The sequence below is a fragment of the Sabethes cyaneus genome, chromosome 2, assembly GCF_943734655.1.
Source record: "Sabethes cyaneus chromosome 2, idSabCyanKW18_F2, whole genome shotgun sequence".
In the NCBI taxonomy this organism is placed as follows: domain Eukaryota; kingdom Metazoa; phylum Arthropoda; class Insecta; order Diptera; family Culicidae; genus Sabethes; species Sabethes cyaneus.
In genome coordinates this window covers 17,573,255-17,706,196 of record NC_071354.1, presented here as the reverse complement: position 1 = coordinate 17,706,196, position 132,942 = coordinate 17,573,255, and the positions used below count along the sequence as shown (strand labels likewise).

Genomic DNA, 132,942 nt, shown 5'->3' with positions numbered 1-132,942 from the left:
AGAATGTAAAAAACCCGAATCGATTCGCCTTTTACGTTATCGAGAAAAAATATTTGAAATAACGCAAAAAATATGGTGAAAAAAGTATTATGCCCCCTTAAATTGGTTTGATTACTAAAACTATCGGACCCTGCCTAATCTTTGTTGTTATTTTTTGTTTTTAACCATGTTTTCAATATCGAAAATTGTTATTATTTTCTTTTTGCTACTGCACGGGAGGGAGCATTGTTTGGCAATAAATGGTAGGCTATAAATGAATTCAAAGCAGGGATTTCGGAGTGAAGTGATCCAAACGGTTTTATTCTTTACTTGAATATATTCGAATAGTCGCATGTTTCTTAGGTACGTCCTACTCACCATGACAACAATTCCATATGCAGTCTAACAGTTACTAATGTTTTATATGCATCCAGCGTTTGTTGACCGCCCTCATCGTTGACTTCGTCGTCGTCGTCGTCGTCCTGGGAGCGAACAGCGTTGTTTATTATTTTCTTGCGACAAGAACGAATTGATTCGAAGTCGTAATCGTAATCCTAAGTGAAAAGAAAATTGCTACAGGACATCAGATAGATTCACAATTCGCATATGTTGTGTCTAGTGTATTAATCCTTGTGGAACTGTAGCGCTATAGTTTTCGTGACTTGGCGTTTCCCAAGTACATGGTATCGTTTGGAAGACGTCATCGTTTTGGAGCAGCAGAGGTAAAAATACGCATATCAAACGAGTGACTAGCACAAGCATTTATCGTTTATGGTTTTCTGCACCGCATCAAGGTCTTATTCGAATCCCATAAACAAAACCCTATTCCAGAGAACTGGATCATTGCGTGACTATGTTTTAAACCGTGAACCTGAAAAAGTGGGTTAGATCATCGTTGTATCAGCTGATAGAACAGAGAAGGGAGATAGTACCGTGGGTAGCCATGGAAAGGATATCGACTGCGGAACCAAAACGGGTCTCGACGAACCTTGCATCCATGTACGGCAGGTTGGTATGATTATTAGCAATAGCAGGGTCGCATTGGAAGCGTTTACATTACAATGTACTGCAATTAAATAGCCAGAGGCTATTTTAAGACGTTCCAATAATTTCTTTCGAGCTAAAGCACTTATCAGTTATACTTCGAAAAAATACAAGTCTACAACCCTTCATCCGGCACTGAAAGGCACGTTAAGGTTGTTTGTTGGATTGTTCTTCTGGTCTCAATGGAACTCGTATATGTTGTTCTATGTACTTACAATCACAAGCAGTACATACCTGCTTCCAATTCCAAAATCGAGTCTATCGATTCGATTTGGCATAATTTTACTGCCAGTTTATTGGTGCCATTCGTGTGGGATTGACCTACTCCTGTTAGATGACTACCAAGCTTCCCAAGATAATTCGGCGAGGTATTTGATAACGTGTTTGACCTTAAGTTTTTTGTATTTTATCGCAAGAATTACTGCAGGACACGAACGAATGAAGATATGTTTCTGTACGGATCTGGACAAATCGGTCCTAATCAGCAACTTTGAAAAGCGCGGTTGGGTTCAGGTATCCGCCGACGATGATTGGAATTTCTACTGGGCCGGGACGGGTACCTGTCGGAATATCTTCAGTGTGGACAGTGGATACCGCATGCATGATAACCAGCTGATCAATCACTTTCCCAACCATTATGAGCTGTCGAGAAAGGATTTGTTGGTGAAAAATATTAAGCGATATCGGAAGGATCTCGAGAGGGATGGAAATCCACTGGCGGAGAAAACTGAAGTGAACATTCCAGGGGGATCGAAGTATCTGTATCTGGACTTTATACCGGTCACGTTTGTCCTGCCGGCCGATTATAACATGTTCGTCGAAGAGTATCGTAAAAATCCGCAAAGCACCTGGATTATGAAACCGTGCGGTAAATCGCAGGGTGCCGGAATTTTTCTGATAAACAAACTCTCCAAGCTGAAGCGCTGGTCCCGGGAGGCCAAAACATCTTTTCATCCGCAGATCGGGAAGGAGAGTTACGTCATTTCCAGGTAAGACTTCGAACAAGCTTTGAAGCTTAAGTGTTGTTTTATTTTCACGGAAAAGATACCATTATTTTTATTCTCACTCATTTTCTACAAAGATACATAGAGAACCCACTGCTGATTGGAGGCAAAAAATTTGATCTCCGCCTGTACGTCCTGGTAACATCGTTTCGACCGCTGAAAGCTTACCTTTTCCGGTTGGGCTTCTGTCGCTTTTGCACGGTGAAGTACGATACTAGCGTGACAGAGCTGGACAACATGTATGTTCACTTGACGAATGTCAGTGTGCAGAAGCATGGTGTGAGTTTCAACTTTTGTTAAATACTATTCTGGAGATGAAAATTTTTAAATTACAGGGTGAATACAATAACCACCACGGTGGCAAATGGAGTGTTCAAAATCTGCGTCTTTTTCTGGAAGGTACCCGCGGGAAGGAGGTTACCGATAAGCTGTTTGGATCGATTACCTGGTTGATTGTGCACTCGCTGAAAGCCGTTTCCAGTGTGATGGCCAGCGACCGGCACTGCTTCGAGTGCTATGGCTATGATATTATCATCGATAACACGCTTAAACCCTGGCTGGTGGAAGTCAACGCGTCCCCTTCGCTAACGTCTACCACGGCAAACGATCGCATCCTAAAATACAAATTGATCGATAACATCCTCAATATCGTACTGCCACCGGATGGAGTTCCAGAGTAAGCTTCAACTGAAGTGTTTGTACCACTGAGGGATCCAACCGGTATTTGATATCTTTGCAGTGTCAGATGGAACAAAATTCCCAGCCCGGATTTGCTAGGAAACTTTGATCTGCTGATAGACGAAGAAATCGCCGCCCAGGACGAAAGTGTTCCCACCAGCAATGGCAAGGGTCGATCCAGTAGCAACCGATGGAAATGAGAGTAAATTCGAGTGTTTAGTTTTTCTCAGTGTTGCATTTATTTTCTGATTCTTTTTTCTTTATTGTTCACCATTGGTTCGAAACGCTCATTGCGTGGCCAAACAATTGATTTGTTTTATGATGGATTTACTCTTCAAACTGGTACCAATGCAAATGACAAATAGTTGTTTTCTCCAAATGGGAAAACTTGTAGCTTTCAAAGTGTACTACAAAGAACGCTGTTTCCAGTTTGGTTGTCTTCAAATTCTCTTGAACGCGTCGGTTTCGGCGAAATTTGTCTATTCAAAATAATTGCTTTTACTCTTGCTTGTCTACGACTATCGTTTGATTGCTTCAAGTATTACATCTGCAAATAGTGGTTTACGGGGATTTATTCAATTAAATATTTTCTCTATAGTTTTTTCTTGTTTTGTTTTAGTTCGATAAACGTTTTCCATATTACTATAATTGTGCGAACGTTTTCTTATTTGTCGTTATTTGTTCAAATCTAAGTCTCGAAGAGATCCTTCGTTTGGAATCCTATTCCTGGTACATACCGCTGAATGCGTTGAATAAAAGGTAGTGTATAACAATAAAAAAAAGAACAAAAGAATCAAACATATTTTATTACGTTATGTTGGCTATTGAAAATTTGGCGGTGTTTTAGTATTAGTTTTGTTTGACTGAAAGTAAAAAAATAAGGTCTACCAGCATTATTGCAGCCCTCGTTGGTTATACTTCACTTGGATTCACTGTCTTCAAAGAATCAATTCCAAAGCATCGGAAAAAAAGTGTTTCATGTCACTGAAGCTCGTCGGCTAGACGAAAATAACTTTAATAATACTTGCTAAAATGTATATGTCATAGTTTTAGGATATTTCTAACTCATTACTATTACCAAGGAAAATAAAAACGAAGCAATAAGTGGTTCTAAACCCCACAAATGAAAAAATTTTTAGGAAACCATTTTCCGAATTTTTCGCAAAGGTCTAAGGTTAGTGTGTAAAATTACTTGAAATTTTGGGCCTCGGGTTGGGTAATGTTTTTTTTGAAATAAAAATAAAAACTTTTAAATTAAATTAAAAATGCGCACAAATCAAATACACACAAGAAAAATCAAGGGATACATTGCTCACCAACTCGCTTCTAAGTTGGTCCATTGTTTTGCTTGTGTGGCAACTAGCGCCGTCTTGAAGTAACCACATATCGGCCAGATCCAATGTTTGCATTTACGGCAAGATAAAACGGATTTTGTCTACCGAGATCACAGGAAAAAATCGAAATTCCTCAAGGATCAGTCATTTTTCAGCGTGAGATAGCTTCTCGCATAAAGGCAGCTTAAGTGAGTAGCCAGGAATGGATATTTTGCAGGACATCACAATCAAAATCTCTAGGCTGAATTCAGATTAAATTGTAGGTACTTTAACTCCGAATGTATCAATTATCGAGGCTTAACTTTCACAGGCTAAGGCCATTATGGGAAACCATTTGGACGGACCAAATGATCGTCTTGTGACAACATTCGGAGATGAAGACTCACTGTTTGTTTATGGATTTCAAGACGGCGTACGATTCAGTAAAACAAGATGAGTTGTGGTGGATTATGGTTAAACATGATTTTCCAACTAGACTGATTAGCTTTAGACTGATTCCTACATCGCTTGATAATTCAACATCAAGCGTCAGAATAGAGGGTGAGATAGCCGGGATACGAGCAACTTTGGTAAAGATTGGGTAACCAACCCCGGTGGGAGCCAAGGTCATAGACTGACAGGGAAGCAGGACTCTTTTGAGCTTCGTTGGTTCACCGGCGTGACAGGGGTTGGTCCCGCAGGCCTTGCAAGTAGCTTGCAAATGACCAGGCAATCAAAAATCACGAATGCACAATACACAAAGATATTGTCCCTACTTCAAAATGTAGCGACAATATGTGATGAAAGTTTGTCACTAAATTGCATGAAAGTTAGGTCAACAGATATCGTAGCTGTTTATCGTGGATACAGATGTTTCATGACAACCATGCTGTTGCTTTCGAATACTATTGTATGCAATACGTATTATGCGCAACAAAAGCAAACCTAATCATGTCACACTATGTTGCCAGCGGCAGTATTTGGTAGTTACCAAGGTAACGTTGGTACCTAACAGTGGTAAGCATTGTGCGCTAGACTTTGGATCAAAGCAAGCTAGTCTTTTTGTTAAGTTTTTTGCTGTTTGTCCCTTTTGTTCAAGTTGCTGATAAAGTATTGTCTTTAATTAACCGACTTGCGACAAACACATATTTTATTTTTATACCTGTAACACCAAACTATGCGCTTGTGAGAGCGAGTGTGTATCAAAGTATATTCTCACCAAAAGTTATCCTAATATGTGTTTGTCCTATTATTTTGTTGTCGTAATACATTCTGGTTGCTACGTATGTTTGTTTTATAGGCAGAGAATAACTTGTTTATCGCTATACGTTGTTATCGGTTATTTCTGCGTATGAACAATAGTATTTTGATTGAGGAACAGAGAATTTCGAACTGAAACAATCGGAGTGCGACAAAAAAGGATACCGGATTGGAAACTCGGGACGTGGAACTGTCAATCTCTCAACTTCCAAGGGAGCACTCGAGTGCTCTTCGACGTAGTGAAAAGCCGCAAGTTAGAAGCAAGTGATTGGATGGTGGCCAATCAATCCTCGAATGTGCAGGTTAAGAATCAAGGGCCGATTCTTCAACATAAGCATCATCAACCTCCGACGAGATGACGAGAAGGAGGAATTCTACGCGCAGTTGGAGTGTGAATACGATCGCTGCCCAAAACTTGAAATCAAGATCGTCATCGGGGATTTCAGTGCTCAGGTTGACCGGAAGAAGGAATACAACCCGGTGATTGGAGAGTTCAACGCACACCCACTGATTAACGGAATGGGTCACCTCCAAGAACATGGCCGTACCAGGTATCTTGTTCCAGTATAGACTCCTACACAAGTAAACCTGGAGGTCACTAAATCGGACAGAATCACAGATCGACTATCGGCGCTTCGCAGACATCATTGACGTTAGATCCTATCGAAGCGTTACCATTTACTCGGACCGCTACTTAGTGATGGTTAAGATGCGCCCAAAAGCTCTCCACTATGAACAACATTCGGTAATGACGCCAGTCTTGCTTAAATCTCGCGCGGCTGAAGGAACCAGACGTCGCCGTAAACTACGCGCAATCGCTCGAAGTTGTGCTGCCGGTAAAGGACGAGTTAGGCGAAAACAACCATGAGCAGTGTATCGGAGAGCTCCATCGAGTGTGTGACACGGAATCAGCGGAACAACTGCTGTGCTGCACGGGCGACAAAAACGCGCTGTGCCACTCGTTAGAACGTGGAAAGACGCAGACAGAAGAAGTTGCAGGGAACCCAAATCTTTCAGGAGAAAAAGCGTTGCCCAGAAGAGCAGAAATATACAGAGTTCGAGCGGCAGCTCCGTTTTCAGAAAACACGAAAATTCAACCAGAAACTGAACGGATCTCGCAAAGGCTTTGACAATATTTTGATGGACGATCGTAAGTTGACCTAAATGTGGAAGTAGCACTTCGGTGAACACCTGAATGGCACACAGACGGATAATCATGGCGTATCAATACGGCTGAGATGAGCTGGTCACTTGTCTGCACCGGCTAATTGTTCGGGCTAATTGAATTTGGGTTACTGAACAGCTACTGGAGTAGTGGAATGATGGGGTTATCTACCGGGTCTATAAGAAGGGCGACTGGTTTGCAATGTTGCGAATCGAGCGAGAAGTTAACCATGCCTGCTCACACGCGAAAGAGTATGAGAAATATAGCATTCAACGCTTACGCCGCACACGCAGTCGTAAAAAAAACAGCCACCGGTGCTGTGAGCAGACATTCTGCTACCCACACACTCGCGCACGCACATCCTCACACCGTCTTCCTGTATAGCTTATTCTCGTGTCAAAAAACTCGTGAGGAATCAGCTGCCCGTGAAGCTGGTGGCGCACTGAGATATAAATTTTGCATTACTTTTTATTTTCTTCTTCATTATCGCCCACGATTCTATTCACGGCCGGGAGTGCGAGCCGTCGCGAGTAATCGGTATCAGCAGATCGGGCTGCAACGGCGAACGCCGAGCGACGACTGCAGCAGTTAGCGAAACACACATTCGCCAAAATTTGTTGCAGTGCAAGAAATAAGAGCGGGAGTCCGAAAGGGATGCTTATGCTGGTGTGTTCGTTAGAACGAGGTCGTGTGTGAGAGAAAATTAGGCCACACGAGTGTGGGCTAAGCAACACTGCTGGCTTGACTATGAGAACTATTGTGCGATCGCCGCCTGCAATGCCGCCTACAAAGTGCTATCCAAATCATCTTCCACCGACTAGTCAGGCATGATTTTACTCATCTTAAGTATACAGAGACAGAGCAAGCTGCTTCTCACAACGACCAAGTGCTTTCGTTTTCTGTCCAACCGTTTGCTCTCCTTCCGAGTGATGCCTGAATCCGGTTTTCTCTCATTACCAGTCATCTTGCGCAGAAGGAGCATAACTACAGGCAGAGTTAATCTTTTTTTTTTGCATAATGAAGACAAAAGACTATTTGCTCCGTACCCCATGCCGGACAGAGAATACCGGACAAGCAATTATAGACACTGAAACGATTTGCTCCGTGACCTTGAGAGCATGCGTTTGGTGGTGCTGAGGCAGAAAAAGAAAGGTGAAACAAAACTGACGCCTATTAGGGGGCAGAGCAAAGCACTGCAAAAGCAAAAAAAAACACGTCGTTTGTCGGAGAAGGTAACATCTGATTGAGAGAGAGCAAATCGTGTTGTCTTCGGCGCTTTGCCAGTAAAACGCCGAAAATTGAAACTATTTTCAGAGTACGGCGGGAGCCTGCTAGATATTATCATTTGTGAACAGATTTGTGTGAATTTATCAAGTCAAGTTTTCATTGAAGGACGGTCAAATCCGGATTGCACTGCGGTAGATCGTTCAAAAAGGCCAAAAATACAGAATTTCCACATACCATTTGTTCGTTGACTTTGAAGCTGCATATGATACCATCGACCGAAAAGAGCTATGGAAAAGTAGAGATGAGAATGGCTTCTCCAGAAAGCTGATCAAACTGGTACTATCTACGATGAATGCTACCCAGAGCTGTGTTCGGATTTCTGGTGGATTGTCGAATTCATTCAAATCAAACAAAGGCCTTTGTCAAGGTGATAGGCTCTCAAGCCTGCTGTTCAGCAAGATATGTTTTTGAGATTAGCTCTAACAACACCAGAATCAAATTGTCAAAATATACATTAGATTGATTGATTGAATGATTCCCAAATTTATGAAGCATATCGCAGATCTTCCCGGTTCATAAAAAAAGGCTCACAGCTACTAGTTAAAGATCACAAAGGAATTGCCATTCTCTCGGTCCTATCGAAAAGGTTTGAATTTGTAGTTTAAGAAACTGGTCACTGGTCGTTTGATCTGAGGTGCTTCAGGATAGCTATTTTGAATAATTTCTGTTGGAAACATTTATAAACAAGCTACCTTTCAGTTTTCCAATCCATAGTTTCATTAACGTGCACACTGTGTTTTATCAGTAATCAGGCTAAAAATCATCAATCAAAAAGAAAAAACCGATAATGCTGATGATAAGGGTGAAATTTGTAATGCAGAACTTGTGTGTGCAGAAGTCTGCAGAGTGCAGAATGTACATCACGAACAAAAGCGGTCCTAAAATTGATCCTTGCGGAACTCCGTTTGTTGTGTTAAATAAATTGGATTTCGTATCGTTAAACTCTGCATATCGAGATCGACCAGAAAGATATGAGTGGAGAAGTTGTAGTACTAGTAGCATAGTAAAGGAAGAATGCTGACTAGACAATAATTAGATTCAACAAAAGAATCAAATAAGCCAGTTATAGGCGGCAGCGTGACACAAAGTTGGCTGGTTTTTTAGAATTTTTTAAAAAGACAGTGTTCAATCGAGTGCAATATAAATTTTGTTTAAAACATGTGAAGAAATTTCATCATTTCTTCTAGGCTCTTGAGGTAAATTAGGCGAAATTGCGACAATGCGGTAAATTTTTATGAACAGATTTTGAAATTTAAGCAAGTTTTACAGTAGGTAGAGAATAAACACTTCGAACTCAATTATGCAATAGAAAATAGTATTGCAGCCAATTACCAACATTTAAAAGAATGTTGGTTCTTGAATCTGCACGTTGAAAATTTACGTTCGAAGCAACATTTATTTAACGAGTTGAACCAAAGTAGAATAATGTGTATTCCTCTTTACTAAATAAATCCTATTCGGTATAATAATAACAGAAATCATAATCAGCACTAATAGTAAATAACAATAATCATAATCAATTGATCATAGTTGAGTGGAATAGGGCTAAACTTATCCTATTATCATACGCAAAAGTAACTGATGGGTAAGAATCTTTGGAATGGGTAAGTTTCACCTTAGAATTGAGGGGAAGTGTGATAGAAAGTATATATGTATGTGTGTCTCTATGCAGGCCGGAAGAGCCGGTGTGTTGTTCTCTTTTTCATGCAAAATAATCAGTCTGTCTGTTGAATAATTGTTCATTTAATTGGCTTGTTTTTATTAAAAGAAATTGTTAAAATATATATTTAATATAAATATAAAGACCAAATAAAATTACAATTTTCTAACCACTATACATTGTTTTCTTCTGTTCACTATATTATGCTTACCTCATTTCCTTTCGTGTTTTTTTTTGTCAGTTTGCTTTTGCGCTTGCTCTGCGCCAATGAACCAATTTGATTTTCATTACCGTGTTTATTATTCATTTTCTTTTCCTATGCTGCTTTTTAAACTTCTCAACTCAACCGTCTGTTGTTCTGCTCAGTTTCTAAGGTTTTTGTTTTTATAATTTTTTATTTATTAACTAGTATTTACAGGAATTTCATTATACTCGCTAAGATTAGAAACTTAACTAGCAATAGTTACAGGACAGTTGATAATTTATTTCTCTGTTCCTACTATATATTTTAATCAATTTTTAGTTAATTTTTATTGTATGCATTTCATTTCCTCTCTTATTATTTTCATTTGCTTCATTAAATACAACGCTAACTCTATTCACATCATTATCATCATCGAAAGGCCGGAAACCTAGAAGAGTATTTTCAAATGCAGTCCAAGGGGAGCATTTCTTCGCTTACGGTTGTTTAAGATGTATGCGTCTGTTAGTGTGTAGGTTGGTTTTGAGTAAGTATGCTAGTCAAAGCTAGTTTTCGCGAAAATAAAGTAACTAATAGAACCACGCCAGCTTGTGTATACACTATTTACACAAACACACAACAACGCAACGGGAGGAAAATGGACTCTCCATAGAGAGCAAACTCGGCTAAATGGAGTTGACTTGTTTTGCTAACTCTTTCTTTTTATTCTGTAAATTACTGTTTAAACTATTCGCTTACTATGTTGCCAGTAATCGAACGATATTTGCAATAAATTATAACCACATTTTCAGCAACAAACACTAATCAGCTTTTCCTTTCGACTTCGTTTACTCTTCAATTCAGATTCTGTACAATGCTAAAACTATCATCTAACCAGTTCAAATTTACATTATTATTGTGGTACATCAGACAGAAGGAACTAATATTTCTTTTCTTTTTTTTTCAATTTGCAACGCATTTTCGCTTGTTATTGCGAATGCGTTTCGTTAAATCTCTTGTTATGTTTTTGTTGTTGTCGTAAGTGAAATGGCGGTTTGACGTTTCATTCACTTATTATACAGCCTGCTATTCCCTTCTAGTGGATTCTTTGTAATCGTTTCAGCATTAGCAAAAGTTTACATATTTTTGTTTCTGTTTCATTTGTTTTTGCTGCTCGTTGATTGTATGTATACCACGTAGCCGATTATTTATCGCTTAATTCTTAAAACAGTAAAACTGAAAATGCACTTTTCTACATACTCAAAATACTTTTGCTTTTCTGCTAGCGAATGATTGATTGTATTTATGTTTGATTCTTCTGTGTGTATGTGTGGGCGTGTGTGTGTGTAGTTGAATTATAATAATTAGGTGATTTGGTACCGGAACAAGACTGGTAATAAATAAGTTACACTTAACATAAACTGAAATTGACTAGAATGGTGACAATCGACGATGCGTGGTAAATTGTTTTGAAATGTTTTTCTTTCCTTTTTGCGATTGCGTTCGATTGTATCTTTTCGATCTCGCTTTTGTGTGTGTGCGTGAGAGTGCCTATAATTTCGTATCAACCTCTCACGATTATTATTGCCCAAAATACAAACGTGAAAAAAATCGCGATTTCAAAAAGCATTCTGTTTCAATGGAAACAATTCGTTATTTTTCTGTCGGCTCAGTTTTTTGACTGCTTAAAAGTAATAAATAATGATACGTACTCAGTAAAAATAAAATAAAAGATTATTAGTTAATCAACTGAAAAGTCGCTAACACTTTTTACAGAGTATTTAATTTTTATTTACAACAGTAACCATTGTTTTATTATCGTGATTTTATTCTGCATTCATTCAGTAATACTTCCGGCTACAGGTGAGTTGATGAATTTTGAGTTGTGACTGCGTTTTGGAGGAATGTTGATTTTTCGGTTTATTTCGGGGGATGAAATCAAACTTCTAAGAGAGAGATAGACGACCAACAAGTGAAACACGATTGCTCAATATAAGCAAATGTATGAAACATTTGTAGAGCTGAATGTAATCCGTAGTTTTTCTTAATTGAGTATCGCATTATTTTTTCCATTTACTCTGCACGTTCTTGAGATTAGCATGAAAAATAACGACTTGCTATCAGTGCTTACAAATTTCATATTGTATGAGTTGATGAAATATACTGCTCATTCTTAGCTGTTTCTGGTACAGATAAAATGAACTCAGCTTTGCCTACCCGAAACCAACGATTCAAGTTGCGTTCGTGTTCGAGTTGTTCTCTACAATCATTCATCCTCGACCATAGTGATTGAAATTTTGAATGTTCATTCATTTTGAACTGCCGACGATGGCAAACGAAATTATAATAAACTTAAACATTGTTTCGAAGTTTGAATAGTTTTGAAGACTAGAAAACTGAGCAAAGCAAACATTGTCAGCAGTTCAGTAGTCATGTCCAAGCACTGACAGATAAAAGGATACTACCAGAGGTAAAACTGTATGCGACGAATGTGTTTCATATTTAACTTTATGCGGGGCTGTCAATTTTTTCGAGCACTGCCTGGCAATTTTTCAAAGAGCCGCAGTTTCTTGCCCTGACTTTTTTTTAAAGATTTTTTGATGAGTACTGACTCTAACAGCAGAATTTCCTTAGTTTGGAGTCTGGGAAAAACTAATTGAGCTGACGGGTCCTAGTCCACTTTCATATTTAGGTGAATCTGGGATTTTTAAGGTTTTCTGACGCTATCTTGTTCAAAATTAAAATAATCATATATTTGAAAACAGCTTTTACCAACCTAACGCAAATAACAAATCGAAAATCGGCTAAATCCCAAAACGGTGGTTTCACGAATTCAACTTTGGCATGGTATTATCACGTAAAATGGAGCCAAATTGGATCTTATTTGAAAAATTTTAGACCCATATTTGTTATTTGGCAGCCCGCCTAGTTAGTTTCTGGGTACGATGCTGGTCTAACAAGCCAGTCGTCGTATGCTTCAATCTTGAATGAGCGGTGCCGCTATAGAGTTAATAGGATTTTTGTACTAGCCCCGTAATTTTCTTATACTCTGATAACCGGCTACGAAGTCTGTCTCGACATCGCTATCTTGGTCTACAGAGTTTGACAGTGCCCCCATTAAGTTGGACCCCTCAGTATTGTACCCCAAACAACAATGGCCGTCGCATTGATTTTCTATGAAGTGATTTCCCGCCCAGTGTTTTTGACGTTTCAGATTCAGACGTTTCAGACTGATCATAGAAAAATTGCGACGTGCCGGGGGGTCGGTGTATACCCATTGCTTTGCTTTTTTTTATTTGTTTTTTGGTGCTTAGGGCACCTTCCTGAATAAGGGTGGATTTTTTTCTGAAAAGCTCATTGAAATATCTTTCATTTAGAACCAAATCGATTAGGTTCAGTGGTTCTAGAGTTATGAAGTTTTGAAGAAAAAAACGTCGGAAACTATGAAGCAAGGGGGCTACTACGGATCAAAGTTTTACTTTCCGACAAATCCTCCAGAAATGTCGGGAGTATAACGTGTCCACGCATCGGACTGTTATATTTTTGTGGATTTCGGGGCAGTATACGATACAGTTGAACGCAAAAAGCAATGGCAGATGATGCACGAGTGCGGTTTTCCGGACAAACTGATGCAGGTAGCGTCAAAAAGCTACACTGGAGTGAGTGATGCGCTACGTACGTGGTTTTGGGGGACATTCTCGAGTTCTTTCGAATCGTGTAGTGGGTTGCGGCAAGAGGATGGATTGTCCTGTATGTTATTCAGCATCGCTATTGAAGGTGTGATTCACCGAGCGGCCATAGAAACGAGAGGAACGATCTTTAGCAAGAGCAGGCAACTCTTAGCCTTCGCAGACGACCTCACTACTAGAAACCTCGAGACGGCAATGTACGGCATACTAAAAACGGAGGCTAGGAGGAATGTGCCGAAAATCAAATATATGGTGGGAAAAGGCTCAAGAGAAAGCAACGTTTGCCTCCTACGGAAGTGATTGATGAGTTCGTATATTTGGGATCTCTGGTCGCCGTCGACAATAAAATGAGTAAGGAGATGCAACGACGCATTCGCACCCTACATTTCCTTCCGCAAGATACTTCGATCAACGAGCCTACGCCGCCGCACATAGCTGACGATGTACAATCACACCGGTAGTCCTCTACGAACTTAAAACAGAAACTTGGCTTACGGAGGACATACGTGCATTTGCGTGTATTTGAATGAAAGGTGTTGCGGACCTTTTTTGGTGGAGTGCAACCATGGTATATGAACCACGAGTTGCAGGCATTACTTGGAGAGATTCCCATTTCTACATCTGGCGAAAGTTGGGAAACTTCGGTGGGCCGGCCACGTCACAAGGATGCCGGACGACTGTGTCGGGAAATCCGTTTTCTTCAGGAACCCCACCGGCACCAGGAATAGAGGGGTCCAACGCGCTAGATGGCTCGACCAGGTTGAAGCCACCTTGCGTGTGTCGAGGCGCTCAACAAATTGGCGACGAGTAGCCCAGGACCGAGTACAGTGGAGACCAATTCATGATACGGCAAAAACCACCTCGGTTCTATGCTGCTAGAAGTAAGTAAATAATGCAAAAAATGTCGAATGTGCAAATTGAGAATCGAAGGCTGACATTATTAACGTGCACTGCCTTCATCTCAGAAGTTTTGATGATGGCAAGGAAAAAGTCTACGCGTAGCTGGAGCGTGAATACGATCACTATCCTAAATTGGAGCGTTCAACGCACATCGACTGACCCACGAAATGGGCCTAAGATTTATCGACTTCGCCGCCTCGAAGGTCATGGCCATAGGCAGATAAGCTACATTAGAGATGCGTATCCCGGGGTCACTTTTGTGACCCGTGACATGGACACTCTCGAGGCGTGAGGTACGATTTTCAGCAGAGGTAGCTAATTCTTATTGACCAAACTCGTGACTTTAGTCATGACCTTGAAATGCGGTCAAGCATATATTAATATTTTTTTGAAACGATGATTCTACAATTGATGAAGGGACGGTAAGGGAAAGTAATGAAGAAGGATTTTTTCGGGAATGAAGGGGAAGGGTGGAAAGGAAGGGGGGTAATAGGTAGCTATGCTTAACAAGTTGTCGTTGTGACTCCTATCTTTTGTCCAATGCTGGAAGGTGCATGGGTCGAACCAAGCTGTAATCAGAGATTATAACCGGATTCGAACCCACAACACCTGCCAGGGCGTGTCGCTCACTGGTACCCGTGTACCTTTGAACCACAGAGGCGCTGGACAAAAGAAGTCTGCACAACCCCCCTTATTAACCATAGCGCGACATGGGTTGTTCTATTTTTAGACACACAAATTGTGCCTCTTCCTCCACCTACTGTAGAAACCACCGACCGAGAAGTTTTAATCTAACGTCTTTTTACTTTCAGGACGACGACACTATGCAGGCCCTTACGACTTGCAAGGTACTGCGTGTGACGCTGTTCGTCCGAAAGCGTGTTAGTCCGCGTACGTCCTGAAAGTAAAAAGACGTTAGATTAAAACTTCTCGGTCGGTGGTTTCTATAGTAGGTGGAGGAAGAGGCGCAATTTATGTGTCTAAAAATAGAACAACCCATGTCGCGCTATGGTTAATAAGGGGGGTTGTGCAGACTTCTTTTGTCCAGCGCCTCTGTGGTTCAAAGGTACACGGGTACCAGTGAGCGACACGCCCTGGCAGGTGTTGTGGGTTCGAATCCGGTTATAATCTCTGATTGCAGCTTGGTTCGACCCATGCACCTTCCAGCATTGGACAAAAGATAGGAGTCACAACGACAACTTGTTAAGCATAGCTACCTATTACCCCCCCTTCCTTTCCACCCTTCCCCTTCATTCCCGAAAAAATCCTTCTTCATTACTTTCCCTTACCGTCCCTTCATCAATTGTAGAATCATCGTTCCAAAAAAATAGCTAATTCTTAGGCAACGCAGATGAGTAGGGTATCAAAGTCAGGAACTTCGCAACGGCGGCGGAGGCAATCTACGCCAAACTGAAAGCGGAATCTGGGCAGATCGGGCTAAAAATAAATGCGTCGAACACGTGAAAAGTAGACGCTAGAAGTAGAAGAACTGGAAGCCCAACAAACATTTTTGTTGAATAACGACTTATCAAGCGCTCTTTACCCGGTAATTAGCTATACAACGGTTGAATAAGCTACTAACCAAAAAAAATGTTTGTTGGGAGTAATAGATGAGTTCATGTATTTGGGATCACTGGAGTCGGTGTACGGCTCGAATGATTTGTGAAGACGATAGGACGATTCGAGACAGGATTTTTGAAATTGATGAAACAAGTTTGATCATAATCATTTCTGATTGAAACCATGGTCTAACCATGGTATGCTCGTCAAATCGCAAGGTAACTCGGGATATACGGCGAAGAAAAATTGTACTTTAGTAGTAGGAAAATAACTTTTGATTGATTTGCAATTTTCGAGATAAAGATCTTCAAATACTTGTTATTGTATGTTTTTTTAGTGCGAGTCCTATCGTTTCTCTCTTTGATTTCATCCCTTCGAACAAACAGAAAATGTATAGTTAAGCTTAACGTTCATCTGCGCCAACATATCGTGTTCAATTCTGCTTGCACTTGGGGTGTGGGGTTTGTTTTAGTTTATAGTTTTATGAGTTCTCTTTGAGGATGCTCTTGTTCGACATTTAGGTTTAGCGTGTTTTTATTTCTTGTTTGTTTGTTTGTTTTCTGTTTGCACTAATCGACATATTTGATGCGCTTGCTTGCTTAGTACTTCAGGCGAACTTGATTGATTCGTAACGAGAGAGAGATAGAGATAGAGAGTAACCACGAGATGGATAGAGATTAAACGGAATGGAAAAACGAGCACGATGGTACATTTTGGATTCATTTTGGTATAAGTTTTGTTTTTGTTTTTTTTTGTTTTGCTTCTCGTTTGCTGTGTGGTAGTTTTGGGCGTTGTTTCGTTCATTTGTCAGTTGAGTTGGTTGGTTTATTCGAGTGGAGATTAAAATTTTAGGAATTTGAAATTTCTAGCTTTCAGTTGGTTTCGATTAAAACTTTCCTATAGGTTAATTTTAAATTTGTTCAGATGCTAGTAAATTACAAAAAATAAAATGTACACGTAACTACAGCTAGGGTTTAATTCATCTCATAAATATTTGGAGTGTTGTTTTTTTGCTTTCTCATTCTACTTTGGAGAAAGAAAGAATTTGACTGACGAAAGCTGAAACTGAATGAAAGGGGGGATGGTCAGTCATGGGAGGGGGCAATAAAATGGGTACGAGGGGTGATCTTGAGAGTGTTGGATGATTAGGTCGTCACCGCCTCGCAACTGTGATAGTACTCATTGCTCTTGATAAACTTAGTTACCAATATACCTTCGGAGAGGTGCTGCAGACGATGTGGTCTCGATGAGTCGTCCGTCGACAGTGGATGGTAGCGACCGTTTGAGTAGCTTCTTTGCTGCGTTAGCCGGATTTCGAGGGCGTGGCTTCTGCGGTTGAAGATGCTCTGGGGGTGTGGTGGCTTGTGATGCCGAACTATCGTCCGGCTGTTGCTGCTGCTGTTGAACACGAGCGGAGAGGGTTGCATTTGGCTTTGGTATCGTTGAGGCTGCGGAGTTGCTGGTTGATGTGGTTGATTGTTCTGAAAACAGGGCTGTGGGTGGGATTGTTGCTGCTGCTGCTGTTGCTTCTGCTTCTGGATTATCCTCGTTGCTGTCGCTTGTTGTTTCTGTTGCTTCGGCTGCTGCTGCTGCTTGTGATGATTGCGGTGATGTCTTTGGGGTCGTTGTTTGCGATGGTTTATTATTAGAAAGACTACTCTTAACACTATCATTTGCAGGATGCTCTTCAATCTTTCGTAGTTCATCGTCAATACAATGATCATCGTAATGGCAGGTGATCTTACCGTCCTGCCCAGGATGCAAACAGGATGTTGGTCGTTGAGGTTATTTTTTAACGATCGGTTGTTGTGCGAATTCACAGTGTCAAGAAGTTAATAACAGTGTGAGTGTGTTGTAGTTTGTTCGATTTGTTTTGGTGGTTGTAGTTGCGTTTCATAATTGTTGGTGGTGGGAAAAAATTGATGTGATATTCGCAGTGTCAAGTGGTTGAACGCAAAAGAAAATGTGAAGAGAAAAGAGTGAAAATTAAAACATGTGATAATTCGGTTTTGTACAACGATTAGACTGTTTATACTATGTTTGAGGATCGCGTGGCCCCCCGGTGTTATCAGGGTAGCGACCCGCAATGGTTCCGGTGAGGAAAATGAAATGCAGCCTCGTTAAATAGTCATTCGCTGAAGTATTATTTAGTTTATTGAGGATTGTTTTCCACCGTGAGCCGGCCAAATTCTAATATTGTGGCATTCATTTCATTTTCCTTACCTTTATCTACATAAAACAAATTTAAATCTTGTTGTCAATGAATACAATCACTAATCACTCTTGTGACAACGATGTGTATTTATGTGTTGCTAGTATATGTGTATGTGTTTATCGGTGCGATTGTCTAACTGTGCGTGTAAAATCGATAATCGTTTTCAAATCTCTTATGATCGAATATTAACAGTGATACAACGAAATCTTCATTGCTGTTTTAGTTACACTTAAGTATGGACAGTTTGTACAATACTTTCTCGCAAATTGGTTAATTTAAATTAGTTTTATGCTTGAGGAAAAACTTGTTACAAATAATTGTGCCAGCAAATTTGCTATATACAAGCATGCCGAAAATAACTGAAACTAAAAGTCTGGAAAAAAATTTGCTACAACTACGTATTAGTAACTAAAATCACGACTAATCTAGGACACAACTAAAAAGAAACGAACTCGAAAAAAAAAAGATTGAAAATACAAGTCAGGAACAAACACACTAAAATAAAACGAAAACGACGTTGACGGATTTGGATTATGGAGGAGAGTATGTTAGTGATGAAGGATGTTTGTAAAATGTGTGACTATATAGTGATACGCTGACGCTAGATGAAGGACAATCGATGATCGCACAGGAAAGGTAAGCTATTCCACCAATTGAAATGATCGAAAAAATTTCCACTAGTTGTTGCAACTGCCGTTCCTAACATTTTCTAATGGGTTTGAATGGAAACTGATCATCCGGGCTGGTCGTCTGCGAGTGGTGCACTGAGTGTTTGGCACGTTTCACAACTTAATGACTCGGAAATTAAACGGAAACAAACGGTAAGAGGGACTTTAAAACGTTCAGCAAGAGATTTCGTTGAACATGCCAAGAAAAATAAAAAATAAAACTAGTCAAATCCGAAGGGAAAAGTGACTTGTTTTGCTTCGTAAAACAGATCGGTGCTCGTTTAGGTGCAAGTGCTAAAGGTAAAAAATATGTGAAAAATTGCTAAGTTGCACTGGTTTGTCCAGAAAGCTTGTCTGCGAAAGGGGTGAGTGATGAGTTTGTTTGAAGTAAAATAACTTTAACGAGTAACTAAAGGTTGAAAACAACTTAAGGAACCGAAAAGTAGTAGAACTGATCCGAAAATTCAACGAAACCAAACAATCGTAACCAGTGTTTTCTGAGAGAGAGAAGAAGGCAATTTTCTATGGACGAAAGATGCTAGGGAAATCTAGTTATGAATTTGCTCGTAAGTGCACTCTGGATCTTACGGTGAGTTGCCCTGCTTCCGAGAGGGGTTTTCATGAAATGCGTGCTTTAGCGGTGAGAATGGGTGAAATTTATGTGATCAGTTGAATTTTAACAATCGTACAATTGACTACCCTTCAAAGGTACACGTCTCGAGTGAGAAAGGGTGTAAAACAATCGAAAACTTCTATTTACATCGTATTCTTAACAATAAACTGTGATTTTAGATCGAAAACCTTGCTAGAAATATACAATTATTGCTCGTTGCGATTTATTTATGTGAGATGGAAATAGTGGTTTGTGGTTTTGTGACAGAACAGGAATAGAACCGAAGGTAAACAACTAAAGTGGCTTCGCATCAGGCCATGTTGAGAGGAGGGTGCTTTTGCCCCCCGGACTGAGCGAAAGGCAAGTGATAACTCCTCCCCTCCTACCAACAGGGACCGCTGAAAAGTGAATACATAATCGGAAAATCGAGTAGCACAGCTTCATCGAAAACTGAACAACAGTTGGCCAAAAACCATGAAAAAGAAAGAGTGAAAGTAAGAATAAAACCATTAACGAGATACCAACTCATAAGAAGAAAAACGAATGTAAGTGTAGTTAAAGAGTGATTTTTTTACCGATGCACACAACACGCGGAATTGCTCACCAGTTGGGCACAGTAGGGGACCTGGAATGTAATTTGTTTCGCAGGTTACAGTGTTATAGGTTAATATTTTTCGAAAGCATTAAGTTGAAAATGGTATTAAAAGAAAGTTCAAGTTAGTTGAATGATGGTAACGATGATGAGTTTGTCTCTGTGTGTGTATGTTTTGTTGTAACGCTCTCGTGCGCTCTAAGTAGGCGGTCGGATGTTGTTTCGATGCCGGTTCTTCCATTTGCCGGTTAAAAGTGTTCAAGTTAAAAAAATTTCGCAAAGTAAATAATTAAAACTGCTAAATTTGAGTTTCCTAATACGTTGATCAGCGAATATGTGTTTAATCTACTACGAATTTGGAAGTTAGGGAGCTAAACTCTAGTGGATATCAACTAAATTTTGAGGTTAGTTTTGCAATACCATTTTTCTGTATTACGCAAATGACCATTATATTCTACTATCTGTCCTGTAAGTAGTTTATTGATTTTCCCTTTTGCAAAGTACTACAAATAATCTCAGAAATCCCGCACCTATCGCCGCCGAGCAATATTTAATAATATTTATTCCGATAAACCGTCACATGATCAAGCTGCTGCTGTGGTGGTGTTGATATGGACTTTCAGGCAAGCAACACGTGTTAGAGTGACGCGATATTTTTCATGTTTTTCTTGCTCTTCATTTCCGGTGAAGTGAATTTTGTGAGGTTGTGTTTGAATGAGTGATTGTAGTAGCGCTTGTGTGTTGTTGTTGTTGTTTTTTTTTTGCGGAGCCATACACAGTCGGTGGGATGCCGAGAGACGGGAAAACTTTGCGCTAGCGATGATGATAATTATTTTAAAAATTAATAAACAGTGAAAATTGGAACAAAATATTGCGGATAACCGATTGGAACATAAACAGAGCAGCGAACGAATTTTTGATAAAGATGGTCAGTAGCACAGCCCGTTAGCGATAATTTTAAATTTTTGATTAATAAGGCGTAAATAAACAGTTTTAAGCGAGCATAAAATGTACACAGCTAATAGAGAGGGGCTCCGGCGTTGGACCGAAACTATCGAACATTAAATGTATACTGATCATGCCGTTATTTGGTTTGCTCGGCTGTTAGTTGGCTAATTAGTTTTGTTTTCGGGCTGATGTTCGATTAAACAGTTAGAAGAGACTGAACAAAATGGGGGGAAAAATGAACAATAAACATCAACATCGTATCTTTGTCCTAGCCTAACATTAGCGAACGATGCAACTTTCTGATTGGGAGCCGGAAACGCGCGGTTGAGTGTATGTATTCTATCGTTAACATATCTTCAGTATGTGAAAAGTAATCTGAACTAGAGGTAAACAAGTAAGTGTGAAAAGAATGGAAAATGTTCAACCTACCTTACAGGAACAGGTGGCGCACTCTCTGGACGGGTATTTGAACGTCTGTCCAGAGGTGTAGATGTGCTGCTCATACAGACACGAGCTTCCCCCCGTGCTCCCGTTGGTGGTTACGTTGGCGAAGCCACACATGTCGTCCGGACATCGTGGGCAGCAATCACCCGGTCCGAGTGGGAGGGGATTATCACAAGTTAACGGAGGGCACTCCAGTTTCCAGCAGTCGAATTCACCATACTGAAAATCGAAAATATGAATCAAACATAGAGAACCCACCATTATAGGAGTCTCTCCGTATACTTACCAGGCATTCGCACGTCTGACACTGGTAAATCCACTGCTCACCGCTGCGAAATGTCACATGCTTCAGCTCCTGGTGCTGGCAGGACTCTTTGGGATCACACTGCGGGCAGCACAGATCTCGCGCGCTGCCCCGCCTCCAGGTCGAACAGTTGCACGGTGGTTCAACGCAGCTAATCACCCCCTTGGAACAGGTGCAAACCTTGCACGGCTGGTTCCGGGGCGAAATCTGTCCACCGTCGGGAATTTCGCTGTCCTCAAACATACAACTTAACCTACATTCGGCAGATGACCACGACCCCCTATTGCTGGTGCTGGCGTCGACGTCGGTCGTCTTCGGGCACACGCACTCGAAATGTCCCTGCGTGTTGACGCACCTGGCCGTCGCGTGACAGCTGTGCGTGTTCAAATAGCACTCATCTATATCTACACAATCATTTCCTTTGGTTTCAAATCCAGGTTTGCATTTGCAAAAGTACCTACAGATAATGGGAAATGGAAGATGATGACTTCTCTGCTAAGGTTTTAACAGTCAATCTCACTTACCATCCTGGCATGTTAACACAGTTCGTTGTCTCCTTGCATCGGTGCACTCCGGTCGCGCACTCGTCCAAATCCTTCTCGCAGGATTCACCCACGTAGCCTGCCCGGCAGGTACACACTCCGGGCGCCCTGCATTCACCTCCATTTAGGCAGGTTTGATTGCACACAGCTGCAGGAACAAAAACAGAATGTCCTCAGACAATCTCCTACATGGTTCAGTATTGCAGTAGACTTACGTTTACAGTCGTCCCCGTTGCCCTGGTAGCCCGGCTTGCAACGGCAGTGGAACGAACCGGCCGTGTTGATGCAGTCCGCGTGCTGATGACAGGTGTGCTCTCCGGACTTGCACTCGTCCACCTCGACGCAGTTGAACTTGTCCAGCTGCCGGTAGCCGGGCAGACATTCGCACACGTACGAACCGAACGTGTTGACGCATCGCGTGTTCAAATGGCAGTGATTACCATTAAGACCACCTTGTTGAGCGCACTCGTCGATGTCTGCCGATGCCGGAATGCAGTCCCGGGGTTGGGAAGGGGAGGGAGGAAGAAATAAATACGTCGTTAGAGATATTTTTGTACTGGCCCGTTTTGGGACACGCATCGGGGGAGCGGTCCGAAACGGTGTCACGCGAATATTTGCATTAAGGTGGTTGGTAAACTCGATGTTACGACCATGTTAATGGTCCCTTGGACACTTTCAACCACTTCTTTTCATTACGCCAAGGTATTTTTTTTATTCGCTGAATTGCACCGTGTTCGTGTCGCTTATTAGTTGGATTTGTTAGTGTTTAACATTTTATTAGGAGTATCAAAAAACCATATAAATTTGCATGTTACGATCATTACGCTTAACGGTTCAGGCGTAACACAGTGACGAACAAAACAATAAAACCATCACAATAAAAACAAAAGATTAAAATGGAAATTGAAACTTTTAACTTTTAACAAATTTTCATTGTGATGGCGCCACTGTTTTTATTCATCAGCGTAATTGGTGGTAGTAGTAGTAGTAGTACTAGTACGGTAGTAGTTTGTTTTGAACCGAAACCAAAACCAAAAGCGAAACAAAACAAAACGCATTCATTCATCCTATACCTTCTTTCGATTGAACCACTTCATTTTTCTGTTTGTGTGGGTGTTGTTTATTTTTGTGATGCTGCTGACGTTTCCCATGCGTACGCCGTCGTCGTACTTTTCGCCTATGTGGAGTATCTAAATTATTGAATTATTTATTGAATTTTCTTAATTTATTAAATGTATTTTGGTGGCTTTCGGTTTATTCTTTTTTGCTTTAGTTTTGGCGAGCAGTGGAGAAGAGCACTTTGCTGGGCTTATTCAAGCTCAGTCCATTTCAATGGAACGGAGTGTAAAGTGTCGGTTTATATTAAAAAAATGGAGAGCAGCAACAGCGGATCAAAAACTTGATTTTCGCAGGTAATGATAATACCGTTAGTTCCCATATCTATACTGCCAAATTAAACCTTGATTTTGAACTAAGTTTCCCACAACTTCCTTGATGTTTGATGGAATGCCAAAAAGATTCCATTTCCATCTTTGATAAAAATGTATTATCAGACTAATCAATTTTGAAATACCTACTTGTTTTTCATGCAGAATATACTTCTTATCGTTCTAGTTTGAAAAGCTCTCCTATTGAATAGAATTCCAGATGTCACTGATCTGGCCGAAGCTCTTTGTACCATATATCGTAAGATGGCGGATCTATTCTTGGGTTATTAATTTACTTATCGCAAAAACCACCGTCGATTCGCACGGAAATTGGCTTTGAAATTGAAATTAAAATTGGAATTGAAATTGGACCTGAAATTGAACGCAGTATTGGAAATGAACATAGATTTAACTTGAAACTGGTATAAAATTGGACTGAAATTTGGACTAATATAGACTTGACTTAGACTTGAGACGGCGATCTACCTTGAGCCGGGAACGTCGACTCGAATAAGATCCAGCAACAGAGATCTCGTGTCATCTGTTTATGAAGTACTATCTGTGGATTGCCTTCATAGAAAGAGTTGAAGAGAGGACCGTCTTAAGCATTACTACATTCTTAATCACGTCGTATTCAAGAAATCCAGCAAGATTACATAGGACAGGCAAGTCTACAACGTTCGTTGAACGACATGCTGCTAGTTCGACCTATGGAGTAACACCTCAATGCAATCTAGTCGAGGTTCCGCACGAACGCCGGCGCTATTTTAACCGATGCCGAGAAGGTCTATTAGCAAGTATTGCATCGTCTTGCCGATTTGGAATTCGTCTGCATACGGTATTGCACAGATCTGATCGCATCCTACAAACTACAGAAAAGTGCTCCAAATTTGGTAACGAAAACGCCTGTTGAGCGGATTGCGAAAGATCTTTAGCGTCTGAACGCCGTTGTTGTTGAAGCGGCCGTCGATTGCTACGTTGACGGCCTTCTATCAGGAGTATTGGATATCGAATTTGCTATCACTTTTCGATACAAAATCATTGCTGGGTTCACACTGAAGAATTGGGCATCTGATGATCATCTGATCTGGCTACTCAGCCGCTACACGATGCATAGGGTGAACAGACAATCTCAACACCGGGCCTTTTTTAGGATCCAATGGCCAATGGGTTCAAGCTTGAACTGCCTCTCTCTGTTCCTACTTTCATCTCGAGGAATGTGATGTCGTACATCGTCCAATTATTTGACATTCTTTGATTGCTAGATCCTTTGACAACCAAAGCAAAGAGTTGTTCATGTGATTTGCACAGGCTTCTGAAGTCAACAACATTCAGCTATATTTCTTCACCGACTCCACTTTGATTGCCTACGGCGCATACTGCTACATTCGAATGTAAATGGCGGAGCAAGTAACAATTCAACATCTGTATAAGAAGATAGAAACGATGTTCGAAGCCGCCGTCAACTTTTGGTTGTGTTGTAATATTGTTCTGCAGTGGTTACGTGCCTCTCTCAATCGCTGGGAGACTGTTCGGAATCCAGACTACTACTAGTATCAACTATCTATCTAGTATCAAGGTACATCGCAGGGTCCTAAAATACCGCAGATATTTCAAGTACCCTGAATCTATAGGGCTTTCTCAACCCATTTCATTTGGTAGAATGGTCCGCTCTGGCTAATATCTCAGGATCATCATCAACCAAGAATATTCGACAGCGTCTGAGTGATTAGTTGATTTCAGTGATGAGCTGTTCTCACGCTATTCTCGATACAAAAGAATTCAATGAGAAGTCGTCGCCATCTGTAGTCATTTTAGGTTGAACATCACTACGTTTGATTTATGCCATGCCACAAATATAGTTAGATAGTTCCTTTATTCGCTAGCATCGAGCTACAGCATGCTGAATTTCTACTCTGTCTCTTAATACAGCGTGAAAGCTTCGCCGAGGAATTATCGTTTCATGCAAGTGATGAACCTGTCGCCAACCCATCATCACTGGAATGGATCTCGCCGTTCGTAGACAAAGATGGTATTATCTCCATCTGTGGTCGCTTCGGTAACGCCGCGCTGTCGAATGATATCATGTTATCAAGCAGGTCCACAACTCCTGACAGCCACTCTTTGCTAGAAATTCTGGATCGTCGGCGGCAGAAATATTTGAAAGGCTGTCTTTCAACAATGCTATACATGGTTCACATCCAAGTATACTTTAGCATAGCCGACGAGACCATCTTCCGTGAGCGGTGTTGACTATTACTATTCTATTACCATAAAAATCCGATCTATTTAAAACCTGCAGTTAGAAAGTGTGGTCCTTCCAATACGTATACGTGACCATCTTAATCTGTTTTGCAATTTAAACTGTTCATCTCGAGTTACCCAGCAATATTCTGTTGTTTTGTCACCCGCCAAGCAAAGGTGGTCGAGCTCCATTCCCACAACGCTACTATCTTCAAACCGATTGCACATGCTCTTAACAGAAACTACCGTCTGCCGCCGATTATGAATAGATCTTCAATTGGTGTTCAACCAAAAAAGTCACCTGGAAGCTCATTCCGTCAGAGCTTCACATTTTGGAGGTCTTTGGGAAAAAGCCGTCAAAGGAGCGAAAAATAATCTCTTCGAGGACGACGGTGTCAGCGTCAAATTGGTTTATGGTCGAGACGTGACTGAACTCTCGACTCCTCAGCCCAGTACCGGAGGACGCTAATGATCCGGATGTACTGCCACCAGGGGATCGCTTTGAGCTACTGGGGATTGACGCAGAAACGTTTGTTGTTTGTGGCTTGGTGCACACGGAATACTAGCTGCAGTTCCATGACACAGAGGGACGCAACTCTATTGTCACCAGTGCCATCGTCATCATTAAGGACCTAGCGAAATGGCTTCTGAGAAGAATCGTTATAGCTTCGCATAATAATAATATCGTTCATGTGAACATTTTCAAAACAGCACTCTTCGATAACATCGTCCGGGATGTGGCTTGCATTGTTTCCGTTACCAAGATCATCATGAACTATGTCGAGTAATGCGCCGTGCAGGATTAACCTAATTTACCATTTTGTCATTAGGCCAACATTGTCTTGTCAATTCGTTGAGTTTTCGTAGTAGTTTTCGAAAGGACTCGAGAGTGCCTCCGAAACGCGTACGTAGCACATCACTCGCTCCAGGAAGGCTTCGACCAGCCGCGTCAGTTTGCCCGCAAAACCGCACTCGTGCATAACAGACAGATAACATAGTTGTTCACGCTTTTCTGTATCATGTGCTACCTTGAAATCCACGAAAATATGATGCATGATCACGTTGTACTTCCGACATTTCTGGAGGATTTGTCGGAGAGTAAAAATTTGATCCGTAGTAGCATGGGCCGCATAAAACCCGCCTGGTACTGCCCTACGAATCCTCTTGATATTGAGAATAGACGACGTAAACAAATCTGGGAGGGCACCTTGTAGGCGGTGTTGACCAGTAACTCTGATCCCGACCTCCTCGTGGTACCAGGCGGAATACGAGCAACCTTAGCGGAGATCGGGTAATCAAACCCGGTGGAAACTAAGGTCGTATACTAACCGGGAAGAAGGTATAGTGAGTCTCGGTACTATAAGATGGCAGCCCAATCGCGAAACTCGGTAGTGTTGCCCCAGTATGGCTACACACCTAAATTAAATCACACTTACAAAATTCAAGCAAATTCGGAGCGGAATATTCGGCATTGACCTAGCCCAAGCAACAATGTGAGTTTTATTGTACTCTTATGGAGGTCTTCAAGACCAATTTTGGTCTTAAATGCCATCATAAGAGTGTAATAAAACCCAAATTGTTACTTGGGAGGCGACGGAACAAGGACGACGAATGGAGACTCGGTACTTGGAACTGCAGATCGTCAAATTACGCAGGATGCGAGCGGGTGCTGATTGAACAGCTTGAACCCCACAAACTCGGCATCGTAGCTCTGCAGGAAATCTGTCGTAAAGGAAAGAAGGTATGGAAGATCCTTGGCGAAAAGGCCCAGTTTTACCAGAGCGGTGGCACTACCAAAGAACGTGCTTTGTAGTGTTGGGCGGAATGCACGATCGCGTGATAGATTGGAAGGCGATCAACGAGAGAATGTGTGTATTGAGGAAAAAGGGCCGTTTCTTCAATTATAGCATCATTAATGTGCACTGCCCGCACGAAGGTAGACCCGACGATGACAAAGAAGCGTTCTACGCGAGGCTGAAGGCAACGTACGACAGCTGCTCGTCACGGGACATCAAGATCGTCATCGGGGATATGAACGCCCAGGTCGGTAAGGAAGAAATGTATAGACCAGTGGTAGGACCCCATACCCAGCACACCGACACGAACGATAACGGCCAACGATGTATAAACTTCGCAGCTTCCCGAGGCCTGGTGATCCGAACTACACTACAAAGCTACCTGGAGATCACCTGACCAACGTACAATCAACCACATTGACCACGTTCTTATAGAGGGCCGGTTTTTCTCACGAACGTACGCTCCCGACGGGGTCCGGATATTGATTCTGACCATCACCTAGTAGCAGTACATGTGCGTTCAAAGCTGTCCACCGTATACCGGACACGTCAAAGCCGCCCTCCTCGGCTGAACATCGGGCAGCTCGATAAGCTACCGAGAACTACGCACGAATACTGAATGAGGCACTGCCTTCTTCCGAGGAGTTAGGTGCTTCAAACCTCGAACACGGTTGGGGCAGAATACGCTCGGCCGTCGGAGAGGTGGCACAAGGTATTGAGCCTCGGAGTACACAAAATGATTGGTTTGATGGGGAATGCCAACAAGCGGTGGAGGGAAAAGAACTGCTTGGAAAAATTATCTAAGTATTGCCACTAGAGAAAACCTGGCCAAATACCGACGAGCTAGGAATCAGTTGACCACGATCCTGAGGAGGAAAAAGCACCAAAAGGAGGACAGAGATCGTGAAGAATTAGAACAACTATTCCGAGCTAATGACACGCGAAAGTTTTATGAGAAGGTGAACCAAACTCGGAAGGGCTATACACTGAAACCTGACATGTGTAGGGACGAGGGAGGGAATCTAATTACAAACGAGGGCGAGGTGGTCGACAGATGGAAGCAGTTCTTCGATGAACACCTCAATAGCGAAGTCGCAGAAGGAGGCGGAACGGAAAGTAACCTAGGAGCGCCCATGGAAGATAGTAATGTCCTAATACCTGATCTCCAAGAAGTCAAACGAGGAATTGGGCTGCTGAAGACCAATAAAGCCGCTGGGAATGACCGCCTACCGGCAGAGCTTTATAAACATGGCGGAGAAACGCGGGCAAAGGCTCTACACTGGGTTATTTCGAGGATTTGGGAGGAGGAAAAGCTACCGGGGGAATGGATGGAAGTAGTGGTTTGTCCCATCTACAAAAAGGGTGATCGGCTGGACTGCTGCAACTATTACGCTGGTAAACGCTGCCTACAAGGTACTCTCTCAGATCCTGTTACGCCGGTTGTCACCGATAGTACAAGTTTTCGTAGGGAATTATCAGGCGGGTTTCATGGGGGCTCGCGCAACTATGGACTAATATCGGGAGTACAACTTGCCCACGCATCACATCTTTATTGATTTCAAATCAGCATACGATACAGTGGGTCGTGACAAGCTATGGCAGATAATGCACGAACACGGTTTTCCGGACAAACTGACGCGACTGATCAGAGCTACATTGGATCGAGTGATGTGTTTCGTACACATCTCTGGGACACTCTCGAGTCCCTTCGAGACGCGGCGAGGGTTGAGACAAGGTGACGGTTTATCCTGCATGCTGTTCAACATCGCTCTTGACGGGGTGATCCGCCGAGCGGGCATCGAAACGAGAGGCCCGATTTTTAACAAGGGTAGCCAACTTCTAGGCTTTGCAGATGACTTCGATATCATAGCCAGGACCTTTGCGACGGCGGAGGCAATCTACGCCAGACTGAAAGCGGAGTTTAGGAGAATTGGGCTGAAAATAAATGCGTCGAAGACCAAATAAGTGAAAGGGAGAGGCTCAAAGGAAACAAACGCGCGTCTCCCACGGACGGTAACCGTTGACGGCGACGAACTAAAAGTGGTAGAGGAGTTCGTGTATTTGGGATCGCTGGTGACCACGGACAACAACACTAGTAAGGAGATCCAGCGGCGCATCCAAGCGGGAGATCGGGCCTACTTTGCCCTTCGTAAAACGCTACGATCAGGAAGCATACACCGCCGCACGAAGCTAACAATGTACAAAACCCTTATTAGACCGGTAGCTCTTTATGGACTTGAAGCCGTGACGCTGCTCAAGGAGGACATACCTTGCCGCGTTCGAGCGGAAAGTACTGCGAACGATACTTGGCGGAGTACAAACTGAAAGCGGAGAGTGGCGGAGGCGTATGAATCACGAGCTACAGGCACTGCTTGGGGAGACTCCCATTGTACATCTAACGAAAATTAGCAGGCTACGGTGGGCCGGACACGTCGTAAGGACGCCGGACGACAGTGCGACGAAAATAGTCCTCTTCAACAACCCACCGGCAGCAGGAACAGGGGAGGGGGGAGGCCAACGTGCACGATGGATCGACCGGGTCGAAAGCGATTTGCGACTTCTGAGACGACTAGGAAATTGGTTACGGGTGGCCCAAGCCCAAGACCGAGTTGAATGGAGACGAATGTTTGAAACAGCACGAGCCACCTCGGCTCTGTGGTGACGAAGTATAAGAAGAAGAAGATGATGATGATGAAGAAGAAGAAGAAGAAGAAGACGACGAAGAAGAAGTATTATGTTAAAATTGGTTTCACAGAGCACATCATTTCTGAGGTAAACAGAGATGTTCACTTTATTGTTCATATATGTCGTTCGCCATTATGGCTTGCGAAAAACTAGATAGAGCTTTGATGTCGGTTTAGTTCCAAAAATTTATCGATTTAGACTCAATTCAAATAAGTATTTGGAGTAAAGCAATTTTTCATGCCATTATTAAAACGCTGTCGCATTCAGGTGTGCTTTATGAGCCTGTACAATAATTTGGTTCTTTTTTTCTGATGTAAAAATGATGCCAACAAATGAACTTCTCGACTGGACTAATTAACACCTAGCCAAGGTAGCCATATTCGGGAGAGCTAATCCAATTAAATATGTCAAAGAATTATCATTTGAATAAAGCAGAATTAATGGAAAATTAACACCACGGTGCGGTGATTTATTTCAATTTAATTTAAAATTCACTGTTAAAACACCCTTAAAAATCTTAAAATTGAATGGTTAAACCATCCGATACAAGATTGATCACAACATGCTAGTTTACTAATACTTGTCATCGTCTAGGCTTAATGTCAACTACACTAGAACCCTCTTGATCTTAGCTACTTAATGTTTCAACTCGCGATTGACAGATTGAATCCAACGTTCACCGTGCGCACATTGCCAGCTATTTGCTCGGCCATTTTCAATATCATGACGCCACCATATTGAATGCAGTTTTCCCAAACTACGATCCACTTTAATTAATTGAAAATACATACTGCTAAAAAGCAAAGCAGCCAACAACGTGGTCGATCGGTGGCGTCAAAATATTCCAAACGTCTCATCTGCTGACGGACGACGGTTTTCAACCGTGTCTCGCAAATAATCTCTTAATAATGATCACAAATCCGCGCCCATCTGTCACACACTTTCACGGTTAGATTCCCTCGTAAATATAGTCCTACTCGGCAGACCAAGGGACGTAGATCGATGGTCAGTGCATTACTGTTTTTGTTTTTTGCATTTCGTTGGCAGCCGCCAGACGAAATTTTCGCGACAAAAAGTGCAAACATACCCTCCTGTAGCACTGCAGTTGTAGACACTGTAATGGTAAAATCGACAGACTGCAACCGACCGACGGTCGGTCTTGCGGCGGACGTGGCGGTGGAGGAAGCGCCACGGTCTGTGACGGTCAGTGTCTTGCCACTTCGCCCGTTTGCCAAACGTTAACGAGCCAGGTCAATTGGCTGAAACCACCGAATGTGTGCGGTGGATCATTAATGTGGGAGGAAATCATCGGAAAACCCGTGCATTCCCGTTGAAGATTCAGGGAGTTAATTTTTTAACGCGGGAACAATTTACCACCGTGAGAGCTGTTGGAAAACAGCGCTTTATTGGTGCTTAAGATTTAATTTAGGTTTAAAATGGTTAGAAAATTATTGAACCCAAGCAACATTTGTTGTTTTGCAAAACAAATGCTTCATGGTTAAAAATTAAAATTATTATTATCGCCCAAAGCATGAGGATATGAAGCTTTTTGATAATATTTCAAAAGTAACATTCCGAAACAGGGAAAAAAATATCATGAAAATGTTACGGGATAGATCAATTAAGAGTTAAGGTGAAAAAGAACTGATCCACCGAATTACACCGAAAATCTAAAAGAAACTGAGTACCTTTAGGCAGTCAGTTATGTTGGACTGGAAAATTACGCAAACAACGCTGTTATTAAACGAGATAAATGCGAGTTTAATAGAATGATACTGCTTTTAAGCGTGAATGATGGTTGAAATGGGATTATATTGTCATTTAGTAAATTAACGCCCAGCACTTTCCTTAGTTTGGTTACGAAATTAGTTTCGATTTGCCGATTTGTGTTTTGTGGTTACTGCATAATTCGTGTCAACACCTGGTTACTTCCTGTATATAAATTAGGTAATGATTCGGCAGGATTAGAAAATGAATGCGTTTTATTGGTTACAATTTTCTCGATTAGACCCGATGTTCTTTTTATATGAGTTGTTTAATACTTCCTAGTGAATGTAATTTTGGCAGTGGATCTCAACCTTTTTTGTTCGAAAACGTTCAATTCAAAAACATTCAAGTTTTTTTTCATTCTAAGATTGAGAACCACTGATGTAAAGTTGTTATTTTTTTCTGTTAAGATATGAGTAAGCACTTACCAGAGCAATCATACCCATCTCCGTGGAAGCCCGAACGACAGGTACACGTGTACTTGGTGTTAAGATTAAGACACGTAGCGTTAGTATGACATGCGTGACCCTTTGAGCAATAGTCCATCCCTGTTGGTGTTACCAAATTTTGAAACGGATTCAATCAGACCAGAAGTATGTGGATTCCATATTGTTCGGAAGGTCAACGACGATGGATTTTAGTACATGAGTGAATAAATAGCAGTGTCATGTTCGGCATAGTTAGGCAGCCCAATTTAGAGGTCAGTATTAGGCAAGGTTATCACGCACAGTCAATGGTGAATGGTAGTTTTACGATGATGGTGGAGTTTCGAAAGGATTTCGTTACGTTTTGGCACGCCATATTGCATTTTTCGATTGGGTTAGAGGTTTTGAAAAGAAAAGCAGAAATGAGAAATGAATGTTTAGTTGTAAATATAAGCGATGTTGGCGCGATAGCGAGGCAGAGCAGCTTGTGTTAGCAATCAGCAATAGGTCATAAAATTAATCAAAAGCTTATCGAACTATGGCTTTTCATTTTCGGGTTATTTTTTTTCATCTCGAGAAAGTATTGTCATTCTCCAACTAGTGTAGTTGCACATGAAATATTTTGCTAGGAAGAGAGGAGAAAATTACAGAAAATAGATAATGTTAAAACACATTATACCAAGTACAGTGAAACCTTCGACTCTACTCTGCAGTATGATTATCAATTTAATATATCTTTTTGCAGAGTTCATTGGTTTTTGGAAAAACATCCTCGACAAACGCAACGATTGCCCGGCAGGATCTATCGATCGTCACGATCGCCGACCAGCTTGGTGTCAAAGGTCGCCTGCCGAAGTAGATCCTGCTCAATCTCTTCGACCGCCCGCTCGAACTCGAGCCCCTGCTCTCGGTCATTACTACTGTCTAGTATCGCAAACGTTTCATGACTATTGCTGTTGCTGCTATCGCCGACGACGGCAATCACGGAACCCCGCGGGTCAGACTCAAGGACAAGTAAATGCTTATGATTTTCCGACCCTTTCTCCAGTTGCTCGTCCTCTTTCTGCCGTGCCAGTGTCGACGCGGACGGTTGTCCCGGAACGGTCAAGCTGTCAGTGTCGACTCTGACGTTTTGAATGTCGGACAATGGCGTTGCCACCATCGCTGGCGGTTGGACACCAACTATACCTTGACAGAATTTACAGCACTCGTCCGTCACCGACAACTGCTGCTCCGGGGGGCACTTCAGCTCCGGACATTGCAGCATATCACACATCATATTGCCATCTATGCACGAGCAGTTTCGGCAGCCTAGGATCTGCTTCTCGCCGTGTTCGAAGTCTTTCTTATTAATATAACAGTTTTCTGCAAAGAAGTAGTAAACAGAACAAAGGTTAGAATCCCTCGAAATATAAAACATTAAATACGACAGCGATTGAAAGCTTTACTATCTATTTGCTTAATCGATATCGTAAAATGTTTCACCGGTGTAATAATAAAACAATATAGTACGGCTGGCTCTGTGTGCAGCCCTTCTGTCTGCCGTTCCGTTGTTGTTGTTGCCGAAAGCTATCAAGCTCAATGTCAAAGCCATTTTCCCTGCTTTTAACCGCTCCGTAGATCCGTTGATTTCTAATGTCTTACTTCTGCCACAAATGGTTCCCTCGAGTATATTAAACGCCATTACCAGCGGGAACACAGAAATTGCATATCGCTTTTTATCGATGCACTCGATGGAAATACTAAGCTGCATTGCCGGGCAATAGTCGTCGGTGGTCAGTAACGAGCGTATGACAATTTATTGACAGGTATGAGTTGTTGCCGTTAAGATATAAGACCGGTCGGATTTATAGCTTTCTCCTGCCAGAGAAGTGTAGTTAATTGAAATGACTGCTTTATTGAAGCTTAGCAGGCGAAATTGACGCGAATGTAGGCTAGAAATTCGTACTTAATTTTCGCAGTTAGATCATTCCGACCAGTCCGGTCCAAAGCGGCTAAACCTGTGTGGTCGAGGAGCACGGCTCGCATGACACGAAGCAGCGTTAATTCTGCTTTACCTACCGGGCAGGGGGGAAGTGTCACTTAGTGGTTTATTAGGAGATATAAAATAACAATCTAGAAGCAATAAACATTCGCTCGTATACGGCTGGACTTACACACACGGTTGGCTGCAACACAATGAATCGATAATTAATTGATGCATCGTAAAATAAAGGATTAGCGTTTCGCCTGCTGTCGCGCATAGTCGCATCGAATATGATTAGAAGATTTTTTTTATGGACTAGAAGCGATGGCTTTGACATTGACTTGTTCCCGGGACAGACAGTAAGACGCATGCAGGCACCGGTTCGTTGTGGAGTAGAAACACAGAATTGACTTACTTAAACACTTAGGACAACATTCACCCTCATCTAATACTGGATGTTTACACGTAACCTCTGGACATGGTCTTGGACCACACGTGACGACGCCACGTTCGCATTTACACTGACTACAACCTATATCCCATATATCACCATCGTGTTTACTTGTACCATTAATTAGGCATGATTTTTTACAATCACATTCCTCTATATACGAGACACGATTCTCTGCAGCCACTAGCTAATGAAGAAGGACATGGGTTAGTGCAAAGGTTTCGGTTTTGTGCGAAAATCACGATACTCACCCTTTTTGTTAACAGCGACAAGGTTTGTTTTAATTCTACTAAAGCGTTCTCTAACTCTAAAAACTGCCCACAGGTGGGGCATTGTGCATCCATTAGTTCACATTGTGATAAATAACCGTAGGGGCCGGTGATAATACGTAAATCTTTTAAATCACCCTGCGAAGCGGCCAAAACGTTGGCGGTGGTCCAAAAAGAAAGAAAGAAAGAGACCGTGTTCAGTGGAAGAACGAAAACGATTAGTGCTGGGTTGAATCCGGAGCGGTCTCTCGTGTGGATAGGTTTGCCAGGTTTCCGTTTCGGAATCGGTAAAAGAACATTCAACAAGGAACTTTGAAATTAAATTAAGTTTGAGATTTTTTAAAATTTATGCATTTGTTAGTTGCCGGGATTAACGACACTTCTCATACGAAAGGCAATGTTTTAATTCCATGGAGGTACTACACTTAAAACCCAACGGTTATGACGCGATTATGTGTTCACAGATATTATAGTTGATTGTTAGAACCAGTTCATGGTTTGCAGACTTGAAAAAAGTCATCTACACTCTTTAGTTACAGTAACACTAAAATTGCGCCTCCATCGGATTCAAAAAAGGGGTTGCATGGTTGTTCTTAAAATTTTAGAAGTTTAGAATACATTTCAAGTTGAAATTAATCATAATACATGAACATTTTATGAATATTTTCGATCCAACTTTTTAGGTTGGACTTCGGTGGTTTGCACTCAAGATCGCAGTTCATACGGGTTCGTATATTATTAGTCCGTTTACGTGAAAATCAAATAAAACTGATTAATTTAAAGTGCGAACACGCAATTATAGCAACACAGTAAATTTACTATCAGTTTGTATTTATCGAGTCAAAATCAAATTTGTAGGGCAGTTTTATGCATACATTGAGTTTAATTTACATAAATAGAATCAATTATTAGGTTAATTACTGAAATATTTGATAATTTCGCTTAACGCCGTCCATAAGCGTTTGTACAATCGCATCCAATAGCTTTATCTAATTTTTTCGACTTTTTTGGCATCTCCTTTGCATTTTATACTTTCTCCTTAGCCTGTCTGAGTTCCAGTTTCATCATGGTCCAATAGGTGCAAATCGGACGTAGTTCAGGGCCAGGTTTGTCATACTCTTTTCGCTTCGATGTCGCTCTTTTGATTACTACCCCTCAGCCAAGCGAAATTTAAAGAAGTGGTATTGACAGCTTGCCAAATAAGATGTTTCGAGTCGAATTTTGACATTTTCTTATCTTTAAAACAATCATCCGCTTTGAACTTATCTTTTTCGGTGTAAACTCCTTTCCTAGAATTTGTTGAAAGTCAGTTTTGACGCATGTTTCGTTGTCCGTCACACAGCAGCTGTACTTGATCAACATCTCTGTGCTTTCTAATGCAGGTTTCGGCAACAGTTTGCTGTCGTTCATCGCGATTTGAGAAGTTTTGAATCTTATATGCACGTAAACCGGCTTTGGGCTTGACTTTTTTGAAGTAGTTTTGTGAAACGCCGACCTTTTTGGTAACATCATGTCTTCTTCTTCTTCAGCAGCATAGAGCCGGGGTAGCTCGTGCTGTTTCAATCACTCGTCTCTATTCAATTCGGTCTTGGGCCACTCGTCGCCAATTTCCTAGTCGTCTCAGAAGTCGCAAATCGCTTTCGACCTGGTCGAGCCATCGTGCACGTTGGGCCCCCCTGTTCCTGGTGCCGGTGGGGTTGTTGAAGAGGACTATTTTCGTCGCACTGTCGTCCGGCATCCTTACAACGTGTCCGGCCCACCGTAGCCTGCTAACTTTCGCTAGATGTATGATGGGAGTCTCCCCAAGCAGTGCCTGTAGCTCGTGATTCATACGCCTCCGCCACTCTCCGCTTTCAGTTTGTACTCCGCCAAATATTGTCCGCAGCACTTTTCGCTCAAACACGGCAAGGGCGCGTATGTACTCCGTAAGCAGCGTCACGGCTTCAAGTCCATGAAGAACTACCGGTCTAATAATGGTTTTGTACATTGTTAGCTTCGTGCGGCGGCGTATGCTTCCTGATCGTAGGGTTTTACGAAGGGCAAAGTAGGCCCGATTTCCCGCTTGGATTGGTAACATCATGTGTTTCCTCCTTTTCCTCTGTCTTCCTGGTTTGGGTTCCAATGTCAGTAGATCCTTGAACCTTTTCAACACTCTTGAGATGGTTGAATTACAGATTTTATGTTTTTACCTTTGTTATACTATAACAAAGGTTTAGAAATTGGTCGAAAAACATGAAATTGATCCGAGGCCCGAAGGATGTGTTTCGTGGTATAACGTTTCGTTTAAAAGTTATAAGCAAAAATGTGAAAACCATGTAACACGGTTTTCTCCGGAACCACGCAACCAATGCAATGTTAACAATCTTAGTACTAAACGAAAGCTCTTGCTATTACTAAACATTTTACTAAGTTTCATTGAAAACGGACAAGCAGTTTAAAAGTTAGCCTTAAAAACCTGTTTTGACAGGGCAAATGATCGCCTGTTTCTCAGAGATGGTCAAACCGATTTATGCGCTATTAGTTTTATTCGATAGATAATATAGCCGGATAGATCACTATTGCATTGTTTTTTGATTGGACGTCTAATTTGAAGGTTACGAGCAATGGTGTACAACACATCAAAATTAACAATAATTTATAATAAGTTTAATCAAGATAATTATCTAGTTTCAATTATTTTAGTATCAAACGAAAGGTTTTAACACTGTGAATATATCTGTGAAATTTCATAATAATTGGTGTTACCGGTTAAAAGATATTTAAAAATAATTGATGAAATTTATTCAACAAAACTCTACTAAATCAGTGGGACCAAACCTAGAAAACGCGATAATTTACTATAGCGTAAAATGCATAGTATTTTAACGGGTGTATCTTTGGAGCAGTTATTAATAAAATATAGCGCATTTTCTTACACCATTAGGGTGACCGTAAATACGCTTAATAAGGTGATACAAATTTTTGTTTTTTAAATGCGCCTCAAAATTTAATGTCTTCACAAAAATTGTAGAACACACTGAAATAAGCAACTTTGCTGCATATAATAACTATCTATCTCTTACTATTTGCGAAATATAATGATTTGTTTAAAGAAACCACTTTAAAATCAATTCTACCCAAAGATATTGTGCACGATTATTTTTATTGCTTTCAATTGTTCTATAAGTATGAAGTTATATTCAGTATGAATTGAGTTAAATTAAGCACCGAAGACGTGTCGATTTTTATATGAGCATTTCCAGCGTGAAACTTTAACTCGACTATTTTTGATTGGAATGATTGAAATTATAATGTGAAAATATTTTCTTTCTAAATATACTATTTCCAAATATATCTATAACTTATATAAGCTATATACTATAGACTATAGACTATAAGCTAAAGAAAATAAAATGGTTTGGCAAAACGGGTCTTTCCTTTAAGAAACAGTTTATATAAGAATGTAGTTCAAAATGATGCGTATAAAATATGATTTTATTAGTTTTACAAACAAAATGTAAATTGCAAAGGTTTTTCATAAAATATCAGAAAGTGTGTCCATGAGTAGCTCTTCGTCAGATTTTAGAGCATAATTTAACCCTCTAACGGGTAAGACCGTCTGTAGACGGCCTTCGCTTTTGGAGCTCCAGAGCCGCATACTAAATTTGTTTTTAATTGGCAATATGCAAAATGTGTTCAGAACAAATTTCTTGACATTTTGATTCTAATATCATAACATTCTGACCATACATTCAAAAGTTATCATCTTTCAAAAACAAAAATTCCGAAAAATTCCGAAAATAATTAATGCACGAATATTCCCTTTTTTACTTTTGAAGGAAAAGGACATCTAGGACAAAATGATTGACCTAAAAAATGTTTCTATGAGTAAATTTCATCCAATATTTTAATTTTGTAATATATCTGAATTGAAAAAATATCTGGGCAGAGCGCTAGGCATGAAAAAAGAAAAAGAGAAATTGGACTTTTTCCTGCCTGGCGCTCCTCCAGATAATTATTTTTGCATGAAAATCAGAACTTAAGGTTTTTTTGTGGGTACTTTCATGATAAAATAGTCATTAGCTTGATCGCATCGTTTTTACGGTGTTGCCCGTTAGAGGGTTAAGCTACTTTAAAAAAAAAGGCAAATAGGAAAGGGATATTTTGAGAAAATAAACATTTTATGATTTTTATCATGATTTTGCAAAGTTTTATCTTTCAGTGTAATTTTTTCCACAACACAATAATTTCCCATAACTTTTCCTTAGACGCCGTTTTGATTAAATAAGTAGTTTTAAGACATAATTAAAAAAAAAATCTCATTTCTAGATATGGCCTTCTGAAAAGTTACTCTTGGCGAAAAAAATTATGTCTAATGGAAAATGAATCCTTGTGTTGTATCCAATTTATCAGCAAAACTTTCTTCCAATCAAAAATAATCGAGACAAGCCGATTTGCTCTTTGAGGCTGGAAATACCCACATTAAATGACAAATAAGATGGTATAACAAAAGTTCTTTTCACCACTAGGTGGATTAAATCGGGTTTTTACCAATAGCACAGCTTCGGATTTTCGATATAAGCGTACAAAATTTTTATTACGTTGCTCCATTTGACTCGCTTCTATCTTGGCCGGAATGAAATGCATTAGGTTAGATGTACCAGTAACAGTGAAAACTCGAAACATTTTCCAATTTTGGCGGATTTTAGAATGATTGCGAGAGAATTTCAGTTTACTATTGTTTTATTTATTTATGTGTAAATTGAAAAATTAAGCATTAAAAAAGTTTTTAAACACTATCCCCAGGCATAATACCACTATTACTGGAGCATCTACCCTAGCACGGAATTCACAGTACCGTGAGCGCGCCTGATTTCGCGCATGGTTCCTAATTCTGCGCACTCCATATTTTAGACAAAACTTAAAAATTGTTGCAAACTGTTATGAGCAGTTCAACGTAAAATAGGTAAATGACAAAATTTGAACCTTTCTGATTTAGATGAAACTTTACAAACGTGTTTGATAGGAGAAAATATGCACCTTCCACTGGTTTTGGCGCCATTTTGATTCAAGGCTCAGTATTAAAAAGGGCGTATTTATTTTCATGTGTATTATGTTTGAAAGATTCTATCTCGCAAACTATCAATTTTACAAAAATTATGTCTAAGCAAAAGTTGTAGAAAATTGATTTCTAAACATGAAAAAAATATGCACTTAAAAAAATATTTTACCAATTTTTTACAAATTTGAAAATAAAACTTAAAATCAAGATATCAAAAATATACCATTTTTGAACATTTTTAAATTTTTTTTTTGCAAAAAATAGAAGTAATTTGCAGCCTTTTAAAAGTTATTCTGAGATGGAGCAACCTTAATGGACGGACTTCGTTGAACAACGATTTCTATGATTTTTTGCAACTTGGGATTTTTCAAGTAATATTTGAATTTGTAATACAAATAACAACTCTTGATGACATTTAAAACTAAATTGGACATAATTATTTTTCAAAATGTGACCGTTTTGGAGATATTCGAAGAAAAAGTTGGATTTATTTTAATTTTTTATGTAAACACGTCTTTCTCATATGTTACTCCAGTTGATCTACTATTTCTATAAAACTTCTAATAACTACATTTGATTTCATATAACTTATCCGAATGTACCTTATTTATTCAACCTTTCGTTTTTGAGTTGTGGGTATATTGAAAACTATGTTCGAAAAAACTGGACACACTGATTAGTTAGTAACTTTTTACCGCGTGAGTAAACATAACAGAAATGTTGACTAAAATAATTGAAAGCATGTTGTTTTATCGGTAGATTTTTAACAAAATAGATGAAGAGATTACAGTGATATCCCAGCTAGCATTTTCATATGTATAAAAAAGGTAAAAATCAGCATTACGTACAGATATACATGCCAAATAAATCGTATTTCATGCACAAAATTGGCATATCCGTACTATTTTGGAGGCGATATACGTGATTACGAATAATTTTGAGTGTTACGACTCAGTCAGTCATTATCATTATATTCGACAAAATCAACTTGATCCCACTTTATCCAGCTTTAGTTACGATTTCGCGTTTGTTAGGAGATATTTACGAGAGTTTTCGTACATTGATATACGAGTTGGTGCTATTTGGGATCTTTGTAACAAGAGAAAGCACGCAAAAGACTTTGGGTACTTTCTTCGAAAAGCCAAATACTTCTCGTCGATGAAGCGGTAAACAAATCGAAATCAAACATTCGACCGTATCCTAAGTAATCAGTCGTTCAAGAAGCATCAGACTACCACGCAGAAGGATTGTAGCAGCAGGAAACGCGGCATCACAATGCGGCATTCATAAATCTAAGTTTTTCTCCGAATATCTCGAAACGGCTACATTAAAAAAATAATAATTCTATGACCAATTTTGTTGTAAATGACAAAAATAATTGTTATTTGTATTAAAAATTCATCTATTACTTGAAAAATCCCTAGTTGCAAAAAAATCATGAAAGTCGTTGGTCTACGAAGCCCGTCCATAAAAGTTGCTCCATCTCAGAATTACTTTTAAAAGGTTGCAAATTACTTCAATTTTTTCCAAAAATTTTTAAAATTTTCAAAAATGGTATATTTTTGATTTTTTGATTTTAAGTTTTATTTTCGATTTTTTGAAAAATGGGTAAAATATTTTTTTCATGTTCAAAAATAAATTTGCTACAACTTTTGCTTAGATATAATTTTTGTAAAATCGATAGTTTGCGAGATAAAATCTTTCAAACATAATACACATGAATATAAATACACCGTTTTTAAAAATGAGTCTTGAATCAAAATGCCGCCAAAACCTGTGGAAGGTACATATTTCCTCCTATCAAACACGTTTGTAAAGTTTCATGGGATGTTTCAATTATTAATTAAAATATGCGGTGCACAGAATTAGTTGCGCTGACGGTATGTGCTTTATTACCATGAGCGTAGAGAGGATGTATGGATTTTTTGAGAATTTTTCGAAAATATTGTACCTACACACCTTGTGCAAAATTTCAAAACTTTTTTAATTATTTCCTCAAATTTGGTTTGATTAGGGAAATAGTGAAATTGTCCTCGACAGTGCACATCCATTGGGTGTGTGGTCTGTCTCGAAGGCTCTTCTTGGTTCTCAGCTGAAAATATATTTGAGTACTTTTTTGTTGGGCATTCTAGCCACGTGTCCTTCACTATATCAGCTCGTTTGTATACTTGCGCCACACTCCATTTTTCATTTTGCCGCCAAGATTGCAAAATTTTACGCTTTAAACAACTTTAAGTGCTCGTCGATCAGCTTCCTTTAGCGTCTAAGATTCATTTCCGTAAAGGACCACCGGGAATATAAGTGTTCTGTAGAGAGCGCCAGTTTTGTGCGAATTTGCAAACTACGTGACTTCAGTTGGCTGCATAATCCGTAGAAAGTCCAACTCGCGGAGGTAATTCATCGATTCACTTCGCAGCTTACATGGTCGTCACATGTCACGAGCATACCAAGGAATATAAACTCCTGCACTACTTCATATCGTTTCCTATTCAGCTCTATCTCAGCACCAACACCATTTAGACTTCCATAATCCCTGCCTGCAACCATGTATGTAATTCGTTTGGCACTTTTAATGGTAAGTTCCAATCTCGCTGCTTCCGATTCAAAAGGCCTCTTCCGCTGTGCTGCGGTTGACTCCGATGATATCTACGTCCCCCGCAAAACCAAGAAGCATGTGAGATTTGGTGCTAATGGTTCCGTTCCTTTCCACATTTGCCCTTCGTATTGCATCTTCCAAGACAATGTTGAATAACAGGTTAGAGGGTCCAAACAACATCACAAATGCGACATCACCCGCTGAATTACATGATTTCGTCGAAAAACCATGATGTAACATTATCGGCCAGAGCTCATTGCGTTTGACTGAGTCGTACGCCGCCTTAAAGTCCGCAAACAGATGATGAGTCTGCAAGTTGCACTCCCGGAACTTGTCTAGTAACCTACGCAGGGTAAACATCTGATTCACGTTCATCACGTTGTAAAGTGACCCTCACGAAAACCAGCTTGGTTTTCGCCGACCAATGACTCCGCTAACGGTGACAGTGTTGAAGGCTAGATACGGAAGCGCACCTTATAGACAGAATTGAGCGATGATAGTATGATAAGCATCACCCCTGCTAAATGGTACATTCCACAAAAATGATTTCCGAGAAATGGTTCATTCCGCGAAAGGTTTTTCGCGAAATGGTATTCGGCAAAATGTTATACAATCACGGCGAATATTGCTATCCGCTTTATTTTATCTGGCTTGTAAGTAATGGGGTGAGTTGTTTTCTACTTTACTGTGAGGAAAAATTGCAAATTTGTATATTAACTACCCATGCTTTCATAGTTATGTAATTATGTTATGTAAAATGAATCATCTAAGGTTGAACTCCTCAGAAACTTATAAAACTCGGGATTGTTACAAAGGTCATTCGAGATTCACGATTTATGTACAGTATAGTTTAATTTGTGGCACTACGAAATTTGCGAGTCAGCTAGTAGAGTAAATAGGGGTAAAAGTGCGATGCGGGTAAAACTGTGATTCAATGATTTATCGGTGCAGATTCCGAGTAAATTGACTACATTGGCAAGGACGGGTGATTACTTTGACAGCTTGAATCAAACGTAAACTTTGGTTGATTAAGAAGCATAGTTGCTGAGTTATGTGCAAATCTTATTTTAGGGCGGTTTTGATGTAATTTTTCGTTATACGGCAAATACGATATCAACAGAAGAATATTACTTGTTGAAAATTTGTAGCAGCGTTTTACATCACTCACATATCTGTTTTAAAAATACGGCTAAAATAATTTACAAAATATATTTCGCTTTTCCGTAATTTAATCGAACCTCGTCAAGCGCCTAGCGGGGTAAAAGTGCGATTCACGGACGGGGCAAAAGTGCGATTCATGGACGAGGCAAAAATGTATAGCTAATTATACACAGCTTTAGGCACTATATTACAGATACTAGAAATGGAAGATCTGCAGAAAACTGTGTGCTCTACAGATATTGGCCTAAGGAAAACAATGTTTTTCCGCTGATGGAACAAAAAACAAACGTTTGGAAAAGTTTCGATCTAATGGAGGCTGCAATACACCAGCGCAAAATAGGAAAGATGCAAATTGAGAATATTCCTTACCGAAACATAAAGCAGATTGAAAATAATATGGTTTTGTTAGCTACTGTCGTGCTAATTTCATGGATTCGTGCTTCGCACTTTTGCCCCGCGGTAATCGCACTTTTGCCCCGCTAGTGGGGTAAAAGTGCGAATCGGCACTTGATCAGAAGAAAGAAAAATTTATTTTGCAAAACACTATTAGCGCAGATGATTTATAGTTGAATGTGAAGACATTGAGTTACTGAATCACTATAAAATATATTATGTTGTTGTCCTTCTTTATATCTCACGAAAATTGATGACAATTTCAAACATCACACGTATGCCCCGCCCTACTCTATATTATATTTTGAAACCTATTTTGAAATTAAAAAAAAATAAGAAGTCAGGAATTTAAAAAAATAAAAAGTAGGGACCCAAACAATTTCGAACGAAACACCTGGCAAACTTATTCCATTGAAGAGAATTCACGCTGATTTAATTGTTTGTTGTTGTTTTGTCTAACAACCAGAGCAAAGCAGCACCGAGCTGGGCACTGCATTGCCTGCCCCTATGATCAACACACGGGTGGAACGGGGGGGATGCTCACCTTAAATAAATAATGACTATTTGAGTTTCTTTGTCCGACGAATAATTGCATATTGGAAGCACTAAAATTTCTATCTGGTAAAAAATGTGTCACTCTTTTATACAGTGGATGGCAGTCGATGTACAGCTGCACCTCGGTGCCGCTGACCGTTAGCGCCACCTTGTGCTCGGTGTCGTCCGCGAGTCGATACGGGAAGGACTCGGTGTGCATCTGCGACACGCCCGCTGCTGTTATGTGTGTGTAATGAAAACGTATTTCGTCACGTCTTCCACTTGATTGTAATTCTAAATACCTTAACATTAATATTAATTATTACATTTGTTTCGATTAGGATTAGAAAAGATAGATCATAGATTTCAATAGACTGATGGTGTAAAAGTGCGTGACGGGAGTGAAGGAGGGGAAACGAAATGCAGCCGTTGATAGTTGCCGGTATGATGATGCTATTCTTGTGGAACGTGTCATGGCCAGCAATTACCAATCTAGCTTCCAGGAAATAGGGGGGAATACCGTTTGCTGGAATCCGTAGGAGAAGGTGCTAAATGAGATGATCTATAGTAATGGTGTGAGGACGTGGAATGAGTGAATTAGGAGCTAATGACGCTGGCAAATGACAACAGTTTATCACAATAAATTTTCATCGTTTATTTCCCTCAGGACTCATTGGGCATGAATTTATTGGAACTAAAGTGACGTGTCTAAATGAACATCTCCGAATATCGGTGTGCAACCTAGAATTTTTTGAGTCATACTGCAGTGTCATTATAGGCTAGGATAGGGAAGTCTAATTAGAGCTGGTGGAAGGTTAAATGATGACAACGGATGAAATGACGATGAATAGCTGTGATGCGGGAAGTCGGAAATGGAGCCAAACGACAGTGAATTGAACGAGAAACCTACCTATTGTTTCCGTTTGAAAAGGAAACGATGGTCCCCGAGTTAGCTTGCTCCTGCTTCAGGACGACGGCAAACGTGAAATCGGGCGTTAGCTTCATCTTGTCGACGGCCCGGTGAAAAACCATAGTCGGAAGGACAAGATTTCGATCGCCACCTGCCGGAAATGGAAGAGAGAAACAGAGCGAAATGGATTTAAAAGCAAAAGTTCGTTGCGATAAATTTTACGGGGTTGAAAGGTCAAAATTATCACCGCATTTCGATCGCCAAACCGTAGGACAGCGCTGCAACAGAAACGTTGATTGCGGTCGACATGCGATTGTTTTGAACTACTTTTACCGGTCGAATGAATTATTATCACTTGCATGCCGGACTCCATTAGGGAGTTCCAATTCCATCAGGTACAAAAATGCAATGGGTGTCTTACAGTGGCGTAGACTTTTGAGTATTTCATTCAGTTCAACAGTTAGTCTACCGAGCCCCCTCTCGCAGGACGCCACTGGACGAATTTCGCTATCTCCTGAAATGCATTCAGTAAACGCATGTTATTCTGGGTCTGTGGTTGCTGGCTGGTGAGAAAACATGGCTGACAATGTTCACGCGATAAAATTTATAGCACTTGGAGAAAATGAAAACTGTCACAACATCGGACATTTTCACACTTTGCTCCGTCTGTTTCGATGCAACCGACCAGCAGCAGCAGCAGCAGCAATAGCAGCGGAGGGGCGGCAGGAAGTGCAGCAAATAGTGTCACTAAGCTTTAAATATTAATTTTCCGTCATTCGTTGTGCTATTGAATAATGATTAATTCTTCATTCGCATGTAGCGAACCAAGAATGATTAGATTAATTAGTTTGAATCGAGTTCGAGGATATTTTAACCCGGTGGAGTGTGTTTCTAAACGAAACAAACAGCAAATTTGCGATAGTCACAGCAGCAACGGTAGCTGTTTAAATTGGTTTCCTTCCAGCGGACACCGGTTTTCTGGTTAAGCTTTTTTGCACATTCCGCTTGGTAAAAGAAAGGAAAAAGAAAAAGAGAAGGTGTTATTAATGGCTGAATGGCAAATGGCCATGCATACTATCAATAGTAGTTTTTGCATTATGCGTCGATGAAAGCGAACGGTAATTTGAATTTTATTGGAGTAATTTTTCACATATCGACCTGCTTCTGGCTTAGATGTGGGTGTAGGAGTGGAACTAGGTGAATGTATTTGCTACTTCAAAGAATAGCTCTCTAGTTTAACTATGCCATTCTAGAGCGTTGGAATTGTATACTAATTAGAAGGTAAACGCCTAACATGCTAGGACTAAATGAAAAGGTTGAACTGTACCTAATGCTCATAGTAGTCGTCATGTGATTTTTATATCAACTAAAAAGTTTTCACCTAAAATTTTAAATTTCTGGTAAAGTTTCGGTAAGCTATATTTTTATGTTACTTTTCTATTTTTAAATACGATATACTGTTCATACGAATAAATTTTTTTACAACATTTGAAGTCAAACTGGAAATTCGTCATTTTTGCCAACCTTTCTTTTTAAAATATTCCTAGCTTTTGAACCATCAAACCGATATTAAAGATTTGATTGAAAAGTTAAGTTCGAATCTGGTTATGATTGGCTGCCATTATAGCTTGGTTCGATTTGCAGATCCCCCAGCTGGGATAAAGAGGAACGTTATACAAATTTAATAAGCGTTGGTTCAATGACCCTCCATTACCTAACATTCCGCTCTTTTCTCTTTACGCCTTCCCTAAGATACTCTCAACACCTATGTTTGATTACTTGTTTTCACCGTTTCCTTCATTAATTGTAAAAAAACTACCGTGAGATTTTTAATATAACATTTCAAAATTCATAAATGCACAATTTTTAGGTTTTGCAACACAATTTTAAAATTGCGAGCATACAATGGAGTCGCATGATGTTTTGTATTGCTGCGATACAACAGGTAGTTCCAGCAAAGTAACGGATATTTCTGTTTTGTTTTTACCAGGAATATCCGCTTCATTCCTGCATCATCGCAACTTAGGCTAGGGCTAGGGCTAGGGCTAGGGCTAGGGCTAGGGCTAGGGCTAGGGCTAGGGCTAGGGCTAGGGCTAGGGCTAGGGCTAGGGCTAGGGCTAGGGCTAGGGCTAGGGCTACGATAAGCAATGTAAAGAACATCAAAGAGTGTTTACTGTTGTCTACTGGCCAGACTTAGCGTCTTACCATTCACGACATCAACTGTAGAATAGATCCAAGCAAGTAACATGAGTTCCAAAGGCCATAAATCCCTCAAATTGCCCGCAAATTTGGTCAGCTGAATTTTAGGTATGTACGAAAGCACATCTTAGAAAATAAGTCTCTCGAGCAGAAACCATTCAAGAAGTTGAAAAGAACTGAAAAAAGTGTGAAAATTTGTAATTAAGAAGTCTGTGTTGAATCTCATGAAGATAGCCTGCAAAAATGGACGTCAGCTTGCACTGAGTGGTGTCGTCAGAATTTACCCCATTTCGTAGCACCACAATGGTGGCCCGCTTCATCACCAGATCTCAATCCTTAGAATTATTATGAACGTTTTGCGTTGGTAATGTTTTGGAATCATACGAATAATGTTTAGTTACTATTTGATACGACAACAACGTATTTCATAAACGTTTTCGAACGGCGGTTAAAGAAAAAGAAGAGGGATTCCAACTGAGTTTGCAATTTTTTAAATAACCGTTTGCGAAAACTAAAGTTGTATTGATTTTGGAGCTCTTACTTTAATTTTATGAGAGCTTATTTTGCAACCCTATTCACTTTTCTAATGATTGAGACTTGTGTAAATGACTCCTCATTTCTTAAAATTCTTTTACAGATTCTTAATCAGAAAATTGAAATGATTTGCTCTATAACTTTCTGGTTTCCAAATATGATTACACACTACAACTTATGATAACCCAAGTAACATTCATTTATACAATAGCAAAAAATCATAAAAATGTAATCCCCCAAATAATCCCACTCCTTCCCGAAAATTGCTTTTCCAATCCAGCGTCACGCTGGACGATGCATAACGTGCTCTATATTGATTTTTAATCAAAAATCAGTTTAGTGGACGTCCGGTTTTTGCGGTACAGACTTCCACACCGGTTGCCACATCGTGAACGGTTCAGTTCGTCGAGCCCATCCAGAGCAGGCGGCACCCAAGGATCTTTCACATGTACCTACTGCAGACATGTACGAACGTCGACGTTAGGTTGCATGTTTTCGATTCACCAATGTGTTGTCCGTGTATGTTTTCCGATGCACAGGAAAGGGGGCTGATGGAAGATGGAGCAGAAGTTCTATGATACTATTTACATTTTTCACGTGCCACTGGTTCCATTGAGCAGTCGCTGCTGGGAGGTAGGGGCCCTTGCTGATATGCTGTATGTGTTCTGCCCGAACTAGCAATCGACAACAGTAGCAATAGCGATAGAATGGAATAGAATGGGGAAAAACCTGGAAAGCGATAAGAAACAGGCTGAATGGATTTTCTTTTTTTTATCACGTGTACCATGTTTGGGACAGATTTTGCTTTACCACAAAATTAATTTTTGCGATTATATCACTACTGATGCCGAACCTGCAGGAGAATTGTAAGAAATTTTCGTTTGTATTCTTTTCAATATCACCATAAGATACAAAACATCCTTTTGGTTTTCTGACACTGAAATGTTCGCATCAATACCTTTCATTTAGAGCAGCAAAACTTATTGATGTGAATAAAATGAATCAATGCTAATGAGTTTGTTTTGTTTTGAATCGTACTAACATCGTTCCGTAACGATGCGATCCTCAGATTCACATAGATGTAAATTGTCGGGCAGTGAAGATCTGCCTGCCGGTAGCATCCTACAAACTGTATGATCTGTCCGGTTCGGTAATTGTGCATAGATACGGGTGAAATATGCAGTATTGCAGTTTTGCTACTACCGCGCGCCACAACAAGCCAACCCAGTGGACATTGTCGTCGTCGGCGTCGACGCATTGCATTGCATTGCATTGCACCCGGTCTGGTGGTGTTCGGTGGTCTTGGTAGGCATGCAATATGCAAATTAGTGGATTAGTGACAGTGATAAATTGTACCGAGAATCGAAATAGCGCGCGCGTCTGACGAAGGTGGTCTTCGAGATGTTTAGTCGCGCCCGAAGCACAGCGGGTGGAGGAGTCGTTTGTAGCGCCACTTGTAGCAAATTGGTGGTAATATCCTGTTTAGTGGATGTACGTGAGGTTTTTGCGCTGCGGGGGTTTCGGGAACAGGAGTGAAGGGATTAAAATTCAAATGCGAAGCGCTCCACTGTAGAACGGTTACGTGTTGCGAATTTAGCAAACATCAGAGAAGGTCCAGTGGGCGGCGCTGGGAATGGCGAACACTATTGAGACATCATTTTCAGGAAATTGAAACGGGCAGATTTATTACGGGTGTATGACAGACGGGGGCAAGCGATTCGACGGGTGACACTGTGGGAATACTCGAGATGGTTCATTGTAAATCATCCCGTACGAACAGGATGGCAAGTTTCCAATGTTTCATGACGTACAGCCTATTGATGTGAATCCAGAAATTGCATAGAAATAGAATGCGCTCAGTAACTTTGAATTATTTTAGAATGGTGCCGTGCAACTAGGCGATCTTCAACAGAAGCCAATTTCAATTTACATATTGTTTGTTTGGTAAGAATCAAGGATTTGAGCAATCGCGCATTAGAATGTAATACAGTTAAGATCGAAGAAGTTGTTGATAAAGATTCTTGAGTCGCTCATTTTACACTTTGTTTACTGCAGTTTTTTAAATAAAGACATGTCGTCCTCTTTAATACGCCATTTTTAAAATTGGGTGTTGCTGGCCTCGAAACGCAAGAATATGTGCGGCTAGTTCCTCACATTATTCGGTAAGATGATAGAACATGGAATTGCCTGATTTAGTTCAGTTTTAGTACACAGTTATGTTATTATTTTTCTGAATGGCAAAGTCTTACTGTCAATTTTTCAAATGTTGAAAAAACCTTCACTCACAAAAAATCGCAATATTTGTTAGTTTGAAAGAATCTAACATACGGTTCGAACCAACCATTCAATCTATTCAAATTTAAGTAATTTATCGTACGTGCTTCATAGGTCTGGATACCAAAGTTTAAATAGAAGGTAGTGCTAGTGATGTCCGATTTTTTCAGTTAATCGATTAGTTAATAATCGATTACTTTTTAGGCGGCTAATAATCGACATCGATTAATCGGCGCTGCATAATCGATTAATCGAAATAATCGATTGGTTATAACCAGCGGGGTGCTATCCTTATCTTAACGAACGGTGTTTGACAGTCGACTTAACGAAGGGCGCTATTTGCATGAAATGCAGGAAATAGCGCCCGTCTGACAGGTAAATTTGCTGCCAACCTTGTCGAGATATGCTGATGATGTTGGCAACAAAAACATGGCACCCATCGCAAGCCCCTGGTTATAACCTTTACGTCCTGTAACGGGGCGGGATGGGTTTTGGGGTAGGGAGCAGTGACAACCTTCACTTAAGCGCCAGGCAAGGATTAACTTGCCGTGAAGGAGCGTGTTTAGCGATACAATCCCGGACCGGCTAGAATACCTCAGAGCAGGTCCATCAAACGCTCAACTATAAACTTACGAACGAAATGCCGACTAACCTAACATCGGTTGAATCCGTTCGGCCGACTCAACAGGGGGACAAGAGCAACCATCGGCTAGTGCAGTGTCCCCTAGGCATCCTACACTAACCTACCGGAGGCTAACTCGCGAACCGATCTGGGGGTGGCACATTCGGGGACTCACACTTCCAGAGGACACATATCGTATAGCAAACACCATTTCGAGGGTTAAACGATCTTCATTTACACGTTTCGCTTAATCTAGTGGTTAGTTTTCTTCAGTTTTTCTTACGGCCTACTGCTTCTTGTCGACGAAGGGTCTCTGATGTTCCGATGAAAAAACTACTGTACTGACTGTGCTAGACTAGCGGTTTCGACCGCTTACAGATAGCCCGTACCAAATACGTGGTGCTGGGTCCGACATCCGGTAGCCGGTACGAACGGTGATGCATCCACGGACAGTAACAATTGGTTATGTGGTGGGTATAGCATACGGTTGGCTCTTCGGCGATCGGTTCCTACGAGCGATGGTGTATAGGGCCACGGATGGTAGCAACTGCCTGCTCGCTCAACTGCGTGTTGCTCGGAGAATCGGATCACGCATTCATGGTCGACACGTGTGGAGGCCGACTGACGACGGTCGCGCTCTCAAAATCTAAGGGAAGACCTCCGTTTGAAGGAGGGTGCTGGTGGTCTTTTGCTTCGTTCGACTAGGTAATCTAACCTTGCTTTAGCGCCTATATTTTCTACCCGTGTTTTTTTCCACTTTACTTCTACTTATTGTATCTTTTCCGAATACTATAGTTTACTTTGCTTTTCGTCTTCTCATGTATCACTTCGCGTCTTCTAACTTCTAGCCCTTTCCAATCTTGCGTGTCGTCTCTTAGGTGGTTATCTTTAAAATCGCTCATTCCCCAGACTGATTTGCCTGTCCTGTCAAGCACAGGACTTTACGACGGGACCGACGATTCAGCTTCGGCTAGTTTCGCCAGGTTCCATCCGGTGGGCATTAGCAGGGTTTGTTTATTGTCGCGGTACCCTAACCACCTTTTTTCGGGAATAACGGCAGGTAACGCGAACAGGCTTTTAGTGACGGTTGTGTGTGGGATTGGATAAAAGGGTTTGTTACCTTATTTATTTTGTAACCTCGTTACAATCCCCGACACCAAAAAAAAGTTTTGCGTCCCGTAGTACTGTCCACGAGTGTTTTGGAATGTGCAGTCAGACTTAGGCTAGTTACATAGAAATCGAGGAGACCGCATTTTTTGGTTTTTGTATAGAAAAAGACGAAGGGTATTACCCAGTTTTCTAAAAATTCCTTACAAAATTCCGTGTCTGACAGACTGACAAATTTTCGAATTATCTTTTGACGGTGGCACGGTTAGTATCTAGATAAAGTTTAGTTTGGTTTTTATGCTTCAGCGTGGTATTTAAACTGGCCTACTGCGTGCAAACTGGACGATTAAAAGCAAAGCCTTGGGGTTAAACATTCTTTCTAAGATTTGACCCATCTTTATCGACAGACTTCACAGCCAGATATTAAAGTACAAGACAGTTACGGGGCTATTGCAACAATCTTACTGACTCTATCTAGGAGTACTGCCTAGCTGAGATTTGAACATACGACTTCTGGTTTCTTAGATCAGCCACAGAGAACAGACATCCAAGCGAAAGGTCCCCACTTGGATAAAACTTATGTCAAATTAGTTGGGAAACTATAGTGATGGTGTCGCTAAAGGCGCATAAAATTCTACACTAAACTCACAACAGCTAGCTTCTGGCGCTAGCATAACGCATATAGTCCATATATACTAGCGCCAGAGGAGCCAAAGGTTGTCAGTGTGCAAATCAAAAGAATCATTTAGTTGGGAAACTATAGTGGTAGTGTCGCTAGCATATTAGGTGATTTTAATTTGAAATTTTATCCAAGAATTCCCGAAAAATTTGTTCTTGATTGGATGTCTGTTCTCTGTAGATCAGCATCGTATCTCGAAACCAACGAACTGGCTGATTGCGTGTGGTTAATTTAGAAGGTAAGCGCCTGCCACTGTAATAATTAAATTTGTTAGAAATTGTCAAAGAATAAAATTTTAAATAATCCGGCATAATCGATCGGCGGCGGATTATCTAATAATCGCAACATAAAGCAATCGATTAAAAATTAATCGATTATTTTAGCGGATAATCGATTAGTTCGATTAATCGAGAAGTAATCGGACATAACTAGGTAGAGCTCGTGCCCTTGTGTACCCCCCCTGGGCATGCCAGTGATTCCATCATCTTTGAAATTCTAAAAGAGCAGCTAATTTGCCCGAGCAGACCCAGCCGTGATTTTTTGGTACATTTCTGCTTTGGTCTATAGCAGTTCAAGCGGTGTTAACTATAGCTGCCACTAGGTGCCTATTAACGAAAAAAGTTACTTGTAAAAATGATTAAATTTTAGCTTGAAATCAGTTTACAAGGCAAATAAAGTAACATATGATATTTATATCTTCTAGAACGTTATGTATTTCGATGATATCAAAAAGTTTGTAGAACATGTCAAACCAGTTAGATAAGGTTTTGTGCGCAAAACGGTTAATAAACTGATTTTAAAAGGCCACAAAACAAAGCCAATTACATCTCGCAAACCATATGACGGAGATACCTAGTATATTCGGCAAAGTTTGATCAAATTTATAGTTCTACAATTTTGCTGAATACATGAACTTGGTATCTAGTTTCTACAAAAAGTTAATTTTTTCAAGTGTGATATACCCTCAATACCGAATTGTAAGAAAAAATGAAAAGATTTAAAAGAGTATCTTAAGTAACTTCTCCGAAGACACCTAAGCTCAAAGACGTCAGGAAACGCGAGAAAAGACTTTTGACCGTCTTTTTTTCGGAATACACCCACTGCGCGACGATGCGTACGCCAAATTGGACACAAGTACAGTTCCGGATCCGTAATTTCTAACGTTGTACAAGGGACAACTGTTTCTGTTAATTTTTATAAGAACAGAAAAAATTGGAAAGAAGATCTTGGTATGACAAGCAATCTGCTCATGTTGATTAAAAATTCTTCGTATTTCACTCAACCTAACATCACCTAACTTCACACGCACTGTTACCCCGGGACCTGCAAAATCACTTGTCAAGCAAGTTTTATATTGCTGATCTCAGCTTTACTGTTGATCCTTGCTTCTGATTTATCGCCATCCAGTTTTGTCATACTATACTATCAAAACGTTAGTGGTATAAGCACAAACATTCTCGAGTGCCTGAGACGATTGAACTGACCGAACCAATAGCAATCATACGTGTGCTCGGCAGAGTTTTGGGCCTAATTAGAAGGTTTTTTGTTAAGACCGAAATGCTACGTTCCGAGAGGAAAGTCGATCTAACGAACTACAATCCGAAATTCTAAATATTTACTGGTTAATGAGCAATGGAACTTTTGGTATATCTTTGATTATTCTCTTGGTTGACAAAACGGTAGGCAACTTAGAACGGATTTGCCAAATGTTCTCGATGAAATTCTTCTGTGTTTTGTATTCTCTGATGATAGGCTGACGTCAGCCGAAATATCCCGCAGGCGTCGTGTGCGTTCCTCTGCTTGGTCATTCATTGACCCCCCTCATTGTCGATTAGTCGACAAGACCGCCTCGTTAGCTCCGTGGCACAATGCTGAGCTAACAAGCCAGTCGTCGTATGTTCAAATCTTGGCTTAGCTTATTTACTTCTACCAGCAGAGAGTCGGGGTGGCTCTTACCGTAGCAATAATTCCTCTCCATTGTGCTCGGTCCTGGGCTACTCGTCGCCAATTCATCGCGCCTCTCGACACATACAAGTAGGCTTCAACTTGGTCGAGGTTTGGCCCCTCGATTCCAGATGCCGGTGGGGTTCTTGAAGAGAACGGATTTCACTGCACAGTCGTTCGGCATTCTTGCGACGTGGCCGGCCCACAGTAGTCTCCCAACTTTCGCCAGGTGTACAATGGGAATCCCTTCAAGTAGTACCTGCAACTCGTGATTCGTAGGCCTACGCCACTCTCCGCTGTCCGTTTGTACTCCGCCAAAAATAGTCCGCAACATCTTTCGTTCCAAGTTATTGTCTCAAGACCGAGAGGACTATCGGTCTTATTAGCGTTGTGTACATCGCCAGGCTTGTGCAGTGGCGTATGCTCCTTGATCCAAGCGATTTGCAGAGAGAAAAGTAAGCTTCACTTCCAGCTTGGGTTCGTCGTTGAATCTCCTTACTCATATTATTGTCGGTGGAGACCAGAGATTCCAAATATACGAACTGATCAACCACTTCCAGTTCATCACTGTCAATAGTCACTGTCCGTGGGAGGCAAACGTTGTTTTCAATGGAGCCTCTTCCCAAGCAACAATGTGAGTTTTATTGTACTCTTATGGTGGTCTTCAAGAGCAATTTTGGTCTTCAATGCCATCATAAGACTGTAATAAAACTCGATTTGTTACTTGGGTTCTTACCATATATTTGGTTTTCGACACATTGAATTGTAACCTAGTCCCCATAGCCTCCATTTTTAGTCTGGCGTACATTGCCTCCGCCATCCCAAAGTTTCTAGTAATGAAATCGAGGTCGTCTGCGAAGGCTAGGAGTTGACAACTCTTGCTGAAGATCGTTTGTCTTGTTTCAATGCTGGATCACACCTTCAATAGCGATGTTGAGTAACGTACAGGACACGATTCGAGAGGACTCCAGGGTATCCCCGAAACGCGCACGTAGTATATCACTCCCTCCAGGACAGATTTGATCAGCCGCGTCAGTTTGTCCAGAAAACCGTTCTCGTACTTTATCTTCCATAGCTGTTCGCGCTCGACTGCATCGCACGCTGCTCTGAAATTCACGAAAATGTGATGCGTGAGCACGTTGTACTAGCGACATTTCTAGACAATTTCTCGGAAAATAAAAATATGATCCGTAGTACGGGCCTCCATAAAGCCCGCCTGATATTGCCCTACGAATTCTCTTTCTGTAGGGGAAGATGAAGTAACAAAATCTGGGCGAGCACTTTGTAGGTAACGTTGACCAGCGTGCCGCGGTAATTACAGCAATCCCTTTGTGGATGGGATCGGCTAGGCGGTGCTGCTAGATAGAGTCAGCCTAGCCGGCTGCGAAGTCTCTGAATAAAGAAGGGTAATGTCTTAAAAAGACGTTTAAGCCCAGGGCTTTGCTTTGATTTGCATTGTCGATGAAGTGATGGTTGCATCCCATCTTTTTTTCTTAAACACTACATTCAACCCACGGAACAGAAGTGGAAGTAGAAATCCAAACACGTACATGCTACTTTCTACAGATACTAGCGAACCTGGCGGTAGCGAATCACTTTTTTCCACGAAAACACACGAACGCATACGAATGCACACGAAATCATGTGAAAGCTGCTAGTGAGCGTTCTGCTTATGTTGCTGTTATTCGCTTCTATGCGAAAACCTTCCCAAAGAAAAAGAAAAACAAAAAAGTCTCTGTTACCGGTTTTGATCGCCGAATCGTTCGGACTTCCACTTCTGTTCTGTGTTCAACCCTTTGCTGGTTCGAAGAGTTATCTTTTCAGTTTGTTCATTAATTCTGGAATATTTATTTCAGTCGGGAAATCTGCAAATATGCTTCATGTGCATAAAAAGGGAGATAGAAGGAACGTAGGTACCACGAATACCTTTCAGTGCGCTGGTGTCCGACCAAATAAAATGAAAAAAAGGTTCGATGGCCGGTCGCAAACGGATGTTATTTACACTGATCACTCTGCAGCTTTCGATTAGCTGCACCATCATCATCGCCGTTGCTAAACTGGCTAAGCTTGGCATTGTAAACATGTTACTACATTGTTCTAATTCATACCTTACCGACCGCTACCCAAAATTGAATATCGGCAGCCTAATCACAGAATCATACATTACTCATTCTGGTATCCCACAAGGCAGTCATCTCGGTCCTTTACTATCTCTCAACTATTTTAATGACTTACACCGTTCCCTTAAAGGTCCGCAAATCTTGTTTGCTGACGTTCATAAGTTACATTTCAAAGATGTTAATCTGTTTGATGCCGTTGTCTTCCAGAAGGAACTATCAGCCGACAAGGTCTGCAGGAATCTGCGTTTCATGCGCATTGGCAAGTCCTAAGTTAAACCCCTAAGTAGGGGAAGACGGGGTAAGACGGCCCCCCTAAGCGAATAAATTGCTAGCATAAAATGTTTACGAAAATTCACCTTTTCTTGTTCCACACATGGGAAAGCATTCATTTATCTACCATCAAAAATTATATAAAGAATTAATTAGTCTATTTTTCCGTGATTTTTCATCAATTTTCGAAACGTCTAAAAATCACTCGTTCACAACCAGGCGGGTTAAGAAGGACCACCAAAAAGGGGTAAGACGGACCATGGCGGAGTAAGGCAGATTATGGCAGATTTGAAAGTTTCTTTGAGTTGTAAACACAATTTAGATATTATTAACTAAGTAAGAACAAGTTCTTAAGGGGTTTTTAGGTACATGCTAAAAGAAGGTATAGTTTAATTTAGAGACCTGCTAAAAGAATGAATTTTACGACTAGTTCAATTTTGAAAATAAGAGTAGACGTTATTTTCCTCCACTGGTTTTTATTTACTCTTTTCTTGGCGTTATTTTGTTGATATGTCAGCAGGACTTTTACTCTTTGAATACGCTTCACTTTAGGTGAAGGTAAAGAAGGCAACACATTAAATGAGCCGTTAAGTGAATTGGAATCATCGAATTTTGATTCCGTTAGATCCAAATTTACATTGATTGTGTTATTCGAAAGGCACTTGTTGGCTTGTTTTAAAGTGGGAGGCGTTGTGATCTCAGATTCAGGGATAATTTTTATTACAGGTGTACTCTATTTCGGAAAAGACACTGATGAAGCCTGCAAGTCGTAAACGAAATGCGTATCTGTCAGAATAATAAAATCAATCTACATTATTTTGCTTTTAACTCTCAATCCGTACTATTTTATATACCTTTTCCGCCACACACTGAACAAGAATTGCTCAATTAAAGTCAGTGGTAAGAGAAACGACAAAATACATAGCTTCTTTTGCTGAAAAAACTTAAATTTGTTGCTTCTGAAATCATATCGCATGAAGACACTGCGAACGAAAAGTTTGTTTTGATTCTAGTTTTGACGTTGGATACGGCCGAGTGCCACAGGTTGTCTCGAAAGTGTTTAGATAGGCTAATAAACAAAACATACTGGAGCATTTGTAGAAAATTTAAGGATTTCTTGACGAAATCGATGTGGTCCCTCTTACCCCACCGGGCCTTCTTACCCCTTGTTCCCCTACCGAAATAGAGTTAACCGAATCGAGTTAGCGCAGCAAAGATTGTTACATTTTTCTTTTCGAAGGCTTCTATGGAGTGATTTTTTCAACTGTCATCTAGAGCAATTTCAGCTTGAAAAGGAGAAATAACGTGAATTGAGTAGCGCGCCGTTCGCCGTAATTGGAAACAGTAAGTGATGTGTCGCGAATAGTGAATAGTGCGGATTAAGAAGTGGGGAGTAAAAAGTGAGGAGTAAGTAGAGAGAAGTGAGAGTTTAGTAGTGAAAAGTAAGAAGTGAGAAGTGAGGAGTAAAAAATGGGCTGTAAAAAGTGAGGAGTAAGAAGAGAGAAGTAAGAGGGAGGAGTAAAAGTTGAGGAGCAGGACTTCAATCAGTCCTTTTTTCTACCACTGTTACACCACCGCGTATTCACATTCACATCGTCCGTATAGTGGTAGAGTAGAAACACTATGAATAATACAAGCAGCAGTTCACGCAGTCATACCTTCGGTTGTACAGCAGAACGAATGCGTTCTGATCTTTTCGTTCCGATCAAGTTTCCTTTGCCGTTTGGAAAAGCGAATGACTGCAAAACAGTCAATTGACTGGCAGTCATTACGCAAATGAAAAGCAACCTAGATTAAAATTGAGATTAAACAATCACGCTATCGTAAGTTTGATCGTATCGTATCAGTTTGAACGCACAGCGGGAGCGCGACTATCGGCTTCTCTTAAGAGGTCACATGGACTGTAGGCAGCACTCTTTGCAAGCGGCAGATTGATTGGATTCAATAAATAGTCAAATGATCGTTTTCGAAACCCTTTTTTTGTCTCGAGGACGGTTAAGACCATGTTTGGTCCCTCTCGCCAAGAGCGCAAGCTGACTGCAGAAAACGTACGCATTCACGCAGTCGAAATCAACTTAAGATCCCTTTTCAATCCCTGGTGAGAAGTAAGAGGTGAGAAGTAAGAAGTGAGGATTAACAAATCAGGAGTAAGAAAAGAGCAGTAAAACTGGTGAGGAGTGAGCAATGGGGAGTGAGGAGTTGAGAGTAAGGAGTTGTAGGCGTCACGGACCGATTCTGTTAAAACCCGTAGTTTAAGCGCCACTCCTTACGGCTACCGCCTAGATTTAATTTGCCCGGATGAGACCGGGTTTTCTAAAATTTGGAATTCTTCCTGTTCTTTTCTGTTATCGTATTTATAGCTGTTACCAAATTAATGCGCATATTTATCATTTATCTTACTAAAACACGTACAGAAGCCGGAATAAAAAGCGTAATGTCTGACTTATCATATGTTGAACAAGCCTAGGCACTAAGTGGGGAAACACAAGCAAGTAATTTTATTTCAAAATGTTGCAAAGCTGTAAATAAAAGTAGCATATCAAATCCATTTTTATTTTAAATCAATGAGACGCATGACATCGGAAATTTAATTTATTTTCCTTTCTCGCCAATCATTTCCTCATGCGGGTACAATTAAAACGTCAAAAACTTTCACATGAATCATTCACTCGGAACAACGGCGACGGCACAGACGAAACGCTCGAGTAGGTCAAAGAATTGCACAAATTTTTAATATACTCATCAAACTTTTCGCCCAGTAAACAAACGTCCCGTAGCTCGCAATAAATCACTATTCACTCGTGCCATCTGCCTTTGCCTCGTACCTCGTACCGCACCAACGCACCACGCGAAGAGCCACCGCCGGGGATGTCCCTGCAAACGTTGTCTCCGTTTGGGGTTTAACACTTCGGTTATTTACACAGTTTCTCTTATTATTAAATCATAGCACTTTCTCACAGTCTCCCAACGATCCGAACACGACACATGAGGAAGATCAAGATTTGTTTGGGGATATAAATCATATGTCAGACAGTAAAGGCCAATTTCGCCGCATTAAAGAAGCATCATATAACACTTTAGAACGCAATCCGTAACGAAGAGACGCCAAGACCGGCGATGGTTATGGTGATGATGCCGATGCGACGATGACGATGATGTACTGTGGATAGCAAGTACCAGTACGATTGTACTTGTATAAATCAAGGGAACACTTTAAGCAGGAAAAAGTTCCCCAATGCTTTGTGCAATAATTATTAACCGACAGAGCCGTGCCAGCTTAGTTGAAATATTTATTTAATTTTTGCCCAAACCCCACCCGCTGTGAACGGGGTGCCGACCGACCGAGGGAGACCTAAGCATTTAGTTTTATTGTGATTATTAAATTTGCTACATTTTGATGATAGACATGACACGGCTTCGCCTTCACCGCACCGCACCGGTGCTTGTCAGCGACCGGCGGCCAACAAGCCGGTTGAGCATTGACACTGACAGCGAATGTCTAAGCACCACCGAGTGTACATAGATAACAATTTAAATCAATGAAATGGAAGCGAACGCGCGACGGGAACGCATGGTGACCGACGACGACGATGGCGGTCAATTGAGATTTATTTTTATACGCGTTGGTTTTGTTGTTGTTTTTTCGTTGTTGTTATACATACCTATATGCACGTTTCATTCCCTTCTGATTCGGTCGAATGAGGAATGCTGACAAAACATGCCAGTCTGCGGCAGTCTCGTGCCGGTTCCTGAAGAAAACTGTTTCGAATTATGTGGAACGTGGTACTGCGGTTTGTGGTGGTTGTTTTTATCGGTCAGCTGGTAGCGGTTTGCCGGAGTGCCAATATTCTGTACATCAGCAGTGTCGCATCGCCAAGTCATTTTTTGTGGTGGGTAAAGTTTTAAGCTTCTTTTTTTTGTTCGTGCTCTGCTATCCAGGTTCAAGTTCGTTTACTTAAAGTTAAAACTAGTCGTATGTTAGGTGCTTAGATTCGTGCTGTAATTATTAACCATAAATTTTCGTTAAACACGCAGGACCATAAAACAACGGTGAACTTGAATTTGAATATCCTTAGATGAAAATGTGAGAGATTGTTATTTAAATTTTACGATATAAACTTGCAGGAGTCAACGGCTTTTCGAACGTCTCGCACATTTGGGACACAATATGACGGTTGTGAACTTATACAAGCACGGATTTGCGAGAGGAGTGCATTTGATAAAATTGGATGGAGTTATTGATGCGCTTGCTTCGGAGGAGGAAGACTACGTCGAATTCGGTCAGATGGATCACTTCGAAATGCTCATGTCATTTTCCGAACTCGAACTGTTCGTTTGTGAGCTCGCAATCAAAAGTGCGGGGTTTGAAATACTTCTGAGCTACCCGAAAGATTTTCAGTTTGACCTTGTGATTCATGATCATCTGGCAGGGCCTTGTATGTTGGCTCTACTACCCCATTTCGGATACCCACCTCTAGTAATAGCATCTGCGTATAACAGGTTATTCACCACAGCTTCCTCTCTAGGTTCCCCAATGTTTCCCGGATTCATTCCGAACCAAGTTTATGATATTGGTTATCCTATGAGCTTATTCCAGCGATGCTACAATTTTTTACTGTACGCTTGGGAAATTGCTTCAAAAGAACTCATCTACAAACCACAATTGGATAAACTTATCAAATCACAACTAAACCTAACCTACTCCGTCTCTTCGTTTGAAAAATCTTCCCTGTTAGCAGTTCTCAACTCCAATCCCATTTTGGAACGTGCAGAGCCAAAACTTCCGAACGTAATCCAAGCAGGCGGTCTGCATATTATGCCACCACAACCGCTTCCGCTGGACATTTTAAACGCCATCAATAGCTCATCCCGTGGCGTTGTCCTTTTTTCTCTTGGATCCAATGCACGCAGCGACCAGCTTGGCAGCATTATTTTGCGTAACATTATCACTGCCATGGAACGTTTGCCGTCCCTGTACTTCCTGTGGAAAGTGGACCACGAAGACAGTCTCCCTCTGAAATTACCGGCAAACGTTCTCACCGCTCCATGGTTCCCTCAAAATGACATCCTGGCACATCCGAAGCTGCGACTTTTTATTACCCACGGAGGGCTGCTCAGTGTTCAGGAAGCCGCGTGGCATGGGGTCCCCATGCTAGGATTGCCCATCTACGCCGACCAGTTTGACAATGTCAATCAAATGGTCCGCAAAGGTACTGCACGAAGGTTGGAAATCCGTACCTTGTCTGCACATGAATTAGTGGAGTGCATCCAAGATTTACTTACCAATGAAAGGTATAAACTTAGTAAACATATTGCAACAAGATATTGAAATTTTTTGGTTACTTTTCAGTTACAAACGCATAGCTGCTAAGCTGTCAAAGTTGCTGCAAGATCAGAAGGAGTCACCACTGGAACTAGCAACAAGGTCCATCGAATGGGTACTTAGAAACGTCGACAGTGAACAGCTATGGAACCATTCACTGCACGAGTATGGATTTTTTCGTAAACATTCCTTCGATGTGATACTATTTGCTGCCGGATCTTTAACTGCTGTTTTCGCCGTTTTAGTACTAATATTTAAAACAATATTTATCAGAATCAGCAGAAGGGCACGTAATAAAATGAAATCAGAATAAGTTCTATACTGCAGTAACTATTTGCATGTATTATGTGATAAAATTTCGATATATGAAATTACTAGTCAGGCTGACTTGACTGACAGCACAGAATGTTAAGAACGTTCTGCATAACATCCGTTGTCCGAATCGCCAAATTCGTAAAACATTCAAAAGACATTTAAACATAAAAATTAGTGTTCCGGTTGAAAGTCTGCACTATCATCGTAATATTATCGACGTTTGTCCTGCTTCTGCATCTGATTCTGCACCATTCGTCTTTCTCTGCTTTGTTGAAATTTTTGTCTTTCTCCTGCTTTATCGATGCAACATTTATATTGCACCTGCTTAGTCGACAACAAGGTCCAATTGGAATTTTATCTGCGCAGTCGTTTTTGGTCCAATATGAATTTACCTTCTTTAATTGAATTCCCGTGAAACATCGACTGCTGAGGGTATTTTTTTAGTTTTGATAGTAAATCGCTAGTGCAACTTGTGCACTTTAGGTTAAGACCACCATCCTGTGGACATTAAAGTTAGTTCAGTTTAGGAAATATTACGCATTTATAATCGACAACCAGTATTTTACTAGCAGTGAAGAACAGTGATAGTCCTGAATCCGCTGGTCTGCAAAAGCACTAAGTTGCTCTGCAAGTAATGATCCAACGAAGGCAAAGTGTCCATTAGATATCCATATTCAGTCGCCTTGCTTGCTTCCTCTGACAGATGCTCTTCTAGAGCAGCGTTTCCCAAATTGGGGTTCGCGAACCCCCGGGATTCACCAAAAATTTAGTTCCCTGCAAAAAAGTATAAGGAATTTCACCGGGGGGTTCGCGAACCAAAAAAGGTTGGGAATCGCTGCTCTAGAGCCCAGTCTGCTTATTGCGTTGAGGGAACATATAGTCCTTCCTCCTTCGAGCCACATCCCTGAGCCTGTCATTCCTTCTTGCCATCGGATACTGAGCGAAAAGTGAAGCATTAGGAAACCATAATTCTAGAGAAGAGGAATTATGTTGAACCAGCTCCACCGCAAGTGGTCACCCATCAGCAACCTCTCAAACCCCCGATTCCAAGCTTTGATGGGCGCTATAAGAATTGACCAAACACCTTTCTCGACATCGTGTCTCAGTCCTATGATAGTGACGCTATTAAGCTATGTCATTTGGATAAGTCACTTGTGAGAGCTGCTGTAAGAATACTTAATGCCCAAAATGGTAAACAAAGCATTAAAAAGGCTAATGTGGAAATTCCGTCAATAAACAACGAATAGTCCTAACATGTATCGTAACACTGTCAGTAATCCATTCAATACTAGCTATAGAGCTGGTAAACCCGGTTGGTGAATGGCTGGATGATGCGTAAAACAGACCCCGTGGTGGGCGCCTTAATCAGTAACTCCAATTTCTATCTCCTCGTGGTACCAATCGGAAAAAACGAGCAACCTTAGCGGAGATTGGATAACCAACCCCTGCGGGAACTAAGGTCGCATATCAACAAGCAAGGAGCCACAGTGTTGTCTAGGCACTATAAGATGACAGCCTCATCATGAGACTCGGTAGCGTGACCCTAGTACGGCAACCTATCTAAATCCAACAAGCTACACTGCACTGGAGATCTGTTGCAAAGGCGAGAAGATGTGGAAGATCTTGGATAGTCAGTTATCGTTTAGATGACACATTTCCTACATTGTGGTCAAAGCATCCAGAACGCTAAAGGCTTCATCAACGTGTATTGTCTCAAGGCATCATACTGCTCACTCTTCCGTTCAACTCTCAAATACGGTTCCATTGTCTGGCATCCGTATTATCAAACGGAATGGCCAGGATTGAGTCGATTCAACGCCGCTTTTTAAGTTTCGCGCACCGTCATCTACCTTGGCGAGATCCGTTCCGATTTCCGAGTTACGAGAGACGATGCCGATTGATCCATTTGGAGACACTTCGTGCGAAGGAACGTTACAAGAGCTTTGTTTGCTGCTGCTATGTTGCAGGGAACCCAAGCAACAATTTCGGTTTTATTTCTTATGAAGGCATTTAAGACCAAAAGTGGTCAAGAAAGCAGCAATAAGAGTATAATAAAACTCTCATTGTTGCTTGGGAAGAATCGATTGTCCTGCTATTTTGGGAATCATTAATCTGAACGTACATTCCAGGACACTGCGGAGTGACGCAATGCTGTGAATATCGTTTCAACTACGGGCAAAACAGAGCTATGACCGGAGTACAGCGAGTCTTCAATAGAGTTGTCGCTGTCTTTGATTTTAATATGTCACGTGAAAGTATCCGCCGAAACTTTTCTGTGTGTTTCTCTATCAATGACGTTTAAGAAAATCTGTGTATATTTATAATTGCGGGACATCAAAATCGTGATCTGGTGAGCGGGCCCTACAACCTTCACACCGGCATGAACGAAAACGGTCAGCGATGCATCAATTTTGCTTCGCTGATCATCTCAACGACGCTAAAACAGAAGGAGACGCAACGAAAGTTAACCTAGGAGGATCTCAAAGAGATCCGGCGAGAAATCGGTCAGCTGAAGAATAGTAGAGCCGCCGAAAAGAATCGACAAGGGCAGAACTCTACAAAAATGGCTGAGAACTGCTAGTAACGGAACTTCACTGGATAATTTCAATGATTTGGAAGGAGGAGAAACTATCTGAGGGGTGGATGGAACCTTGCCTCTTACGGACAGTGGCTGCTATGAACTGGAAGTGCTTGAAGAGTACGTATATTTGGGATCTCTGGTCACCGCTGACAATAATGTGAGTAAGGAGACATTCAACCTGGAACCCGGCCCTACTTTTCCCTCCGCAAGACGCTTCGACAAAGCTGACAAAGCCGCACAAAGCTGACGATGTACAAAACGCTAATCAGACCCTGCGGAATTGAGACAGTAAATTTACTTACGGAAGACATACGTGCACTTGCCGTATTTATACGAAAGGTGTTGCGGACTATTTTTTGTGGAGTACAAACGGAAAGTGGAGAGTGGCGTACGCGTTTGAACTACGTGTTGCGATGCACACAGTGTGCGAGACGACTGTGCAGTAAAATTCGTTCTCTTCAAGATCCCCACCGGTTCCAGGAACAGAGGGACCCAACGTGTCAGATGGCTCGAGCTGGTTGAAGCCGACTTGCGTGTGTCGAGAAGCGCCACGAATTGGCGACGAGTAACCCAGCACCGAGTATAGTGTAATTCTTGATACGGCAAGAGCCATCCTGACTCTTGGCTGGTTGAAATAAGTACGTACTAGCTACAGAGCTACCGTGAAGGTTTTCGGTTTTCGTACGCATGGTTAGACGAGTAATATATTTGGAGCTGGTCTCTGTCAACTAGTGCGTTTTTGGCAGCCCTTCAGAAATTAATCGGTTGTCAAAGTATCGTTCAGCAAATACATTCAGATAATTATTTGAATTCTGCATTCAGCATGTCAAATGCTATTGAATGATAATTCATACCGGTGGATGCTCTGGAGTTTGGGCAGCAGAAAAAAGTAACAAGATTCACCTGAAGAAAGTATTAGGGAACACATCTTTCGCAACTTCGAACAATTTGCAACTGTTTCGACGGAGACTGTAGCTAGCCTGAATTCACGTTCTCTCCTCGCAACCACCTCGAAACCAGAGCAGAGTGAACTAATAACACCGGCATATTGTCTTATCGGCCGACCACTGACCGCTATTCCGGAATCCTCTTTAGGAAATATTAAAGTTAATTGATTGGACATATGACAGCATTTACAGATGTTACGGGAACATTTCTGGAAGGGCTTGAGACGATCTTAGCCAGGAAGAAAAACTCGAAGGTAATTGATAACATCACTCATAACTCATAACAAATTGATAACATAACAACTTGGCACCGCTTCAATGGAAACTGGAAATAATAGCCCGCATGAATAAAACAGTTTACTTTGCTTTTCCCATGTAAACCTTACGGAAGAAGTAAAGCAAACTATTTTATTCATACAGCTTAATAACTAAAGCTTATCCAGGTTATGTAAGCAAATAAATGCGTTAGAGTTGTCATAAGGGTGCAGGAGCTATCATAAGGGCGTTGCGCAGGAGTATTGCAAGTAACCCAACATTTCAAGTATCCCCGGATGACGGTAGCAACTGTGTCTCTATCAGCTCATTTTCTACATTTGCCATGAACAATTCGTACAAGAATGGTAGCGGGTTGCCCATTAGTGCTCCTGAAAGTTGTTTGTAGCAATTAACCCTTAGTCATTAGGATCAAGAAATCTATTGACTTTTCTAACAAATAAACAAAATAAACCGTAAATGTAAAGCCATTCTTCCAACTACAAAAGACAATCTCCAAAAAAGTCACAATAGCATTTTGAACCCAGTTAATACAAAAATAAGTAATTCCACTCCACACACCCAATCGTGTTTGCTTTAAATGCCATCATACTTTTACCTCCGGTGTCACCCTAATGCTTATTGGAACGCTAAGTAGAAAGTAACGGGTGACAACTAAAATTTTGGATTTTTTTTGAGGCCCCTATACTCAACAACAAACGATCTCAGAGAGAAATGAGAGTATGTATGTGTTAGCTCTCTCTCTCTTCTATTTTTGTCAATATTATTTGTTTTGTTTATGCTTGCCTTGTTTTGCTTAAAATGACGTCGAAACAAGAAGCATTTCGGGAGCGCGTTGTACACTATTACGAACTGCCACAGAAAATTTCAGAAAAATCTCGGCAAAAACTATACGGTACAACATTTGCGAATATGTTGCGGCTTCGACTGTTTACCATGCCCTAAGATGCCCAACAACTATTCGCTAGTAAGGTAGTGGAAGACCAGCCAAAATTATGGCCGCAGTAGGACATCGTTCTCTTTCTCGTTTCTTCAACAACAAGCCCTCTGGTTTGGCTATCAATTAAGATGCATCAGACGACTGTTTGAAGAACATTTTGATCCCGTTTCTACAAAAACATCATGCAGATGGACAATACGTGTTTTGGCCGGATAGAGCATCATCGCATTACGCCAATAAAACACAATCGTTCCTGAATACCCATTCGATCCCATTTGTACCCAAAAACCACGACCCAACAAATCTGTCTCAGTGCGCCCAATTGAGAATTTCTTCGAGGTTTTGAGTTCCTTAGTGTACAAAAACAACCGGAGAGCAACGAATTGCAAACAGTTGATTGGTAGAATCAAGAGATGCATTCGCAAAGTTGACATGACGGCCGTACAACGCTCCTGGTCGGACATCAAGCGGAAGCTTTGCCGAACAGCCGACTTCAATTTCGGTAAATCAGATCTTCTTCATGCATGTTTGTCTTTTTTTGACAGCTTGAGAAAAAAAATCCAAAATTTTAGTTGTCACCCGTTAATACCGTGACATGAAAAGAAACCATTATGTATATCTCCATATTATTCTCCTGTTAGGTTTCCCGATGTTTTCAGGCATTCAACCAATTCTTGTATGTGGCTAATGGACCGGCTTGTAGATTTTATGGGCACTTTTTGGAGCTCGGTTACTGGTTTATGTATTTTGGGTTGTTCATTAATTTTTTGTAATTTTGTAGCGATGTAACTTGTGTAGCGATGTTCTAAATAACCGGTGAACCGGTTTTCTGGTATCTGTATGGGCTGTTAATATTTAGTCTTGCCTTTTAGAAAAGTAAATTTTTACTTTTTTCTCTGTCTGGAAATCGTTAAAAACATGTCGAGCATAAAACGACTTTCAAGAAAAAACTACGTGCTGCCAAAGTTTGCAATTAAAACGGCGTAATTTCCAGTGTAGAAAAATTCATAGCAGCAGAAAACTCAATGAGATTTCAAGCACCATGAAATTTCAACCTTGATCAGAAGCGCCGAGCTCACATATGAATTTCTCTGTTGCTATGCGATGTGAACCAAATTCAGCTGTGAGCATTTTGCTTACTTCTTCCACAGCTGGCATTTCATACAACGAACCAGAGAGCGAAAGAGAATTAACCGCCAGAGAAAACATCAACTGCGAAAAAAGCTAGCACACACTCATGAATTAAAATGGCAAACAAATTGGCAGAATTTACATTTTTGCTTCGCGGGAATCGACATTTTCTTAACTAGAAAGTAAAAAGCCTAATAAGAATTTGATAAACATGTAGTTTAAATATGTGTTTTAGTTTAACTATACGATTTATTTAGAGATTCATTCTCTTACGCTCAGTCACAGTTACGTATCGCACGAGAGAATGCCTATGCTGTTCAACAACGAATTTGTATGTATAGGTGTATAGCTCCGGGTAGCAGTTGAAGCAAAGCAGAATGTGATCAAGCGGGAAGATATATGCGTGAGTTTTGTGCTTCTTGCTATGAAAACAGAAAAACTCACATGTGATTTTTTTCTGCATAGGATCAAGTTGACATGATTCATAGTTGATTTTGATTTTTGATGAGTTTTGAGATTTCGAGTTTTTAACGTCACTGGTAATTTCCATAATTTACGAAAAAAACACCGCATAGAAAAAGATACATTCAGTGCATTTTACTACACAAAATTTAGTTTCAGTTTGGTTTATTTTAGTTTCATATCACAAAACAATAATTCCAGCGTGGCGCCTCCTAGAGAAGGCCAAACCTTTTGCTCTATGGCTCTGACCCATATGATGCGATTATCCGGAGGAAGGCGCACTGCCTTGCACCATTTCCTGTTTTGCTAAGGATGACTCAACTCTCTACCAGTTTCTTTTTTTTTCAGCCGAGAGTAGAATTACTACCAGTATAGTAATAGATAGCATTAGGAAGGAACAATAAGAGAATATGATGCAAACTAGTGCAAGCACTTCGCTGCTGCTGGTTAGGAGCAACGTTGCACACACCCGTTTGTCACAGTCAATCGGTCCGTCTGCTTGCATCGCTTGTCGGGTTGTTATTTGACAGCTTCGAATACATAAAAACAACCCCTTTCGGCTGACGATCAGCAAGGAGGGAGAGGAGGTTAACAGCGATAGTTCCGCATGTGCCTGCCGAGCATGATGGGCGGAAAGAGGGCTGAAGGTGTTTTATGTACTACACCAACGGAGCAGTAGCAGGCATGCTGACGGTCTTTAGTTGGGAGGGAGCATGGGAGCGAGTTGTAAACATGCGAGAAGTTCTCTCGCTTGCCCGGTCGGTGAGGACGGCGAACAGAGCGACGCGGTTCGCGGCTGTTGAAAGGATGAGAGCAGAGGACGATAGTCACATGTTCACGGCGGTTCTCTTTGGTATGCCATTCTTACGAGAAGCAAGCTGCGGCTTTCGCAACGAAAGCGGTTGTATTGGAGGAAAATTTGTGGGCCTCATCGGTGCGAGCGAGAGCGAGAGTCCAACGCGATGTTGGTCGTTGCTCATAGCGAGCTCTGGGCTCTGCTCTCACCGTTAAACGGCGGCATGATGTTGCCGAACATGTTGCGCAACATGCTGGACACTGAACATGGAACGGTGTGCGATGGTGCATGGTACCTGATTTTTGCTGGTCGGAGTTCGTGTGTTGTGGAAATGAAAAGAGGTCATTGCATTTTCATTGATCGATTTATGAGCATCGGCCGTGCCTGCCTGCCTGCCTGCCGTGATATGTGGTTCGGTTGTTGCTTGGTATGATGATGGTGTTTTTTTGTTCTGCTGGCAAGCGTGTCTAGTGGGCGTGAAAAGTGATAGGACATCGGAACTGGACAGCTGGATGCTACCCACTGCTGGTCGCGGATAGAGCAGAAACCGAAACCGGACATAGCGCGCAGGGTGCATTTTTTCCCTCCGACCGATCGTAAACACAGAGGGGGTGGTGTTTTTACGATGTGAGCATTTAGTGAATGCAATATGTAAGTGATTGAAACTTTGAAGGCGGGATGGGAGCCACGCAGTACTATTGGTTGCTGCATCATTCGGCGGGGAAGGAGTGTTTAATTGCCTTTTAATGTGTCTATCGAGACGCGGGAGCGGCTGCGGGCGGAGAATTTAATAAATTTGTGGAGTTTCATTGAACGATACGTTTGGGAGATGTTTGCTTGATATGTTTGCGATAGAGCAATATTCATTTTTGCATAAACGAATTATTGCTTAATCGATTTATTGTGAGCCGGAATTGTACGTCTGAGCAATATGCGCTACTGTTCAACTGCGGAACCAGAAGGCCATTATTTAATTTACCATATCCTGGTAACGGACATGATTTCAAATAGAGGGCTGTTAATTTGATTGCATTTTTTATCACATACCTAACGCTTTCAACAATAACTTTAATTATAGCTGTAAAGTTTGGACTTAAATTACTCAAATGGCAAGAGACTATCACCAAGTGTTATAAAGAACTGGTTTGAACTTGCATGAACCATCATTGTAAGAATAATTATTATTCTACCTGCCTTTTCCAACAGCACGTGGTTCCGAAATTGTTTATCCAAAGTTCGTTTCATAGCAACGCACCGGTTAAGTAACGTTGGTTCCATAAATTTGAACTGTTGCCCTTCAGAGACAATCCCCTTGCCAGTACATATGTATGTACCTATATATCGAACGAGGGTGGTTATTCATTTTGCCGTTATATGTCTAAAGCGTTGAAAGCTTCATATTTTCCATAATCACTAGCTTAGGGTTCTGCCATATAAACCGTCAGGCAGGTACTTACCGGATTGGTAAAGTGCACAACCCTGTACCAATAAGTTTTTAGTGCATAGATCAAACGAGCAAGTTTCATATCTTGGCAATCACTATATGGTAGTTGCCGGCAGTAAGGCTGACCTGGATTATTCTGTCGTCTTGAGTTTTCACCGGCAAAGAACCACGTTTATAGCAACGTCCCATAAATCAAAATATAATGGCAGTTTCCATATTACTGCTTTTGATTATTCAAACTATACTGGGTACGGACTCTTGCCGGCTGCACTGGCAGTGCGAATTTATTATTTAATAGACATTTAAATATATCTGTGATTCTCAACATAATTAATTTTGCTCCAATTTATTCAGTGCTAAAACATTATAAAACCAGAACATCACCTAAGCTCAAGGGCCTGTACGTGCTTTACCGCCGGTAATATCGTCAGACAAGCAAAGTCTGAAAAGCAGTAGTAAAATCGAAAATATAGTGATCATTATCTTTTTATCGCGTTATTTGATTCGTGCGAATGTCTGCGCAAAAGAAAAAAAAGCGCTGAAGAGGAGTCAAGCACACATGGCACAACAATAAATACTGACCTAGGGCATTAATTTTAAACAGTAAACATCGGGTGTTCCTCCAGCAGTGACCGTGTCCGTACGGTCGTCGCCGAGAGATACAATAAAAAAAAATAAAACAGAACGTATAGTGGACGTTTATTTATCGGTTCTAGGGTGATGGGTTAAAAGTCTGGTAACGGTTTTTTGCCCTTTCCGCCCTGCGTTGGGACCATTCAAAGTGACGGCTAGAAACAACTTATTCATACTGAAATAGAACTGATTGACTGCTAACAGTCGTTCATTTTTCTACTCTTTTATTTCGCTGCCGCAAAAAGGACACACTCAAGAAAGCTACCCTAATGTTGATGAATGGCTCTACGACAGACGAATGTTATGGAAACGGGGTTTTTATTCGCAACTCGTGGCAAGCAGCCAGGAACCCAAACATCAGCAAATTGTCTTTTGATTTGATTTCAAGCTGCGGCTTGCTTTCAGTGAGTGCCTACTGCATGAAAAATAGTGCCTCCTTCGGTGATTGATAGGCCCTGACGTAAAAAAGAATGCGTCGAAATTCCTGTACGCGTTTATGCTTTAACAACTCCTAGTTAAATACTGATTCAAATTTATGCTAAAATAAAACTGACAATCCAAAAAATTATGAATGAACTATTAGAGTAAAAAGTGTACACACTGCCAACTGATAATGCTTTTCAAGCAAGGGAATAAATTTGGAATAGAGTTGCTTCAAAATATACGATTTTGCTCTTAGTAACAACGCGAAAATTTGAGGCATCAAGCGTTAGGTAGGGGAAAACTTTTGACATATTCAAATTATTTTTCATGGACAAGAATTTGTGTTTTCTTTGAGGTTAGCTGTCAAATTTTTGATAAATGTTCAAACTGTTCAAAACTATTTTATGAATCAAAGGGTGTTGGTTTCCGCTTGAGTTTATGCTGATGGCGGCCCATCGTAAAATGTCGATCACAGTGTAATTCAAAACCGTGTCAACTTGCCTAGTAAACAAGTTGTGTCACAGCAAAAGGGAACATCCCACTAGAAACTACGCAGCAGAAATATTTTGATGAGTATTGTGAATATTTTGAATTAGCGAAACTCAAAACTAATAGTGTTGATTCATTTGATAATCACTACAAGTTTTGTCATATACCTAGGAATTTTTAGGATACAGGGATTTCTCGAAAATAGCATCCAGACGGTAGTATAAAGTAATGAAACAAAGGTGTTGATAGTGCTCAAACAGAACGGGACAAGGCGTGAAGAGCAGGGATGCCAGGTGATTTTTTGAAAAATCTTCACAAATCCAGAAAAATGTCTTCATTTGTCTTCTTCCGGCTTTCCAGATTTTTTTACCCATTTGAATTGCATGGTGAAGACATGTCTTCAAGTGAAGACATTTAAAAATGAAAGTCTTCTTTGTAACAAAAATGTCTTCAAAATGAAGACATGTCTTCACTTCTGGCATCTCTGGTGAAGAGGCAAGAGCGGAAAATTAGACAAGGGAGGGTCATTAAAGTTGTGTACCGCATCTTTCTCCCAAGCTGGAGAATCCATGGATTGAACCAAGCTCTAATCGGAGCCAATCATAACCGGATTTGAACCCACTTGTGGATCGTAGGCATGGGTTAACCTTTGAACTACAGCGAGTTGAATCCACAAAGGGCTGGGAGGAGAAGTGTCAACAATTTTTCTTTTTGAGTGTTTTTTTTACGAAAATTGCCATGCATTTAGTGATGACATTTTCATGATAATCAAAATTTCATTATCATAAACGGAAGACAAAATCGATCAGTTCATTCGTAGTGCGTATGGTATGTACACAGACACAGTGTAGGGCAGCATTTTGAAACCATTCGTGTTTACTTTTAGTAGTGTATTTTTTGTAAGCTTTGCGTAGCAGGCTTGGCATACACTTTTCGCTTCGATTTTGCTCTTTTGATTACTGCACCTCAGCGAAACAGAATTTGAAAAAGTGGTGTATGGGGCATTTGTAGAGCTGGTAATTATCTATAATATTGCTGAAGAAAGTAAAGCTTTCTCTTTAGTAATTACGCCGCTGTAGGGCTGCATTGCTGTTGGAAGCCAAAAGAGCGCTCTTTTTGCTACCAACGGGGTAGCAGCCTTACAGCGTCACAAATACAAATGATAGAGCTTTACTTTCTTCAGCAATATTATAGATAGCTACCAGCTCTATAAATGTCCCATACATCACTTGTTCAAATTCTGCTTCGCTGAGGTGCAGTAATTAAAAGAGCAAAATCGAAGCGAAAAGTGTATGCCAAGCCTGTTGCGTAGTGATTATAAGGATTCAAATACAATGCATGGATGTTATGTATGCATTATACGGTTGAATGCTACATTGTATAAATCGTATGTTATGTGGATTCAAATTGATTTCCGCAGAAATCCTAAAGGTTTTTTGAACTTTTACAAATCGAAACGGAAATATACTGACATATCTTTTAATGTATATCTCTATGAAAGTGAAGTTAAAACCATGATGGAATTATGTTGTTTGCAAAATTGTACGTTTCTGTTTTCGGCGAATAATCTGCATTTGACTCTGAGACTGTCATCGCTTCTGTTGTTCTGATATACCTGATGATTTAGTAGACACAAGTACGTTCAAGTTAACTCCAGATATGATTCTGTCAGCTGCTAAAAAACTGAAACCTTCGTGGTGCCCTGAACCTGATTTCAAAAGTTTCCTGTTTTCAAAAGTGGCAACCATCGGCATATTTCTCATCCCAGTTTATCAACTGCTCGGGTGTTCCTCAAGGCAGCCACATGGGACCTCTCTTGTTTCTGTCGTTTTTCAACGATTTTGTTTCGCTGCTTGGAGTTGGAAAAATCTGGCCATCTGTACAGCGAGGATCTGTGCAAAAATCTGTCCAATGCAAAACAATGAGAGTGAAAGAGACGGAGAGTTATTTTGCTGACTATTTCCGTCTCTTTCACTCTCATGTACAAGTTCAAAAATCTATTTAAATATTCTTTTTAGATAAATATTGATTATTATCAACGAAACATATAGCATGCTGGGTTTTCTAAACGCTTCAGCTATAATCTCAAAGATCCATACACCATCAAACTCCTATAAATAACATATGTGCGACTAATTCTGGAATATTGTAACGTGGTAAGGAATCTTGAGTATGGGTTATATCAAGAACGCATTAAATCTGTCCATGAAATCAGTCAGCGTTTCCTTTACCACCATCAGTGCTTAGAAATCTTATATTCAATTTATGGAATACGCTTGAATTAATACAATATACTGCTCATTCTTTGCTGCTTGTAATACAGATGAAATAAACTTAGCATTGCCAACCTTAAACCTTAAATGGTTCAAGTGAATCACTTGCGTTCATTCATTTAGTACTGCTATTCATGAATGAATTGTTTTGAAGGGTTGAAAACTGAGAAAGACAAACACTGTCAGCAGTTCAGTAGTCATGTCCGTGGGCTGACAAATAATAGAATACTACCAGGGGTAAAATTGTATGCGCGTTTTATATTCGCCTTCATGCAGGGCTGTTAATCTTTTCGAGCACTGACCACCATATATAGCCGGATTTTGATATCGGCGTGGTTCGATTTTGTCACTAAAAGTATTAATTTTTGGCAACACGAAGTATTTCGCTTCCAAAAATATGCTTAAACATCAATCAATTTCCACATATATGTCATAATGACCTAAAATGATTACGTCAGTATGTGCATGAAAAAATGTTTGTAGTTGTACATGTTTCTAAAGGTAATATTTTTTTGACGTAGGATTACGTCTTGCCGCAGGGTGTCGAAAACTTGCTTGTCGGCCTGATAGCTCTCTTCGGACTTTTTGAGTATAAAATGGTTGCAATCGTAGAAAAATCAATGATTAACACAGTTTCGATTTTAGTAACATAGGCGACACGCCTTTATTGCTAAATTGGAAATACTACTGTAGTGCACGCTGCATGCCTATAAATATACAAACACTTAAGGAACGTCGTGAGCTTGCAATGATTTGTTTCATCAATGACATTTTTTCCCACCGGGTACTGTTGAGTAAACTGCGTCCCGCAAAACCCTGGCGAAATTAATCTTAGATTGAATATCATTGGATGCTAATACCGACGTCATTATAGTAACACCCAGTTCTGTTGGCAAGCTTGGAATGACCCATTTCGGTGAACACGGGTAATACAAATCATTCGGTCATCGTTTTATATTAAATTGTTAACAAAATTGCTACCGTCAGTCTTCATAGAGATTGATTTTGGAGTCCGATTGTTAAAATTAATAAGAAGGAACTAGCATTGTAAGCATTATGAATTATTACCAAAAATATTATTTTAGCTGAATAAGTGTTATATTGAATATTACACCGTATTTCACCAAAATCGCTACAGAGAGGTTTCCATTCATTCGAACAGGTACACTCTACCGAATTGCTATACAAATTACATTTTTATGTACCGAGGCATAAGATTTTAAAAATCTTTTTGAAAAACTCGTACAAATCTTTTGGGAAAACTCACATAGAACAGCAACAAAAAAAAATAGTCCGATCAATCGTATGATGCGTTTTTACAACTAGAATTGAGAAAGTATTGGCCCCGTCACGGTATTATCGTATACGACTGCGATAAGCCGACAAAGGATGTCCTGGAAGGTTGTGGTTGACCGTAAAGATCAAGGATTAGTTTTTCGAAAACTTTACCGTCTTGGCGCATCCCAAAATTTTACTGAGTAGTTAAGCTCTTACTTACGCTGTCCAGCTCTACGAGCACAGCTCAATTGCTATTTGTCTAGGTTAAATTGGGCGTACCTCAAGGCAGCACTATAGATCCATTGCTTTTTTCACTGTACTTTATTGACGAAGCTTTGCTTCTGGGTGATGGTTGTAAGTTGGTGTACGTAGAAGATTCGAAATTGTAACTAGTTGTACGGTCAATTGAAGATTGTCGCAATCAGTAAGAGCTGCTGGATATTTTCAACACAGTATCAGATTATGACATCCCATGGCATTGCATGCACGATTGTTTTCAAATTCAGCATTGATGTTTTTTGTAAAGTGAAGGAGCATCTGGTGCGAAGAATGAAAAACTGAATGATACTGGGAAATTTCGATATGAAGGCCAAATGTATATTGGGTCGTTCAATGGCAGGTGGCACTCTAACCCACACTCTCTCGGTTGGTACCCAAGTGTTTTTGTAATTAAACTACGGTAGAAGTAAGAAGTCGGTTGTCGGCCATCGAAAGCGGCGCGTTCAGTGTATACCACACCGGGTGTGTTTTTTCTGTTTTGCTTATCTCTGATTCTGTCACGATGGATGGTCAAGGATTGTATGTATATTATTCACCTGCTTTTTAACAAAAGTAAAATATATCTTCATGTATCATGTTGGACATGCCAGCGTACTAGCTTGCGACTAAGTAATGGAATGGAAAACTTTGTACAATGCTGCAACAGTTTATATGTCATAATTTGTTCTGTATATCTGTAATTCTGTCGAATTTGTTCTGTATATATTAAGCCTTCGGCGATGATAATTGATTTGAATTCGATCTAACATAGAGCATCAAACAGGCATCAGTATCTTAATCCTCAATCTACTTGATTAACTTCAGTTTAGTTCTCTTATATTTTTATTACGAATCCCAGTAAACTTATTGTTGCACATTTTGCCACTGGTTCCAATTTAACCTAGTACGAGAATGCAATTTTTGCTGTCACTAGTTGAGCTACTGGCTACTATACTAAATCTAAGTTTGGAAATTTGACGCCACTTCATTAACCATATTTCTACCATAGTCACAGGGAGTTCCATGTCACAGGCTCGCTTTTCATATCGATCCGTGTGTGACAAGAGGAAACGGTCTAGACGCGTCAGGTCAGTGTCTGGACTGGGTGATGTCCTGAACGCTGTTGCCATTTATGGTACCCCTCCATATGGGACACACGCTGATGGCGAACTATCAATCATCGTCGTCGCAGAAATGCTTAGCCGGTAATAGAAGATCAGCTGGTGTTCCAGACCGCTACTGGCGTGGCTCTTTAATGAGCACGTTTAATAATAATACTAATAAGCAACGTCTAGTCTATTTCTGATATCATAGTCGTCATGTAAGTTTCGTTTAACCATTCTTAGAAATTCATTGTGACGTGTTTTAGGCCAATGATAATACGTCATATCCCGTGAAAAATTACAGTAATCAAGCAAGGCCTAGCTTCATAGAACTACGGTGCCATTGGTTAAGCTGCTATTCCTATCCTTTTTTTTCTTTGAACCGAAAGAAGTAGAGCACGCGTCAAAACAGTTGTTGATTGGATTAAACAAATAACCATAGGCATTTCCGCTGGAAAAAATCCAAACAGTCGAAACTGTTCCGCTCTTGAATTAGTATGTTGCGTATCGGAAATATGAGATTCGAGTATCAACGGAAAGCTCTACTTCCACGGGCATTTCATTAATCTTGATTTGTTTAGCCATTAGCGGTCGTTTATCCACTTCGCTAGAGTTGCAGCTCAAAGTAGGATCTTAAGCAACGACGAAAGGCAGAATAAAATATATTTACATCGGTACTAATTGATGTATGCACTAGTCATTAGACATGTGAAGTGTGGTCAGTTGTGGCAGGCAAACGGAATGGAGTAGGCTAATTATGGAATTGACATTTCTGTCGGAACGTTCCGCTGCGATAGGCGTAGACAGGATACAACTAAGAACAAAAACTAATGCATACATAAGTTGATTATTAGGTGGGTGTGCTGCTAAAGGTGACAACCCGATTAACTGGAGCTCAACTCCCATCGCCAGTCCTAATCAACGTTTCGTGTTGCAGCGCTGCCATTCGGACGAACTTGTTGCCGGAAATAGTACAGATAATCATTCATATATTGGGAACGGAAATATGGTAATTAAATTGATTCTAACCTGACAAATGATATACCCTTTGATGTTGATACTCTTGTGTGACTGTAACCCCTTGATATTGGGATAAATTTGTGTGTAAACTTAGCGCGTCGAGCAGGTCGATGCCGGGGTCCAGAGCGCCACCTGTAAAGAAAAAAAACCAATAATGTTATTCTGGCTGGTATAATTTTGTGTCATCCCACATTTACAAAATACTATAAATAATATATTATAAAAGTCGTATTAGCAAAACCTGCGTTGTGATAAACAAAATCGTAAATGTCATTCATCATGAAAACCCCCTAAACAGTTCACGGACATTATTGAACAGGGAGGCCTAATTTTAGAAGCCATTGCTAATTTTAATGGATATAAAGTAAAATTAAATGTGTTATTCCCAAATTTTATGACACTCCAATCGAAGCTAAAACAAATGAAATATCGCAAAAATCGGTGTCTCAAAAAGCGGCCGAACAATAAAACGCTTGATTTTACGATCGGTCGGCGTTCAGCGATTGGTTTGTTACGCGCGCTGCTGTCATGGCGGGGTAGATTTTATGAATGAAAATTTCGACATTCAACCTCCCAGTGCCATCAGTGCGAGTGGCGAAGGGTTATCGAACAGATCCGCTACACGATGAGACATAATTTGCATTACAATCTGGTGCTGCCTGCCTGCGGGCGGAGGATCGAAAGCTTTGAAACATTCACCCACATGCAAAATCGCTTGGAATGTGTACCACCAAAGTGAATAAAATCATTGATTTTATTGCTAGAAAATTGTTTTCTTTCTGAAGTAAAACATATTGTCTTGCGTTGCAGTTCAAATCCGCATAAATCAGACATTCTAATAAATTCCAGAATGTTGAAGGCTGACGTGTGCGATACTTATGACATGTTTATCATGCCGGGTGGGAGCTGCTGCAACAGCAGCAGGAGCTTAGGTCGTTCGATCGATCGATTGATCGCCCATCGGGGTTTCATGTTTCAACAAAATAAAACGCCATCGTTAGACATTTTCACACAAGATTAACGATCGTCTAGTTTTGTCAACCCGGCACGCCATTAACATAAAGCAGGGGGGCAGCTTGTGGGAACATTTTTCAGCGCGATGATCACGATCAAGATAGTATTTTCACAGTTCGTAAATCTCATTTGCCTGTCAACACAGCAGCATTGGTCCATCATGTCGGACGATAGACTGTGGCTGGAAGGCGTAGCCGACCACCAGCGCCGGAACATAATTGTAATCGACAGCAGTTGCTAGGAACTGTTGTGTTTGGGGGTGGAAACTGACTTGGTAGTGCAGTGGCTGTAATTGGTTTTTAAGAGGCAAGGGCGCCGCTAGCCGAAGCGCATATGGTTTAATAATTTTATATCGTTTCTACTGGAAGAGGGTTATTCTTAGTCCGTTTTAGTTATTCATGATCAATAAAATCGACACACGCCAACAGTTCGACGTAATAATAAAACGTCAGTTTTGAGGCGCAATCACGAGTTTGAATTAAAATGATAATTAAAAACATGAAAACACTAAGTGAACCAGGAATAAATAGCTCTTTACTTGAGGTATTTGGAGCACTCTGCAAGGTGATTTGTAATTGATTCTAGGAAAAATTGAATCTAGGAAACAATGGCTCTACAATTAAGCAACAGCAGACCGGAAGCCGTAGTGGTTAATCTTTTGTGGACGTGAACATTATCATAACATTATCATGCGCTGTACAATAGATTTCCGGGACTATCTTGTGCACCGTTGCCTAAAATCCTAAGAATGGTAGGTAGAATTACATAAGACTTCGAGTCCTGCCACGAAAGACGATAATTAAGACTGTTGCAGTGGCCTTTTAACCCAATGCCTAGGATTTTGCAGACTTGGTTGCATTGTGGTCGAAAACGACCCAAGTTTTGAACTTACTTTCATTAATCCATTTTCAATCCGAAATTCGATTTCTTTCGATCATTGTCAGGATCATCTGGGAGTGGTTGGATGACCGCATTTGCCCAATTTTTAAAAAGGGGTGTCGACTCTAGTGTAAAAATTATCGAGGAATTACATTGCTCAATTCTGCCTATAAGGTGATCTCCCGTATCCTGTTCTGCAGACTGGAACCGTGAGCGGAGTCCTTCGTCGGCGAGTACCAAGCTGGTTTTCGTGAGGGTCGCTTCACGACGGATCAGATGTTTACCATACGTCAGTTACTAGACAAGTTCCGAGAGTACAACTTGCAGACACATCACCTGTTTGTGGACTTTAAGGCGGCGTACGATTCAGTCAAACGAAATGAGCTGGTTATGCTAGAACATGGTTTTCCGACGATACTAGTTACGCTGATCTGTGTGCGACGCTGGATGGGCCCAAATCATGAGTTAGAATAGCGAGTAAGACCTCAGCCGCTTTCGTGATGTTGGAGGGACTGAACCATGGGGATGCACTCTCTAACCTGCTATTCAACATCGCCTTGGAAGTAGGTGCAATACGGAGAGCATATGTGGAAAGAAACGAAACTATCATTTCGAAATCTCCCATGCTTCTTGGCTTTACGGATAACGTCGATATCATCGGAATCAACAGTAGAGCAGTGGAAGAGGCCTTCAGGCCTTTTAAAAGGGAAGCGGCGAGATTGGGGCTTACCATTAACACCGCCAAAACTAAGTACATCATTGCTGGCAGGGAACGTGGGAGATCGAGTGGTGTTGGTGCCGAGGTGGAGTTATATGAGCAACGATATGAAGTAGTGGAACAATTTATATACCTTGGTACACTCGTGACATGTGACAAAGATGTAAGCCGCGAAGTGAAACGACGAACATGTGACAACGACGCAGCCACGAATCGGGCTTTCTACGGATTACGTAGCCAGCTGAAGTCCCATAGTCTGCAAATTCGCAGTGGCCCTTTACGGACATGAATTATGGACGCTAAAGGAAGCTGATCGACGAGTGCTTGGAGTTTTTGAACGAAAAATTCTGCGGTCTATACTTGGTGGCAAAATGTAAGATGGAGTGTGGCGCGAACGCATGAATCACGAGCTGTCCAAATATACAAATATGCTAATATAGTGAAGATAGTACAATGTGTCAGGCTGCGGTGGGCTGGACACGTAACCAGAATGCCCGACGAAAGAGTAGCCAAAACTATTTTCAGCCAAAACCAGGAAGAAGCCGTACACTCCGAGGGAGACCCGATGAGTGTGCGCAGTCGAAGATGATGCACGGTCAGCTGGTGTTCGTGGGGATTGGAGAACGGCAGCCCAGGACCGACAGTACTGGAGGATCATAATTCGTTCGGTGCAGGATCGGTAACGAACCGTTGCCACAAAAGGAAGTAAGCACCTCGTTTGAAAGGTATGACCCTAAACTGGCAATCTTAGGGAATATTTGTTGACTAATGATCATTGCAGCGTCGGCTCCGGAACATCTATTACAAGGTCCATTTTAGGGATATTTTTGTACTTGAGATAATTCATTTTGCGGCACATCAAATCACAACGGCTTGATAAAATACGACTAACGGACTACAATAGGGACATTTTGGACCCAAATGGCCACTTCAATGTCGGTCCCGGAATATCCGGTACCCGGTTCATGGGGACAATTTTGAATTTTACGATGATGTTGTGGTCGCCAGATAAAGAAAAACAGCGATCGGTTTTGTGTACGAAAAGTGACAAAATTCGGACCGCAACTATCGAAATAGACCAACACTACGAAAACAGACTATAGACAGATACCTCTGCTTCTAAGGTAGCATTCGGGTAGGAGGAGAAATGCAAACCGGTGACCAATGACATTGGCCTATGACTTATCGACTTTGTTGCCTTCAAGAACATGAACGTCATTGTACCTTTTTTTCAGCACAAGCTCCCATGCCAAGACACCTGGACACCCCTACTTCTCAAACATCATTGATGCTAGATCTTATCGAAGCGCTAACGTTGACTCGGACTCGGACCACTACATAGTGCATGATTAACGTGCGTCCTAAGCTTCTCATTGTAAGCAACATTTGGTATTGACGCTAGCGTTGATTGAATCAGCCTAAACCTATGACCATTCATCATATCTTTATTGATTTCAAGGCAGCATACGATACAGTTAATCGAGCTCGTGGTAGATAATGCACGAACACGGTTTTCCGCACAAACTAACAGACTGATCAGAGCAACATTGGATCGAGTGATGTGCGTATCGCGGGGACATTCTCCAGCCGATTCGGGATGAATATGCGTCTCCTATGGATGGTAATTATTGATGACGAACAGTGCTCAAAAAAACTTGACAGCCCTGCATGAAGGCGAATATAAAACGCATTCGCATTCTGCGCGTACAGTTTTACCTCTGGTAGTATTCTTTTATCTGTCAGCCCGTGAACATGACTACTGAGCTGCTGACAGTGTTTGTCTTTCTCAAATTCGTACGCTTCAAAATAATTCATTCATGAATTGCAGTGCTGTATGATTGTTCGACTTACCTGTCAATCAACTCTCTTGCTCTTGACTGATATTTTAGATCCCAAAGTTTAACTTTTAAAACTGCTTGCTTTTTTAAATCAACCAAAACCTGGCTGGATGAAATTAATTAAAACTTTGGAGCGCTGTTTACGTTTATTGTAATTGCGTTGGACCCTCGCGAATACACCCTCACCGAGAATACGCAGACGTCGTTGAATTAGTGCGCTGCATTGACATAGTATATGTTCCGAGCTCTCGACCTCAAAATTACAGAAGTGACATATAGCATCTGTCAGCTTACCAATATTTTTGAGGTGATATCTGCTCGGACAGTGTCCGGTTAAAAGACCGATAGGCCTTATAAGAGCGGTAGTTTTAAATGGTGTTGAATATATGCCGCTGCTGTCGGAGGTCATTATTTACGCGCTCTTGTCGTGTTCGAGCGGACAGTGCTGCGGACGATGTTTGGCGGAGTACAAACTGAAAGCGAAGAGTGACGGAGACGTATGAATCGCGAGTTACATGCGCTGCTAGGATAGATTCCAATTGAACATCTCGAAAGTTGGTACGTAATGGTGGGCTGGACACCTCGTAAGGATGCCGCACGGCAATGTGGCGAAAACGGTTTTCTTCAATAACCCAACCGTTCCAGAAAAAGAAAGATTCAACGAGTGAGATGGCTTGACCAGGTCGCAATCCACTTGCCGCTTATAGAGCTTGCTAAACCCAGTGCAAAAGGCTATAAAAACTTATCGTTTTTCACTCAAACGTATGTTTTTTTACCGGGGTATAACTGGGGGCAAACAAAAGCAAACGTGTAAAATCAGTGTAAATCTAACAACAGCAACAACAAATCGCGCATCGATGTGTGCGTACGGTAAACGTCAGCAAGCTCAATGAGACACCTTTGAAAGTTAGCGGCGAATGGGCCAAGGTTAAGTTAAAAATTGAAATGACTGCTTGAAACAGCCGGAATCACTACAGTTCTTCGCTACTGGAACACTTATGCCAGTAAACATGCAACATAGCCTCGGGACAAATGTACGCATGATCAGCAGGGCAAAAATAGGCATTCATTTTCTCGTCATTTTAAGTGCTATTGGCATACTACAGATGAGAATATTCATGTTTTCAATCAGAACGCGTAAAAGGAAAATGAATGATTTGCCTGAGCTATTGAAAAATGCCAGGCGTTACGGAGCTTCAGCAGGGTTGCCACATGCACAGATTATTCTGTGTTTAACATATATTTGAAAGAAATCGCCTGTACAGAATCTGTATGCACAGAATACAGATTTTCGCCAATTACACAGATTAAACAGATTTTTGAGCTTTTACATGAGGGTGAAAAAGACGGAAATAGTCAGCAAAATGACTCTCTATCTCTTTCACTCTCATTGTTTTGCATTGGACAGATTTTTGCACAGATACTTTTCCTCGCTGTACAGATTGTCAGATTTTTCCAACAAAAAACACAGAATTATATGTGGCATCCCTGAGCTTCAGCTCAACTGCCTTCAATTTCAGTAAGAGTAGATTCTATCGAAACAAATGAAAACAAATTTAAACTGTAGTCGAACATCTCGACAAACAAAGCTCTACAGAACCCCCCGTCTGACAAGTGACAGATGAACGTTCAGTTGTTAGATCACTATAGCGCGAAAAACGATAATACTCACTATAAACACCGGACAAGTGTCGGTCACAAAATAACGGTAAAATATTGAACAAAAGAAAAAAAAATCGTAGCTTCCATTGGAATGGACGCATTCTTGTTCTTTAGTTTCTGTTGCGCACGGGACTGACGGAAGAGGAAGAGAAGAAAATGTGGCAAAACTTTTCCGGAAAAAAGTTTCGGTGAACTCAGACTACCCGAAAGACTTTGTGCGTGCTTTTTCGGAAACAACTTAAGTGCGGGTTAGTGAAACGCTCCTGAAGAAAACTAAACGTGAGCGTCGCGGTTCGTCAAAGTAAATGAAAAGAAAGTCCGCGAAGAGATTTTTTTAACGTTCCCGCCCGCGGAACGAAGAAAATTGCTAAAGTCTCCCGACGGGCTGTTCGTTTATGCCGAAAAACGTGCAGATCAAATGGTGAAAAAGGAGGAAAGACACCTATCATAGAGCACGTCCATTGCACGACGATTGTGAAATCAACGGGAAAATTGGCCAGTGATATTTGGGCCCAGTTCTGGCAGCATCTACGGTTAGCCACCAGAAAATATCGAAAAGAGTGGTGGGGGGTAAACGTCAGCTGGCGGAATAGAGCGCGCAACAATTCTGTCTTTCGTAGCTCGATTCAGTGTAAAGAAAACGTATACAAAACGTCCGTGATAACACCGGGGACCGACCGATGTTCTCCGCGGGTAACGGCCAGAGCGGAAGTCAACGCGGTCGAAGAAAAACCGCCAAGTCCAGTCGCAACTGTGGCGCAGTAATACGTGGAATATACGATATGAGTAAGGTTAGTAAAAAGATAGTTACAATGTGTCTCCTGTGGAGAATCCACTACTTCCCAATGACCCACAGCAAAGACGGACGAAAAAGGAAAAACCTTCGGCGAAACGCAAGCTTGGCAACTGTGGCTAGGACTAGGACTAAACGAACAATGAGGAATAAGTTTTCAAAAAGTTTTGACGGTCCAAAACGATCTAAAAAGTCGCAGGCTTACGTTGACCTCTAATGACAAGTTTTATCTATTCTCTTTTAAATTTTTTGGTCAATCCTAAATGATACTTAGCTTAATGATGTCCCTAAAATATAAAATAAAATATATAGATTTATTTATGCACATTCTTGCTCCATCTAATAGGTACGGTTTATTTTGGAAAGATATGATGAATATACAACTAAGTGCGTATTATTGACCCACGTTACTCTATAGGCAATTAGAAGAAGTGTAAAAGAAGTAAATTGCCATCCATAGGCCATAGGATTGTCCGCTGGTGTACATAATTGTATCGCAATAAAAATCGGAGAGGTCAAAAATGTGGAACAATCTGTGGTCGAGCGTTGTCGTGCAGCAAAATTACTCTAATTGTGTTGTGTGATGATTTCACTCAGATATCTCCCTAGACCAGTTAATTTCACCAAAAATACAGCTCCAACTTTAAACAATGTAAAAAAGCCTTGGGTATAAACGTCGTTTGAGATACGACCCTTCTTTATCGACAGATTTAGCAGCCGGTTATTAGAGTATAGGACTATTACGGGCTAGTGCAACGATCCTACTGGTCTCTAGCAACACCGCCCACCCGGGATTCGAACATACCTCGGAACTGACTGTGTGGTTACTTTAAACGATATATGTTTTTTAGTTCCCAGTTAGGTACTGGATGTAAAGAAATCGATTTTTGACGCTTGTGTCGAATATTGATAGACTCTTTTTACGTCTTAAGTTCTGGCTAAATAATTTTCCAGAACAAATATCATTTAATAAAATCTGTATCCTCTCTGGAAAGAAATTATTAATCCTAATCGATGACGCTCCAAACAAGTAAAGTTTAAGCAACATTTTTTTAATAAAGTCTCAATTATCCCTACAATCGTTAACAGACTGAATTATTTACACCTATTGACATTCATCGTTATGTCATCATCTCTTTCGGGATGTGCCTGCCGAACAACAACTTCAACGTGCTGCGGTTATTTTTTCTTCCAATATAATCCAACAATTCTTACGCAAAATACCATCTGCCACTTTTAAATCACAATTTATGGTTCGCTCGTTTGGTTGTGCAATTTCTTTCTGTGTGGTTTTCAGCAAACCGCAGCCATGTTCACGACAAAACTGTACAAAATGTACAAGCCAACCCACATCGCTGCACAATCGTTGCAGTTGGTGAGTACGGCGACGACGATGACCGGCGCGTGGTACCCATCATCCCCAAAAAAGGATACATAGCTCGAAAAGCCCTTCCAGTCAAGTGAACGCACTTCGATAAGACGGTCCGGCGTTGTATACCTACACGAGTAAAGTGTGAATAAACGATAAACCAATGCCGACAGGCGACAGGCCATCCGCCATCATTGGGTCGGTCGGCCGGTCTACGTGCGGTCCTGTTGGAAAGTGTCTGGTGGTTTTGCGGTTTCGTATATCTGGACAAAGCCCTACGTTACTTTATGTGTATCATTATTTGGTTTGACGTTTGCTTGCCCTGCCTTCCAATATCGGTGCAGTGGATCCTTCATCGCAGTAATGCTTGAAGAAAGCAACCATAAACATTCCAGCTGAATAAAGGCAGAAATTGTCCTCCGACATCCCGTGTTCCGTCCACACAAATATTTGCCAAGTAAACAAGTAATTTATACACCTAACCTCTCGTTCTTGAGGGCATTGGGTTGCACCGAGACGGTAGAACATCATAAGAGAGGAAAATATGAAAAAATATGAAATATACAGACGATGCCCCACACCAGGAGAATTGTGGCAACAAAAGGTACAAATCATCCATCGCTAATGGTGTGTGAAATTTGAGCATACTCAGCGACTGATTAATGCAAGCTGTAATTTTGTCTGCATTATGCACCGGTCGTTTCACACTTGGTTCAACAACAGCAGCACAGCAGCAGCAGCAGTGTCAAAAGCAGGAACCCAGCTTAACCTTAATCGTTTCTACCGGCGAAAAACTGCTACCGCCGTTTTTGACATTGTATTTCCTTCTCTTCTTTGAGGATAATATTTATGGGTTTAGTGTCACAAAAGAAAGTTGGATAACTTATTGTTCGCAAGTTGCGATTTTAGATCGCGAGCTGTGAAAATCTTTTGAAAATATCAGCTGAACTAAGAAAGATAGCAAAATAGCGATAAAAACCAACACCAACTTGTTCTAAAAGAACCGTTGTATTAATCTTATCCTAATTATTATAATCAAAGTTTTACACATTATTCCATCGTTAAATTGTCAGCCAATCCTTTCACTAAAGCGCCAGAGGCTGAAAACCGGCAACGGCCTTATTGCAAGTCGTATTTGCTGGGCTAAGTCCACAGTGAAATTACAACCCAAAGCCTAACAAGCGCTTTCCACGCATTCGACCACACTCTGCTGGTGCCGATGTTGCTGCTGGTGGTAGGTGCTATTTTGTCACACTTTTTCACAATGATCTAATAATGGTTATTACAAGGCAAAATTCTAGTGAAAGAAATCGCTCACCCTGCACGCGACAGTTATGTAATTTTCCGGATCCAGCACCCACATTGCGCCATACGTCTCACTCTCCATACAATGTATACCCTTCTAAGCTAAGAAATGTTTCTCATAACTTTTATGTGGAAGGCTAGTCGGCCGATATGGAACATTGAAGGAATTTTCCAGCCCAATAAATTATAGGAAAGAAATGTTTTCTTTGCCTTCATGAAACCGTCGGTTCAATTCTGACTCCACTGGAGTGGGTGGTTTCTGCAGCCTTTTGCCAATCCTTATCACGGTTTCGATCGATGGAAATGTGAGCTGCTTTTGCGGGAGAGGCCAGTCAGTGGGTGGGCCGGACGACGGGAGTGGGGAACAATTGCGCTTTGACTCGTCTAGACTGTTCGCTCATTATACACTGTGTAATTTCTTTTAATTTTGCCCCCTGTTCTGTTGGAACCGGACAACACCTTCGCCTGTTAGTTTGTATGCACCAACTATTCACGCCAGCCAGCAGCAGCAGCAGGGTGGACGACGACGACGGGAGGATGTTTACATAACTACACGTTATCTCCGTGGAAATTAAATAGAAACCGAACTAGAACGGCACGATAGTTGCGGTGAGCCGGGTGAAGTTAAATGGATAAGCTTCGTCATCGTTAATGTCGTCTAGCACGATGGGAGGCTATCGCAGCTATGCTGCTCGCCGGTGAGGTTGAATCAACTGGAAAAGTTTCGATTTCAAACGAGGGCAAAAATGACGTTGTTTGAAGAAGGATTGGAACATGACGCAAACGATCAAAGAGGATATAGGTCCTTGTAGTTGATTGGAGCCGACGTGAGATCACCGCACCGTCGTGATTCATGTCTAAAGTCATGAGTTCATCATGCTGGTTGCAGCGATGATTCGCATGGTGGATGTAGAACTACGTTTAGCAGATTTTTACTATAAAACCATGAATAACAAAACCAATACGACGTTAAAAAAACAAAAAATAATATTGTATTCGTCCTAAACAGTCATAACTATCAATTGTTCATTCTTATGATAATGTCAAGGCTTTTCGTGACTTTTAGATTACATATATACTGTAAAGATTTGTGTAACACGACCTTTGAGAATGCGGATTGCTATAACCCAGGTACCTCAAAATTTCTATTTAAACTCAATTTTTGAACAGGGCTTGACGGTTCTTCAACCAAGTGCACGGTTGTAGTGAAGGTTAGGAGCGGTTCACGACAGCGTTTGATCCGGAGCGGGCGGCTAAGATAAGAAATGTGTTGTCTCAGATCTACACCTAAGATGGCAGCTCTATCACGAACCTCGATGACCCTAGTAAGATAAGCTAACTAAACACTTTTACTACGAATAATCAAGGAAACTAGACTTGGAACATTCGACTGACAAAGGCGACGAAATAAAAACATGGAATGGATGTTTGGTACCTGGTACTGCAGATCACTGAGTTTCGTTGTGCCAACAGGGTGCTGCTGGAACAGCTAGAATCCCAAAAGCTCGGCATCGTAACACTGCAGAAATCTGTCAGAGAGGCTAGAAGGTGTAGAGGTTCCGTGACGGCAAAGCCCAATTTTACCAGAGCGGTGGGTGGGGCAAACAACGAGCTCGGAATCGGCTTCGTAGTAATGAGCAGAATGCAGGATCGTGTGATGGACAGGCATATCCAATGATTTGAAAATAATCTCAATTCTCAGCGTTTTACAAGCAAAGCGCAGTAGGCTAATTGATTTGCTCTCTCTTTGTCGGATGCTATCTTACGGAAAGCGGAGATTCTTTTTCTTTTGCAGTGCTTTACTGCTTTGTTCTGCACACAATTTTGTTTTACCTTTCTTTTTCAACCGGAGCACTACCGAATGCATGCTCTCAAGATCACGGAGCCAATCGCGTCAGTTCATTAAAATGCCTGCCCGATATTCTCTTTGTCATAAAGGGTAAATAGAGGGTCTGCTCTCAGGTGTGTGAAGAAAAAAAGAAATTAGCTCTGCTAGTTGTAGTCTTTATGCGTAAGATGAGTGGTTGTAAGAGAAAGCCGATTTCAGGCCTCATTCTGAGGTAGAGCAAACGGTTGAACAGAAAACGAAAGCACTTGGTCGTTGTGAGAAACACCGTTCAAAAGAACGGCTCTTGAAAAAGAACTATTTGTATTTGTATTTGTATTTGTCGATTCATCTGACAATTTTTGTATTATCTACATGAATATGAAACTTAAGTCTAGGACAAAACTATTGCAGTATCCTAGACCTTGTCAGTCTTCTACTAAAGGCGCGTGAAGAAACGTCTCCAAAGTCAAACAATTCTTCGACCAGCGTGAAGTTGCGGATGCTTGACGTCAGTGGTACATAAAACCCGTACATAGTCCGATGGAATCTGGTTGTCAGTAAATTCGATGAGCGATGCTGTCCACGTGAAGCACGAAAATCAATACGGGACAGCAAAACCGGGGCACTTATTTCATTATTAAGCAACTTGGCCACAAAAGTTGCTTGTTTAATCCTTCGACGACTTATGACTCCAAATCCAAAAGCTGGCATCGGTTTACGTAGCGGGGAAGATTGTGAGGTAGACGCCAGGGCAGATGTCTCAAGGCGATACGAACAAATCTTCGTTGAACACGGTCTATTATGGCCTTCCAACACAGGTTATGAGGATTCCAAATGACACAGTCATTCTCAAGTATTGACCGTACCGACGCGCATTACAATGCCTTCAAGCAATGGGGATCTGTGAAGTCTCGGGAAATTTTTGTGATGAACCCAAGTTGTTGCGAAGCTCTAGAGATGACAGCAGTATAACGTTGGTTGAACATGAGCTTGTTATCCAACAGAACCCCATCGCTGATCTGATTGACGCATCCGAGAATAGCTTCGTTTATCCAGTAATCAAATGAGATGGGCGTATTACATCGGTGGAATGTTATAACCACACCTTTGGCAATTATTGTGAGCTTGTTTCTATTACACCAATCAGCAAAGATGTCCAACAGCACTTACAATCGGTAGCAATCAGCGACAGATTTCACAAGTAGATCTTTAGATCGTCGGCCTATACCAGTATGCATCCGGAACCGAGCAGAATCGCAATGTCGTACAAGGCGAATAGCAAAGGCCCAAGGTTACTGCCTTGCGGTACACCAGAAGTATTACTGAATGCACGTGAAACTGTGAAATCCAGCTTGACACGTAAAGTACAGTCTGTTAGATATGAGCTCAACCATGAAGTCAAACTATCAGATACACCGAGTTTAAAGAGCTTGTGCAAGAGTATCCGATGGTCTACTGTGTCGAAAGCGGCCTTAATATCTGTGTACACAGCGTCAATTTGAGTTCCAGCTTCTATCTGTGAGATGCAGGTACTAGTAAAATCCATCAAGTTTGTCACCACAGAACGACCATGCTGGTCGACTGATATATAGTTTTTGGTGCTGTACCACTTTATACCACTTACGATGATTTCATAGAGCTTTGATCCAGCAGACAGACTGGTAATGCCTCTGTAGTTCCTTACATCTCGCTTTTCTCCTTTTTTAAATACGGGAAACATATGAGACTGTCACGCGTTGGAAGCTTCCGTTGCTCAAACGATTTGGTGAAAATTCGACTAAAAGACACGGCAACAGTGGTAGCGTAGCGACAGAAAATAATAGCCGGAACACCATCGGGTCCAGGTGAGTAGGAGCTCTTCAATTTCTTTGCACCAGAAATGACTATGTCGGGAGTGATGTCAAAAATGTCCAGATCAACAGCACCATCGGGGACACCTGACGCAGCTATTTCAGCATCAGACTGCGTAGAACATCCACTGGCGAACACAGAAGAAAAATGTTCAGCAAACAATTCGCATGATTCAGTAACAGTTGATGATTCCGTTCCGCCCAAGAACACACTAGAACGAATAGAAGATCCTTTCCTCTTAGAGTTTACGAATGTCCAAAAGCTTTTTGGATTAGTTCGCAATCTGAATTGCGTCCGCAGTACTTGTGATTAGTGGAGAGAATTTTTTAGCCTACGGTATGCATCGCTAGAAAATTTCAAATCCATCGACCACAGCAGCGCAAGCAGCAGGAAGCGGGAGAGAACCATTGCACCTGTTTTTCCTGTATGTACACTGACGGTCTTACGTCCATTAACTGTATTGTATGTTTTATGTTTAACTGATCTAGTCTAACTGATATGGGTATGGGTGTTGGTATGTTTTAGGCTGGCTAACAATCCTGCATATGTATGGTTAAGGTTAATTAGACAAAATAACAGGTTTTTTAAATCAAATTTTACGACAGACAACAGTTTTAAATCCATCCCTATACAAAATAGATGTGCGTCAAAAACAATTTTAACGACAAGTAATTTCTACGAGACACAGATACTTGACAAAGAGCAGACAGTATTGTACGTATAACTTAAAAACATTTTACGACAGACCTAATATGTAACACATTGTAGCAATCCCTGAAGAAGTCTGAAATAAACAGTTGAAACGTTGGAAAGATTACAAAATCTGTTCGACTATCAATAGACTGACAGCCAATTAAAACGAGAATACATGATTACATCGTAGTTGCAGTCATTAGATGCAAGGAATAGGTCGTCCACTTTAGTCCTTAAACTTCGCACATTCTGATAGTATGCACAAATACCATCCATGTCAATGACGTGTGCAGAATGCTCCGAAACAAAACTCTCTGCATAACTGGGTTGGAAGACCCTGTCACCACACCAGCACACAGGCAGGAACGACTGCTGGCCGCTGGCAGGAATTGAACGACTATGGCTGAGGGATCGGGGTCCCGAGGCCTGAGGACCAAAGGTACTTTCTTTTCCCGCAAAGATATCCACAAAGCCACCTGGAGCTCAACTAATTAACGAATATTGAATCTAATCGGCCATATATAATATAACGTACGCTCTATACAGGGTGCGAATATCGACTCGGGTCATTACCTAGTGGCGACGGCGATGACTGTAAGTGGTTGATGCGTTCGTATATTTGGGATCTCTTGCCACCGCCGACAACAATACTAATAAAGAGATTCAACGACGCATTCAAGCTGGAAATTGGGCCTACTTTCCCCTTCACAGGATGCTTCGATTAAAGAACATACACCGCCGCGCAACGCTGACGATGTACAAAACGCTAATCAGGGATGGCACAATCACTTTGACTCAATTCACATTCATTTGACAGTATCGTCTCAATCATGCAGAATTTGAAATGTTACATATGGGACGATTGAAGAACTAGTTATTATATACAACTTTTCTAAATAAAGTATTAATGTATCTTTTGTATCAATTGTGTATGGTGCTACAATGCTAGTACCTCTTAAGTGACTTAGTGAACGTTCATTTAGCCATTAACGAGTTACTAGCATTGTACCCAGGTAGCATTTTTGTATGTATATAAAAGTTAAAAATCAGCATTGCGTATATATATAGACATGCTAATAAATCATATTTGATGCGCAAAATTGGCATATCCGTGGTATTTTGGAGGCGATATACGTGATGAGGAATAAACAAACGCATTTCATCGATATAAGTAATTATATACGATAATATCCGATTGAGCCCGACCCGCTCCGTACTGCTATACGATTTAGTGCTGAATATCGTAAGTATGTTAGCTATTATCATTGTATACGACTGAAAATCAACTTGGGCGGACTTTATTAAGCTTTAGTTACGATTCCGAATTTGTTAAGAGTTATTTACGATAATTTTCGGTTATTGATGTACGATTTTGTGTTAGCTGGGTAGCGCCGTAACTAAAAAAGATACAGCCAAACTTTATTCAGCAAAATTGTAGATAATAACTAATTCTACAAATGTCCCATACACAACTTTGTCAAATTTTGCTTGGCTGAGACGGCACTGTCAAATGAATGTGAATTGAGTCAAAGTGACCGTGCCATCCCTGACGCTAATCAATCCGGCAATCCGTTACGGACTTGAGACTGACAGTAACTTTGCTTACGGAAGACATACGTGCACTTGCCATATTTGTACGAGAGGTGTTGCGGATTATTTTTGGTGGAGTACAAACGAATAGCGGAGAGTGACGTAGGCGTATGAACCACGAGTTGCAGCCAGGAGGGAGAGATTCCCATGGTAGTACACCTGGCAGGGCTGCCTGCACTCAGTGCACCTATTTTGCTTTTTTAACTGTAACACCTCAACCACGCAAAATTCGAAAATGTTATGTACATACTTAAAAAAAAGTGAAATGTGTTCTCTTCAAGAACTGCTCCGGCACCAGGAACAGAGGGGCCCAATGTGTTAGCTGGTTCGACCAGGTTGAAGCCGACTTACGTGTGTCACGCCGCTCGACGATTTGGCCCTGGACCGAGTACGGTAAAGAGGAATTCTTGATATAGCAAGAACCAGCCTGGCGCTATGCTGTCAGAAGTAAGTTCCTTATTTGCTACCTAAATTCATTAAATTTTAGTGACAAGAATTTCATGATCGCGAACGATGGGTCATGTGCCGTTGGCGTTGCCATGAAAATGTTTTTTGAAAAACTTTTTCCAAATATGTAGTATTTCTTAGAATAGAAATTTTACTCAAATTTTTGGAAAATAATTTTTGTTGGCATGAGTTGGCAGTTGGCAAATTATCGAGCTTTGTCTTTATATACAACACACAACATTCACACACGCAAACATTCGTCAAATTTATCAACAGCAGTTGTTGATGATTTTAACACAATAAACAGCATGACATGTAATCGTTTTCACTAGATTAAATTCTTTGGTATGTGAAAATGAAATCTTTCCAGCGAAGTACATGATGTCAGCATGAGGCGCCACCGGCAGACACCTCATAAGCGCAAGCCGTATTGCGGAACACAAAAAAACGAGGGCCTCTGACTCCATCCTAGCCGGCAGTCGGCTACACAAGCCCGAAACCGCTCGAAGACATGTAATAAATTACTTTTACACATGTATTCCTCGTTCCTGTCACGCTGAGTTGCTTCTCCCGGCCTGTTCAATAGCAACAGCTCGACAATGGCAGCGGTAGATTCTGTACTCACCGAACAAAACAAAAAACTGCAGAAACCGACACTTCAAATAAATTAAAACGATTATTGTTTTTTTTACGCCGCACAGATGAAAATAAACAGCCAAAAGTGACTCTGGAACGTTCTGCTCCTCCATATGAAGGAGGCGCGAAACCATTTACAATTTGGCGGCAGCTCGCCGACAAATTGACAATTGTTTTACTTTAACGAGAAAAAAAAAAACATTTCATACGACCGCTTGCGACAGAAGCGTCTGCAGGCAGAGAGCAACAGGAGAGCACGTCTGGGCCAGGGAATGTAAAGTCGTCGGCAAAGCTCATTGATTTGCTGATTTATGGCCATGGGAATAGCTAATTTTTGTCACGTTTTCGCGATGGTCAAATGAGAAGAAGATTATCGATCTGATCAACAGCCAAACGTGAAGAATACGGAACGAATTTTTTGAGTCACACTTAGTTTTACGAGTGGTCGTGACTTGAATCCGCACAGTATCGTTTCGCGTGAGCACAAGAATTGGTTCAGCTGAATGGGTAATTTCGTGAATGTAATACATGTCGTTAGACACTTTAGTGTGATTGTCATTGTGGTAAGAAAGTTTAATAATTGCTATCTGACTGGTATCTGAAAGGATTTGAATTCAATGACCGTCGTCGATTCTATCTTCTGCCGAAAATATTTATAATTCGGCGCAAAAAAACGAAAATAAATTAATTTGAATCAATTACCAGCATAGCTGGTTTCAAAGAACGGAGAAATATTTATTGCCTGTCATTCCAGACACGGTACAGCTGCAGCAATGTGAAAATCAATTGCCACCCACATCGAACCCATTGAAACCTCGCTGCCCCACTTTACACGGGGGAAACCGTCCGTCGGGGCGTTCCGCTGTTACAGCGTTACTCCAACTGTCGCCACATACCCGTGTTGTACTGTACATAGTATACGGAAAGGTTTGTGCCACACGAACAATTGTCATCGAACAGCAGTAGAGCCGGGTGGCAATCCTACATTTTAATTGAACCTGTCAGAAACGGACACAGTGGTGCCACTGGCTGGCGTAGCTGACATGTTTATGGGTCTCACGCTACATCCCGCATCCGATATGTTACGGTTCAGCCAAGAATACGAATCGAATCTATCGGGTTACACGCTAAAGGCTGCAGTTCATGCTTTCAAATCGATCAAAATGGCGAAGATGCTGCCTGGTTGCATAAGAATATGTCCCTTGATGAATTGATCGCTAACATTCCATATCGTCAATTTATTGAGTGGCTTGTTGCGTAAATCTCGCTCCGAAAGCTACGAGTTTGTTCGGCTCATTTAAAGATTAAATGCCACGTTGAACCATCTATCATCCTCGCACTTTTCCGCTAAGTTTGATCTTGATCGTCCCATCTAGTTAACGGCTTCATCATATCATGCCAACCGAGCACGATTCGGCCAGACGCATGCTGCGCTGGGAAGAAGCCCTTTCACTTGCAACTCAACGCATCACTATACTAGCATCGCTGCAAGGCATTTACCGAGGCGGTGCGCAGATTCAGCATAATTAAATTTTGATTTATTTATCACAGGTCGTTTAATATCATTAGCAGCTTGATTATTTGCGCTTCTCGCCGGGACACTACACAGGCGAAACACGGTCATAAACAGATAAACTGCCTGCAGGCCCCCGAGTGCAGCGCAAAACGACGCGTGTAATTCAAGATTTTAACGGTTTCAGCTGCCGGGATACAATGTTTCACGAAACACCGCAGCATCCTCAATTATCACGCCATATCGTTGAAGCGCTGCGCATCTGCTCGGGCTAAGACAGATAGCGCATCCTGCATGTTAGCAAACGTGTTCTGAATTTTCTTTTTTCTGATTGTTTAGATGAAGGTCGAGTGATATTCGCAAATTATGACGTTCGCTCTAAGCTACATCGAAATTTAGAAAACATCATCGTCGCTTGTGGTGGTCGACTGCAGAGCGCATCCGACGAAATGTGCTGACAGACAGAAGCAGGTGCTAGCGATATCCAATGGTTGGTGAAGTAAAAGAAAATGATGACAACTTTCGGGTGGGAAAACTTGTACAGTAAATCCAACTAAACTCCTACGAACGATTTATCATTTCATTAGGGGCTCAGGGGTGCTGATTGATTGAGACATTCGTCTGCCGTAACACGTCAAAATGGTTTTCATATATGAGTGAAATATTAATGACCGGCGCGTTTGCATATTACAGCAGACAAGCAGACACGGTTCAATTATGTCTATGCTTACACTTATGCCAGCAGTTGGTCGATCAGATCCATAATAATGATGAACGCGATGGTTTTCGACGTAACAAATTAGTCGTTTTGGGAAGTCATACACTTTGCCAGGTCTGAGGGTCAAAGTATTTGAAGGTCATGGAAAATTCCAAAAATACTTGAAACAACAGTTTTGGAAGAAAATAATAGAAGGGTCTGTGTCTCAAGACACAAACGCAGGCTTGGCGTAGGGATACGAATGTTTACACCTATCAGTAATGTTGTTGGACTGCGCACCTTTCTATAGATTGTGTATTAAGATATTAAATTTACAACACAACAATCTATGAACTTTAATATTTACTCTTTTAATATTTTAAAATATTAATGTAACACAATTCACCCTGCGACAAATCTGGGTTCATGGCTCAAGACGGTCTAACTTCTATTCCAATTACTACCTAATTTTGATAAATTTAATGCAAGCTCTATTTGATATATTGTTTGTCAAATTTTAAATCAAGCTGCAGCCGCCACGCAGTTTCAGGTACTAGTCTTAAAAGAGCGATACAGATCAGCGAAGCTACCAGCGGTTTGCTTAGCATAGTCAATATTCAATAAATAACACAGAGCTACATGTTAATTAACGAACAATATTCGCGCTACTGGTTGAAAAGTTAACACAAAAAATGTACCCTACTTAATGTTTTGATGTTTAACGTAGAAGAAATTTATGAGTACGTATTTAGAGCACCTAAACGAACTAACTTCTCCTTCTGCCTTTCAACAAACAAAAAGCGGTGGAAAAAATATCAATTATTGGATATTTATGTTTTCCAAACTCGCTGTTTACAGCCCAGTAGTATCAGGAAAACAGCCTTCAGTTGACATTTTTCGAATCATTGTCCATAAAGATCATAGCATGCATTGTACTAGTAGATATAAACCGTGCACTTTTGAGCCATAATCTATGAAGATATTTAAACCAACCGAAAATGTGCATTTGGAAGCACTTTAACATAATCCAGAATAAAGCTACTGCTGTCTTGGTACTTTATAGAAATCAAGGATTGTTTTCATTACCAAGCCTTCCTCCAGTTTAAAATCATTTTACCAACTCCATCCCATAACTCAATACATTCTCTTTCCACTGCTCTTCCAACAAAATGCCAACATGCGCATACATATAGACTTTTTTTTACAATTGTACACTACAGCTGTAGCGCACATCCCCAACACAGATATCAAATTGGCCTAGGATGAATCGTCATACGTAAAAAATCTTCGACTTATTAGGATGCGAAAGTTTTGTCACTTTTCTGACGTATTCCCAAGCAGAGACATCAAATCGGTCTAGGTTTGCCCAACAAACATTTTTCTTTAAGAGTAGCTTATTCGACAATTGTATAGCTATTATCCGCGGAATAAGCTCTTGATAAGCTATTATAAAACTTGGGTCCCTTGGGTAATCGTCATAAAGAATATTCGATCTGTTGGGCAGTGGTGCCAGGTTGCTGAAGAAAAATCTGTTGCTCCGTTTATCATGGAAGAAAGGGTTATAAATTAAAACATTTAATCAGATTTCTGATTCGAGTGAAAGTTTAACCGACATTTGTGCTGGCTTGTTAATATAAAGTGTTTGTTAGTTTTACTGAAAAGTGTAAATTAATTTCAATGTATACTGTTTGCTGATATAGTAGAGTTTCTTTTTACACAGATGAACCACGCTTTATTCCGCCTAGAAATGTGTCATTTTATATCGCGTAGGCATTGTTCTTGATTGTATTCGAAAGAATGCTAACCACCCCACTGAGTTGATTCATCGTTTTTTTTATGTCTTTTCTTATTTTTCACGGTTGGGGAAGAACAAATGCTTAATTCGAGAAATTTAGATTCAGGCAAACTGAAAATTCTTGATATTAGGCCAAAAATATAGACTTAGCGAAGGTGAGAGAAGGTTATTTTTTACCATCTGGCTTTCTGGCATCGTCTTTTTAGTGATTTTTTGTCATTTTTTGCAACGTTTTTGGTTTGATGGCGTCGTCATTTCTATCTTTTCAGGCATTTCTTGTCACTGTTCTGCTGTATTTCAAAGGTCTCTTCATTTGTCGTCTTTTCTTCGTGTTCGTTTCGTCCACTTGCCTTCACTTCTCGTTACATCTTTTCGCTGGCTTTTGACTTCTCGCTCGTCAACCAACGATAAAATTATTTGCTGTTTTTTATTTATTTTTTCGTCTTCTTACCGTTACCGATTCGTCATATTTTCGTTGCTTTTTCGGCACCTTTTCGTGGTCTTTTTGTCATCTCTTTGTTGCTTTTTTTTCGTATTCGTCGTCTCATTGTCATCTCTCTGTTGTACTTCTATTATCTTTTCATGGTCCTTCTGCCATCTTTCCATCGTATTTTCGTCATTTTTCGACACCTGTTTTAGGCATTTATTGTCGCTTATTTACTTCGGGTTCTTGCCGTAGGACTACGTCTGTCAAATGAATCAAAATTAAGTCAAAGCGAACGAACCAGCCCTGATCTGCCGTCAAAGCGAAACATTCTAGTTCATATTGACAGCATTAAAGTAAATTTTCACTTTCTAATACACTTCTCATTAGACTAAGGCTTGTTCGCGACAAAATTTGGACACCCCTAAACACACACAGCTTCGGAAATACATTAACAATGAGTGAAATATTTTACAGAGTGGTAGACGTATGTCTATTCTTTCTGAAAATATATCACCTGTTTATATTACAAGCGCTCAGCGTAAAATGGCGTCGAAAGAAGAGCAGGTGCGAAAAGCAATTGTGTGCGGTCGCAATGAAAATCCGAATCTCTCGTTAAGAAAACTTGCCAAAAAGCTTGGATTTCCTCCAAGCACTGTTCACAGTGTTTTGAAATCGTTCGACACTCGCTTGACAACAGCTAGGAGGAAGGGAAGTGGAACGAAAACGGATCTGAGGAACCACCACAAGAATGCGAAGGTAAAACAAATATTATGGAGGAGACCAGATCTTTAAAGCTCGTAAAATAAAAATGTCGCCAACATTCGTGCACACTTCTAAGCAACGACAAGACATGAAGTCTTTCAATGTGAGGACTGTGCCAAACCGTAATGATTAGCAAACGACGGCCAAAACACGCGCTCGTAAGCTTTATCGCGAATATTTAACGAAGTTTCCATGCATTGTAATGGACGATGAAACGTATGTCCTAGAAGACTTTAAACAGCTTCCTGGTATGTCTTTTTATACTGCCATGAAACGGAATGGCGTTGCAGAGCATTTTAGGACAAAGAAGAAAGCCAAGTTCCCAAACAATATTTAGTATGGCAAGCCATATGCAGCTGTGATCGAGCAAGTAAAAGTTACATCACTACGGGAACGGTTAACAAGGAAATATACCAGGAAATAGGAAATATAAGAATGCCTGCAGAAACGATTGTTACCGTTCCTACACAGCCATGATGTACCTTCGCTGTTTTGGTATCCTGTCACTACGCCAAAGATGTTTTGAAATGGTATGATGCTAATGGAGTCCATATTGTACCGAAGGAGGCGAATCCACCTAACTGTCCAGAGTTACACCCCATCGAGCGGTATTGGGCTTTGGTGAAGAGAGAGCTGTCCCAGCACAAACAACAAGCAGAACTATAGATAAATTTCGAAAATCTTGGACAAACGCACTTAAATTGGTTGCCAACAAGTCTGCACTGACCTTCATGACAAAAGTAAACTCCTAAGTTCGCCAATTTTTCATGCAGACCAAATGAGTAATGTTAATTTGTTTGATAATTATTAACGATACACACATAAATGATATAAAAATGTTTCATGGATTAAACTTCAAGCAAAATTGAGGTGTCCAGATTTTGTCGCGAACAAGCCTTAAATAAAACTTTCAATCTTTTCCGTAAATTTTATGAAAGTCCGAAGATATGAACACTTGATCCGTAGGTTCGTAGGAAATTCCTAAATTCGTAGAACTTCAGATGCATCCGTAGATCCGGCAGCACTGCTGTTGAGATGAAGAAGTTTTGTCACTTTTTCTGACGCACTTCCCTAACGCAGACATCAAATTGGTCGTACGATCGTACCATCCTATGAAAATGAGTGTACGTTAAGAAAGAATCAAATGCAACACTAGATAAACTGCTTATTTCTGAAGAATGCTGTAACTTTTCTGACGATGTTCTTCATGAAATTTTTCATAACGTTCACTGAAATTTTTCACACTTTTGCAGACCACAGTTTCTTGACATTGGCAACAGAGTTAGAGTTAGAGTTCTCTTCCATCCTTCCTGATGATGGCTGTTGGCACTTAAACAAAACTTCCTTCGTGGCGGACTGTAAGATCATGGACAGAAGAGGACTGTTAATTGTCTTCAAAGAAAAACTTAACACTTCAATTTGATAGTCATTATAATTTAATCGTTATCCTCTTTAAAGTCACTGAATTACACTGCTTAAACTCTTCACTTGAAAATTCTTAAGCACTTGTTATCTTTACTGTATCGCGAATACTTTACTTATGGCCGCTCTTTCTTTAGCCTTCTACTTTTATACCCTACAGCTAGCGTCTAGCAACTACCTCTTTCCGCTTCGAGAATATTCTAGTCTGTTCTACCACATTCTAATTTCCTACTTCATGGCTCTAGGATAGCTGGGGGCTGCTACATTGGACGTAACCATTTTATTCGAGCTACATGGTGTGGCTTGAACAATGCCTTTTGATTATAACCCAGTATCTTTCAAACCAATCCACATGGGGGAAAAACGACCTCGTAATCCCAAGAATAAGAATCCGCTGGTTTGGAATCTAACAGGATATCTATTTCTATGTAAAAAATGCAGAAAATCTATTGGTGGTGGTTCCATCCTGCGCAGACTTCGGGAAGTGGTCCATTTTGCTCTATTTTCCCCAAAAATCATTTATATTAAACAATATTTATATTATTATTTAGATTATTATTTAGATTAAACAATATAAAAACTTATTTGACTCCCGTGAAACGAACACAAATAGCTTCCAAATTTTGTCAAAATATCAGAAGAATCAAATTCTCGCGTAACTTTTCAGAAGGACCTAAGTAACAATGAGAGATTCTCTTTGATCTTCCTCTCTTCCGATTATTACGGCGACATAAATCCATTTCAACAAAGTTTTCTTGACGACTAGGTAGGTAGTGACACCAGCAACCGATTCATGCAAGGCAGATGTTTTAAAGTGCATTTGCATCGCCGTGGCAACCGAAAGAGAAGAGGCACAAAGAGAATCTCTCATTGTTACTTAGGTCTTTTTGAAAACTTACGCGAGAATTCCACCCATTCCATACTGTGTGAAATGCAAGAATAGTCCATTTTGCCTCTTTTAATCGCTGTAATTAGGTTTTACTATGTATTTAGGGATGAATTGGGCAAAATGGACTATACCTGCATTTCGCAGAGTATGGAATGGATGGAATTTGATTCTTCTGATGTTTCGACAACATTTGGAAGCTATTTGAGTTTGTTTCACGGGCGGCAAATAAGTTTTTATACTGTTCAATAAGCTTTTAACATGATTTTTGGGGAAAATAGGGCAAAATGGACCACTTCCGGAAGTCTACGCAGGATGAAACCATCACCAATGGATTTCCTGTATTTTTTACCTTTGTTATACTATATAACAAAGGTTTAGAAATTGGTCGAAAAACACGAAATTGATCCGAGGCCCGTAGGGCCGAATCACATATACCAATCGATAGAGCTCGACGAACTAAGCAATGTCTGTGTGTGTGTGTGTATGTGTGTATGTGTGTATGTGTGTGTGTGCAGCTCATTTTCTATCGCCTGTTTCTCGAAGATGGCTGAACCGATTTGATCGCTTTACTTTTGTTTGAAAGGTATTATTGTCTAGTGTATCACTATTGAATTGCTTTGCGGTCCGACGTTTCGTTTAAAAGTTATAAGTAAAAATGTGAAAACTACGTGACACGCGTTTCTCCTGAACTACGCAACCAATTTTAACGATCTTAGTACCAAACGAAAGCTCTTGCTGTTACTAAACTTTTTACCAAGCTTTATTGAAAACGGACAAGCAGTTTAAAAGTTAGCCTTAAAAAACCATTTTTGATAAGGTTCAAATGATCGCCTGTTTCTCAGAGATGGCCGAACCGATTTATGCGCTATTAGTTTTATTTGGCAGGTAATATAGCCGGATAGATCACTATTGAATGGTTTTTGGATTGGACGTTTAATTTGAAAGTTATGAGCAATCGTATACACCACACCAAAATTAATAATAATTTATAATGATTTTAACCAAGATAATTTACCTAATTTCAATTATTTTAATATCAAACGAGAGGTTTTGACACTACGAATATATATGCAAAATTTCATAAAAATTGGTTTTACCGGTCAAAAGATATCAATCCACGAACGCTCGCGCCAACACAGTTACTCGCGCGCACTAGTTACTCGTGCGCACTAGAGTTTTAACTAGGAAAACTTGTTTTTAAGTTTATCGAACCTTTGGAAGAGTTTCTTGAAATTGAATGCTCTATCATCTGGTGCAATTTAAATTTGGATTAATCCCCCTAAAAGTGAAAAAAATTTTTTTTCAGTTTCAATATAACACATTGATATGTTCTGCAAAGTTTTAGAGCCTATTATTACAAGAAATTTTGCTGAAGACTGTAACCTGAGATAGAAGCGAAGACAGAGAAATCTTATTTATTGTTTCTGTATTTGTAAAATCAGTTTTTCTATTTTAGCTCTTTATGTAATTGTTGTATAACTTTTTCATGTGTTATCAAGTTATACAAATAGTAAAAATACACAACTTTGCTGAAAATAGTATACCTCTATGATTGCTTGTTTAGGAACTGTAGAACTTTGATTATAAAAATACCCTGATTTTAACCCCGAATTACTCGACTACCAACTGACGGATACATTTTAAACATTTTACATTTGCTGATAGTTTTGCTACATACAGACATCATTTTTCCATATGAAGTAACGTGAAAAAATTTCAGTTTGGGGCCAATAGCGGTACACCCACGGTTGCCAGTATGCCAGATAAATCTGGATTTTGCCAGATTTTTGATTGCGCGCCAGACATGTATTCGTGTTCGCCAGATTTTCGGGAAAACCTGGTGGCAACCTTGGGTGCACCTCACATGCTGCTTGCTTCGTTTCTGTGCTCTCGGTTTATGCTGATCTATTTTCCTAACAATTTAAAGTATTATTGCATTGAATAATTCAGACATTTTGCTGAACATTTTTTTGAAGAACATACGTTAGTTAAACACCGATTGGTTAATATGGCATTCAAAAACCTACACATGTTATTCAGAATACAACAGCGTAAGTAACCGAAGGTTAATAAAAATTGATGAAATTTTTTCAAGAAAACCTTGTTGATGCATAGTTATGCATAGTTCAAAAACCTATAAACTAGACCTTTACTACGCAATGTATATGTTAAAGAATAATATTTCTTCTTACAACTTACTTTTACTTGCACTTACCCACAACAATTAGTATTAGAATTAGTAACAACTTACTCAGCAATTTCATGAGAAAAAGAACTATCAAAATTTGTAAGTGCTACTAGTTTGTTACTACTAGATTTTTATGTAAAGCAACGCACAATGCAACGTTAACTAATAAATGAATTATGTTCCGGAGACGTGTCGATTTCTATCTCAAATAGCAAGTAAGACCGTATAACAAAGGTTCCTTTCACCAATAGGTGGATTAAATTAGGTTTTTTACATAAGAATAGGTATCTTGTAAGATTCCAAACCAGCGGCTTCTAATTCTTGGGATTACGAGCTCGTTTTTGCCTATTGTGCAATCTTTCAAAATGGCCTTAATAATTCATTGTAAAAAAGCATTTGTTATAGATTTTGTTATGAAACCGAATTATGCAAATACATTTTTCTCGACCAAAGATTGCTACGAGGGATTTAATTGATTGCAAACAATAAAACTTACATTTCACTAAAATGGTAAGGTGTTAATTATTTGCAATAATTTACCAACAACAACTTTTTTACATCGTATGATCATAAATAGTCAGATTCTGCTAAAATTTCACGTACTAATTCTTCTGGAATCAGCTGTAGTGATTCAAACTCAGGTGTTACCAGCCATTATTTTTATTAAATTGTCCCATTTAATGAATTCATTCAACATATTCAGCTACGTGTCATATTTTCACATTATATTTGTTAGTGAAATACGTAAAGATTATATGCTTTCAAGACATTAGGGAGGACAAGCTACACACCTGCTATATATGCTCTCTCGATTAATGAAGCGAATTTATTAAAATTTAACCTGATAAGTTCAAATTTATCCACTGAAGGAGTCCACCGAACGATCAGCACTGCGTAAAAGCATATTTTTGGATTTTGGGAATAGCAGCTCTGTGAATATGAATTCCGAATAAATGGTCAACATTCGTGGTGCACATTACAAAGCTTTGTGTGGGACGTTGATTAGTTGTCCAATGATCAACTTCGACTGATATCGCTTCATTTGCCGATACAAGCAGCAACAGCTTCCACTCACGTTTGGCTATTAACATAATGTGATAGCTTCTTTCGATGGTTCGGCTTGCTTCATATGTTACCGATCGCTTGTTTCTTTTCCTCTCAGATATATGTAATTTGCTTAACATAACATTTTGATTAGAATATAGATGTTCTGCACTGTTTTACAGCCGACGAAGCGACTTGTAGTCAAACTGGAATGAAACTGTTTTAGGAATTAATAGTGGAAAGTCCTACTTTCCATTAACTACCACTCACATTTTTATCAAAATAGTTCATTCTTTCTTTGCCAAAAAAAAATTATACTCATTCTTAATTTCTTGATGCAATTGATTTGACCCGAATGCAATGTGCGACGATGGAAAATTAGGACACTGTAACTGCCATAAGACTTCAACCAATTTCATAACGTTCAAACAATAGTACAAATTGCTTCATTCGTTAGTTATTCCCGTACCGTGGCGGAAAAACTGTTCCTTCGAGGGCTTCGCGACATGATTTATGGTGTTCTGGTCTACCGCCGCGCCAGTCGGTCCGACTACGGTTGCTTTCCCGTGGCAACCTTCGACTACTGCTGGCCGTCGTTATTACAAATGAGTTAATCTTCCAGTCGAGACAACCGCGTCTGGACCACGAGAAGTAAAAACTTCTCTGAGCGTTTCAATTCGCCATAAATTTTTTTCCTGTCATTCCAACTCCAGCTACAGTTGGCGTGATAGTCGGGCGGAATTTGCGAACCGTATTTTATCGTCTTCCACCACGATGCTAAGTAGATCATTTCTGTTCGGCGCGTGGCGATTTTGACTGGAGAAATACCTTCCAGAGTCGTAAATCATTTTCCACAGAACCAACAGACTTGACGCAAACTTTAGTGTATTATTTTAGGAATAGTTGTTGAGTGCTGCCGATTATTTCAGCTAAACGAATGGGTCGTTTTATGGAGCTATAAACCGTGGATGGCTACTTTCCTTTTTACGCCAACGAGCCAGCATCCGTAAACTTTTCCCTACCGAGTGTTGCGCCTCCATCAGACATGTCGGTCAAACCTCTCGAGAGAACGTCAATCAATGCGTGAAAAGAAAACATTTTTCTGCCTCCCCCTCTGGTGGTGAAAGCGAAAGTAATGCTCAAGTACGTACGTATGAGGCAAAACAAAGGATCTCGAATCACTCGCTAATTGAATCCACACGAAGCGTGAGAAAGTACAATAAAACCCCCGGAGCAGGATATCAATTTCAATTTTCATCCTCAAGAGAGCGAAACACCCTTCGGCAACCTGTACCGGGCTGTGTCGAAAGCTGCGTTTTTTCCGGATCTTTTGGTTTCGTCTGTCACATAAACTCCTGTGCCTTTTTCAAGTGCCTTGCACTGGAAAACCAGGCAAAAGAAGCACTTGCAGGAACGAACCGCCACCACCGCCGCCACGGACTGCTTGTTCGGAAGGCAATGTAGAATGCGATGAATTTATCCTGTTACTGGACGCATCTTCCGGAAGTGCTTCATCCCGAAGGAATGTAAGAAAAAGGGAAGAAGATGGAAGGAAAGCATCTCGAATGTGTGAAGTTGAGTGCGTCGTAGAGAACGGGGGATGGAATGGCGACGCGGCGTTTGAATTGAAAATGATTCCGAGGGGTGTGTCCCGCCAGCTGGTTTTTGGAGCGAACAAAAATACGGGGGTCGGAAATGGAAAACTCTGGTCGTACGCGACAGGCGAAATGCTGAGTGCAGTCATAAATTATTTTGGGTACGTCGTCGGCAGAGAAGGACAAAAAAGAATAGGAGGATTTCAGCAATTTGTTTTGTTCTCATTTAGTATGATAAACATTCATTTTTATTTTCAATTTAAACCTGAACGTTTGCAACTCTTTAGAAAAAAATTCAGCTTAAATTTGACTGCTTTTAGGGGGAAAAATTCCAACAATAGCTAGAAGATTTCATTTTCGCTAACGATCCGAAAACAAAATATCAAAACAATTATTCAATTGCGCTTGGCCCCGCCACCGGGCATCTGCAGTCCGCCTGCATCGCCGTCGTAGTTGTGAACAATCCAAAACACAAAAATTAATTTTAATTTAATTGAGCTTCATTCCGTTATTCCGCCATCGCTCATCGAATAACGTTTATTGTCCCCAACCGTGCTCTTGAAATGTTTTCCTTTTCGTTTGCAACGTTTGTGGCGCGTTCGTTTTCGCCGAAAAAGGTCAAGGATCAATGCCAATCAAACGGTCATCAGTGAACTTCTGGCTTCGGTTGCGGTTGACGGTGCAAAGGAAGTGCATTCCGAGGCTGGGCCCGGCTGGATGGTGCTGACACAACGCGGACCGGGAGCATCGTGAGAAACCCGTTGGCTCTGTGAACAGTGCCGCCCCAAATCGAACAACAATGTTCTCAATTGGTCCTCAATTGGGCTCGATCAGCAGTGACTGACAGGGCATCAGTCGATCGTATTGGCATGCGAACATTGTGCGGCGATTGGATGCACATTTCTGCGCTGTGACGTAATGCGCCTGCCGATCATTAGCGTAGAAAGGAATACTCGAATGACGGAGGAACTTCAACTTTGGAACGGCTTTTGCCAGTTACGCTACTGACTGGTCCCCAATTTGGCTGTACGAAGCAGTTTCTCAGAAGGATTGAGAGAAATGAGTTGCACCACCAGCATCGACTGCGGCAGAGAATGCGGCCTGGCGGAGGGTCTTGTTACGATGCATACGCGCCGAAACCGGTTCCCAAAAGCAAGTGGAAGATTTGGCAAACAACAGCAAAAAAATATAAACTCTGCTACAATTCTAACGATGGATGACACGAGGGAAACGCGCGCGTTCCGTTTTTTTGATAATTCAATCGGTTTCCTTTGGTCGGTCGGGCCTTCAAAGAGCTCTCCGACAGGTCTGCAGCTGCATTCCACGCTGCTCGCGGCGAGAATCCAAGAATCGCTCCCGAGGATGGCGTTATGTTGGTTTGTTGTTTCTTTTTTTATAGCTTAGAATACTCAAATATCGCAGCTTGCTGCAGTTTTTGTTGCTTCGTTCTGTTCTGATCGTTGAAGTTGTTTTGTGTGTTTAACATTTCTTTCGGGATGCTTTCATCGTCCGATCGAATTTTTCCGTACGTTTCCGCGGTGCGTTTGCCGGTGAAGAGGAAGAAGGAACTGAAGCCGGCTTTGGTTTGCTCTAGATAACCTTGAAATGGTTGAGGTTTTTAGTGTTTGTTGGATGACTTTGGGCTTGTGGGAATTGTGGGAGATTTTGTAATGCAAGTTTTGTGGTTTTTATATTATAACGACCATGTAATTGCACAAATCCTTTCGTTATTATTTATTTTCATTAAAATCTGCAAATAAATCGTAATTCGTTAGTGTCCTAACGACACTGACGAACTGACATGGCTCTAGCATTTTAGCTTTGACGCACTAGATCATGCACGCGAGCGATCGCTAATGTCAAACAGCAGAGAGAACAAAAGTATGAGGCACAGATTTTTGCAAAATTCTGTGGCAATATGTATGAATATCGAAAATAGCCCGGTAATTCCTCCGAACTGAATTTTGAATAATTCAACTTTCGTACCATTTTTCAACTTTTTTGTTTAACATAAGTGATGTTTTGCTCTCAGGCAAGTGATCGCTTGCTTGCAAGTTCTTCATGGACCAAAATGGACTGCGTCACGACGCGTCAGTTTGTTGATGGTGCAGAATAGAACATTTCAATTAAACAATGATATTACGCGTTGACTGAGATATTAGGTAGCTATTTCGACAGTTGAAATGATTAGCATACAGACCTTATTTATTTTATTTATAATAGGCAGTTCGAGATTACTCACCTGAAAAGAAACAAGAAAAGAAAAACTGTTAGTTTATTTTTTAAATACACATCCCAGCCGGCACCAACTTGTATATCAATGTACGAAAATTATCGTAAATATCTCTTAACAAATTCGGATTCGTAAATAAAGCCCAATAAAGCGCGCACAAGTTGAGAATCCATCGTATATAATGCTAATAGCTGACAAACATACGATTTTCAGCACAAAGCTGTATAGCTGTATGAAACTGGTCGCGCTTAATCGGATCTTATCGTATTGAAATACTTATATAGGTGTATCGCTCAAAATTAATACCTCAGTGCGTATATCGCCTCTAAAATGGTACGGATAAGCGGCTTTTGCGCGTCGAATACGATTTTGTTGGATACATATCAGTACGTAACTCTTATTTGCAATCTAATTATACATTTGAAAATGCTGGCTGCGACTGGGGAAGGGTGGTAAAGACGGGCACCTTAAGGTATAGACTCAATATATAAAGTAAATATCTACACAGATAGAACTGCTCTGATCGCGATTATCATACATACTTTTTTCCTTTTTTTCGGGTTATCCAACTGGTCGCTTAATAGCGTATAAAACTCTGCGCTGGGCCCTTTTGTGATGTCAACAAAATGTCAGGGAGACCTCAAACATCAGTTCTACCTGACGAGACAGGCAATGTCGCCCACTAAAACACAGGTAGAGCCCCAAGCATAGCCGTCACGCCTATACCCGCAGGCGGAGGCGGAGTTCCGGTCCTGCGCGGACTCTACGAACTGACTCTAAGATCTCTCTGCCAAAGGCCGGAATGTTATATTTTAAATATAATGATGATGATGACGATGATGATGACAATGATGATGATGATAATGATGATGATGAGAAGAAAAATGATAGATCCAATTTGTAAATGTGCTTTGGACTTTTTGTACCACTTGAGTTGCAATATGTGGTACAGTGAAGAAGTGGAGGATTCGTCAACCCCGCCTGACACCGGTCTTCAACCGCGCACCCGCTTTCAATTTTCCAACACAAACAACCACAAATGAACCAATAGGCAAGACAAATTTTGGAGCATTACTGATTATCAACTTATCAGAATAAATTTAATTTTTCATCTCCTTAGCATTCATGCACTGTCCCACGATACAAAGTAAATTGAGCGCAGCACAAGCTGAACGGTCGCGGTAGTCGACAGAAGCTTCAAAATATAGAGACTCACCCACCTTCCAACCCTCGAGACCAAAGAGCTAGTGCAGTAAAGCTCTGGGCTTAAACGTCTCTCTAAGAATCGACCCCTTCCCATCGACAGACCCCGCGGACGGCTATCAGAGCACAGAACAGCTACGGGGCCAGTGCAAAAATCCTAGCATCGCCTAGCCAAGACTCGAACACACGACTCGAATTGACCTAATTTTCCCATCCTTCGTCATACAACAGGATGGTATCCCGCTTACATCCCCTTACTAACCCTAAGTCCCCGACCAACTCAATCAATCCGACATTTTTCGGAGATATTTGTGACAGTTATGATAAATAGGGATGAATCCCAGAAAACTTCATCTATTAATTATCAGAGATCCCCATACAGCCCAAGCAACAATGTGAGTTTTATTCTACTCTTATGGTAATCTTCAAGACCAGTTTTGGCCTTAAATGCCATCATAAGAATGTAATAAAACCCAAATTGTTACTTGGGAGGCCTTATTCTTAAACGGAATAAAAGCACTTTCTGAACAACGCAACAATCACATTTGGTAAATTTTTACGAGTTCCACTTGAAATCACAAAAGTATTTTGATATATTCCCACATTCAGAAGTAAACGTGACCGCCGTTCATTTACTGATTAGTTAACCGTTATGTGTTCGACAAAAAAAACACCTTTAAGTGCTCGACAAGGGTACCCGGGTACCCACAAATTGAAACGCTTGTAACTTTGGCAATTTTTGACCGATTCGGACACTTTTACCACCAAAAGATTCATGAACTTATCCACTTCCAGTGTGGTTATAACAGAGCCGGAAGTGGCTCATCTGGTTCCCGGAAATCCGGCAGTCCGAGGATGTGTTCCGGAATTAAAGCACATTTTATATTTTTGGATGTAATTATAGTAATATGGGTGTCCAAAGTTCTTCCAATTACAGGCATACCTCGATATAAGACAATCTATAATTTCTAAAAGTTGTCTTATATCGAAATTGTCTTATATCGAAACATGTTTTTTTTCAAAAAAAATTTGCATTAGCGGTCGCCAGTTTTACTCTGTGTTATGTGTTTACAGTTTTTGAACTATTTATTATTGTTTGAACTATTAGTTTTTAACTATTTTTAAGGTTATTTTGAAATAATGAACATCTTCATGGCACCGATTTCAGAATGGAAAATCAGCTCTGGTATCGTTATCAGCTATGTCAAAGGGATTTGTTTCGATATAAGACAAAATTGTCTTATATCGAATTGTCTTATATCGAGGTTGTTTTATAACGAGGCTGTCTTATATCGAGGTATACCTGTACTCCGACAGATCATTCTTCATTGTTTTAAGACAATACAATGATATATCCTTGGAATGGCCATTCTGTGACAAGTTCCCGTGGGACCTCCTGTGGCCATAAAACTGTTTGGTTTGCAACACTGGCAATATGGGTGTCTAAATTCATGAAATTACTCCAGAAGGTCATTTTTGATTATTTTGATTCTATCTGATGATTTTGCCACGGCATGGCCATTCCGGAACATATTCCCGTGGGGCTTCACAGTTGTCCAAAACCAAAAATATGTGCGCATTAGAGTTTTGAGTGGGAAAACTTGATTTTAGGTTTATGGAACCTTTGGGAGAGTTTCTTGAAATTAAAAGTTCTATCGTATGGTGAAATTCAAATTTTGAATAATCCCCCTAAAAGTGAAATAAAAAATTTATTTTTCTGCAGCTTCAATATAACACATTGATGAGTTCTGCAAAGTTTTAGAGCATATTATTACAAGAAATTTTACTGAAGACCGTAACCTTCTATCTCTTCAGCGAAGATAGAAAAGTCCTATTTCTTATATGTGAATCTTCAAAATCAGTTTTTCTATTTTAGCTCTTTTTGTAGTTGTTGTATGATTTTTTCATGTTCTATAAAGTTGTACAAATAGTAAAAATAAACAACTTTGCCGAATGTAGTATACTTCTATCTTTGCTTATTTAGGAGCTGTAAAACTTTTGTTATAATAAATACCCTAATTTTGATCCCCAATTACGCGACTATGCGCAGACGGATACAAATGAAACTTCCTGACTTTTTGTAGTTTTTTATTCAGTTTCAGATTCATGTAATGTAATTTGTATCTGTTTTTGCATAGTTGAGTAATTCGGGGTCAGATTTAGGGTATTTATTATAACAAAAGTTTTACAGCTCCTAAATAAGCAAAGATAGAGGTATACTACATTCGGCAAAGTTGTTTATTTTTACTATTTGTACAACTTTATAGAACATGAAAAAATCATACAACAACTACAAAAAGAGCTAAAATAGAAAAACTGATTTTGAAGATTCACATATAAGAAATAGGACTTTTCTATCTTCGCTGAAGAGATAGAAGGTTACGGTCTTCAGTAAAATTTCTTATAATAATATGCTCTAAAACTTTGCAGAACTCATCAATGTGTTATATTGAAGCTGCAGAAAAATAAATTTTTTATTTCACTTTTAGGGGGATTATTCAAAATTTGAATTTCACCATACGATAGAACTTTTAATTTCAAGAAACTCTCCCAAAGGTTCCATAAACCTAAAATCAAGTTTTCCCACTCAAAACTCTAATGCGCACATATTTTTGGTTTTGGACAACTGTGAAGCCCCACGGGAATATGTTCCGGAATGGCCGTGCCGTGGCAAAATCATCAGATAGAATCAAAATAATCAAAAATGACCTGCTGGAGTAATTTCATAAATTTAGACACCCATATTGCCAGTGTTGCAAACCAAACAGTTTTATGGCCACAGGAGGTCCCACGGGAACTTGTCGCAGAATGGCCATTCCGAGGATATATCATTGTATTGTCTTAAAACAATGAAGAATGACCTGCCGGAGTAATTGGAAGAACTTTGGACACCCATATTACTATAATTACATCCAAAAATATAAAAAGTGCTTTAATTCCGGAACACATCCTCGGACTGCCGTATTTCCGGGAACCAGATGAACCACTTCCGGCTCTGTTATAACCACACTGGAAGTGGATAAGTTCCTGAATCTTTTGGTGGTAAAAGTGTCCGAATCGGTCAAAAATTGCCAAAGTTACAAGCGTTTCAATTTGTGGGTACCCGGGTACCCTTGTCGAGCACTTAAGGGGTAAAAAAATTCGAAGCCCCCCCATTCCACCCCCTTAAGTGCTACATGAAAACTTATTTTATGAAAAGTTGTAATTCAACTAGTTCTTAGATGTCACAGAGTTTCAGTATCCTTGATCAAAGAAAACTTTAGAATTTCGTACTTTGAAAGCTGAAAAGGTACCCGGGTACCCTGTCGAACACATAACGGTTAAAAAGCCCTACACCACGACAAGGTTCAGTTTTATCGTAGGGAATCGCAATTATCATACATACTGAACCTTTAACTCTCTGTGTGATACAGCCACACCGTCATCGTCGTCATCGTCGTCGTCGTCGTCGTCAGTAGACTAAAGCTAAGGCCACTTGGATCACTCGTCGCCAATTTCCGGTCTCTATCACTCTCCGCCAAAAATCGTCCGTTTGAACACTGCAAGGGCGCGTATCTCCTCCGTGAGCAGTGTCACGGCTTCAAGTGCATAGAGAACTACTGGTCCAATAAGAGTTTTATACTACGTCAGCTTCGTACAGCGGAGTATGCTTCTTGATCGTAGTGTTTTGCAAAGCGGAAAGTAGGCACGATTTACTGCTTGAATGCGTCGCTGAATTTCCTTGCTAGTGTAGTGTTGTCCGTGGTTATCAGTGATCTCAAATGCACGAGTTTATCTACCACTTCTAGTTCGTCGGAGGCACGCGTTTGTTTTCTTTGAGCTTCTGTTTTTCGTGTATTTGGTCTTCGACGCATTTATTTTTAGCCTAATCCTCCTAGAATCCGTTATGGCTATGCTACCCTTGGTGAAAATCGAACGATGTTGAACAGCATACAAGATAAGCCGTCACTCTCTCACTCCTTGCCACATCTCGATAGGCCTTTGTTACTCGCTTCAATTTATCCGCAAAACCGTCTTCGTGCATTATCTGCCATAGCTGATCTCGATCGACTATATCGTATGCTGCTTTGAAATAAAAAAATATGTGATGCGTGGGCACGTTGAACTCGCGACATTTCTGCAAGATCTGTCAGATGATAAAAATGTGGTCGGTAGTTGCGCGAGCCCCCATGACGTCCTATTCCCTACGGAACCCTGAGCTATAGGTGACAGCCAGCGTAACAAGATCTGGGAGAGTACCCTGTAGGCAGTGTTTACCAGCGTTATGCCACGATAGTTGGAGCAGTCGAGCTGATCACCCTTATTGTATATGGAACAAACCAATCCTTCCATCCATTCCTCCAGTAGCGTCTCCTCCATCCAAATCCTGGAAATAACCCAGTGTAGAGCCAGTACCTGCGTTTTTGGGCCATGTTTGTGAAGCTCTGCCTTTAAGCGGTCCTTACCAGCCACTTTATTGGTCTTCAGCAACCCTGTTTCTCGTTTGATGTCTTAGACATCAGGTGCTGAGACGTTACTATCTTCTCTGGGCACTCCAAGGTTAAATTCCGTTCTGCCTCCTACTGCAATTTTGCTATTGATGTGTTCATCGAAGTACTGCTTCCGCCTGTCGGCCACCTCTCGCTCATTTGTTAGTGGACCTTGTAGCCCTTATGATTTTGGTTCACCTTGTCGTAAAACTTGCACGTGTCATTAGTTTATTAGTTTAGTTTAGTTTTTTCTCTCCACCGCCTGTTGGCATTCCCCATCAAACCAATCATTTTGTATACTCCAGGGTTCTGCACCTAGCGCCTCTCCGATGGCTAAGTGTATTGTTCCCCAACGGTCTTCGATGTTTGAAGTACCCAACTTCTCGGAAGAGGGCAGTGCTTCATCCAGTATTCGTGCGTAGTTCGCGGCAGTTTACTGGATATCTAGCTGCTCAACATTGCCATCGGCCATCTATGAGAACGCGATCAATCTGGTCCATTGTACGTTGGTCAGGTCATACCCAGAAGGCTTTGTGGATATCTTTGCCTGGGAAAAAGGTGCTTCGGATCATTAGGCCTCGGAAAACTGCGAAATGTATACATCGTTGGCTGTAATCGTGAGCTTCATTCCAGTGTGTTTTTGACAAATTCATTAAAATACCTTTCATTTGATGCCAAAATCATCAAAATCCGTGTCAGTTCTCAAAACTGTTTAAAAAAAAAGGTTATAAATTATTAACTGAGGTTATTAACTGAGAAAGAGCGCCAAATAAAAAAGCGAGAGAGATAGAAAAGACGAATAAGAGAGAAAGAGAAGAGAGAGAGAGGAGAGAGAGGCAAAGATAAAGACAGAGACAGACGGATGGATAGACGGACAGACGGACAGACAGACAGACGGACAGACGGACAGACGGACAGACGGACAGAGGGACAGACGGACAGAGGGACAGACGGAAAGACGGACAGACGGATAGACGGACAGACGGACAGACGGACAGACGTACAGACGGACAGACGAACAGACGGATAGACGGACAGACGGACAGATGGACAGACGGACAGATGGATAGACGGACCGAGATAGAGAGAGAGAAAAAGGGAGATAGAGAGATAGAGAGAGGGATAGAGCGAGAGAGAGAGAGAGAGAGAGAGGAAGAGAGAGAGAGAGAGAGAGAGAGAGAGAGAGAGAGAGAGAGAGAGAGAGAGAGAGAGAGAGAGAGAGAGAGAGAGAGAGAGAGAGAGAGAGAGAGAGAGAGAGAGTTTGTCAATGTAACGCGAGGATTCTTTCGTTAAATATTTATGTTAAAAAGACCGCGACATCGTTGTGCTTCACGGTCGAACAGAAAACAAGCATTAAAACGAATACCTCATTATTAACAAGACTAGCATCTGTTATTTTTTCATATAACCGTCATGCGTCACCAACAGTGGCGCTTCTTTTAGCGAATATGGAAAATTTATGGCAGTATGAATATTAGCACTCACACAGATGCATTTAGGGACCGGCCGGTAGAGTGTCTCCCAAATATTGGCAGAGCTGCCAGTCTTCTTGTTATAGGGGTCTTCGATTAAAGCCTGGGTAAAAGTAAATTTGGACGCATAGAACAATCTATAAAGCCCAAACACAATGCTTACGGATTTTACTACGTTGCGGCAATTTGACAGTTTTTCCATGGGTTTTCTGTCAAATTTCCGCAACGTAGTAAAATCCTATGCATTGTGTCTGGGCCTTAACTCGGGACTGGAGTGTCACAGAAAAATCCATAAATGACTGGATTGCAGTTGTTTTCAGCTTTAAGTTTCACGGTGTTACATCATTGTATTTCTCTGGTTCCGATGAAAGCTTGAACTCGAACGGATGGAGCTGCCAGGATTGGACTTAACGCACCTCAATATCTTTCCCTTCAGCTTTCGGTCATTAGTGCCGGTTTTCTTGGAAGCTCTTTGCTGCCTTTCCACACATAGGTTCTCACTCTTCTTCATTTTGGCATTTTAGCACTTTCGCCAATTTTAACTTAGATCGCTCTTAATTTTCCAATTGTTTTTTACGATTTTTTTACGTCGTTCGAGTGTCATTCTGTACTGCTCCGCAACGTGGTGGAATATTTTGACGAAACTTGCACCAGTTATTCTTCATAAACATGTAAATAAAGTTATGTCAAATGGTTCCAGTTCCTACCACAAGGGGCGTGAGGGGCATCCAAATTTACTTAAATTCGAAAATAATTCAATGGAGTTACCTCTGGGTGGCCAACTTAGCCAGTTGATTACATGGGGCTGTATGATATGTTGAGCCATCTTGTTAGAACCACAGGTGATCCCTTGATATTTGGTTTCTAAATTAAGATTATTATATTTATAAAAATTTGCTTCTTTTTCAAAGACCTCATAATTGCACCACTCCACAGTCGGCCTTTTATGAGTTTTCGGAGCTCCAGCTTTGCTGATACCACAACTGCCGGGATGAAAAAGTGCTTCATAAGTAAAGGTTTCGAGGGTTTTCGACTAATAAATGTCGTAATATTCTAACATCCATCGCACCATACCCTAAAATATGTCATCTAGAACCTTCCAAATGATTATCTAATATTCATATTCAACAAAATATTCCTTCTGTAAGAGATAAAAGTTAATCGTTTAACTCATCAAACTAATCATTTTCCGAGCGAGAGAGAGAGAGACACCGAAAAACAAATTCCAACCGATCTAGTGTGCGTTCCGTGGGAATTTTTTTTCTTCTCCAGCACCAATCGCCAGAATAGCTAGCTGGTTGACTGGAAAGAAAAACGAAAAACGGCCGCCTTAATTTATTGCATTTTAAACAGCAATAAATAGTTATTTATTACCTTTGCCAGTGCAGCTTTCGCTTCGACAGGCGGTTGCCATCCCGTCTGGAAGAACCCCGGGTGGAGGCCGGCCGAAACACTCACTCTCGACATTCGTGGCGTGAGGAAATTCTCGTGTTACACATTTCTGAAGCTATTATTTCACAACAGATATAACCACTGTACGAGGCCATCCCAGGAATCTCGGTATTGTTTGTTATGAAACATTGGCACGGGAACGAGTTGCGGCAGTCGTGGAGTAGCGGGAGAGAACGAAACTGAGAATTACTTAATTGCATTCCAGTTTCACCGAGGTGCATCCGCATCGGGCTGGCTGTCCTCCTGCACGCTGCAAATGTGGTTCTTGCTCTCAGCTCTGGAGTTCTTCGGACACCTGCTTATTGCTTTCCGCGGTGAAAGGAGTTGGTGTATGCGGTAGTGTTAAAACAGCCCCGATACAAGATGTTGGAATGCAGTTGTACTGGTGCGGGTTTTCTTCTCGAGCATTGGCTGCAGCGTTCGGCCTCGGGAACCGAGGGAACGGGGACGGGGACATGCAATTTGAACATGCTTTGCTTGCCCGGTGTTTAGACATGTTCGAAATTCTTGCCACCATTCAGACCACTTTCGCATGGCTCCCACAGTCGGTGGAAATGAGTTTTTAATTGGTGTTGTTTAACAGTCTGGCTTTCCAGACGCTTCCAGAGCTCGGACATGCTAAATCATAATGCAGACATAAGAATTTTTTATCTGTCATAGAGCAACGGGAGTGATTGGAATGGCATCAGGATTAGGTGGCCAATCAAAACATTTGGCTTGATTGGCTTGTTCATCATTAACAGTAAATCGCAATCACTGAGTTATGTCAACATTAACCTTCGGCCAATCAAGAAAAGGGTGTTCCAACCATGCTGTGTTACTCAACTGTGTGGTGGGAAGGAAGTTCAAGAGTTATCCCTACTGCACGGTAATCCATCCATGCTAGGCGGATACAATTTATTGCCACTCGATCGTTCATACTATGAAAAATCACGATGCCAGTGGTCTATCCGTTTCCTTCACACCTTCTCGACGCTCCAACAGCCCTTTCGCCTTTCAGTGTGGGCACCTTTTGCCAGCCCATTGACGAACTCAACTCCAACACGCGGCAATTTGATTCGACAAGCACATTTTTGCTTTGCTCTCCGCTTCGGGCAAATCCCCGCCACTTGCTCAATGTTTACTATTCAACCAATCAAAAGCTGCCTCCGGCGCGGATTATAGGTAAACATTGAAGGTTATAACGAGGCAGTGGAAATGGATTTGGAAAGTATGTACAAACAAATTTATCAAGCACGTCAATCCTCTTATGAGTTTGTTTTATTCGAACAATTTTCTGCTGACCACTTGGTTCACAATTCAAGGATTGTTATGGTGCAAAAAAGAAACACTATCTAATAAAAATCATTCGTTTAAAAATAGGCGAAAATTAAGTTGGCACAACTGCAGCGGACAGCGAAATTCCTGCCATTCAGTGTCCGTCTGCAAAGTTCAAATGTTACCCTCGAGCACTCTATCTCAATCCATTCCGCTGCACCCCGAAGTAATTAACAGAGATTCCATTTCAGTGCCTACCCCGCGCTATGCTCTCGCACACCCAACTGTCGCCGCCTGCAGCAAGTGTGGACTCCGGTGAAAGGAGACGGAGAAAATGAATTGAATAAATTATGTAAATAGAGAATTTTAATGAGAAATAGCGCCCGGTCCTTTTGAGCCGCGTTTGGTCTTACCGGTGACCCTGCTCCGGTGAATAGTGCGCTGTCTGCACGCTATCTCCGGTGGATGCATTCTTACCGACTACATTGCTCATATGTGACGGCAACTATGGGAGCTTCTACCGGCCGTTTCTGTTAATTTATCGATTGTTCTAACCCGCGGCCGTTGTTTCCGTAGGATGGAATGCCAGCAGCAACAGCAGCAGCCTCTAACAACCAATTATTCACCGACTGTCTCAAGCAATTAGTGTTGTCTTGGGCAATGGACCAGAAGAAAAATTACGGCCAAGCAGAGAGCGCTCACCGTCTTGAATAGCGACGGAATTCGGACCGCTTCAGGGCACACAAAACCATGCTTGGTGGTCTAATCGGTAAGGGTTGCATTTGACACTTTATGTGTTCCAGATACTGTGTGCTATCGAAATTTGAATAATCTACTCATTACCATAACCCAAAAAAAAGACGGCAGGTCATCGATCTAATGCTTTCCTCCCGACCCGATGCCTGGTAAATGGTACATAACCCTCGAAAAGGTGACCAATTTATTCAACGAGGCCATTTATTAGTTAAACGATGCGGACAAGTGCTTCCCGCGCGGAGGGAGGGCTGGACCTACTGCATCGGGGAAAAGGTGTTAATTATCGGCACGTTCTCCGATGCAGAGTATTTATCTAGACCCTCCCGCAGAAAGAGACTCTGTGCTGTATTTGTTGTGTAGCTGTTAAGTTGTATGTGATTTGGTTAGGAGCAATGAACCATAGGATTGCGGAAAAATATTTATTATGTAAGGAAAGGTACGAGTGAATTTGGGACACTGAATCAAACCAGATGGTATTTAGAGCGTCGCTATGTAGAACGATCCTTATTATGATAATCTGGTATGTTATAATATTATTAAAATTGCTGCTTGCCACTGAAATGTTGTAACTCATAACTGTTCTGCAGAAATGTCGGTACTTAGTAAGAGTCCAGTTAGGCGTCAAAACGGCTCATGCGAATGTTTTGCTTGTATCGGCGTGGCGTACGACGGCTTTATGTAAGTATAAGCAGTTTAGAATACTAGGAAAAAAATCACACACTGAGTATCAAATGAATTGGTTTTGTTTTCAGGTCGCAGGGTTGATGATACTACGAACTTTTAGACTGGACTTTATGATACTCTCTTAATCTCTCCTGTTTGACATAAGTCATCGCACGCTTGTAAGCAAGTGACCGCTTACTGGTTGCGAGTCAGTTCGTCAGTGTAAATAACGCTATCGAGCAATGATTTTTATCTTAATCAGAAAAGTGTCAAAAAAAAATTTACGAAAAGTGTCGCAGAAGTGTCCAAGAAGTGACAGAAAATAATCAGAGAAGTATCGAAAACGTGTCAGAAGAATCCGAGAAATGTTAGAAAAGTGTCGGAGACGAAAAACTGTGTGAAAAATTTCAAAAATGTGTCAAATAGTGAAAAAGTATCAGAAAAGTATTCTAAAAATGTCAGAGAAATCTACGAAAAGTATTACAAAAGTGTCCAAGTGCCAAGTGTCTGAAGAGTTCAAAAAAAGTTTCAGAAAAATATCAGAAAGACGTCCGAAAAGTCTTGAAATGGTGTCGAAAATATGTCGAAATGTAGAACAGTGTCAGACACGTATTGGAATAATGTCAGAGAAGTGTCAAAAACATATTAGAAAAGCGTCAAAAAAATAGAAAAATGCAAAAAAATCAGAAAAATTTCTGAAATATGTCGTAAATATATCAGCAATAGGAAAAGTGTCAAAAGAGAAACAGAAAAGTATCACAAAAAATCAAAGAGCATTCCGAAAAAGGTCAGATATGTGTTAGAAAAGTGTCAGAAAGGTGTCAGAAAAGTGACAGTAAAAAACTGTGCGAAAAGTGTCTGAAAAGTTTCGAAAAAGCATGCGAAAAGGTGTTGAAAATGTGTTAGAAAATAAAAAATAGTCAGAAAACTGTCCGAGAAGTACAGCGGGATTTCGACAGTCAGAAAAAAGTCAGAAAAGTGTAAAAAAAAGTATCAGAAAAATGACAGAAAAGAACCTAAAAAGTGTTGAAAAAATTTCAGAAATATTAAAAGTGTCCGATAATGTCAGATAATGAGATATGTCCGAAAAGTGCCAGAAAAATGTCAACAATGTGTAAAAAAGTATTCGAAAAATTTAAAAAAGTTTTAGAGAAATCTTTGAAAATTATAAAAAAAGTGCCAGAAAAGTGTCTAAGAAATTTCTGAAGAGTATAAAACAGGTGTCATAAAAATTTCAGAACAGGTGTCAGAAAAATACTAGAATAATGTCAGAGAAGGGTAAAAAAGAATCATAAAAATACAAAAAAGACAGAAAATTTTCTGGAACGTGTCGAAATGTGTCAGAAAGAAGAAAAGTGTCAGAAAAGAATTGAAAAAGTGTCAGATAGTAGAAAAGTGTCATAAGAGTAACAAAAAAGTTCATAAAAGAGTCAGAGAGCATTTAGAAAAAGGTCAGAAGAGTATAAAAAAGTGTCATAAAAATGTCAGAAGAGCGTCCGAAAAGTATCAATATGGTGTCGAAAATGAGTATAAATGTAGGAAAGTGTCAGAAAAGTGGCAGAATAATGACAGAAAAGTGTCAAAAAATATCAGAAAATAGATTGAGAAGTGTCAAAAAAATCAGAAAAATGAGAAAGTGAGTCAGAAAAAATTCTGAAACGTGTCGAAAAAGTGTCAGAAGAGTCACAGAAAAGTGTCTCAAAAGAATCAGAGAACATCCCAAAAAAGGTCACTAATGTGTTAGGAAAATGACAGATAAGTGTCAGAAAGGTGTTAGAAAAGTATCTGCAAAAACGTCCGAAAAGTGCTTGAAAAGTTTCGAAAAAGTTTGCGAAAAGGCGTCGAATATATGTCAGAAAAATTATAGAAAAGTGCCACAAAGGAAATAGAAAACTATCCGAGAAGTACAGCGGGATTTCGACTTTGACATGCAGAAAAACTACACAAAATGTCAGAAAAATGACACAAAATGTCAGAAAAATGACACAAAAGAAAAAGAAAAAGTTAAAATATGATTGAAAATACTATTTATTATAAAAGCATAGAAAAGATGTCTAACTTACACGCTTCAAAACAATTTTTATTTACGAATTTGACATTTATTATGTTTATTCGAGGATAAAAGCCGGCCTTGTCATACATGCAACTGATATCTCCCAAGTGAACGAAATCCTTAAGATGACTCTTCCTGGCGAAACTGAGACAGAGTTTGTGGCGGATGTAAATCCCTGAGCGGATCGCCCAGATGGTGCACTTGTTTGGCGCAATAACAATCATTTACATTTTATGTAACTTCTAAATTCGTTCTAAATCCATTACACCATTAAGAACACAATTTACTGGTACCTGGTTAGGTTGATTTTTTTCTGAGAGGAAACACAAGTTTCCGGGCCTTTCGGCATTGAGGATGATTCGACTCGTAGGGTAAGCCTAAGAGGAACTATGACTTCATGTGATTGCTGTTTTTGTCTTTCCAGTACTGTGGAACTCTACTCTTCCTTTTAGTCTGTCAAGTGAGTTTTTCTTCACACGCTTTATTGTGTCTTTCTGGACCCGCAGGATTCAATGCCTAGGAATTTCGTTACTAAATTTTCCTGTCAAGGATCGTCTAATTCTTGTTCATTTCCGCTTAACATATTACTGTCTTTTTGTGACTCTGTTTTCAACATAAGAGTCTGTACATATGCTCATGATCTAATGCTTGACTCATACTGAATTAGGCCGTTTTTTCGATAATGATAGTACGAAACCATTTTATTTATCAATGGTCGAAGCAAGCCATTTCATTCGTCTATGGTCTTACCGAACCATATCTTTTCATTTAACTATGGTCGTATCGAACAATACACTTCATTAAATATTGTCCGCACCGTACCGAACCGTTTTAAAGATCTATGGTCACACCGAACTGTTTAGTTCATTTAACAATGATCGTACCAAATCATTTTACTTACAAATGATCGTACCGAAACATTTAAACAATTCGTGGTCGTAGCGAACCATATACTTCATTCAAAAATGATCGTACCGGATCTTTTTACTTATCAATGATCGTATCAAACCTTTAAGTTCATCTATGGTCGTACCGAACTATATATTTATTTATACAATGAACGTATCGAAATATTTGACTTATATTCGATCGCATCGAAGCTTTTTTATCACACTAGCTCAGCGTATGGATATTTCGTTAAAATATTTCAAGTTTACTCATTCAAGTTCAAGTTTTCATCTTTTCTGGCATAATAAATCATAGCACAACAAGCAATAAAAAATACTCAAAAAAACTCAAAAAAATGAGGGAAAAGACCACTCAAATTATAATCGTAAATACAACATCCCTATACCTAGAGTATTAAAAAAACTACCTTTCACAACGTCTCTTTTTTTAGATCTGCAGTCTACCTGACGTGGTTCGAAAAACGATAAGCACCCACTGGCGACGAAATAACGAAACAATTCTTTTTTACCCGTTCGTTGTTTTGCTTTATCGCCAAATTATCGTCAAAAATGGACCTTTTTCACTCACGTTCCCACAATGCAGGATTTCTTGGGTGATTCTCCAATGCAAACAATAAAATACTTGAGAAATAAATTCTTTGCATTCTATAAGAGCAGACACTGTCCTTTTGAGCTAACCATTGTGAAAAGCTTCAATTACCGCCACAAAGAATCGCCAAAGCCTTGCTTCTTAACCAACTGCAGACGATCGACTGTGATCAGCAGTCAGGTCGTTGAACGCGGTCAGAGGCTAGACCAGGATTGCCAACACAATGATGCACCGAACTGTTCATACCGTTTGTCGCGACATGTTCTGATGCTGGGATATGCGATATTCTGTGTGAATACCATTAATTCAACCCTCACAATCTCAAACCCCCAGATTGGGTAGATTTTAAAAAACGTCGCACGCACAGTAAGGGGTTGTAGAGTTTTCTAGTCCGCTGTGCTTCAAAGGTTCGCCAAAATCTGCAACCCACAAGTTGGAGAAAAAAGTTGGATTCGAATCCGGTTACAATGTCATAGGTTATAATTGCGTCGTCCCGGAGACACTATCGTTCCCTCCTTCTATTGTAAGGACCAATGTTGAATCAAACGTGCCTACTCTCATGTGAGCGAGTATGAGAAGCATAGCACCCAACGTTTACGCCACTAACGCATCGTACGACAAACAGCCGTCGATACTGTGTGCAGATATTCTGCTACCTACAAACTCGCGAACGCACAGCTTCGTAGCGTATTTCTGCATAACCCGCCCACGAGGCAAACACTGCCTAGCAGCACACTGGGATTTAGCTTTTTTTTTAATTCGTCCCTGAACAAATACATTTGAAGTTGAAATTCTCTGACATTTATACCGCCATTTGTCATCAGGTATTGGAAAACATGAAACACATGGAAACAAAACATGAAACGAACGTGTCCTTGTGAAATTTAAATTATCTGTTAATAAAGTCGTAGACATCTGCACATATGCATATCTCCAAACTAGAGTATTTAATGACAAAAATCGAAATAAATCAAGTTCAGCAGTTTGGCATGCTTGAAATCCAATTCTTAAATACTGATAAAGCATGTACAGAATTTAAAAAAGCAAATCGTTGCTCCCTCTGTGGTGGGTGTTGGTTCAACATACAAGCTGATTCAATTAGCTCGCTCCGGCGGGGTCAAAGACTTCCATGTCTAGTAGTACGAGAAGAAGTACATCCATGGGAGCCATGGTATCCAGCATTCGGCGAAAGACCGAAAGACAAATCATGCCATTCGCACGCAACCCGTCTCTTGCCGGTCGTCATCGGCGGTTGCCATCTACGCGGTGTGTGAAGCGGAAGGAAATACGTGTAATAGCACAAGTGGCGCCCATAGGGCGACTATAAACAGATTTATAGTGTCTATACCCCTTTCGGCCGGCCGGATCCTACCTAACCGCGTCAAGCAAAGCGGGCGATTCAACGTCGCTGTGTTCCGGAATGCGTACGAATGCTTTTGATAAAGTTTCACAACCGCCCAATACAGCACAGCACAGCACAGTCGGGCGGTTGGAGGAACAAAAGATGGAAAAAACTTTTGCAAAGATGTACGTCCCCACCACGCGGCTGCTGTGATGTTTCCGGCCGCGAACCACACTTACTGGTTGCGTTTCGGTTAGAACCCAGCAAAGAACTTTTTTTGGTCGGCATTTTTCCCAATCGCGACCAAAGGAAAATGGGTGGGGGAAAATCTTTTGTTCAAATTATCTCAGCAAATGGCGTTTCCTAGTTTCTAGGCGGAAGTTTCCATACAGGGTGGCACTCCGCAATTGATTTCAATTTCGCTGTTATTTCAACGTTGCTAATATTGTAAGCAGAAGCTGATTCACCCTGTGTGGACTTTTATTCAACCGGCTTTCGGGAGAAAGTCAAGTTCAAATGTAGCTAAATCACTGCGATGATCACCAGAGACCACGTGGTTTTTCGCATAACAGGATAATTTTGTTTTGCTAAACTAGTTAGCATGTTTCAGTTGATTACTCTTTCTGATTCTGAGTTTGTTAGGTTTTGTTGGATAGTTCCGAGTATCCGTAGAAATTTCATTCATATTTTAGTATCTCAACTATACCAGAAACTGGTCAATAAATTCTATTTGATGATATCCAATCACTCTTCAACAGTAACCGGTGGATGCAGTCGTCCGGCTGGAGTCGAAAACTTGCCAGACTTCCCGACAGGAGACGCAGACACGAGCAGCAACAAGCTTCCTACGTTATGGCGACACGAGTGATAAAAAAAAATTGTCGTCTTCCAAACTGCTTCTAATGCATACTCTAGTAGGAAGTTTCGGGAAAGAAGTTATCCGCTATCTTTATCTCGTACCGTTGTGCTGGCTGGATGTAGGCAAGCAAGACTACTGGAATGAGACGCACATTATGATTTATTCCCAACAAAATTATGCGTCTGCTAGAAAACAGCTTTCCGATATCGTTCCGGCATAAGGACGATGGCATTATTACGGATTCAGTCCGGAACAGCATCAACAACACAAACGACGCAGAAAAACTGGTTCAGACGCATAGGAATGGCTATTTCTACTGTACAATAGTATATGAAATCGATGAAAATATTTTGCCGTGATGTCGTGTCGTGAGATTCACGGTGAGATGATATCAACGTTAAAAGCATGCAAGCAAATCGAGAGGAAAAACTCTGAATAACGGAAAAAGTTTTGTTATTTTTATCGTTTTTATTACTCTGCTGGGCAAAAGCGGAAAGCATACGTGAGGGCGTACCACTACAATTAAATTGTGGTTCTGATTTTACAGCTCATTCGGGTAAGAAGTTGAAATTACTCCACCAAATGGGTTTATCTTTCTTTTCCCTTTAGAGGGCGCTGACGCTGAGGTTATGGCGAGGTTGGCAATAAACAAATATGCAAATGGCAACTGTAAGGGTAATGCAACTTCGGCTATCATAAACAGCCGACATTAAAATCGCATTAGTGAAATTTATTGCATATATGATTGGAATGCGGTTTACGCAGAGCTTTCACATAAATCATAGAAACTATTAAAAGCAGTGCTATGCTTAATAAAGGTGAATGGTTCTGTGTCGTGCGAAACACGCAAATTCCACAGCTGAAGAATTCAATATTTTTCTGGTATGAAACCTAGGACAGTTGAGAAATAACAAAGGCAGTTGAAGTTCAGTATATTTATACAACTCGTTCAGATACTATGAATCCTCCTCCTAGAGGAAAAGAATTTTTTATAAGTTCAGAAAATAATTTGTTTTTGTAAAACAGCTGATGTCGATCATTCTATGCTAAAAACTAATTCTGCATAAAACGTAGTTTAGTTATGAATGACACGCTGCAGCAGCCAGCAGTATTCAGAACTTTCGCTTTAAAGTCCCCGCAACAAAACGAATCATGCAAGTGATACCTTATTAACTGGAAACAACCACGGCAATACAGTTGTCACTTCAGAGGTTGTTGGAACACGTGTTTTGTCAAGTCACTGCTGTCACAGCTTTCCACAACCCGGGAGACGCTCAAATATCACTCTCGATTGCACTCGTTGTCGGATCATTCAACTTCAAATGTCTGCCGTTGTCGGTCGGGTTTTCCATTTGTGGTTGTCTATTTTCCCACCAGTACCGGTACCGGTACATGCCGTAGCTAGCTAGCTAGCTAGTTAGCGAAGCAAAGAACGCGCTGTCTGTATCAATTTTTCCCTGCTTCATCCGGTCCCGAAGTGTGGAAGTATTTCCATACACGCTAATGTCAAAACAGCCGACGTATGTGTCGGGAGCTGTCCGCAGGGATTTGCCCGCAAGCCGTCTAGGTACCTCTTCTATTTTGCGTTCGGGTTCATGTGATTTAAGCATGTTCTGTAATTGTTACCTACATTCGGTAACGCTTTTGCGGTATTTGATGTCGATTATATTATTGGTGTGGTTACCTGAGATGTAAATTCGTATTAACTATATGTTGATTGCACGTATAGCATTTTATAGTTTATCGATTAGATCGGATTAATCGGCTTATTACAACCGTTTCTAACCTGAGGATCTTCTAGCTTGGCAAAATATAACGAGCTACGAACCTACTGAGCGTGCTATAAAAGACCCTGCTGTCATATAATTTTTCCTGCTCTTCCGCTTCATGTTTTGCCCTACCCTGAGTATCCTTCAGGACACTGAGAATATAATTTCGTATTGTTTTTGAAAAAATATTCGTAAAACTATATTCGTAGCTGGTACAAATAATTACATACCATTTAAAAACTTTCGTAGGCTTATTGTCTACCGCAAATGTTGTTATTACGAATGGTTCGTATTTTTTACGAGAGCACATTCGTAGCTGTCTTGCATCAAAACCCATTTGATGCACGGTTGTTGTCTGGCATCATTATCGACGAAAACGGGATGCGAAGATTGTACGAAGAGAAAATAGACTTGTGTAATTATGACCTTCTTGGTATGCAGTAGCTGTGGTTCTGTGGTTTGCAGCGTCGTCGGTTGTTCGTGAAGAAGTATGACAAACGAGCTCAGTTCGATTCCCGATAAAATCAGCTTTTTTTCAGAGACAATAAAGATTTCGCTAATTTTCGATAGGTGTCGGTAACTGCGGTAACGGTAGCATACTGACACCTATCGGAAAATAGTGAAATCTAGTATTATTTTTATCGACAGCCTTTTCGTGCATTCGTAAAATCTACGAACCATTTTGTAAAATGCAATAATTCGTACGAATATAGGTTTGTTACTATGTACAAAACATTCAGGATTGATTTTACGAATCTACTTCGTGGTAGGAAACAACGAAAGAATTCGTAAAGCAAACGCTCGTTTTCGTACTATAAACCAAGTTTTATTATCAGTGTACACGTATACATACCAATTTCAAATTGATAAAAAAAATCATTTTTGGCAAGGGAGGAAGCGTCTGGCGTGAAGAATGATAAATTGGCTGAACTGGAAAATTTCGATATCTAAAAAAATATTAGATTGTGAAATGGTAGAGGGCTCGCACCCACGTTCTTTCGGTTGGTACCCGAATGTTTTACTCACTAAACTATTACCGCCTGTATTGGGCAGCATAATACTTAGTTTTATTTTATTGTCCGCTAGCCGGTCCAATACCGCTTTTGCGATTATTTTTGCGGGTATTATAACTGTATTTGTATTTATTTTAATTTACTGCAATATTATCTTAACATAGAATTAAACACATACCCGCTGTATCGAAAAAGCTATCTGATTTTCCGGAGTAGTTATCCAGAGTAGTGTCCTGTCCGCTCACTACCTGCATGTTGCTCCTCGCGCCCACGAAATGAGGGCATATAAAGAAAACATGTTCTGCAGTTTCCTGTACGTCCAAGCATTCGGGACACGTGGGGGACTCCGCATGCCCGAACTAAAACAACCATGCCCTGACAGAATCTGTGTCAGGTGGCAGTTGACTTCGCCGTGGCGCCTGTCGACCCACCTGGATACTTCCGGGATAAGTCGTGTTGTGTCCACCGGCCCTCTGTGGAATCAGACCATGCCTGTTGCCATGTGGTCATCGAGGGTGGTCATCTTGTGGTACTCCGTATGCCTCTAGTTCCACGTTGGTTGAAGCACTCTATGTCCTCACTGATGATGCTAAGATGCCCGCCAAGACGCAGATTGCGTCATATGAAACTGTGCGATACGCACCCGTCACTCTCAAGCAGACGATAGGTACTTTCCAGCTTACCTAGGTAGCTTTTAATTCCTAACGCCGATGACCACATCGGTCCACCATACCTAAGTATGGACTGGACCTCGTTGGCTAAAAGCCTTCGCTTGCTCCCATATACCGCCGATCTGTTAGATATCATACGAGATAATGCCGAAATAGCTGTGGAAGCCTTCTTGCAGACATAGTCGACGTGGCTCTCGAACTTGAGCTTGTCGTCGACCATGACTCCCAGGAGTTTTAGGGACCGCGTTGACGAAATAGTGCAATCCCCGACGCTGATATTTGCTTGCTGCACCGACTTGCTGTTGTTCACCACGATAACCTCCGTTTTATGATGCGCTAGGTCCAGTTTCCGGAGCGCATCCAATCTTCGACAATGCTTATATAGTGGGCAGCCGTCAACTCAACCTCTCTGATAGACTCACCGTAGGCTTCCAAGGTGATGTCGTCCGCAAAGCCGACTATCACAACCCCTACCGGAAATTTTGGCTTCAACATCTCGTCATACATGACGGTCCACAACCCCGGGCCCAGTATGGAACCTTGCAAAACCCCTGTAGTGATTGGAACGCACTTCTTATTCTCCTCCGTGTTGTAGCGTAGCACACGATTCTGGAAATAACTTTGCAGAATCCTGTACAGCTACATCGGCACTTGGACGTTCTGAACCGAATTGGCTATGGAGAACCAACTAGCGCTATTAAACGCATTTCTCACGTCGAGCGAGACAATTACGCAATAGCGGATACCTGTCCTCTTGCGCTGGATTGCCAGTTCGGCTATCTTAGTGACAGACAAGATGACATCCACCGTAGATTTGCCTTTTCGGAAGCCGAATTGGTTCCTTGACAGACCGTTTGTACCCTCAGTGTACTATAAAAGTCTGTTAAGGATAATCCTCTCCAGCACTTTGCCGGCAGTATCGAGTAGACAGATTGGCATATATTACGAGGGAACACCCGGAGGTTTTCTCGGCTACGGCAATAGGACCAGGTTCTGTCGCTTCCATCTGTCCGGGAAGTGGCCATCTTCCAGGCATCTACTCATTACTGCTCCGAATAATTCGGAATCCTCTAAAATAGCCGCTCTAATGGCCAAATTCGGGATTCCGTCTGGTCCCGGTGCCTTGCTCACTTTTAGAGATTTAGCGGTCTCAATGAGTTCCTCGTTCGTAACCGTCGCTCCCTCCCTGACCTCTAAACCGCCGTCGCCCACGTTACTATGGATGTTCGGCTGAGCACGCTCCGCGGAGTTCCGCAATTTCAGCTGGTGGACAGTAAGCCGGTGACCTCCTATACCTAGGTCGACCTTTCCTAGGCATGGTAGCGTCACTCGCTCGCGACAGTATCTCAACCAAATGATCAGCGTTCGGATCGGGCATACGGGCAGCGCTCGGATTGGGAGTGTCGGCTCTACTCGTCGCCTGCCGCCTCGTTATCTGATCGACACCATAGCGGACCGCCTGATGGTCACTGTGAGTACCCATTGTCTACCCTCCAGTGTCCTATCAGATCAGGACTGCCGAATGTCACGTCGATGACAGACTTTGCACCGTTCCTACTGAAGGTACTTATGGTGCCGACGTTGGCCAGATCTACGTTAAGCTTTGCCAGAGCCTCAAGCAGAACCTGACCCCTATGGTTCGTGCAACAAAGTCGTCCGCCACAACCACCAGTCAGCACAACTGATACTCGGTCTACCATCCGCGTAAACTGCTCGATAGACCAACTCGGCGGAGCATAACAACTGCAGTAGAACACTCCACCCACTTTGGCAACCGCAAATCCCTCGTCTGCAGTTGACACAACCTCCTGAACCGGGAACCTGCTTGTCGTCCATATAGCCGCCGTCGCAGACCTATCCGAGACCCAGTTGCCGTTTCCGGTAGGTACACGATATGGGTCCGAGATTATGGCAATGTCCATTACTGACTCAGAAACTGCTTGGTGTAACAGCTGCTGAGCCGCGCTGCAGTGGTTCAGATTGAGTTGTGTCACTTGTACTATGAACGTGGCTTAGTCGCCGGCACACCGGCTGGGCACCTTGGACCTCCCGTTACGTGCTTTGCGTCCCGTTTACCGGTACAGATCAGGCACTTGAGAGGCTCCGCGCAGTCCCTAGCTTTATGGCCA

General features: G+C 40.9%; 2 protein-coding genes across 2 annotated transcripts; one reads left to right on the top strand and one right to left on the bottom strand.

Annotated features, from left to right (window-relative positions):
- The first annotated feature begins 937 nt into the window (after nt 1-937).
- On the top strand, nt 938-2,905 carry LOC128737848 (polyglutamylase complex subunit TTLL1). Its single transcript, XM_053832583.1, has 5 exons — nt 938-987; nt 1,440-2,012; nt 2,105-2,306; nt 2,363-2,703; nt 2,767-2,905. The coding sequence occupies exons 1-5, from the start codon at nt 977-979 to the stop codon at nt 2,903-2,905; spliced, it is 1,266 nt and encodes a 421-aa protein (XP_053688558.1). The 5' UTR covers nt 938-976.
- Nucleotides 2,906-16,865: 13,960 nt separating this feature from the next.
- LOC128735143 (protein kinase C-binding protein NELL1-like) lies at nt 16,866-131,320 on the bottom strand. Its single transcript, XM_053829639.1, has 15 exons — nt 131,236-131,320; nt 128,991-129,044; nt 79,159-79,281; nt 45,712-45,862; nt 44,812-45,103; nt 35,059-35,214; nt 34,772-34,994; nt 33,579-33,755; nt 32,394-32,513; nt 22,262-22,522; nt 22,029-22,194; nt 21,487-21,961; nt 21,186-21,419; nt 19,792-19,841; nt 16,866-17,469 (listed from the first exon to the last, which is right to left on the bottom strand). The coding sequence occupies exons 1-15, from the start codon at nt 131,318-131,320 to the stop codon at nt 16,866-16,868; spliced, it is 3,171 nt and encodes a 1,056-aa protein (XP_053685614.1).
- Between the last annotated feature and the right edge of the window lie 1,622 nt (nt 131,321-132,942).

Bases quoted from the DNA above. Each gene is read 5' to 3' on its own strand.
- LOC128737848 (XM_053832583.1), top strand. The intron at 2,013-2,104 runs GTAAGACTTCGA...TTTTCTACAAAG, and splicing joins GAGAGTTACGTCATTTCCAG to ATACATAGAGAACCCACTGC. The intron at 2,704-2,766 runs GTAAGCTTCAAC...ATATCTTTGCAG, and splicing joins CCACCGGATGGAGTTCCAGA to TGTCAGATGGAACAAAATTC.
- LOC128735143 (XM_053829639.1), bottom strand. From the start codon at position 131,320: ATGTATGACGAGATGTTGAAGCCAAAATTTCCGGTAGGGGTTGTGATA. The intron at 79,282-128,990 runs GTAGGTAACAAT...TTTTCTTTACAG, and splicing joins CCGCAAAAGCGTTACCGAAT to GTGGCGCTCTGGACCCCGGC. The intron at 19,842-21,185 runs GTAGGTTGAACA...ATTACATTCCAG, and splicing joins GCGCCACCTGTTCCTGTAAG to GTCCCCTACTGTGCCCAACT.